General features: G+C 39.1%; 1 protein-coding gene and 1 non-coding gene across 6 annotated transcripts; both read left to right on the forward strand.

The window, feature by feature from the left end:
• The first annotated feature begins 7478 nt into the window (after positions 1-7478).
• On the forward strand, positions 7479-92908 carry Cnot6l (CCR4-NOT transcription complex subunit 6 like). Of its 5 annotated transcripts, none has more exons than XM_036200638.1 (12): positions 7479-7498; positions 29314-29435; positions 31829-32015; positions 34233-34318; positions 51393-51482; positions 61269-61337; positions 64839-64996; positions 67319-67473; positions 75817-75968; positions 79166-79393; positions 83012-83214; positions 85816-92908. In XM_036200638.1, the coding sequence occupies exons 2-12, from the start codon at positions 29324-29326 to the stop codon at positions 86026-86028; spliced, it is 1653 nt and encodes a 550-aa protein (XP_036056531.1). In that variant the 5' UTR covers positions 7479-7498; positions 29314-29323; the 3' UTR covers positions 86029-92908. The 5 variants fall into 5 exon arrangements, with proteins under 5 accessions (XP_036056531.1, XP_036056532.1, XP_036056529.1 ...); XM_036200639.1 differs by lacking the exon at positions 7479-7498 and adding an exon at positions 9270-9561; XM_036200636.1 differs by lacking the exon at positions 7479-7498 and adding an exon at positions 9750-9858.
• Positions 22269-22460, forward strand: LOC118592675. The gene has a single exon (XR_004946132.1). It is a non-coding gene; the product is annotated as a U2 spliceosomal RNA (small nuclear RNA).
• Positions 92909-144179: the final 51271 nt, after the last annotated feature.

Below are 144179 nucleotides of genomic sequence, written 5' to 3' on the forward strand. Positions count from 1 at the left end.
CCTCGACACGCTGTGGGTTTTCAGAGGGGAGGAGGATATGACCTGTTGTGAGAACATCAAGGAAGGCTGTGGGGAATACTGGGGGAGGTGCTTGAAAGGACAGCTCATTTGAGAGCGTGGAAATGGAAGGCCGCAGAGTGGGAGCCAGTCTACCAGAGAGCCAGATGGGAAAGTCAGAGTATGTGAAACAAGTTTGGATATAAACCAGGGAGAGTGGCAGAGAAAGGTGCTAAATTTGCCAGTGTTGGTGTCCAGGTTATAACTGTCCCGGAAAGGCAGTGGGGAACCCCGTACAACTTACTGGCTTAGAAATAGTTACAAGCATAATATGCACACACTCCTAAAAGTTCAATGGTATTTGGGACAAGAAAAGGACCTTACTCTTTAGAAGAAAGTGTTTCTTTTTAAAATTTACAGAGTAAGGGAATCCTTCTATTTGACATCTCAGAATTTAAATATAGATGTTCTTGAGGACACAAAAAACAAGCTCTACTGACCTTTCGGAGAGATAAAGAAACAAAGGAAAAAAGGGAGTAATTAATTATGAGCTTCTAAAAACAGACCATGAAAGTTTGGCTGAAAATGCCTCATTTAAGTTTAGATAAGCATCATGGCATGCTTGCTTTGCCAGCATTAAAAGTTTTGGTTCCCAAATTAAATCCACTGTCTTCACTTATTCCTCTGGACCCCCGAGCCATTCAGTGTTGCAGTGATGGATCCTGTCTATGCTGCCCAGTGGTTTACTTCTGGTAGCAATGTGTTTAACAGAAGTAATTTCTCAGCTTCTTTTTCAGCTGGTTAATGACTTTTCATTAAGTTTATGGCTAATAAAATCCAAGTAAGTATTTTAGGCAGACCTTCCAGGAAAGTGCTTACAGGTGAAGATAAAATTTGCATTGTCAAGAAAATAAATGAGATAGTTAGAATTCCAACATCCACATCTTTTCCTGTCTTTGAGCAGAAGACGCTCCTATCCTTGTAGCTGAGTTAGAAACTTCTCCTGACTACAAGCAGTGCTTTAGAATATGCATCCCCTACTCACATCCTCATCAGCAGCATTTGAAGTAAGTTGTACACTTGTGTGGGGTGGGCCATGAGAGAGGCACTGGACGATGAAACAGGAGAGGAAGTCACGATTTAAAGATAACATGGGCTGGGCCATTGGTGGCGCACACCTTTAATCCCAGCACTTGGGAGGCAGAGGCAGGCAGATCTCTGTGAGTTCGAGGCCAGCCTGGTCTACAAAGCTAGTTCCAGGAAAGGCACAAAGCTACACAGAGAAACCCTGTCTTGGAGAGAGAGAAAAAAAAAAAAAAGATAACATGGTCCTGTTGGCCATAATGGTCCCTGAATTGGCCACTAGCAGACTTCTTTAATGTGGGAGAAAAGAACTGTTGTTTCTGATTTGTTTTACTAGCAGATAATCCCTAGTAAATTAAGATGACATGGACTAGATGTGGTACCACATCTGTAAACAGCAGTCAGAAGACAGAGGCAGGAGGACCATGAGTTGAAAGCTAGTCTGGGCTGAGCTACACAGTGAGTTCCAGTCTAGTCTAAGCTACACAGTGAGACCTTGTCTTGACAACTAAGAAACAAACAAAAATGCTGATGGTACGACTTGAAAAGGGCTACCATTAATCAAATATTTCTTGAAAATTTGTATCAAATATTCATAGATAAGAATATTATATTTTATTATTTGCTAATGACAGAGCTCATGATATAGGATGTAAGATAGAGTTGTACATACACAAGTAATTAAAGGATACTGTCCCATGGCTGTTCACTATACATACTACATAGAGACAATTGGCCAAGAGGCAACTGGGGACTCTGCTTTGATAGATCATATACAGAGAGAATCGTTCTTAATTTACCTTCATAAATGGAATGTCTGCTTTGTTTACAGACTGTGACTCAACCCATGATGGTGAAGACAATGGAACTGCTTTTTGTACTTCTGTTTGGTGATGTCCAAATGTATTTAGCAGTTAGTCTTCTCTGAAAGAATGTAGCTAGACAGAAAAAAAATGTCCACCAGTTTTGGTCTCAGAAGTCAACTCAAGTTATATACTATATAAAAGAGAATACATTGGTTAATTTAAGCATACTCTCTATAGCAGTATTGGGCATGATGTGCTGAGAGTTTTAGTGGGCTTTTAGATAAGCTTCATAGAAGAAGGAATGCTTGAGCACTTCTCACTTCTAGAACAACCTATTTTAAAGGCAGAACTATTCCCCCAAAGAAGAGGCGCACTGGAGAGAAAGCAAAGTACTGGGCAGACAAATGGCAATATAGCAGACAGATATGAGAAGCTTTCTAATTTACCAGTTGAGTTCTACTTTTTGATTGCTTGTTTTAGACAGGGTCTAACCAGGCAGCCGTGACTGCTCACAGAGATCCATATGCCTTTGAGTGCTAGGATTAAAGGCATGCACCACCAGGCCCAGCTGGCTAGTTTAGGTCTTATCTACTTGCTTTCCCTGTGTACTATAGGTAGCTTCTGAAGCATAGCTTTGAAAGTCCAAGAACATCTGTAGTGTACAGTATCAAAACAGTTGATGTTTGATTGGATGGTATGCCAGCCACCTCCCAGATGCACTGAGGCATGAAGTATTTATTTTTGGTAGTAATGATGGCCTGGCTAGAAACTGTGTGGAATATAGGGAGGTGCTAGGAAAAGAGCTGATGATATTGACAGGATCAGGGTGCAGAATCTAAATACTCTGTAATCAAGGACCTGAAATAGATCATTTATAAAGAAAACAGATAAGGGGGGCATTAAGAAGAACTTTGTTTACCATTTTATGGCGAACGACATATATACTACAATACTAACCATGGTGAAACACAGTCATTTATTAAGAGTTGTAGTTGGAATGTGAAATGGCCCTTTGGCTTGTGCCTTTGAACACTTGGTGCCCTGCTGGTGGTGCTGTTCAAGAAGGTTAGGAGACCTTTGGAAGGTGGAGGAGCTTCACTGGAGGACGGGGATCACTGGGGGAAGGCCTTGACATTATGATGATGCCTGTCATATTTTGTCATAGCAACAAAAAAAGGAACTAATACACCAAAGTAGTAGTGTACTCCTTGGTGATATCCACAGCCAACCTGGAGAATGGGACAAGGGGAAGGTCAATGGAAAGCGTTGATGGGCCAGGAGAAGGCAGAACCAGTGAGGAAGTCACCACACTTGCATGTACACTGTCATCACTGGCAGTCGATACCTTCAAGAAAAATAAAAACAGCTCATCATGGTGGCGCAGGCCTGTAATCTGATCCCTTGGGAGGATGAGGCAGGAGAATTGCCCCAACTTCCAAGCTAGCCTGGCTATACAGTGGGCCATCATGCACTCTAATGGGAGATCTTGGCTCAAAAGCAAACAAACACACAACAGCAGCAAACCGTAAGGGCTTGGAGTATAGCTCAGTTGGTAGAGTGTTTGCTTAACACACACAAAGTCATCAGTTTGATCTTTATCATCACATAAAACCAGGCATGGGGGCCCAGTCCTGTAATCAAAGCACTTGGAAGCAGGATGATCAGAAGTTCAAGGTCATCCTCACTGCATAGCAAGTTCAAGGCCAACCTGGGCTACACTAAATTCTATTTTTAAGCAACAACCCCCCAGAACCCACATTAAAAATGTCAGGAATAGGGGAGGAACTGTGGGGAGTGGAGAAAGGGAAAACCATAATCAGCGTATGTTGTATGAAAAAAAATCCTTTTCAATAACAGAAAAAAAAAACAAACAACTCTGGTGTGGTCTTGTATTTTTGTAATCCCAGTACCAAGGAAGGGTAGGTAGATAGATGTATCTCTAGGGCTTGCTAGTCTGTTAGCTTAGCCTACTTGGTGAGCTCCAGGTCAAAAAAACCAACCCAACCAACCAACCAACCACTAACAAAAAATCCCTGGAACCCAACCCCACCAAGACCAGCAAACAAACAAATTACTTACATAGCTATTGAGAAATGACACCTGAGGTTGAGGTTGCTCTTGGGCCTACAAACGCCCATATGCACGTGCACCAGATGTGTGCACATTCAGTATGTGCAGGAAATGCACACACATGAATGAACATCAACGCCCAAATAAAACCAACAAAAAAGAAATATAAGAAATAAAGAAAAGGGAGGGAGAGAGAGGAAGAAAGTAAGAGAGAGAGAGAGAGAGAGAGAGAGAGAGAGAGAGAGAGAGAGAGAAAGAGAGAGAGGAAGAGAGAGAGAGAGAGAAACGCCAAGAGCACAGAAAACACAGTCCAGTGAAATACGGACTACGTCACTTCAGAGAAATGTAGTTTGGAAGCCCCGGGATAATCTTAGTGTGTATTGTGTGCATTTATATGGCATGTTCATATGTAAGTGGGAACAAGCGTGTGTGTGTGTGTGTGTGTGTGTGTGTGTGTGTGTGTGTGTATGTGTGTGTGTGTATGGTGGAGGGGGGGGCAAGACAAAAGACAACTTCAGCTGTTGTTCCTGAAGTTCTAACTATGGTATTTTTCTTTTCTGCTTGTTTTGTGTTTATATTTTTGAGTCAGAGTATCTTACACTGTGGACTGCTCGCCAGTGAGTCCCAGGGACCTGCCTGTCTTCCAGTCCCCTCTGTCTCTTGCTCTGTGATGCCATACCCAGCACTTTTGGGTTTTGTTTTGGTAGGTTCTGAAGGATCAAAGGTAAGCACTTTACTGACTGAACTATCATCAAGCACAGTATCAGTTCCAGAGTTAAGTTATTTGCTATGCCCATGATCTACATTACAGACCAAGTTAAAGTTATTTTATATTCATAAAATGGAGTAAAAATACACTTATCTTACTAACATTTTTTAAGATATATTTTTACTCCCTTATGTGTGTTTATCTCTGTGTGTGTTTACCATGTATGTGTGCAGGTGCCCTTGGAGGCCAGAAAAGGTCCTTGGATCCGCTGGAGCTGGAAGCCCAACATAGATGTTGGGAACAGAATTTAGGTCCTCTTAAAAAGCATCGAGCACTCTTGGCCACCAAGCCATCTCTCCAGCCCAGTTTTACTAACTACACCTTAATCGAATAAATCTTAGTGTGACTTTTCTTAAAAGTTACACACTTGTTGCTATAAACATAAGTACTGAAATCAATAAAATCAAATTTAATCAAATAGTAGTAATTTTGTTTAAAAAATAAAACCTGAAATCTTGCTTTTGAGTAAGTTGCTGAACAGAAATTGATAGCATTAGGATACCAATAAGAACATGGACAAGAAAATTTATTCAGATAAAATGCTTCAGATGCCAATTTGATACAAATTACAGAATAAGTATCCTTTTTTTGTTTTGTTTTTCAAGACAGGGTTTCTCTGTGTAATGTGGCTGGAACTCACAGAGACCAGGCTGGCCTCAAACTCACAGAGATCCACCTGCCTTTGCCTCCCAAATGCTGGGATTAAAGGCATGCTGCACCACCACAGGCAGGCTAGAGCAAGTACTTTTTTCACTGAGAAAATATAAACAAAATTTCATATAAACAAAATTTCAATTAAGGCAATATGGCCTTAAATAAGAAACTTCAATTGGATAAACTATCCTTTTACCTTTTTTTTTGTTTTTAAGATTTAAGTGTGTGTGTGTGTGTGTGTGTGTGTGTGTGGTGTGTGTGGTGTGTGTGTGTATGTGTGTGTATGTGTGTGGTGTGTGTGTGTGTGTGTGTGTGTGTATGTGTGTGTATGTGTGTGGTGTGTGTGTGTGTGTGTGTGTGTGTGTGTGTTGCTCACAGGTGTCCTGGGAAGCCAGGAGAGGGTGTTGGATCTCCTGGAGCCTGAGTGTTTCCAGGCAGTTGGGAGATGCCTGACAGGATGGTAGGGAAAGTCCACAGACAGAGCTCTTCATGACTGAGCCACGTCTCCAGCTTCAAGTCACCTCTTTAAAAGGCCAATTTTTAATTTTCACTGACACATAATTGTGCTTATTTGCAGAATATGTTTCTTTAAATGTGTACATTGTGTAATGATAAATTCTAGAAAATTGGTATATCCATCACTATAAAGATGAGTAGCCATCAAGGAAATACAAATTAAAAACAAATGAGATATCACCAACAAACTCAGTATGTCAAAGATAGATCTGTATTCTCATGTGTATTACAGAGCCATTCCCAATAGCTAAGGCAGAGATTTTCTATATTATTCTAATTTATAATTTTTTAAAAAGGCAAAATCTAACAAACATGAAAAATATCCAGCAAGTTTTCTTTTGTTGAGACAGGATCTCACTCTATAGTTGTGGCAGGCCAACAATCTTAGCCAGGCTGCCCTTTGCCTTGAACTTGAAGTAATCCTCCTGCCTCTGCCTCCCAAGTTCTGGGTTTATAAGCATGCACCACCATCTCTGTTCTATAAAACAGACTTTTAAAAATTGTCAGGGAAACCAGTGTGTTGGTAGAAGCCTGTAATACTAGCACTCAGGAAAAAGGAGGATAGTTAAAGATAGCCTGGGCAGCATAGTGAGATAGTCTCTCAAACAAAGCAACAACAAACCCTCAAAACTGTACTAACCAAACAGACTGAAACTTTCCAGAGCTGGGGATGTAGCTCAGTAGTACTCAGTAATACAGCACTTGATGAGGATGCTGGAGGCCTTGTAAATTAAATCCCTGGTATAGTTCCCAACATGCCAAGAGTTGGGTGTGTGTGCAAATTAGTCCTTTACTTTTGTTTGCAGAGTCTATATAAGTGCTATCATACAGAAAATACCTCTGTGAGTAGAGATTATTTGAATTCAACCTGGATTCAACTGAGCTTTTAAAAATTATTTATTGACTTTCATGTATACGAGTGTTTTGCTCAAATGGATATCTGTGTGTCTGGTGCCCAAGGAAATCTGAAGAGGGCATCAGATCCAGTTACAGATGGTTGTAAGCCTCCATGTAGGTGCTGAGTATCAAACGGATCCTCTGCCAAGAGTACTCAGTCCTCTTCAGCACTGAGCCATCTCTCCAGCCCCCACCTCCAACGGAGTTTCTTATAAAGAACATTTACATTCTAAATTCTAAATGTTCTAATTACCCTGTCCCTAATGATTGAGAAACATTCACTACTTCAAACGTAGACACCAACAATGAACATTTACCTACATAAATATGAGCCTCAAGACGAGCAAACATCCTTTATTAGTGCTTCTAAACTATCCACAATGGCCCTCTCTCTTTCCCCTGTATGATTGCAACTACGAGGATGGTGGTGGGTGGCATCAGATGGCTGAGGTAAAAATGTCAGCGCTTTCAGTCTGTCCTTCGAGGCATTGTTCAAGTCATTTGTATCACCTTTCATTTTTGGCTCATTCTCTGAGAACTTCCTGTTTATGTGTCAGCTTCCCCTGCGAGGACCGTGAAGTGCACAGGCATAGGGACTATACATGTTTGACTGTCTCTGGTGCTTTGAGAACATAACACATGTATGTTTGCTTATGGTGACTGAGCTAGAAATCTACCTAGAGGTACTGGAAGACCCGTGAGACATGTAAGTATCCCATTTATCTGACTTGGATTTCGAAGTATTTATTTATCCTTTTCAGCATTTGCTTTCTATTTTGGGGGTATGTTGTCAAGAAATCTGATGGGAAATAAGGTGCAGTGAAGACAGGTTCACTGTCCTGGCCTCCGGAGGTGACTTGCTTGGCTTTGCTGTTTACAAAGCTAAAGAATACTGATGATAGCCAGTATTTTTGTCAGCCTCAACTAAAATAGTTGGGATTGAATAGACTCCTACCAGAATTAAGGCCATTTAACCTCTTTTACAAAGAGTGTTTTGTGTTGGTGGGGGGGGGGTGGTGGGGGGCGATTGTTGCTAGCAAGGGAAATAGAAACTGAACCAGGATGGAAAAACAGGTAGCTTGTACAAAAACAGATCTTTTTGGCCGGGAGGGGCTTTTTCACTCATTCACACTTCCTGGTGAAAAGATGAAATTGCAGTTCAGTTCTTCATAAATGATTTGCATTTTTATCACATCGGTAAATACCCAACACAGAGCCATGCACCGAGAGAGAGAGAGAGAGAGAGAGAGAGAGAGAGAGAGAGAGAGAGAGAGAGAGAGACAGAGAGAGCGCCTGCAAGTGCAAACCCAAGGCAGCATCCTGCCTCGGAAGAGCAAACGCAATTAATTGGCTTCTCGGTCTGTTGGTGGAAAAACCTTCAAGCGGCGAAATAAATCCCTCCGAACTTAAAATAGCAAGCTCCATTCACGCGGTCACCAATAATATTTCTAGTTTACACTCAAATGTTTTCATCCTGTAACCGCCGCAAACTGCCAAAATACAATTTCTATCGCGAGAAGGGAGGCTTTAAAAATAGGACGGGGTTCTCGCAGAGCGTCGGAGGTTTTCAAATTCACCTCCCGCCACGCAACTTACACATGCTACTTGTTAAAAAAGAAAACAAGAAACCCACTGAGGATGACGCCCGGAAAACATTCCCTTGGGTCGCTTCCCCTCACCTGACGGCTCCTTAACCAGCTAGAAAGCCCTGGGCTGTGCTGTGGGCCTGCATCGGGGAGCCGTGCGGAGCCCCGCGCAAGGGCCCGCGTGTCTTCCCCCACACCCGTAAGCACGTAGGTTTCGATCATCGTACAAATCTTCCCGGCTCCATCTAATAAAGGAGAATTTTTTTTTTTTTTTTTCCTTTTTCCCAAAACACCAGCGAGGGCGAGGAAGGAAACCAGCAGGCCAGCAGCAGCAGCAGCAGCGGCTTGGCCGCCTGGCGCGCACGCGCACCTCCCGCGGCGGAGGCCCCGCCTCCCTCCCTCCCTCTCCCCACCCCTCGGCGCTGGGGAGTGACTGACTCCCGCCAGCCCCTCCACGTCAATCAACTCTCCTCCGGCTCGCACTCTCTGCACCTTGTTATTAATCTCTAAAGCGATAGCGCCCGGACTTCTCGTCCTCCCCCGCGGCCCGGCCCTCGGGGGTGTGAACGTGTGTGAATTAGAGCGAAGGCACCGACAGCTCGCGTCTCTCCCTCTCTTCTCTCTCTCTGCTCGGCCCCGGCCTCGGCAAGCCACCCGGCTCGGCAGCAAACCCCCCGCAGCAGCGGCGGCGGCGGCGGCGGCGGCGGCGGCGGCAGCCTCAGCGCAGGAAGGCCAAGGCCAAGGCCGGGCTCCGCGAGGCTCTCGCAGCAGCGGCGGCCGCGTCTCTCCGGCGACCGCGGGGCCTCTCCTGCGCGCCCCGGTCGCCGTGGTCCCGAGTCCCGCGGCCCGGCCCGGCTCGGCTCGGCTCGGCCCGGCCCGCGTCCCCCTCTCCCCGCCCTCCCCCTCCCCTCCTTCCCGATCCGTCTAGTCTCTCTCCCCGCTCCCTCCGGCCGCCCTCCGCCGCCTCGGTGGTTCCTCAGGCGGCCCGGCCCGGCCCGCCCGCCCCGCGTCCCCTCCGGCCGGTGCCTCTCCCCCCGGCGGGCTGCCTGCATGTCTTTACTGCCCTCAGCCCCGCCGCCACCGCCGCCGCCGCCTCCCCCGCCGCCGCAGCCCCAGCAGCAGCAGCAGCCGCCCCGCCGCCGCCGTCGCCGCCGCCGCCCGGACCCTGGCGCGCTGAATGCAGGTGAGGACCGGGGGAGTGGGTGGAGTGGGGGTGGAGGGGGGCGCGGGCCTCGGCTCCCGGCCTTGCGCGCCCGCCTTCCGGGGCCCGGCCTCCCGCCGCCGCCGCCGCCGCCGCCGCGGCCCCCTTGGGGCGGGCGTGGGTGTTTGTGTTTGCGTCTGAGGTCTGGAGGGGAGCCTCTGTGGGGGCCTGGTGCGCGCGCGTGCGCGTGTGTGTCCGTGTGTGTGTGTGTCCGTCCGTGTCCCCTGCCGCGGGGAAATGGCTGCTGTTGCTCCTCCTGGGCCCGCGGAGGAGAATGAGGTAGAGTGTTTCCCGTGCTTCGGAGTAGGACCGGGAGTGGAGCGAGGGGGAGCGCGTCCCCCCGGGGGGGGGGGGGTGGGAAGTGAGGTGGGCGAGGGACGGACGCGTGTGGGTGTGTGAGTTGGGACTTTGGCGGGCGGGAGGCGGCCCCGCGGCGAGTGGGTGTGCGTGTGTGCGTGTGTGCGGGGTCGGGCGGCGGGAGCCGGCCCGCGTCGCCTCAGGGGGCGCGGGTTCCCGGTCGTGTGCGTGTGGGGAGGGGGCCCGCGTCCGGGGCGGGGGTACCCCTGAGCGGCGCGGTCCTCCCGCTTCGAGGCCCGGGCCCGGGCTCGGGAGCCTCGCAGGTGAGAAGTGCTCGGCGGGGCCCCAGGTCGTGGACGCGGGAGGGAGTGCGGCTCCCACGGCGGGCGGCGGGCGGCGAGCGGCGGGCGGGCGGCTCGGGCCGCGGTTCCCGAGGTTGGGGCCGCGGCAGGAAGCGCGCCGGCCTGCAGCGCGGCCTAACCGTCTTCGCGCCCGCCCGCCCGCCGGCCCGCCCGCCCGCCGGCCTCCCCGGACGCTCCCGGGACGCCGTGCTCGCGCGGGCCCAGGGCGCTGCCCCGGGCCTGGCCAGGTGAGGGTCGGGGGCGGGACACGCGGCTGGCGGTGGCCTGGGCCGCCTCCGCGTCTCCCGAGGGGGAGGCGAAGGCAGATTTTGGCGTTCTAACAACTGCAGGCCTTTCCCCGGCTGGCGCGGGGGGGAAGCCGAGGGAAAGTGAATCAAAACAGTAAATCTCGGAAGACGTGGGGTTCGCAGCTCCTCTTGGACGTCCTTCCTTTCAGGCTGTGCGAGGAGAGGCTGAGTTTTAAAAACGTTCTTTGTTGTTGTTGTTGTTGTTGCTGCTGCTGCAGATTACTTTATCGTTGGTAAGGTTTTTTTTTTGTTGTTGTTGTTGTTTTTTTGTTTTGTTTTTTGTTTTTTTCCTCCCTAACCCTAGGAAAAATCACCCAGGAAAGGCAGAGGAAGGAAGGGAAACTGGCCTTCTTGGCCAGTGGTTGAGGGTGGGATGGGATCGATTTTGTGAATTTGAAATTTGCTGGTGTCCTGCCTCCTAGAGGGAAAGGCGTGGACACGTGGAACTGAGGAGGTCAGTGAGGAAGAGGAAGTTACCGGAGCTGTCATCTTAACCCAGCCAGCTTATTTAGCTTAGACTGTTTAGGAGGATTGTGTTGAGGAGTTTAGCTGAGCTGTTTGTACACAGTGGAAGCACATCACAGCATTTTTAGACGCTTCCTTACTGCTTCTGGCAGTCTCAGTTGCCCATCAACATGATCATGTACAACCCAACGTGTTTTCCTCAAGTCTCCCAAACCTAGATCAAGCTGCTTCTGTGATCATCAACTCATTGTGTGCTCCTGGAAAGCTATTTTAGAAGAATCAAAGCAAAAAGCGGAGATAAAGGTAAATCTGCCGGCAGACCCAGTGCATTTCAGAACTATATATAAACGGCATTTTATTGTATTTATTTGCTGATTTACCTCACCGCCTTTACATTTGTGTTTGTTTAGTTAGCCCACACAGCTAGGCCTTGACTGTAGGTGGAGTCACAATACAGATTTGGTGCTTTTAGGCTGTGGTCAGTGTTGTGGCCAGAGATTGCTCTTTTCTGAACCGGGTCTCACGAAGAAACAGTATGTTGTTCACTGCACAGTGGGGGCTGGGGAAGAGGAGAGGTAAGAAGCTGTTTTCTATTACCAGTACTTGAAGAGCAGCCTAATGTGTGCAGTTCAGTGGAAAAAGGACTTAACTTTTACAGACCTGTTAGGACCATGGCCATGTAATTCGTATTCATTCTTATTCTCTTTCTCTTGAGAATATCTAGAATTTGTACATATTTTCTTACCTGTGTCCAGATGATAATCTTTTCAGTAAGTTTGTGAGAAAAGGAAGAGAAAACATGTTTGGCACATAGTAGATGCTTTATTTCAGTACTGCCAGCTCCTGCTCTGATTATAAGTGTGGAAAAGTGTTTTTAAGTACAAATACTCATTAATTACCTAAAACAATAGTGCTTAACTGTGAGTTAGGGATCAAGAAAACAACGGCTGGAGGTGTAGCTTTGTGTACAACTTAGTGAGGCCCTGGGTTTGGTTTCCAGCACAGAAGGGCAAAAGAAGTATTTCAGAGGCCTTTGAGATACATAAAGTATTTGTAAGCATATGAGATGTACTTTTTCTAGAAAAAAAAGTTGTCAGTTTAGCTTTATAATAAATAGCCGTATTTGGTGTATTTACTGTTTTTGAATAGTCTCTTAGTTTCATTGCTTATGAATTTTTGTAACATATCCCCTGGGAGGATTCTTAAGTTCTGTACATGTTTGAATACAATCAAACATTCAAATGGATCAGAGAACCAGAATTTATGTACAGTCATAGAAGTGTTAATTCTTACAGTTCATGTTGACTGATTCTGGTAAATAAAAGCTTTAGGAGTCTCTGAGTGGAAGCAAAGCTTTCTTACCATCTTATGAAGATTTGCTATTTTCATTGTTTTGTATAGAGTAATGTGTTACTGGATTTTAAGTTTTTTAAATTTAATTTTAATTTATGTTTTTGGAAAACCATAATGGTGAGGAGTATAAATTAAAACCAGGAAAGGTTAAAAGAATCAATCACAATTTTTAAAGTTATTTGCTTTTTAAATTTTTTTTTGAAGAGTCTTGCCCTGGTATAGGCTTATCTCAGACTTACCGTGCTCCTGCCTCAGCCTCCCTACTGTAGTTATAGGCAGTAGCCATTTCACTTGGTTCTAATTTAAGGGATTCCCCCTTTTTCCTTTTTGGGGGATGGGAGTGAAGACAGGGCAGTGAGAATGTGTAAATAATTGCATTGAAAGTTAAGTTCATGTCTCTTTAAAAATACCAATTTTGAAGTTGGAGAGGTGATTAAGAGAGCATAATACTCTGATAGAGGACCAGAGTTGGGCTCTCAGCACCCATGTTAGGCAGCTCATAACTGACTCTAATGCCAGCTCTGTGGGAGCTGACTCTCCTGGCTTCAGAGGGCAACCACATTCATGTGAATATAACTATATATAGATACATACACTTATAATTAAAAATAAAAAGTGATTCTTAAAAATATCAGTTTTCCTAGTTAGATTTTATTTTAGTTTTAACAACAATGATCTTAGTATATATTCTAAGTTTTGTATGTATACAGTGAGGTTTCAAAATATCCAGTGGAAGTTTTAATATATAAACAGTGAAAATTTTACACACACACATATATATGTTTGTAGGGATAACTTCATTAGAAGGGAAAATATACTTTGGTTTATCTAAAAAGTTAACATACAAAGTGTTAATTATCACTATGGCACTTTGAAAAACCTTTGTTTTGATTTCCCTCTCTCTCCCCACACTTTAACCCTTTGTTTCTGTCCTGCACCCTGTCTTGTTTCATGTCATGTATGTTCTTTTGTCCTCCCTCCCCCTCCTCAGAATCTCTTTCTTGGGAGTCCAGTGTAGTATTGTAGGCTTCACCCACATTTATTCCCACTTATATACATACATATGTACAATCTAGAATCTGCATGTGATTAGAGAACATTGGTTTTGTCTTTCTGCATTTGGGTCAGTTGGCTTAATATAATGCCTTCCAAGCTATCCATTACCTTGCACATTTAGTTTTTCTTTACAGCTGAGTAAAATTTCATTGTGTGTGTATACCACATTTTTATTATAGGCATCTAGACTGATTCCATTTCCTTGTTATCATGAATATAGCATCAATAATAAATATGAATGTGCATGCTTATCACTGTCATAGGATATAGAGTCTTTTGAGTGTATATGTAGGAGTGATAATTTTTAATTCTTTGAGGTAATTTCTAAACTGGCTATACTAGTTTACACTCCCATCAACAGTGAGTAGGGACTCCTCTTTCCCCTCATCCTCTAAAGCCTGCTGGCACATGCCTACAATCCTAGCCCTTGTGAAGCAGAGGCAGAACCCTGTAGTTTAGGTCAGTCCAGGCTTCATATTGAGACCCTGTCAGACCAAACCAAACCACCCCTCCACCCAAACAAAAAAGGCAGCTCCCTACTTCAAACAAACAAAAAAGCCAAGTATTTGGATAGTTTATTTGTAACATTGGACATTCATCCTTTTTGTTTAAAGAAATTATAACAAAGTCAAGGTGGAATATTATTTCGGTTTTGAAATGTAATGTTATCTAAAGGAACTTTAACCTTTCTAGAATATTCATTATAAACACCTTTAATTAAGAGGGATTAAAATATTTAGGAATTTCTGTCATTACTGCTAAGGCTAATTATGGCAATAACTTCACTATAAAATTTTAGTGCCTTAACATGCAGAAGTTTGTGTGTCCTGGTTAGCATGGTTGTCTACTGTGGTAATTACTTTAGAGCACAGTATGTTTTGTGACTTCTCCATTCCCAGGATCTTGGGATGCTGTTTATTGCTCACAGACCATTTCTTAAGAACTGAAAGGGACATTTCCCCAAATTCCATTGGCAAGAATTTGTCATAGAGCATTATTTAAATATAATGAATGTGAGAAATAGCCCTGGTTAGATAACATTTTATCTTTGCTACAAAGAGCTCCAGGGTATTAAGTTTAGATACTTGTAAAATTATATCTAAAAGTTGAATTATAATACTTAATAATTGCTTTTCATCTTCAAAGTAAAATTTCAGGGAAAAATAGTAGGAAAGGAGAGGAAAGGGAGGGAAGAGCCACAAGAAAACAGGGAACACAACTCTGGTATGTTGTGAAGGTTTGAATGGCAAGTGAATTTTACCAACTTTTTAAAGGTTTGCAGTCTTATGAGAACTTACAAATTTGGTTACATTTGGTAGTCATTATGGTTTACTGGGTTCTGGCTGTTTGATTTGTTTCCTGTATTTTGAAATCAATTGGATCTGTGAGCCAGAACTCTGAATTTTGGTTTCTGGGGTTTAATTTCTCAGATAACTTTTTTTCTTTTAAAATTTCTTTTACTATTTTATACTTTAAAGGAACATTATTTAGGTGAACCTTGCCATGTTCTTTTTCCTTTAGCTATTTTGTAATTTTAAAGTTGTTCAATAATACATGTCTTAATCCAGAAATAATAATAAAGTCGTCAAATAAACAGCAAAAATGTAATTATTAACCCATGTTTCATGCTTCACAATGAAAATACCACATCTTTGCTTTATTAGCTGTACTAACACTGGTACCTGAAATAGAGTTTTATCTCTGGGCAACTTCAATTTTAATTGAATCATAGTGTATTCTTTCATTGCCCAGGAATCTTACAGTGTGAAACCCAGACTCATGTTTACTTACTTTCCCCTAAGAACTTGGCTGTATTATCTCTGCATATTGCTTTACTTGGTGAGATCTCATTTCTCTTTCCCCTCCCCTCCCCACTTTCCCCCTCTTTTTATTCCTTCTTCCTTTCCTCCCCCTTCTGTTCTCTCTTCCTTTTCCCTCACTCTGCCTTCCTATCCTCTGAGGAAGATTTTTGAGTAGTTTGGTTAACTTCTTCATGGTAAATATTTCTAATGTTTTGCATCTTGAAAATTAAAAGCCTTGTTCAAAGACCCATTCTGTACTCGTTAATATACCTAGTTCTAAAGAGAAGTATGAAAGATGTAAAGGAGACATTGCAAAGCTTATGGAGACCTGTGCATATATGTCTGTTACTTTCTAATCATAATGTTAACAAAACAAAACCTCCAAAATAAGTGCTCATCCTATAGGCTCATATTTAATGCAACATGTTTGTGTAAATTTATCAAAAATAGTGACTTCTGTACAGAATGGAGACTGCTAGTCACTTTGTTAATATGACAAAATAGCCAAGTGAAACAAAGGAGGGAAAATTTAGCTCATGATTTCAAAGGTTTCAGTTCACAGTTTGCTGGCTCTATAATTTTTGGACCACAGCAAAGAAGAGAAAAGCTGTTCACTTATGGTATCTAGGAAGCAGGGATGGGGTAGGGACAAGACATATCCTTACAAGGCATGCCCTCAATGACTACTCATTTCCTAATTTCTACCATTTTCCATCCCAGTAATGCCATCAAATTATGACTTTGTTAGTAGGTTAATCCACTGATACATTGAAGTACTGACACCATCACCTCCCTGGAGCCCATTAGCTGCTAACCAAGCCTTTAATACAGAGCTTGCAGAGGGCATTACAGATACAAATTAAGAGTAAACCCTGAAACAGTGTAAAATTGTTTCAGGTTTGAAAACTTTGAATCGGGAAAATATTATTTAGCTGGGTTTCTTTTCTTCTTTTTTTTTTTTTTAAGATTTATTTATTTTATTATGTATACAGTGTTCTGTCTGCACATATCCCTGCAGGACAGAAGAGGGCACCAGATCTCATTACAGATGGTTGTAAGCCACCATGTGGTTGCTGGGAATTGAACTCAGGACCTTTGGAAGAACAGTCAGTGCTCGGAGCCATCTCTCCAGCCCTTAGCTGGGTTTCTTAGTTTATTATCTGATTACTATGAAGAGACACCATGATCAAGGCAACTTAAAAAAGAAAGCGTTTAATTGGGGGCCTACTTACATTTATTTAAGGATGAGTCTATGACCGTCATGGCAGGGAGCATGACATCAGACAGGTAGGCATGGCACTAGAGCAGTAGTTAAGAGCTTACTGATGAGTTGGAGGTAACAGAGAGAACACTAACTGGGAATGATGTGAAACCTCAAAGCCCACCTCCCAGTGACATACCTCCTCCAACAAGGCCACACCTCCTAGTCCTTCCCAAACTGTCCACCAGCTGGGAAACAAACATTCCAGATACATTAGCTTGTGGGGGCCATTCTTTCAAACCACTACACTAGGCATAGTAACATACCTGAAATCTCAACACTTGGAGGACTGTGTCAGGAGAGTGGCAAGTTCAGAACAGGTTTCTACTGTATAGCAAGACTCTGTTTTTAAAGGAAGTAATTTTAAAAGGGGTGAACAAAACCAAACCCATACCTAACCAATTAGTACATGTTTATTAATTTTTTAATGGCTATAAGCTATTGAACTTAGGGTTCTAGGAAATTAAGACATTTAAAGTAGTGTTTTGTGTATGATAAGGATATGGGATGTTGAAGTTGAACCTAGGGTACTGAGCATGCTTTATCTGTGTCCTATTACTTACTGAGATAAAGTAGCTTGCCTTTCTTTCTCTCCCTCCCTTTTGGATTAAGTCTTTACTATGGAGTGGAACTAAGAAAATTCATCCCCATAGCCTTTACACATGTAATCTAAACTAATATTTCTGAAAATACTGTGACCTAGACAGTAGGATTCTTAAGAATTTGAGACTTGCATTTTCCATGTTGTAGCTGTCAGAAATACATTTAATTTCTCTGTTTCAGTTTCTCTGTTTATAATAAGAAGCTAGTAAGAGCACTTATCTCAGAGTTGAATAATGATTAAATGATCTGATTCTCATAGTGTTTAGAATGATATCTAGCAGATCTGCAATAAAAGCTATAACCAGTATATACTAGCCATTGCAGCTTCTTATTAGTAAACATGCAAGTTAACATTCCTGATTACAGTGGGATATGTTTGACTAGAGTGCTTATTTTTCCATGAATAGGGCATTTAAATCTGGTTATAACAAACAAGGGAATATGCTAACTGACAGTAAGATTTAGTGCTGTTACAGAGTACATAATAGGTTTTAACTTACAGGGATTAGTAAGCAGAGGTAGAAATCTGTCCCCCCCCCCATGAAGAAAGGAAAAAAAGGAAAGAAAATCGATTACAGAAACATCTTTATCATTTTCTGACATTCCTTTTGTTCCTTTATATATACTATCACCAGACAGATTTTTTTGTAAATTTCAACTCGCCTTCTATTTCATACTTAAAATGTTTCAGTTATAATAATAGTTAATATTTTCTGGTTCTACATTATGTTTTAGGTTGAGTCAGTAAACTTTTGGTAAAGATGTAGGTCATGTAAGATCTTCATTGCATAATCTATTTTTGTTGTAATTTTATTTCTTGCATTTGAGGCAGGATTTCACTTTACAGCCCAAGCTAGTCTATAATTCAAGACACTCCTCTTGCCTCAATCTATTTAGTATTGGAATTACAGATGTGAGCCATATCCAGCTAAATTTTTTGTTTTTTAATTATTACTTAAAGATTAAAAATTAGCTGGTTGGTAGTGGTTCATGCCTTTAATCTCAGCACTCAGGAGGCAGAGGCAGAGGAATCTCTGAGTTCAAGGCCAGCTTGGCCTAGAGAGCAAGTTCCAGGACAGCCAGAGTTATACAGAGAAATCCTGTCTCAAAAAACAAACAAAAATAAATAAATAAAAATTAGTAACTACTATCAATTCAGGGTGTAAGCAGTTTACTATCCTTATGCTAGATTTAAATGAAATATTTATTATAGTATTGGTGAAATTGATATTATTAATCCCTATTGTATATTTGAGAATATTGAAATTGAGCAGATTTCATGAAGGTCACATACTAAGTGGAATTCCTAACCTGTGTGCTTTTCAGGGTATTTGTTGCCTAGTCTGCTACAATAAGGTGCACATTTCATAGCACCATAAGGAAGGCCCGTCAAGATCTTTTCTTTGCTTACTTCTCCAGTTTTCTTATTTATTATTCTTTCTTCTCACATATTCCTTAGCTTAGCCACAGTGAGTAACTTAGAGTCTGGTCTGTGCTTTAAATGTGCCTACAGTACCTTACACTTTATGACCCCACTGACTTCTTTAATAATTCACCTCAGGTGCTACTTAATCTAGGAAACCTTATCTGACACTTCCAGGCTTTGCTTTATGATTTTTCTTGTATGCCTTTAGTATCGTGTGTGTTCCTCTTTGATAAAATTTGCCACTGGGTCTTATAATTACCTGGTTTATGTCTTGGCTTTTCTTCTAGACTATGTCATTTTGAAGAGTACAGATGATATATACTTCATCTTTATAGCTCAAGTGTTTGAAACATAATAGGAAACATGTCATGCTTTGTATATAGTAAGAACTTAGGAAATGTGTATTAAATGCATAAGTGCCATTATAAGCAGTGGAAATTACATCAACAAATATGTAGTTGCAGATGTTAAATTTTGGAGAGTCAATTTAACTTCTGATTAACTTTCATGACTTGAATAGGAACATGAAGTTAATAGGACAAATTAAACCATGATTATGTGTGGGATCTGTGCCTACATAAGGAATATTAGTTTTGTCTTTATGTCATTGACACACATTTCAATTCCAGAGCAGCAAATATTTTTAAAATACATAAATTGAGGTCTCTTGCTAATATTTATTTATTTATTTTTGTTTTTTTGAGACAGAGTTTCTCTGTGTAGCTTTGCACCTTTCCTAGGACTCCCTCTGTAGCCCGGGCTGGCCTCGAACTCACAGAGATCCACCTGGCTCTGCCTCCTGAGTGCCAGGATTAAAGGTGCACGCCACCACTGCCTGGCTCTTATTAATATTTAAATAAAAAAGTTGTAGTGTAGCTTTATTTTAGAAGCACTCATTAGTTAACCACACACTTATTTTTACTGGTAGATACTGTATAGCTCCAAAATCTCTTATTTACCTATACTATTAAAAACATTAGGAACCATTGAGCAGGTTGATAAATAAATGTTTAAAGTTTACTCATTCTCTTTGAAACTGTGCTAGGGATGGAACTTGGGTCTTAAGAATATTAACCTGGACATTTGAAGAAGGCCTAGTTTGAGTTGAGCAGCCTGAGTACCAGTCCAGCCTGATGGGTGTACCTTTCATCCTTCAACAAAGAAGCTTATTTTTGCAGTAGATGGAGGCTACTACAGAGATCTATAGCTTATCACAATGCAAAAAATAAGTGACTGAAATGCTTAATCCCATTTGGCACATCTGTAATACAACCCCTATACCTAAGGCTCAGGAAAAAATCATGGAAGAGGTTTTCAGAAAGATAAGAGCCAGAGATCCAGATTGTCTGCTGCAAAGACATGACAGAGAAGCTGGACCATGAAATCTCAACAATATGATTGCCTAAACAAGACCTGCATAATAACACCACCATTTGACATACCAGTGTGGATGGGTTAATCTCACAAGCTCCCACCCCTGCATGAGGAGCTATAGAGTACTCTGGCTTCCAGAGAGGGTGAGGGAGCTTCATCCAGGGACAAGTCCTCTGATACCCAATTCTGAGTGATCATTTCTAAGCATATGTTCATTTGAGCAACACTAAATGGTGGATGTAGTAGGGTATGTGTACACACACACACATGTAAGTCATAAGAGTTGAATTTGGGAAGGGGTTGGGGGACATGGAGGAGTTGGACAGGAGAGAGAGTAGAAATGATGTAAGTACACACTCATGAAATTCTCAGGAAATGAAAACTTTAAGTTAAAATGTTAATCTGGTAGATGAGAAATCAGTTGAAGTGAGAATAAATTTTTTAAGATTTAGAATTAAAATATAAATGGTTAAGTCAAGAAATAGGTATAAAGTGGTGGTATAGATATAATCAAAACATTGTTTGAAATTCTCAAAGAAGTAATAAAATAGATTTATGTTGGGATGAAAAAAGAAAGCTTCCAAGGCACATTGGTTATTTTGTATCAAGGAGAGAACTCAGAGCAAGTGAGAATATGCCAAAAAGTTGGTTCAGGGAAGGGAATTAAGACTTTTGTATTAGCAATGGCACAAACCTTTAATCTCAGCACTTGAGAAGCAGAACTTCCAGATCTCTGAGTTTGACCCCAGTCTTGTCAATATACTGAGTTCCATTCAGGCCTGCTAGGGTTACATAGTGAAATCCTGTCTTTAAAAATAATGTTAGAGAAATAGGTTGGTGTGATCTCTACTGGAATGATTTGCATTGTTTCCTGAGTTTAGGCCCTTCTTAATTCTTTACTGAGTATATTCAGTATTGACTTCCTGGCCTGTAGACTTCATAGGTTCTTAACTTTTGCTAGGTTCTGAGAACACCATTGATAGCCTTGAGAAAGCTGTGGTTCTTTTATATAATAATTGAAGGTAAATGAAAGAAAATAAATTGGATTGAAAAAGAACCTTGTTGGGCTGAGAGTTCAGCTCATTTGGTAGAGTGCAACTTAGCATCACTTAGCCTTGGTTCTGTCCTACCACCACGTATAGTTGGATGTAGTGGTACACACCTGTAATCCCAGCACTTTGGAGTTGGAGGCAAGAGGATCAGTTCAAGGATACCCTGTGATACATGACACCTTGTCTCAAGAAGAAAAACAGAATTAGCTCCTCCCCTAAAAATCTCTAATCAAACAAAACTATTAATTGAAACACTAAAATAAATAAGAACAAATATGTGGTATGAAAGTATATGTACTTCCTTATTAGTGCATTTAAGTATAAGATGATCTAGCAGTAAGTCTAATGACAACCATAATTGTAAAGTAGTGAAAATATTCTGAGATTTTTGTAATAACTATAATGTTACATGAACATTAAATTCTGTTTTTGACAAAAGTCATCGTTACCACTCTCAGTACTATGTAGGTTGTCTAGGTCTATATGAAAACCGTGATACAGTTTCTTCCTATACAAATTCACAGATTTCCCTGATATTCATGGATAGGTTAACAATCTATGCTTATGTTTTCTCCTGGGTTCTCTCAACTTTGTGTATTTTGTCTTAGTTACGTATTTTTTTTTTTTTTTTTTTTTACAGATGGTAATAATAATATGTGCTGTTTTAAAAAAATAACTTGAAATGATACTAAAGGGGATAAATTCCCTGGTTATTTTATCTCATAGTAATTAAAACTGTTAATGTAGTATATAGAATTATTATCTCAGCAATATGCTTTTATATAGCCATGCTTATTTTACATTTAAAAAAGGTAAAATCATATTGTATATACAGGTTTTTTTTTTTATTAAAACACATCACTAATTTTTTATCCACTGGTACATCTTATGCTTTCAGATTTTTACAGCATTAAAAATTTGTGTGCCACATTATAAAACTCTGCTTTCTGAGAATTAAAGGTGTGTCACCAAGCCTGGTTCATCTGTAATAATTCTAATGGTCTTTACCTTGCTGAAAAGTTCTCTGTACACAAAACTGTAAAAAAAATTTTTCTGCTTTTTCTAGGAATGTACAGAACTAAACTTGGCATGACTTACAGCTTAGGTTTTATAGTTAGACAACTTATGTTTCATAGTTGTGGGTTTATTTTGTTTTTTTCCATGTTAAGGATTAAATGATAAGCTAGGCAAGTATTATTCCTGAGCCATATCTCCAGCACGTAAATCTATGTTTAAGGGTTGGGGATTTAGCTCAGTGGTAGAGCCCTGGGTTCAATCCTCAGCTCAAACAAAAAAAACCAAAAAAAAACCCAAACCAAAACAAAAAAAACCTATGTTTAAATTCCAGTTAATTGCTTCTTGGGCTTTTGGCCAAGATCAGGCATAGCATCTGTTCTTATCAGTTTGCTGTCTGATGTATTATCTTTCCAAGAATAATATATAAGTTTTTGGAGTAAGTAGGTAGAGTAGGAACACACTATACATTCATCACATGTATACACCTGGTATTGCAAGAATAGTACACTGTGTTGGGGGACTTAAAAGAAATTCTACTTACTAATCATCTGTGGAGTATTGGATGTTTCATAGCTTTTCTGTATCTTAATTTCCTTATCTGTAAATTGAAAGTTAATGTGTAATTCATAATTTTAGTGAAATGAAACATGAGAGTACATACAGATCAAGCTATCTAGGCATGTACTGGGCATTTAGTGCATGTTTTCTCCTAACTCATAAACCCTGTCTTTCTTTATTCTACTTAAAATTCAGTTCAGAAGATATGAGGGAGTTTCAAGATAATGTGATCCTCAGTTTTCAAAACTAGGAAAGTCATTTGGGGATTAGTATTGATTGAAAAGAGACCACATCCTCAGTTAGTAATTATGAAGTCACTTAAAAGACATTTTTCAGCCTGGCGGTGGTGGCACATGCCTTTAATTCCAGTATTCAGGAGGCAGAGGGAGGCAGATCTCTGTTGAGTTCGAGGCCAGCCTGGTCTATAAAGTGAGTTCCAGGATAGGCTCCAAAAGCTACACAGGGAAACAAACAAACAAACAAAAAGACTGTGAATATATATAAATTTAGGTAATTTCTATTATCATAAATAACAATAATTGTAATGTTTGGATAACTCACAATTAATCATCTACCTGATTAAAAATTACTCAGTTCAGATTTAGTTCTTAGTTGCTACTTTATGATATTTGCATACATTATTCATTATATTACATTGATTTATGAAATATTTTATATTGCTTTTGTGGGAAATAACAGTATTTTGTAAAGAAAAAGAGAGAGAAATGGAAAAATGTATACATTTGTCATAGTTCCAAGACAGTGAGCTTTTAAATTTTTGTTTATTTTTTGAGGGTGTAATTTAATTACATTTCTCCCTTCCCTTTTATCCCTTCAAACCCTCCCATAGATCCTTCCCCATTCTTTTTCAGATTCGTTGCCTCTTTTTTAATTAATTATTGCATGCATGTACTTATATAAACATACATATTCCTAACCATAATCTGTTGAGTTTACATAGCATCACTTGTATGTATTTTTTCAGGGCTGACAGGCACTGGGTGTGGTCTTCCATGGAGAGGGCCATCTCTTCTGCTCCCAGCTTTACTCAATTGCTTGTAGATCTTTGTGTTGGGTTGAAGAGTTGTGGGCTTTTCCTGGTCTGTCTGGTTTGGCATGTTTGTTAATATCTCTAGTTCAGCTCATGTTTGGGCAGTCATGTTGGTGAGACTTAACACATGTAGGTTCTGATGTTGCTACACAGTCTTACAGCAAACTCCCTGATCCTCTGGCTCTTACAGTCTTTCCACCCCATCTGCAATGTTCCCTGTGTCTTGGGTGTGGGAGTGTCCTGTACATGAATCCATTGGTACTAAGCTGCACAACTCTGCATATTGATTGGTTGTGGTTTCTGCAGTGGTCTCTAATGGAAGAAGTTTTCTTGATGAGGGGGCGAAGACTGTACTTAATCTGTGGGTATAAAGACAACTGTTTATAGGTTGTTATTAGGGATTAGTATGGTAGTTTAGTAAATTGGTGACTGTCGATTCTCCTGCAGTAACCATAATTTTACTAGCACTGAGTAGCTAGCTAGATTTTCAGTACCAGATGGTTGGTGTGGTTCATAGGCATCATAACTGGGTAGAAGCTTGCATGGTCCCTTCTAGTGCCATGAAAGCTACTCCCCAGGGAGTGGGAATTCAGGCCACTTCCAACTCTGGGTCTCTGGGCCCTGTTTCTGAAGTACATGGTGTCTTTAACAATAGGGACTTAATCTTGTACTTCCCGGGGGTTACCAAGGACAATAGCAATAGGCTGCAAGTTTTGGGAGTCTGTTAGACATCCCTGGTATTGATTTGTTTGTTTATTTTGGCTTATTTTTAGGACAAAGGAAACAGTTTTATCATGAGTTTTATCTAAATGTTTCTAAAATGTTACATTCTTATGCCTTTTTGTCAAAACTAACTTCAAAATAAAGTTTAAGAAAAAAAATGTAGCATTTTTTCTCTGTTGTAATAGTGGATATGGATTGTGTGTAATTAAGTTTCAAAAATTGATAACAAATACTATTCTTTGACTCTCTAGCTACCTGTTATTCCTAGTATGTTAAATGTGTATACTGTTACTATTTTGCATTGTCTAGCTAATGGAACAAAATTGTGTTTTTTAAGTAACAGAACTAGACATTTGCTTCTCTGTGACCTTTAATGAGTTTGTTATGGAGGCATTTCTACTCTAGGACTAAAATTTGGAAGAATATTATATTTTGTGTGTTTTGTTGCTTTTGTGGATTGTCTACCTGCCAAGAAAACAGAAATTGAAGTGAAAGGTTCTGGGCCATTTGTAGGAAATGAACAAATAAATTTAGTTTCTTCTGATAAAATACAGGTTTCTCTTTCAGTGGGCAGCTTTTGTTTTTACTCTGGGCCATGGCATGGAAACATTGTTGACTCAGAGCCTTTGTAAGTTCTCAAGTTGTTTATTCTTTTAACCAGTTATTTTAGGAACTATTTTAAAGTTATTACCTCTATCTTTTAAACTTTGTTCAGTACAAAGCACTACCTTTTGATAGGGGTTTGTATGAGTAGATTAGATATTTTGGTGAGAATTTAATCATGCCCCTTTCCCCCCTCCAAAGGGTGATCTTTATGTTTAATGCTGTTTTGGATGATTGTGAGTCAGCATTGAATCTCCCTTTCCTTTGAACCCTTTCATAATAAGATATGGAACCTTTTCCTTTATGGTTTTTGAATGTTATCCTAGACAGTTTGGTTATTGAAAATTTTCTGTTGTACTTCACTGTTTCTAGTGGAGACTTCAGATTTAGCTAATGCTTTTCCACATTCTATACTTTGGGTTTCAGAAACCCAAACTGTTTTCATCTAACACTGGAACATTGTATAATTTGGTTTGTGTCAAAATATGGGACAGTTACTACAGATTATTCTCAGGCTTTTGTATTCAAGGTTTAACTTAAAATATTTTATCAGAAAACTAAAGTGATACAAAAGGTTATGCATCATGAAAAGGGTTTATTAGTTAAACTTTTAGTTTTTATAAAAATTGAAATAAATAGTAACTTAAATTACTGTTTCCTTTTTTTTTTTTTTAGATGCCATATAACCTTCTTAGTTTATATATGACATTGTTTAGTTTAAGGCCTTGCCTGACCTAGAACTCTGTATGTAGCACAGGCTAGCTTTGAATGTACAGAGATCCATCTGCCTCTGCCTCCTGAGTGCTTGAGACTAAAGGCATGTGCTGCCACACCTACCATAGGTAATTGTTTACTAAACAACATTCTGTGAAGTATGACTAAAGTCAATGCTTTCATATGTGATCTGAGACAGAGCATGAAATCGGAAGGAAAAAGGAAGATTTTGTATGAATTGTTTTGTTGCTTCCCATTTTTGGTCCTTCTCTATTTAAACATGTTGGGCCAAATGTAGTTCTTTAGTGGACTTGTCTATGACATGTGATCCCTTTGTAGGCACTTTTGTAGTTTGTCTCATTTTGGGTCTAAATATACTTTATGGTTGACTTTGTTTATAGAAACAGAGCTGCTATCATTTCCAGGATTATCTGAAGGAAAAAAACTTGGTAATATAGGACTGTGTTATCCTGCCAGTGGATTAGTAGTATACTTTTCTGTGTGCATAACTTGCTAGTGATGAGCTCTCTTAAGAGAACCATTCATAATTTTCTGGACCTTTCCACATCAGTCATTAACTAGGAAAATGCCCTACAAGCTTGCCTATAAGACAGTCTTAAAAAGGGATTTCCTCAATTAAGATTTCCTCATCCCAGTCAAGTTCACAAAAACCAGCCAGCACAGAGGTATTTTCTCAACTGAGGTGTCCTCTTTTCAGATGACTCTATCTAGGTTCTGTCAGGTTGGTAAAACAATCTAACCAACACAATGTATAACATTGTTCGTATTGCTTTCCTGTTAAGTTTTATAAAAACAATATAACATTAATGAAACATGCTTTTTATCCATCCTTACTGTAGATAAGGATTATGTATCGTGTTTGAATCTAGGTCTGTCTGATTTGCTTAATACTTACTGTTATATAATCTTAGAATGGAAAAATGCCCACAGAATTCACATGTGTTATATAGAAAATAAAGCTTTCATTTTATGAAAACTTTGAGCAATATTTAAAATAAGCCAAATGTGGTGGAAATCAAGTTTTTCTCTTTGTGAAAAATGTTTATATTCTTTGTGCTTTATAAGTAATTATACAACATTTATGGGAAAATAGAGTTTATTATTATTATTACTAGAATTTTGGGGTTCTCATTGGGTTGCTAGATGATACAGAGATCGGGGGCCCCCTTTGGATTCATGGTGTCATAAATAAAAGAATTTAGGAATGAACTTAAATGGAAGCTCAAGGGCAATTTTATCAGAGTTTAAAGAAAGAACATCCGTGGGTAGGCAAGCTGTAACTCCTCAGTAGGTGCCTGGAGAAGGGAAGGAAAAAGTCATGTCCTGGAGGTCAGACCCATTCCAGCAGCCATATGGCAGGGAAGGGAGCTTTAGAAAAAAAGTAAGGAAATCTAAAGTATCAGAAAAGCATATTTACATTCTGGGCTGTACCCAAAAGAAAGAGAAAGAAAAGAAATGGAGAAGTTGTACCTTTCTAACTCAGGCCTCAGAAAAGTAGACAGACTGATCAGACCTCGTGGTAGCAGGGAGCCGAAATTCTGGGAAGGAGGAATATAGATAATACTCAGTAAAGGAGAGTTTATGGCATCTATCACTTTAGCCTGACTTAAGTTGATCCTGCCTTTGTAGGTGTGGTCCTTTGGCCAGGTGATTGACTTGGCCCAACTAGAACGTTAGGACTCCACCTAGGCCAGAGATTCTGTTCTCTTGACTAGAAGGATTTTTTCTACTTTAACATTGTAACTCCAAATAACATAATATGATGAGATTAGAATTGAAGAGTTAACCTAGAGACTGGGGATAAATAACCAATGTGGAAAACGTGTGCTCTATTCCTTTAAGTAAAGAAAAAACTGACATGAGAAATTTTGATTGTGGTCTTAAATGAGTTTTGATTTCTTGATACATGATGGAATACTACGATACTTTATTTTCAATATGCAACAAATTTTACATCTCCTGAAAGTAACTCTTAGATTTGAAATACTGTTTCTTAACCTAAAAATAGCCAGAGATTTGGATACTTGGTTTAAGGGCACTTTGTTCTTTGAGAAAGAACAAAGAAAACTGAGCAAAGACACAACTGTAGAGCTGAGAATGCAGCCTAGTGGGAGAAATCTTCCATGCCAGGTGCCAGGTCACTGACACATAAAAGTCAAGTCAACTGGAACTACACGTCATTTGTAATAAGGATAGCACGTAGATCCTGAATTAGACACTTGTGGCTTTTTCATGTGCTGGTGTTTGATCTGAAGTGATTTTACCTTTTGTCTGCTATCAAAGCAGTAAGACTTGTATTGGACCCCTTGAATAAAGTTACTTTCAGGGCTTTTTGTCATCTGCTTAATACTTAGCACATTTGAAGTGGTTTTATGATTGATTTAGTTACCATTGATGATTGTTCTGGGATTAGGAAAACAATCACATGATTTTTGTTTTAGTTGGCATGGCTCTGTAATTTATCTAGTTAAGGACTTGTGAGGATAAAAAGGAGCAACAATTACCTCAGAACAAGAGGTAGATATGCATTTACCTGATTAGGATGTGTTGATGTTACTTGATGGCAAGTAACAGAAGACAAAACTCAGCTTGCTGTGGTAAGGGAAGCATACTGGGCATGGGTGCTGCACGTGTGATTTATTGAGAAATCTGTCTTTTCTTTTGTCTGTTTTCTAGACTAATTTATGAGGTCAGCGTTCCTTGTAGTTGGATGGCTATATGGAACTATCTGAGTTATAGCCTTTTTTGTTTATGATCAGCAGGAAAGAGGATCCTGCTTCTTCCACATACAAAAGGGGTCTTGAGCATTGTCTAAACCAATGCCAGGGTCAAGGGGAAAGCCATGTGCTATTATGTTAGTCTTAGGGTATAAGATATCTGGGTGTTACTCAAATGGGAGGATAGAGTTACAGTCCTCTTAGATTAGTTGAAGTTCCATTAAGGAAACTAGTTGTAAGATCAGCTTTTCCAGGAAAGCAGTGTGGCTTGGCACAGGGAAAGGAATTGAGGAGCAACACTGTTTTCTGAAGTCTAGTGTGGTTGCTTATTTGCATTTTCCCTTAGGCGTCTGTTAAAGAGTTTCTCCAAAAGCTTAGAATATTGTAGTGTTTTTCTTCAAGTGAGAATATGTAGTATAAAATGATTTAACTAGCTTGGTGGTTTGGTTAGAGTACACCGAGACAGATTGCTGGGGGTGGGGGTGGCAACAGTATGTTGGAGGCTTTGAGGTGACTTCAGGCCATAGCACCAGAGAAGTATGGTAGGATCTCTGAAGAGAATCAGAGCCCACTTGGCAGAGGAGGGAGATTATTCTTACACCTTTTGAGGATGGGGAGGTTCACCAGAGGCTCCAGCCAGGAAACAGGGAAGAGGTAGGCAGACAAAAGGAGAGAAAAAGAAAACTTAGCATTTTTTTTTTGATACTATATTATTAACTTAATTTTTTATTTGCTCATATTCTCCCCACACACATGGATTTTCCGCTTTTCCCCCGAATGACTAATTTCCTCAAATAATTACAATAATCATAACTTTAAAGAAGCAGTGTGGGGGGGGGTGTCAGATGACAACTTCCCAAAGTTGGTGGCATCCTGCTACCATGGGTTTCTGGGCTTGAACTCATTTCATTAAGTTATGTAATAGGCACTTTAACTGTCTGAGCCATCTTTGCCAGCCCTGACTGTAATAATTATTGATATTTTTTTCACAGACTAATAGGGATGCCAAAGGAAAAATATGATCCTCCAGATCCTCGCCGAATTTATACCATCATGTCAGCAGAGGAGGTAGCCAATGGGAAAAAATCTCACTGGGCAGAATTAGAAATCTCGGGTGAGTGGAATTTGATGTGGAGTGTAATAGCAACAATTGGCAAGAGTGTTGCTATATGTATAGGCTCTTTGTTGTCTTTTAGCTGAATGAACTAATTGGAAATATGTAAGAATCCTGAGGCACTTAGTGTTTCTTTGATCTTTCTAGATATTTTCCCTTTTGTTTGAGATTGTTTTGATCAAGAGTAACTATCTATGGTTAAAGATACTCAGAATTCAATTTCTGAGTAAAATTAGGTTCTATAAATTTTGTGTTGACTTTTCCAGAGTAATTTTTTTGCAAATTAAGATTTTTGCTAGACTTCTATTATCTCAGTGCTGGCAAAGAAGGAACCCTGAACTCCTAGTACCTGCTAGCTGTGAATAGGGCATGTTCAGAATTTGTTGAAGTAGAATATGATTTGAAATGCTTGTAACCCCATCTGAAAGTGAGAAAAACATCAAATTAAAAGTGAAGGACATTGTATAAAATACCCAACTGAAACACTTCAAAGTTACCAAGATTGTGAAAAACAACAAAAAGAAAGTACCTTAAGTCAGAGGAGGATTAAAGGGACATGATAATTAAAATAGCCTGAATTTAATTTACGAACAAAAAGATACAAAAACTGGTAAATTCCGAATAAAGCCTGAGTGTGTTGCTATGACTGTATCAGTGTTGGCTTCTTACTTATGATAACTATACCATGGAATATAAGACCTCTAACGTTAGGGAATAGCAAAGTACATATATAAGAAGCCAAAGGCTGGCTTTTACCCGGTAGATGCCCAGAGTACTCCTTTTAGTTGTATCAACCCAAATTCCGAAGTCAGTCCTTCCTGATGAAGACCTTTGTGTTAAATCCTAAGTGAGCACAAGTTTTGCTTTTACTCATCGTTGAATACTTTGTTTTTGTACTAAAATATAAAATCCTAGTTGACACTTTGTGTTTGAATAAATAGCAGGAAAGAGTCTGTGGTAGAAAGAACCCTGAATAGAAATAAACATTGAGTCTAGTTAATAAAAAAATAACATTTTCCCTTTGAGATTTTGTGTTCTCTATATTCTCTTGCCATCTCTCATCCAAATCTTTTTGGAAAGTGATAAATGTATATGGGTCTGAAGAGATGGCTCGGCTATTAAGAGCACAATAAAGGACATAGTTCGGTTCCCAGCACCCACATTAGGTGGCTTGTAGGCACCTCTAACTTCAGCTCCTAGAGAATCTTAGAACTCTGCAGCACTTGCAGCCATGGGCACATACCCACACAAACACATAGATACTCACTTACCTAAAAGCAAAACATATTAAAAACTGTTGCTTTGCTTTTATAAAATTTATAAAATAATTTTATATAAATTATGCTTTATAATAATTATAAACAGGCCTGGGATACGTCTCAGCTGATAGAATGCTTGCCTAGCATTCATAAAGTCTTGGCTTAGGATCAGTTCCTAGCACCAAATAAACTGGGTATGGGAGTGCATGCTTGTAATTCTATCACTTGGGAGGTAGAGGCAAGAAAATCAAGAAGTTCGGGATCCATCCTCAGCTACATAGCAAGTTTGAGGCCATTCAGGGTTACATGAGCCTCCATCACAAAACCAGAACACTGATAACTCAGAAGATAGTTTACATCTCATTTTATAAACCCTGAGGCTAGGTAATTTGCCTAGACCTATATTGCTAATAAGTGATAAAAATCGGAACTCTGAAGCAGGTCTTCTGTTTAGTACATACATGCTTTATGCCCAGTTGCTCACAGGCATTGATGTGAAACATATTTCTTTGACTATGTTGCACTTAATGTAAAGTCTTAAGCTACAGTTGTTAATCTCTAACTGTAACATCAGAAACCTAGGAAGATGTTTCCTTTGAGGACACAATGATTTTCCTGATGACTAATCTAAGGTTGGTTCTGAATAATAATAATAATTAATTGTGTATTTTAAGTTTGTTGATCAACCCATGCCCTGGATCTAGATGCATCTTACACTCATAATTTTCATGGAGTGGATGTAGACTGTTAGCACTGTTTAAAAAAAAATAAAAGTTCATGTCTATTTTACCACCAAAGTTTAATTCAACCTCAAATTTTATCCTTCACATCTGGCTTTGAGAGAGGTCTCAGTCAGCCTCAGTCAGTTTCTCTCTCTCTTTCTCTCTCACTGTTTATCTCTTGCTCTCTGTTTCTTCTTTCTCTTTCCATTTCTCCATTCCATAAAAAAGAGTGACTTGAAAATGGAGTGAAGTTAAAGGAGGCCATTAGCAATTATATCACTTCCAATACAAAGTTAAAATGTCAAAGATACGATATCTGTGTGTATTTGCTGCCTTTCCTAGCACTTGCCAGTTCTTGGGATTCAAGTTTCGTTTGGGTCTAGAGTTAATGCTTTCGTATTTTGCCTTTTAGGTAGAGTGCGGAGCTTAAGTACATCACTTTGGTCATTGACACACTTGACAGCGTTGCACCTAAATGATAATAACCTTGCTCGCATTCCACCTGATATTGCCAAGCTTCATAATCTGGTTTACCTGGATCTGTCATCCAATAAACTCAGAAGTTTACCAGCAGAACTAGGAAACATGGTGTCTCTCAGGTGAGGAAATACTAAAGACATGATTCATATATAAAGTCACAAATTTGCCACATAAGAAAGTTATGGGATGTTATTTTTATGGTGGGATTTCCATGTTTGTGAAGACCAAAACATAGGAGTGGTCTTAAAGCCCAGTGCACATTGGCCTCCATTTGACCTTTCTTCCCTTTGCAGTATAGGTTCCTGCGCTAATTTCTTTAGACACACTTGAGGAAGGGGGAGGTTAAAGTCTTCCTTAGAGTCAAGTCTGATAAGACTAATCAGAAATCCTTGAGAAAATACCATTAGCTTATAAATGAAACTTTTAGGAACAAACTTCAGTTTGTAAATATATGCTTATATTACAACTCTTTAATGAAACCTAACACCTTGATTAAAGTGGATTTACAGTTCAGGAATCTTTAAGTCTTCCCTTTGAGGCAGGGTCTTGCTGTGGTGCCCCAACTGGCCTCAGCTTGCACAGTTCTGCTCTAGCCTCTCACGACTAGGGACTGCAGGCATGTGCCACTACATTGGCGAGATTTCCTCCAGGAGAAAACATTTTAGGACCTTATTAACTGTTTCCAAAATAAGAATTTTTAATCTTATCTATTGAGTAACAGTTTTGCTGTTGTTGTTAGGTGTGTATTTATTTATTTTTGTTTTTACACTGACTGTAATAGTAATAGTTTTTTTAAGTTGCTCTTACATGTTTAAAATTAATAACTGTTGTGTTATTTATTTGTTCTTTTACCACCCCATAACTGGTTGTGTGAATGCTTATTTTTTTTGTCCTTTACTAGTGAAGGTGTTATTTTTTTCATAATCTATTAAAAATTTCTGTTATAAACGTATCTCCTGTCTGTTGTGTCTTGCTCTTCTGTGCCTGTCTTTACTGACCTGTTCCTATCTTTTCTGTTCTGTGCTTTATTCTACATTAGTGATGGGTCTCCAGAGTACATTTTTGTCTTTCATATTTTGCTTTTCTTTTTTCCTATTTTTTAAAAGATTTATTTATTTATTATGTATACAGTGTTCTGTTTGCATGTATCCCTGCAGGCCAGAAGAGGGGGCCAGATCTCATTACAGATGGTTGTGGGTCACCATATGGGTGCTGGGAACTCAGGACCTCTGGAAGAACAGCCAGTGTTCTTAACCTCTGAGCCATCTCTCCAGCCCGCTTTTCTTTTTTTTAATAACATGCTTATGTGTGTGAATTCGCACATGTCAACAGCTTGCATGTGAAGGTCAGAGAACAACTTTGTGGGAGTTTATTCTCTACTGTCAAGTGGGTTTTGTGGATCAAGCTTAGGTTGTCAGTGGTGACATCAAATGTCTTTACAGACTGAGCCATCTGGACTGCCCTTTTTTCATGTTTAAGTATCATTAAATTTCTAAGCTGGGCAGTGATGGCGCACACCTGTAATCCCAGCACTCGGGAGGCAGAGGCAGGTGGATCTCTGAGTTCGAGGACAGCCTGGTCTACAGAACTAGTCCAGGACAGGCTCCAAAGCTACAGAGAAACCCTGTCTCAAAAACAAAAACAAATAAACAAACAAAAGTATCATTAATTTCTGCAATATACTACCTTGTTCTGTATTTCTCTTTGTGTTTTTAAAATTTTTTTCTCACAGTATTTTGACATGAGTTAGTTAAAATAGTTAGTTAAAATAGACATAGGCAATTGGCTACTAATTGTTTAATCCTCAAGTTTGCTTAAAATTTTACTTTCTTCATGACGGGTAATGGTAGCGCATACCGTTAATCTCAGCACTTGGGAGGCAGAGACAGGTGAATCTCTGAATTTGAGACCAGCCTGGTCTACAGAGCAAGTTCCAGGATAGCCAAGTCTACACATAGAATAAAATAAATTACTTTCGTCTATAAATTAGGTTTGGTTCAAGGTCTTACAGATTTTGGATACTAATAACATCTGTCACTTTGATTGGCATCTGCTATATGTTGTGGATGAAAGAAAAACTTGATTTAGCCTAAGATTGATGTGTAGTTCATATACCCCTGAATTTAATCTGTGCCATAGAATGAGTAAATCATAGAAATATTTAGTAATTGTAGCACTTTAATAATAGTGTACGGCATTTGGGGGTTAACATGAAGAAATACCTTGAATGTAAACATCACTTATGATGTGCTAGAAGAAAGCTAAGAATGACAAACGTAGGTATTATAAAGCATGTTATGTTATACTGAAACCTTTAAAAAATTCTTTTTAAACAGGGAATTGCTTTTAAATGACAATTATTTACGGGTTTTGCCTTATGAACTTGGCCGGCTCTTCCAGCTACAAACTCTAGGTTTAACAGGTGAGTGACTTAAAAAGGAGATATGTTAATGCTTAGTATTGAAGTATTATAATGACTTTAAAGATCTTTTTTTGAAGTATAGGTCAGTTTTGGTATGACTTTGAGAACGTGAGGAGGATTAGCTAAAGTCATTAGAAATGTAGAGGTTGAGACATTTTATCTTCTCCCGTCCACTCTCCTCCCCACTTCCCGTCCCTCCTCCCCATTTCTCTCTCCCTTTTTCTGTAAGTAAGATTTCATACTCTGTAGCCCAGGCTAGCCTTGAAATCTCCATATTCACTCTGTATCATCCCCCCCCATCCCCCAATGCTGGGGTTACAGATGTGAACCACCACTTCCAGCTTCATTTTTTTCTGTGTGCTAAATCTTACGTAGTTAAAACAGTCACCTAGGTATAAGCCTATTCCTTTTGATTGAAAACTTATGGAGTGCTTATTGTTTTACAAGCTTAGATTCATGAATTCAAAAATCAATACTTATCTCACCTATTTATTTAGTAAGAGTAATTCTTATGTTGTTTGGAACTTTCAGAATAGCTGTTTTGTACATTCTGATATTATTGATGGAAAGCCCATTAATGAGAAATTAGCAATTTAAAATTGAACCTAGCAGACTTACCCTTTGAGCCAAACAACATTCTTGAAATAGCAAATGTTAGTATTGAATACTTTAACATGACTCTTTTCATGTTAGGTTACACATTCCCAAAAATTTATGCTATATTACCAGCTGAATGGATTATTCTGATGATTTGTTAATTTTATTGTCCTATGTTTTATTAAAGTGTTAAATCTTAAAACTAGTTTTTCTAGGCCTGAGTATATAACTCAGTGGTGAAGTGCTTGCTCACCATGTGCAAGGACCAGGTTTGGTCTTCAGCAACACCAAAAGCAAACCAAAAAAGCGAGTAACTACTGTTTGGTTGGTCTTCATTGTACTGGCATTTTTTCTACTAACACAAGCTCATTAGAAATCTCTTCTCTGACCAAAAGATCAGGATTGTCAGACCAGATAAAGGAAAAACAATATCAAACTTTGTGCCATTTACAGAAAATAACAATTTGGATTAACAAAGTAAAAAATTCTTTTCAGGTATCTAATCTGTTAGTTGTTAGCTATTCTTCATCAACTGACTACAACTTAGCTTTGTTCTTGCCTATGGAGACATCCCTCTTACTGAACTTAATTCTGTGGTAAATTGAGAGTGACATGGTGTTTATTTTTCTTCCCTTTTCAGTATATATACATGTGTAGCACAGTATTTTGGGGATATGATTCATTTGTGTTATTTGTACACTATACACATAGCCTGACAGTAATAGTATGGTTTTGTAGCAGTCTACTTTCCCTCCCCTCTTTTTTTTCTTTTTTCTTTCTTATTTTTAAGATACCTTGCTGTGTAGCTAGGACTGACATCTCAAACTCTCAAGTGCTGGGATTATAGGTATGTGCCATCATGCCCAGCTGAATTTCTGAATTCTCATTTTCAGTAGGAATGTTCACAATGTCCTCAATATTTTTCTCCTTTTTGAGGATATGCTTAGTTTTCATTCAGATTTGTTTTCTGCTCAAGTGATTATATACAGAAGAGCAAGGAACTATTAGAAAAGAAAGAAAGCTAGAGCTTTTCCTGCCTTTTAAAACTTTATTTTTCTTAGGTAGTTAAAGGAATATAATGTTCTTAACAAATGGTAGCTTTATATACACAGGAACATAACTTTCAAAATAATTTCTAAGTCAGTTTTTAGCTATTTTGAAGTAGTTTATGTATAATGAATGAAAGAAAAGTGAGCAGAGCATGTATCACAGCCGGTGAGACTTAAAAGATGAATCGGCGCGAGTGAGCAGCCTTCTTTGAAATCATAGTTACTGAAATTCTAATAATGATTTGTAGTGTCCTAGTCTAACAAGCTCATTTTAGAAAATTACATTTTGAAATCTGAGGAATGTGTATGGAGGATAAGTTATTTGAAAAATTCAGAGAAGACCAATTTTTATTGGCTTTACTTTTTTTCCGTACAGTATAATTTTATCATAGTTTTTCTCTCCCCCAAGTCTTCCCAGATCCTACTTAGCTCCCTACAACCATAGGCATGGCCAAGACAATAAGTTGGAGATGTTTCCTGTAAGTTGCTTAAAAGTCCAAATGTTGACATAGAGAGATGCCTCAGTGGTTAAGAGCAACTCTTCCAGAGGACCAGAGTTTGGTTCCCAGAACTCATGTTAGGTGACTCACATCTGCCTATAACTCCAGCTTCAGGTTATCAAGCCCTCTTCTGCCCCTGCAGGCATCTGCACACATGTGCATGTTCACTCACGCAGATTACCCCTGCCAACACACACACACGATTAGAAAATAATTTAAACATTGTCTTTTTTATTTTTAATTTATTTAACTTTATGAGGAGAGAGAGTGGAAGGAGAGAGGGATTTATCCCAGTGGGTTTTGTTGTTGTTTGAAAAACAGTGAGAGCATTTAGAATCTAGAAGTTTCATTTCTTTTAGTTTGTCAAGATGAGAGCTTCTCTGTGTAGTCCAGGCTGTCCTTTAACTCACTCTATAGAGGCTGGCCTTGAACTCACAGAGGATCCACCTACCTCTGCCTTCTGAGTGTTAGGATTAAAGGCATATATTACCATGCCCAGCTTTAGAAGTTTCATTTCTACTTTGATAATTTTTCACATAATTTATCAGATCCCTTTACCAAAAAGATACCGTATTTCTCATTTAAAAAAAAATACTGACGTTTCCATTACAGTGATAACCCCACTTTTAACATACTATATGATTTATACATTGCTGAATTTAATCTGATAAGAACTGTGATGAGAGAGCTAGGCATAGTGGCACAAAGCTTTAATCCCAACACTTAGAGGCAGGCGGATCTCTGTGTGTTGGAGGCAGAGTTTATGCTGCTAACTAGCTACTTTTTTGTTTGCCTACTCTTTCATGCATAGTGGCTGACATAGTGCAATTGAGTAATCCTGGCTAGGGTTCAGTGTGTTTTAAGTAAGTAACAAATACTGTAGCAAGCTGCATAAAGCTAATTATACTTTGCCTGGAGAAAAGTTACATAGTAGTTACACTGTGGTTGCCTTGACCTATTTATTTGCCTATATATAACCAGCTACAGAAACTTCCTAGTAGAAACAAATAAAGTTCTAAATAATGGTTGTACACTACAAAAGCATAGGACTTGCCTCCCAAAAACACTTTTTAAGGATTTTTTTTTTCTGTAATATTGAGAATAAAATCGACCTTGTTCTTTTCGTTATTCTTACTTAAGGGTATGGTGGTTGATGTCTTTAACCTCTCAGTACTTGAGAGGCAGAGGCAGGCTGATATTTGTGAGTTCCAAGCCAGCCTGGCCTACATAGCAAGTTCAGGCCAGTCAGGGATATGTAGTAGATTCTGTTTCGTTAAAAACAGCAGCAGCAGCAGCAGCAACAAATCAAACAACAGCAAAGGAAAAACAAAAACCATTTGGCAAATTCTGTATTTTTCATATAAATTGGAGTAAGAGAAGTGAATTTGTTCCTTGAAAGTTTAGTAGAATATTTCTGTAAAGCTGTCGTTACTTGTGTATGTTCTTTTGGAAAATATTTTCTTAATATATTTGTAGTTAGAATGGTTATTAGGAATTAAAGAAATTGAACTATGTGTATTTGTGTGTGCCTGTGTGTAAGTCTATGCTTGTGAGTGCAGTGCCCAGGGGAGCCAGAAGAGGTACTGGATCCTCTGGATCTGGAGTCACTGGTGATTGTGAGTGGCTCATTATGAATACCAGGTCCTCTGCAAGAGCAGTATATGCTCTTAACAGCTGAGCCATCTCGCCAACATTATTAATAGTTAATGATTCAGTTTTGCTAGACTGTACCAGTGCTATGATGCAGAACCTAACTGAACTTGAACTTTAAATTCTCCTGCCTTGTCCATCGCAGTTGGCTGTTTAACAGTGTGCTACCACATCCAGTTAAAATTTTAAAACATTTACTTGCATATTGAATAAAAAGAGAAAAAGGAGAGGAAATGTACTTGTTTCTGTAATCTTGATATATTTTTAGAGACTATTTGTGCCTATATTACCTATCATTTTAAGCAATTTTTAAGTTTTTTTCCTATCTCAAGTTGTATCATTCACATTTACACTTTATTATTTTTAAATAAACATTTATGGCTATATATTGTCTTATTTTGCCTTGTGTTGCATATTGTATTGGAAATATTTTTCTTTTTCTTTTGAAATAGTGTCTGTTCGTGTTATTCATGTTATCAGGCTTCCTCTAGAAGTCTTGGCTCACGTGACAAGTCTCCCTAGATATTAATCCCTTATTAGAGTAATAGTTTGTAAATCTTATTTTGTAGGCTGCCACTCTACTGTATTGATTGTTTTCATAAAGATGTAATCCCATTTTTTTGTATTTGAGGTTGTATACCAAAAGTCTTTACATGTATTAAAGCATTTACCCTGTATTTTCTTATACTATCGTAGTTTTGTATAGTGATTCCTTTATCCATTTTGAATTGATGTTTCTGATGAAAGATCTCATTCTGATCATTCTGAGTCAGTTTTCTTCTTGCTGTCAGGTTAGTATGCATGGGTTTTGTGTTCAGGCTTTTTGTTTGCATATAGTAGTTGATTATAGTTCCCAGTGATCATTGGTATTTCTGTGGTATCAGTTACGAGACCACCTTTTTCACCTCCTTTCCTTTACTTGACATCTTTTATTTCTTTAGTACACATAAGATTTTATTTATATTTTGAAGTATTTGTTTTGTGAATCTTTTTATTTTTAGAATTTTATTTTTTTAAAATCACATCTTTATTTCTTTCAACCTACTAAGTTTAAGTTCTGTTTTTTTTTTTCTGGCTCTATAATAGGTTGCTTATGTAAAATATTTTTACTCTTTCAATATCAGTACTTAATAATACTTTTGTTGTATCACGTAAGTTTGGTAATGTATTTCCATTTTCGTTTGTTTCAAGAAATGCTTAAATTCTTAAGTTCTTGAAACTAGAAGGTTTGGATGACGTGTTATTTAATTTTAATATATTCATATAATTCCTGTAGTTTTTCCTTTGAAGAAATTTATGTGGTCAGAGAAAACATGCAATTTTGTATTTTGCAAATTTGTTGAGAAGTGTTTTTGGCTTAGTATATTATAGGCTATCCTGGTGAATGTTCTGTGTGCTACTGAGCAGAATATATATTCTGCAGTAGAGTGAAATATTCTATAAATGTCTGTTAAGTGCATTTGGTCTACAGTATACTTAAATTGTCATGTTTCTGTTGTCTCTGACTGTTTTGTTCATTGGTGAACATGGGATAGTGAAGTGTGGTATTGGATAAATGTGTATTTTACCATTGTTGTATAGTCTTGATCCTTTTACATAATTTTGTTTTCTATTGTAGTTTTTTAATTTAAAATCTATTGTAAATGCAGCTTCTAGGTTCCATTTCCAAGGAATATCAGCTCTCACCCCCCAATATTGTCATTAAAAAAATACCATTTACTTTTGATAGTTTTCATACATGTATACAGTTGATTATATTTGCTCCCAACTCCCCTCTCCCTCGACATCCTCAATGTGTCCTCCTCCGACTTTGGTATACTGTCTCTTTCTTGGGGATGAGGATCCACTGAGTCCAATTAGAGCCCACTTGCTGGAATGCTGACTGATGTTGGCTTGATCTTGTGTAGGTCTTATGTAGGTAACCCTGTTACATTGAGGTCCTGAGTGTGACCCCCATGTCATGTTTAGACGACAGCATTTTCCTGCACTCCTTCCTGTCTTCCAGCTGTTAACATTCTTTCTGTCCCCAATTCTATGATATTGCCGAGCCTTGGGGATCAGAGAGTTGATCTAGGTGTCATGTTTAAGGCTGAGCACTCAACAGTCATGTATTCTTAGCCTTTTCACTAGTTATGAATCTCTGTATAGCAAACTGTTGCCCACTGCATAAAAAGCATTTCTGTCAAGGCTGTGAGCAGCACTAATATACGAGCATAAATAAAACTATTTAGAAGGCAGTTTGACAAAATGTCCACTTAACAAAGCAGCAGTAATATTTGGTTGGCCAAGATTTACAGTACCTGGCATGAATTTCCTCTGTAGAGCAGACCTCAGATCCAATCAGAAAGCAGTTGGTTACCCCCAATCTTCATGCTTCTGTTGCACCAGTGGGCACATTTTGCCTGACAAGTAGATACTATAGCATTCTGGGTACATACACTGTTGAGTAATACCATTAATGACTTTTCTCCTCCAGTGGCCTGAGTAGCATCTTCTAGCATTCTGCATACCAGCCACCAGAGAGACGGTTTTCAGGCCAGTTCGAGCTTGATTTCTTTGTTCTGCAAACAAAATGTTTTGTGAGTTACACAGTAGGGTCTTACCATCGTATGGTGGCTACCAAAGACAAATGGCTATAGGAGATTGTGTTGTTTGGGGGCCTTTAGCGCCTCCCACTCAAGCAGTTTATCCCATGCCTGGCACTGGGATTTTATTTTAATAATCCATGTCTTCTGGGGGAAGCATTGTCCACCCAAGCAGGGTACCTGTGTTCAAACTTTTCTTTTAAATTATATTTTTTAATTAGCTTAGAAAGTAGTGGATTTCCATAAGGGCTTTCTGTACATCCTTAATTTTGCATAATCCACCTCTCAACACACCTTCCCTGTGCCATTTCCCTACCCTCACTTAAACTTTATCACGTGCATTCTATCCCTTCACCCCTCAAGATCCCTTCCCTTCTACCTCTCATGAGCACCTTTGTAGCTTCCTGACCACTACAGACATTCCAGTTTAGATATACAACTAAAAATACATAACTAAGATCCATGTACGAGAAGGAACATGTGGCATTTGTCTTGCTGGGCCTGGGTTATCCCACTTACTGTTGTATTCCATTTCCATTCATTTCTCTGCAAAGTCTATAATTTCATTTTTCTTTACAGTTCAATAAAATCCCATTTTCATTATCCATCAGCTGATGGACATTTATTAACTAGCTGTTGTGACTAGGGCAACCATGACTATGGATGTGGGTGTATCTCTATTAAGAGTATATGGAGTCCTTTGGGTATATGCTCAGAAGTGGTGTATCTTGGGCACATTGTAGATCTTTTTTCAGCTTTTGAGAAACTACTGATTTCCATACTGGCTACATTAGTTTACATTTCCACCAAAAGTAAGAAGAATTCCTCTTTGCCCACACTCTTGCCAGCATTTGTTGCCATTTGTTTTATTGATCATAGCCATTATGACTGGGATGAGAGGGAACCTCAAAGTAATTTTAATTTACATTTCCCTGCTGTCTGGTGTAGTTGGAGATCTTCTCTCCAAGTGCCACCAAGCCCCCGAAGTCCCACAACCCACGTTTAAATAATCACACAGACACTTATATTACTTATAAACTGTATGGCCGTGGCAGGGTTATTGCTATCTATTTAAATCTTAAATTAACCCATTTCTGTTAGACTGTAAGTTGCCATGTGGCTCATGGCTTACCAGTACCTTATATCTTGCTTGTCATGGCGATGGCTGGCAGTGTCTCTCTGCCCCAGCCTTCCACCTCCCAGAATTCTCATCTCGCTTGTCCCACCTATACTTCCTGCCTGGCTACTGGCCAATCAGAATTTTATTTACACAGAGCGATATCCACAGCACTTCCTTTTTTTTTTTTTTTTTTTAAGGAAGGTTTTAACTTTTACATAGTAAAATCACATATAACAAAACAATTATCAAGCAAGAATTACAGTTACAATATTAAAGAAGATATCCTATTTATCTTATGTTTGTGAGTCTAAGGTTTTAATATCTAACTTATCTTTTATCATAACTGAGAAAATTATAAGCCACGTTGGGCGCCAGTCTGGTGGTGGTGAACACTTTTAAAAATGTTTGTCAACCACTTACAGTTTTTTTCTTTAAGAACTCTGTTTGGTTCCATGGTCCATTTTTAAAACTAGTTTGTTTTCTTAATACTAGCTACTTGAGTTCTTTGTATATTCTAAATACTAATCCTGTGTTGGATATATAGCTGGCAAAGATTTTCTCATTCTGAGGCTATCTCTTCACTTGATTGACAGTTTCATTTGCTATACAATGCTTTTTAATTTTATGAGTTCTGGTTTGTTGATTATTCCTGAGCGATTGGAGTCCTATTCAGGAAATTCTTGCCTATACCTATATCTTGACGTGTACTCCCTACTTTTTTTTCTAGCAGTTTCAGAGACCATTAATAATCACAATTAATCTTAAAAGGTATGTATGTATTCCCGTTACTTTGTTGATTTTTGTAGTGTTTGGTATTTTACTCCTTTTCCTTTCTTAACTGTTATTCTAGTGCTATTTATTTCCTATAGCCTTATAAATTTTTCTCTTTGGTCTGAGGGATTCTTTCAAGTGTTTTCTGTAGAACTGGCTTAGTAGTCATAAATTCTTTTAGCCTTTATAATTACTATTATTATTGTTATTGCATAAAGTTTTAATTTTTCCTCAGTGATGACAGATAACTTTTATTAGAATACCTGTATTAATCTCAGTTGGCAGTTGTCTTTCAGAAAAAGATACATCTGTCTAGGCTACCTGACTTACATTTTCAGTTGAGTAATCTTTTACTCTGATGGACCTGTGTGTGACTTGGATTCCTCTTTGTACTGTTTTCAAACTTTGTTTTGTATGTTTAGTGTTTTAGTTACCACACGATCAAGGGAGTTTCTTTTCTGGGTTTGTTGTTCTTTTCTTGATTGGTATCCTTAAATGTGTCCTGTGTTTGAATTGATACCTCTTTTCCTGATTCTGAGACATTTTCTATCATGATTTCTTTAACAATATTTTCTGTGCCTTTAAGAGTCTTCTTTTCTACATTCATTATCTGTAGATTTGGTCTTTTCAGAGTGTTACATATACTTTGGAATTCCCATTGGTATGTTCTTTGTCTTTGATTCCAATTCCTTGGCCTTGTCTTCAAGCTCTCTTTTCCTAGGGAAAATTTCTGTTAATGATTATTTAAAAAATATTTCCATGCCTTTAGAATAAACTGGGTTCTTTCTCTTCTTTCTTCTATGCCTACCGTGTGCCGATTGGGTCATTTCAGAACGTTGTGTATGTCTGTGTCCCACTGGTACCTTTACTGTTTGAGCTTCATCCCTGCCTCACGTAGTTCTGCTTCCCTTCACACTCAGGTATTCTGTCTCCTTGACCCATGCTGTTGGTGGAGACCATTCAAGAGCTATTTATTTGGCTTAGTATGTTTTTTAATATCCAGCATTTCAGCCGGTTACTTTTTGGTTTTGTTTTGTTTTTTTAATCGGTTGAATTCTTTTGTATCTCACACTGACTTACTTATTTCTTTGTGTTCTCAAATGGTAACTTATTTCATCTTTGATTTCTTTGAGCACATATAACAATCCTTTTGGGTTCTCTGATAATAGTCTCACTTATTATCACTAGATGCCATTACTGTAGGATCAGTGTTTTTGAAAATTTATGTTTTTTCTTATATTTATGCATCTGGCATTACTTTTCTTGATTTTATTTATTTATTAGTTTTATTCTTTCATTTGAAGTATTTGCAGTACTCATATGGGTCATGTATGTGGTAGAGTTGAGTGTGTAGTGAAGACTTCAGTTCCTCAGTCCAGGCACTCAGAGTGCCTGATATAAACTCTATGTAAGACATTAACTGATAGAGCAGCCACAGCTTCTTGAATTACTAATGTACAGATGTTACATTAGTCAGTTAATAGCAATACCCCACTTGACTTTAGTAACTGTGGGAGGGAGGATAAACAACTAAGGATGGCATAGGAATTCTCCTGTTTTAGATAATAAAATTCAGAGTTGGAGAAAAGTAGAATGGGTAAGGATAAGGATTAAATATTAGACTTGAAAAAGAAAATAAAGTAGCTGGGGTAGGAGGTTTGGTTACACAGTTAAGGTCCACAGATTTTTGAGTTTGTTAAAGCCATGGAAGATGAAAAGAGGAGGGAGTAAGGATGAGGGGGGGGGGAGAAGAAGAAGAAGAAGAAGGAAGAAGAAGAACAGATGTAGGAATGAGAAGTGTGTAAGATGTGGCAGAAGGGTGTAGTAAAGAATGGTGTAGTAAAGTAGGTGGAGGAATATAAAGAACAGCCCAAATACCTAATGGAGCAGCAAAGCCATCAAGTCATTTATGCAAGAGTGGAGATTAAATAGTAGTAGAAAATAAGAAATAAAAATAATGCTTGTAGAATAAGTTGCTGGCTCAGTGGTGGTGATTTGAGAGATGAAGTTCTCAAACGGCTCTGGATCTAGTAATTGCCACATGGTGCTGTGTGCAGGCGTGGAGAGTTGAAGCCACTTTAAAGCTGTTTGTATGGCAAGGTAAGTTTCTTGTAGGCATTTCAGCTAGTAAGACAACTGAGGATGTGTCCATGATACCTTCCTTTTCCTGCCTCTTCAAAATTCTTTTGTTTTGTTTTTGTTTTTATTTTTGTTTTGTTTTTAGAGCTGAGGATCGAACCCAGGGCCTTGCGCTTGCTAGGCAAGTGCTCTACCACTGAGCTAAATCCCCAACATATTAGGTTTTTTTTTTTTTTTTCAGTTTCGCTAGAGTTTTAGTTGTACACCTCTTGTATTTTGTATTTTGTCATCCCACTTGGAATTTGATAAGCTTGATGGATATGTATGCTAAGGGTTTTCATCAAATTTAAGATGGTTTTGGCCACTAGTTCTTTAACCCTCTTATTCTGTCTCCTTGGGACTCCAGTAACATTGATAATCCTTCATGGCATCTATCTGAGATGCCTTTCAGCGTTACTTTTTCTTACTTTGGTTTTTTATATTGTGTAATCTTATATGTCTTCGTATTTAGTCCTTTGCTCCTAGCTGTCAAGATTATTGAGCTATTTAGAGAGTTTTTGCTGTTGATGTCCATTGTTTTCTCTTCATTTTTCTTTCTGTAGTTTTTTTTTTTAACATATATTTTTTAGGTACTGAAAAAATCAATTTAAAACTATCTTTCAATTTTTGTTTTTCAGACAGTTTCTCATTGTTTAACTCATGATGGCCCTCAGCTTGTGATCTTCCTGTCTCAGCCTCCTAAGTCCAGGGATTTTATGCCTAGCTTTTTAAATTCTTTAGACAATTTTTAAAACTCATTACACATTCAGCTGGTTCTCTGCTTATGATGGAATTACATCATAATAAAATAAACCCATTGTAATTGCAAAGTATATTTACTACACTGAACTCAACCACAGTACACTGAAAATCCCTATGATCTTGGACCTACCTGGAATCTAAAACTTGTTACAGCTGCCTATCATCACAAGATAGCTTACTACATTTTATTAGCCTGATGAAATATGAGAATTGAAATATGATTTCTTCTAAATGGATACTGCTTTTGAACTGTCCTAAAGCTTAACAGTCGTTAAGTTGAACCACCCAAGGTCAGACTGTTGATATTCTAAGTAACCGATGGATAGTTTTCTTTCTTTGTTAATTCATTATCTGTTGCTTTCTCTTCCCTTAGCTTGGCTCATAATGTATTATTTCTTTGTATCTTCTATAGATTTTTTTTTTTTTAGTTAGAACTGAACCTTTAAGTAAACATGACAGTTCAGAAATCGGAACTTTACCTTGTACTATAGTTGTGTCTTACTGTTACTTGACAGTTTTTCTTCCTGCTTTAATGAATTTTCAGAAGTAATTTTGTATTGTGGTCACTGAAATCTTTACTCTTTAAATGCCTGGAACCTATAAATCTTCCCTCTTTGCTTTGTGATTCTGTTTGGAACACACTTTTATTACTAAGCTGGAACTTTTTACAACAGTCTGTTAGCTTTGTTTCCTGACTGGGCATAGTTTCAAGGTTAGAGGTGAAACTTGAGCTGTTTTTCAGTCTCTCCTGTATATAGCCCTGTACATGTGGATGGTCTTTTAAACTGCCAGGAACCATCAGAGCTTTTCAAGTCCCTGTGAATATCTAATTCTCAAGATTTTCATTTGTTTAGCCTATTGTTTGTTCTGCCTCTACCATCTATCTCCCCTACTCCCACAAAGTTAAAATTTGCCAGTGATTTGCATTAGTAATTTTCTGCACTCTGTCACCCTCTTATTAGGGGATGTGGTGAGTGTGGGGAGGAGGTCCTTCAGCTGTGGACAACAGTCAGAAAAACACCATGCAGACCAGACAATGACTAGTCTTGGAGATGAAGCTGAAAAACCTCCAGCTGGGGTACTTGGGGCAATGTGGGATCAGAAGTAAACTTCAAAAATTATTTTTATCAATCAAAGTCTTGTTTTTCCCCTTAAATGAATTCTCTGGATGCTGGAGCCATTCAAGATCTCAAATAGAGTAACTTACTGTTTAAGGACAGGAGTATATTATTAGAAATATGTTTTTAGGCAACTTCATCTTTGTGTGACTATCATAGAATTTATATAAGCCTAGATGGTAAGGTTAGGAACCCTATCTCTTCTCTTAATGCATTTCAAGAATATGATAAATAGGAGATGGTGAAGTTGCTATGATGTAGTAACAGGGCTTGTATTTTACAATAAACTTTATTTTTAATGTGTGGGAGTAATATATTCTAGTATATACATGAAGAAGTAACAGTTTTGTTGTCATTTAATATTACATACACCTCATAGTTACATATCCTATAATACTGTGCAGTTGGCAGCGCTGGCTTGTTTAAAACCAGCATCACTACAAATACACGAACACTGAATACGTCATGCTTCAGTGATGGGAAGGCAGTGATGTTGTATGCTGATAGGATATTTTCAGCTCTTTGTAATCTTAGGGCACTAGTATAACATATGAAATTGTTTGTAGCTGTAAATTTTCCTAGGTCCCACCCTGCCCCACTATCCCTTAAAAGCTTATAAAATAATCATTCAGAAGTTTATATCAATTACAAACCTATGGCTCAAGCTTCTGGCTAGATAGCTCTTATAACTAAACTCAGCCCATTTCTATTAATCTGTATGTCATCATGTGTTCCGTGGCTTTACCTGTGTGCCATTACATGCTGCTCCCTGGATGGCAGGATGGCATGTCCTCCGCCTCTGCCTTCCTGTCTTGGGAAGTGCTGTTAATATGTGTTGCTATTGGTTAATAAATCTGCATTGGCCTATGGCAAGGCAGCTTAGAAACAGGTGGGAAATCCAAGCCAGATATATGAAGAGATGATAGGAGAGGAGAGGGAGATGCCAGCCACCACCAGAGGAGCAGCAAGGTGCCAGCAGACTGGTAACTCCATGGCCATGTGGTAACTTACAGATTAATAGAAATGGGTTAAGTTATAAGAGCTAGCTAGCAAGAAGCCTGCCATAGGCCATACAATTGGTAATTAATAAAAGCCTTTGAATGATTATTTTATAAGCAGCTGTGGGACCTCAAGGCTGGATGGAACTGGAGAAATGTGGTTCCACGGGGGCCAGGTGGAACCAGAGAAACCTTCCTGCTACAATTGTTTATTGACAAAATGTCATTATGGAGTATATAACTAGTTTATTACTCTTGCATACAGTTTGAATAAGACAGATTATGAAAGCTTGGCCTTAGCTTAGGCTTATCCCACTAGCTCTTATACCGTAAATTCACCCATTTATATTAATCTATGTTTTGCCTCAGGCTTTTTACCTCTCTTCCATCTTGCATCTCCATTTCTTCTCTGTGTCCTCTGGTGTCCCTCCCATGCCTAGATCCATCTCTTCTTTCCTTTCCTCTGCTCAGAAGTCCCCCCCTATACCTCCTGCCTAGCTACTGGCCATTTAGCTTTTTATTAAACCAATTACAGTGACACGTCTTCTCACAATGTAAAGTAATATTCCACAACAGAGAAGATTTGAAATCTCCAATATAATTTATATGACTCTTGGGAAATCATTTGTTGTTTTTTAGCTTTTGAATGTATTTGATCCTTTTATCCAGTCTATTTTTAAGATCTTCTGGTTGTCATTGTCATGGTCTAGTTTGTACTACAATGCATTTTGTTAAGTGATACCATTTAGTAAACTTCTTTGTATATATCTTGTATCAGCTTACTGATTAACTTTTTTCTTAAGTATGCAAAGTTAGGGGTTTGATTGCAGCCTTTTCATCTTTATACATAGTTTTACTTTGTTCTTACTTAATCTTCCTCTTCCACAGCCCCTCTCCTTACTTCCTGGGTTCTTTTGCTGGATTCTTACCTCTTAGATAAAAGGTGGACCTCCTTTTATGTCAGCTTTTAAAAGCTGGCTCTTGTCTGTCTGTGTAGGGTTAAGTTTGTTTATTGCTTTCTTTATCTGTCGAATCAGAATTGCTTCAAAAGTATTGTTTCTTCCCTTTTTGTGTTTGCCCTCGTTAGGATTAGTAAGCAATGCCTGAGGCCCAAAGCTCTTTCAGCAGCAATCTTCTGTTCTTATGAAGGCACACTGTCCATGTAGTTACAAATATGAAGTTGGTACCAGGGCTTACAGGATCCTCAATTGAATATTTTCCCACCATTATTGAAAACTAGAAGGGGCCATGTGGATCTGTTAAGCCTTGATAAAACCATGATTTGGAGAATCACCCAAAGAAAGATTTCTTTCTCTCTTTTTCTCTTTCTTTCTCTCTTTCTCTCTTTTTCTCTCTCTTTCTCTCTCTCTCTCTCTCTCTCTCTCTTCTCTCTCTCTCTCTCTCTTCTCTCTCTCTCTCTCTCTCTCTCTCTCTCTCTCTCTCTCTCTCTCTCTCTCTCTCTCTCTCTCTCTCTCTCTCTCTCTCTCTCTTCTCTGTCTCTCTCTTTCATACTTACAGGGTTTCTCTGTGTAGCTTTGGTGCCTGTCCTGGATCTTGCTCTGTAGACCAGGCTGGCCTCGAACTCACAGAGATCCGCCTGCCTCTGCCTCCCGAGTGCTGGGATTAAAGACATGCACCACTGCTGCCCGGCTTAGCGAAAATAGTTTTTAGGACTAGGCAGGACTTGTGGAGGACATAATCAACAATAGTTTGAATTACCAGTTAATGGTTGCAAGGATAGGAATGGTAACTTTCAGACATTTTGGAGCAGAAACCAATTTATTTTAAATTTTATATCTTTATTTAATATTCAGTATTTTAAGACCCATTCATGGTTTTTTAGTAAATTCCCTTGAATCCAACTTCCCTTGTTACTGGGTTGTCTTTTCAGTATGTCTGTTACAGTTTTCTTCCTGTGGTAATTAAGTTATAATGACATACTGAAAAGTATCCTAATATTTAAGAATCCAGCTTGACTGACTGTATGCTTGGAAACAGCACTCAGATGAGGGTGCACTGTGCACCTGTGAGAACAGCAGCACTCAGATGAGTGTGCACTGTGCACCCATGAGAACACTCAGATGAGTGTGCACTGTACACGTGTGAGAACACTCAGATGAGGGTGCACTGTGCACCTGTGAGAACACTCAGATGAGGGTGCACTGTGCACCTGTGAGAACAGCACTCAGATGAGTGTGCACTGTGCACCTGTGAGAACAGCAGCACTCAGATGAGTGTGCACAGTGCACCTGTGAGAACAGTAACACTCAGATGAGTGTGCACTGTGCACCTGTGAGAACAGTAGCACTCAGATGAGTGTGCACTGTGCACCTGTGAGAACAGCAGCACTCAGATGAGTGTGCACTGTGCATCTGTGAGAACACTCAGATGAGTGTGCACTGTGCACCTGTGAGAACAGCACTCAGATGAGTGTGCACTGTGCACCCGTGAGAACAGCACTCAGATGAGTGTGCACTGTGCACCCGTGAGAACAGCACTCAGATGAGGGTGTGCACTGTACACCCGTGAGAACACTCAGATGAGTGTGCACTGTGCATCTGTGAGAACACTCAGATGAGGGTGCAGAGCATTTCCATCACCCTTTTCCCTTTGCTTCTGAAGTTAACTGAACCCTGCCAACCAGACTTACACCTTAGTCACATCATTTTACACTGCAGTAATATATGAAATTTCCAGGAACTATACATTCTCCTAACATGGTCATTATTTTTTTTTTAATTGCATTTTGATGGGTAAATGGACTACTGCTGGTTTATTTTAACAATTTGGAACTTCATGTTTAGACTATTGATGATTTTTGCTTTTTTGGGTCTCAATGCTAGATAATTGTATGTTTACATCAATCAGTGCTTCATTTATTAAAGATATATACAGTCTGTTACAGGTATCTTGTATTTTGATACTTCTCCTTTCTTTTTCTTTCTTTTTTTTTTTTTTAAGATTTATTTATTTATTATGTATACAGAAGAGGGCGCCAGAACTCATTACAGATGTTGTGAGCCACCATGTGGGTGCTGGGAATTGAACTCAGGACCTCTGGAAAAGCAGTTGGTGCTCTTAACCTCTGAGCCATCTCTCCAGCCCCTACATCTCTTTTTTTAATACTCAAGATATTTTTGATCATTGTTATAACATTTTCCTTCCACGTTTTGCTTAAGTTATTTTGGCAACAGATTTTCTTCTCATTTGAAATATTTGCATTTTCCTCATATAATATGTTAATATAAATATTCCAAGGAGATTTTTATTTTTATTTTACTATGTTTATTTTACATTTATTTTTGTGAAAGGGAGGCACATGTTTTAGTCACAGGACAATACTATAGGAATTGGTTTTTCTTCCACCATGTGGTTCCTGGAGATAAAACTCAGGTCATCAGGTTTGGCAGTCATCTCACTGGACTGAGACCTCCCTTTTATGATAATTATAAATTCCTTCATAAATAGAATTGTTATGTTTTGTTTAGCAGTCTATCTAAAGATAATGTAGACTCTACAGGTAATTTCAAAGTAAATCATGATTAATATGTATGTGTTTATGCACACACATATTTATTTCTTTTTGACAAGTTCACATTTTAGGCTCATACATTGAAATCTGGAAATAACTCTTTTGAAGTTACTATTTATGACTATCTAAATTATCTTCTTTATATTCATATAATTTCTTTAGATGTGTGTCACAGATAAAACAGTAAAATTCATGTTTAGGAAATTATTGTGTTGTTCCATAATATATGCCTGAAATTGTAATTGTCACATTTTATTTTTGTTCTCTGTTTAAGGCAATCCTTTATCACAGGATATTATGAGCTTATACCAGGACCCAGATGGAACCCGAAAGCTACTGAACTTCATGCTTGACAATCTTGCAGGTAACTCTTAATGACAAAGCAGTGAACTCTATAGATGTTATCAGTAGTTGATATATCACAAATTGCTTTTATAACTGCTATAGGTTTTGGAATTTCCGCTTTATGTGGGTGTAGCTGGAGTTTTCTCCACTCCTGCCCAGGCCCACGGATCCCACAACTGCTTATAAAATAATCACTCAGAAGCTCATATTAATTAAACTGCTTGGCCATTAGCTCAGGCCTACCACTTAAACTCAGCCCATTTCTATTAATCTATACCTTGCCACGTGGCTCGTGGCTTACTGTAAACTTACATCTTACTACTCATCATCGCAGCTGGCAGCTTTTCTCTGCCTCAGCCTTCCACCTTCCAGAATTCTTCTCCTTGTCCCGCCTACCCTATCCTTCCTGCCTGGCTACTGGCCAATCAGCGTTTTATTTATCAGTCAATCATAGCAACATATATTTACAACATAACAGGACATCCCACAGCATGTGGGCAGGACTTTGTTATTTTCATGTATAAGTACTTTTTGTGTACGAAGCAATGTGATAAGAATTTTAGTTACACTATCTTGTAGGGAGTTTTACATTTTAAAACCATCTATTATTATTACTATTGCTACTACTACTACTGAGACAGAGTCTTAGTGTGTAGCTAGCCCTGGCTGGTCTGGACATCATAATGTAGACCACGCTGGCCTCAAACTTAGAAGAGATCCACTTGCCTCTACCTCTGCTTCCTGAGTATTGGAATTAAATGATGAGATCATTCATACATTGCCACATATGTGGAGATGTCAAAGGAGGCCAGAACAGGGGTCAGATTTCCTGGAGCTGTCTGATGTTAAATGCTAGGAACCAAATTCAGGTCCTTTGGAAGAGCAGAAAATGCTCTTAATTGCAGAACCATTTCCATGATCTTTACATTTTACAAATACAGACTTTGAGATAAAAATGGCTAGTAATTACAAGGCTATGAACTCAAGATTGTCATATTCTTAATTACTAAGATAAATAGTTACTAGTGACCTGAATTTGGTAAGATGACTGCAACCCTGTTTGCATATTTTTAATGGAAAAGATAATTATCAATAGTGCCTAGACAAAGGTGATTTTGACTTTATGTAAAAGTTTACCCATAGAACAATTCTATTCCTCACTTTTAGTATAGTGTTCAGTAAATTAAATGTGATAATCAATGCTCTATTATAAAATTGGCTTTCTGTTAGTTAATTTTTCCAGTTATAAGTTAACTGAAACATTCTATCCATGTTTAGGTAGGCTAGGCTAAGGTATGATACAGGTTAAGTGTTTTAAATATTCTTTTGATTTAGTCTGGGTCTAATTGGAACACAATTTCATTATAAATCAAGGTTTGCCTGTAGTTCCACTCATTGCACATTTGTGGAAAATTTGCAGGTGGTCTTTTAAGAATAGCAGAATTATATGCTGGGCAGTGGTGGCACACGCCTGTAATCCCAGCACGCGGGAGGCAGAGCCAGGTGGATCTCTGTGAGTTCGAGGCCAGCCTGGTCTACCAAGCGAGATCCAGGGAAGGCGCAAAGCTACACAGAGAAACCCTGTCTCGAAAAAACAAACAAACAAACAAACAAAAAAATAGCAGAATTATAGGGCAATAAAATAGTTGTGTTCCATATGCAAATTTTTCTTACATAAGAAGGCTATGCTTGGACTAATGTCTTTTTTTGTTTGTTTGTTTGTTTTCGGGACAGGGTTTCTCTGTAGTTTTGGTGCCTGTCTTAGATCTCGCTCTGTAGACCAGGCTGGCCTCAAACTCACAGAGATCTGCCTGTCTCTGTTTCCTGAGTGCTGGGATTAAAGGTGTGCGCCACCACCACCTGGCTGGAATAATGTCTCTCTAAAAAATATGCATATTTTGGTTGCGCGTGCGTGCGTGCGTGCGTGCGTGCGTGCGTGCGTGTGTGCGTGTGTGTGTGTGTGTTTCATGAACATGAGTATATGGGTATGAATGCCTGTGTGTGTACATGCTTTCCAAGTTGTCTTTATTACTCTCCCCCTTATTGATTATCTGGAGACAGGGTCAATCATTGAACCAGAAGTGGCTTTTTCAGTGTGACTGGCTGGCTAACAGTCTCTTGTGATATGCCTGTCTTTGCTCCTCAGTGCTGGTGTACATAGATATGCCTACTTTTTATGTGGTGCTGGGGATTTGAATCTAGGCCCTCATACTTGTAGAACATGCACTTTTATGTACTAAAACATCTTCATGGTCTGCACATACATAAATTATCTAGCCATTTGGCAGAGTCTCACTGAGCTGTCTTCCTGGCCCCTACACACGTATTTATTTATTTTTGACAGGTTTCACTATAACCTTGACTGGTGTAGAGTTCATTATGTAGACCAGGCTGGCCATGAACTCACAAAGATCCACATGCTTCCATCTCCCAGGTGCTGGAATTCAAGGCCTACGCTTCCACGCCTGACAGAAAGTTTTGTTGTTGTTGTTGTTGTTGTGTGTGTGTGTGTGTGTGTGTGTGTGTGTGTGTGTGTGCTCTAGCACATGTGAAGTGAGAGATCAGGATGTTTTCTGTAGTCATTTTTCTCCCCTTTACCTAGGGAACCATTTCTCTTGCCCCCATATAGTCTGTAAACAGAGCTAAAGAAATTGTGAGTTTCCTCATAGAGGTCACAGTTACTATTTCAGCTATACTCTTACAATGAGCTTTATCATAAAAGACAACTTCCACCTCACAGGCAAAATGTAAGGTTTATAATAAGAGGAAAAGCAGTTAATGTTATTCAAAGTGCTATTGGCTCAAAATGACTTGAATTTGAATGATGGAAGACAAATTAATAAACTTATTTCCAGAATCCTTTTAGTAAGAAATGCAGAATAGATGTAGAGATGTGGATCTGCTGGTAGACTATTGGCCTAACATGCACAAAGCATTTGGTTTTATCCCCAGCACTGCATAAATTGGGTATGATGGTGTATATATGTAGTCCTAGTTTTGGGGAGCCAGAGGAAGGAAGATCAGAAGTTCAGGATCATGCTTAGCTTACTGCAAATTCCAGGCCAGCCTGAGATACTTGAGATTCTGTTGAAAAAAAACAAAAAACAAAAAACAAAAAACCTCGGACTGTGTGAACGTTTGTTTAAGCTGTGTGTATACTATGCATGCTATTCCCAATTTACAGTAAATACCTTTCTTATCTTTATCAATGTCACCAGTTAATTCAGCCATGTATACATTTTCAGGAGTACTTTGTGTAAGTCGTTTGGTGGTATCTCTGTTGCAAATACCCTTTCCTGTGCTTGGTTTATGAATAGAACTTTTAACATGATAAAATTTACTGGTTTTGGAGTTGGGATGGGTAGTGGTGGTCCTGGTATTGGCCACAACATATGTGCCCTTCTAAAAACTTTTCCTTAGCATAAGATCATGAATGTATTCTCTAGAAACACCTTTGTTTTACTTGTAAGAAGGTTATAACCTTGGAATTGTTTTTTGCATAGTAACACTCCCATGTGTGTATTTTTTATTTACTGGTAATTCTATTCTTTCTTCATTACTGAATTTTTTGGGGGGGGCATTGAAACAGGGTTTCTCTGTGTATAGCTCTGGTGTCCTGGAACTCACTCTGTAGACCACCTTGGCCTCAAACTCACAGAGATCTGCCTCCCAAGTGGTGAGATTAAAGGCGTGCAACACCACTACCCAGCTCATTACTGATTTTCAAAGCTGCATCAGAAATCAAGTGTGGAGAGGCTGATATAACTCTAGAGGAGCTTGCCTAGCATTTACAGAGACCTGTGTTGGATCACCAGTTCCACATAAACTGGGAGTGGTGGTGATGTATGCTTGTAATCTCAGCACTTGAAAAATGGACAAGGGAGGATTAGAAGTTAAAGGTTGTCCTCAATTACATTTGAAGCTTAGCCTGAAATACATGGAAACAAAGGAAAATAATGTTTCTTACTTAAATTTTTTTCATACAATATATTTTGACCATATTCTTTTCCATTATCCAAATCCTCCCCACCCAATTTTGTGTTTTTTTTTCTTTCAAAACCAAAAAACAAAAACAAAAGATGGCATCCTTTTTGTGTTTTCCAGCAACTATTCCTGGGCATGGGGACTCTCCAGGAGTGTGGTTGATATACCCAGTGACACTCCTTGGAAAAAATGGATTTTCCCTTTCCCAGCAGGCATCGATTGTAAATAGCTTCTTGGTTAAGGACTTTGTCCACCCCTGCTTGTTAGTTTGTTAGTGCTGGGACTTCATCTGGTTTGAACCCATGCAGGTTCTGTGTGTACTGTTATAGTGTCTGAGTTTCTGTGTTTGCTGTTACAGTGTATGAGTGCGTGTGTATTTCAGTCCTGTTGTGTGTGACAGATAGACGATGTGTAAAGATTGAGAGACTTGGACACTCAGTCCTGAAAGGATATCTTTACCAAATCCCTCCCCTTGAGACTCTCAGATCTATGCAGGAGGATCCTCGATGGAAAAGTTTTAAGAACCAAAGTGGTGATAACTCCAAAATTTAAAAAAAAAAAAATGAAGTGCCAATGTCCATGGAATGGTTTTCAGCTTTTCTGTTCTCCGAGTCTTTAGGAGACCTGACAGTATGATGGCAGTAGTACAGAAGTCTGGAGACCTGACAGTATGATGGCAGTAGTACAGAAGTCTTGAGATCAAAGAGGAATTTTACCACTTTTCCAGAGCTGTTTGCATTTACTGTAGAGTCAGAATTTCCACCAACTCTTTTCTTCATTGTTGTTACCCAGTTTTGTTTTTGAGGATATAGTGATTTCATAAAATTGTTAAGAATTGTATTATTTGGGAGAGTTTAATTTTGTTATTGTTAGACAGAATATATATCTAGGCCTGAAGTTTTTTTGCAAGATGTTTTAAACTATTGCTTTAATTTTTAAAAAGTGTTTTATGGGTATGTATGTTTGCCTTTCGGTATGTATTTGCACCACGTGTTTGCAGTGCCTACAGAGGTCAGAAGAGGCCTTTGAATCCCTTAGAATTGGAGTTACAGATGTTTGTGAACTGCTATGTGGATACTGAGAATCAAAACTGGGTTCTCTGCAAGAGTAATAAATGCTCTTAACTGCTGAACCATCTCTCCATTTAGAAGCTTGTTAGTTATCATCTGAGACATATGCTGGCAGTGGTCATCATTTGGTTGCTGGTTTAATTTTCTTAAGTAATTATAATACTATTCTATTTTTTATTTTTCTGTTTCTGAAAGAAGTGTTATCTGAAAATGACATTCTTTATAACTCTCCAATCTTTTTTCACAAAAAGTTCAGAGTATCTTTTTATGGTACATTTAATGTCCATAGGATGTAGAGTGATATTTCTTCTATGTGTGATATTAATATTTGCTGCTTTAGTTTACTTTGTAGAAAGTCTTGCTCCTAGATATTTGTCAGTTTTTTCCTTGGGGAGAAAAACCTAACTTTCGGTTTTATTGGTTATCCTTTATTACATGTTTATTTCCAGTATCATTAATTTCTCAACTTTATTTCTTCAGTTCTACTTTTTTTGTGTTTTATTTGCTGTTCTTTTTCTAACAACATGAAATCTAAGTCAATAATACCCATTTATGTCTGTCTGTCTCTCTCTCTAAATATGGGTTTTAAATGTGTCCCACAGGCTTCCATTTGTATTATTTTCATTAGCATACAATTCAGCACTTTTAAAAACTTTTTTTTTAAATTTATTTAACTTTATTTTATGTGCACTGGTGTCCGATCCCTTGGAACTGGAGTAACAGACAATTGTGAGCTGCCATGTAGGTGCTAGGAATTGAACCTGGGTCTTCTGGAAGAGCAGATAGTGCTGTTAACTGCTGAGCCATTTCTCCAGCCCTTCAGCACTTTTTCTAATAGCCCTGTTTACCCTGTGAATCAGTTAGAATTTTATTTCTTAATTTTCATGAGAGTTCAAGCTAGATTTTTTAGCTCAATTCTATTTATTGTAGTTAGAGAAAATACTCTCGTAGGTAGAGTTTTCCTGTCCTGACTCCTGCTCCCAAATAATCACTCAGAGGCTTAATATAAATTATAAACACTCATTCAATAACTCAGCCTTGTTGCTAACTAGCTCTTACAACTTAACCCATTTCTATTAATCTGTGTTTTGCCCCCAAGGCTTGTTGCTTTTACCTCTGTCCCATTTTGTGTGTTATATTCATTCTATGCCTGGCTGTTGACCTCTGACTCCAGCCTTCCTCATGCTATTATTCTTGGTTTGGCTTTCCTGCCTAACTTTATCCTGTTCAACTATTGGCCAGTCAGCTTGTTTATTAAACCAATCACAGTAACATATATTCACACAGTGTACAGAAGGATTATTCCACAATATACTCTTTCATTAAAAATTTTAAAACATTATGATCTAGCACATTCTTATTTTTTGTAGGTGTTAAATATGCACTCTGAATATGCCTCTTCAGAGTTCTGTATATACAAGTTTATGTTTGTTAAGTATATTGTTTCCATGTGATGAATGTATATTATTAACTATTTTGGTTTTACTCATTATTGTTAGACTGTTGAAATTGCAGATTTGTCTGTTTCCTATTACTTGAACTATTTAATTCTGTATGTTAGTTTCATTCTTAATATTTTTGGTATCTTTTTAGCGTGTTTCCTCTGCTTGGTTTGGATTTATTTTGTTCAGAGGTAGTGACTTCAACTGTAAAGGAAATCTCCTCTTTTAACAAGAGTGTGTCCATGCTACCTTTCATTTTCACTCAGTTCACTGTGTTTTATCTCCCTCGTGACTTCATCTTTGATCAGTGAAGTATTTAGACGTGTGTGTCCCATATGAGAGTGTGGTAGTTTTCCTAATTGGTCGATTTCTTGTTTAATTCTATATAGGAACAATTGGATAACATATTTAAGACTTCAATTTTTTAAAAAAGTTAATTTTTCTGTTATTTAAGATACTGGTTATAGTGTGTGTTCTATGGACTCTTGAAAAACATATTCTGTAATTGGCAAATGGTATAAAAATGTAAATGAGATCATGTTAGTGATGGTACTCAAAATTCCTTATTTTTTTCTAATTTCCCATCTGATAATTCTATCAAATGGTGATAAGGAGTTAAAAATTCTCAGCTGCCAGGCAGTGGTGGTGCACGGCTGTAATCCCAGCACTTGGGAGGCAGAGGCAGGCGGATCTCTGTGAGTACGAGGCCAGCCTGGGATACCAAATGAGTTCCAGGAAAGGCGCAAAGCTACACAGAGAAACCCTGTCTCGGAAAAAAAAAAAAAAAACCCACTCAGCTGTAATTATGCATTTTTAAAAATTTCTCTTCATCTGTCAGCTTTTGCTTCTGGTCTTTTTTTCAAGATTTATTTCTATTTTATGTGTATGAAAGTTTGTCTGAATGTATATATGTGTACCATGAGCCTGAGGAGGCTAGAAGAAGGCATCTGATACCCTGAAACTAGAGTTGGCAGCTGGTTGTGAGCCACTGTTTGGGTTCTGTACAAGTGCACTAAGTAATTTAAACTGCTGAACTGCCTTTGCAGTCTCTCTTTCTGATATTTTAAGCTCTGTTGATTGTCACATACATGTTTAGGGTTATTATAGTTTAGTGGATTGATCATTTCATTGTGTAATTACCCTTTGTGCTCTTTTGTTGTTGGTGTGAAAACTACTTTATTAGATATTACCACAGCTGTTCTTGCTTTTTGAAAAGTTATTTTTTAAGTTTTCTGTATTGTATTTGAAGGATATGTAGAATAGTTAAGTCATTTTTTTTTATTCACCCACTAAGATTTTATTGTGCCTTTCAACTTTAAAGTCTAGGTAGCCAAACTTGGTACTATAATAGTTATTATTTTTTATTTGGCTGTCAAATATGATTTAAGAACTGATAATAAAGTGGGTAATGTTAATGCTCCTAATTTATCCGTTTCTTCTTTTTCTTTGATATTTTATTTTTTTCTTCCCTTATATTTTTCTTTCTGTTTTGAGAGCCTCTTTTAGCTTTGGCCTTTCTTAAGGACAGATGGGTTAGTGACTAGTCTCTTAGTTTCCCATTGCATGCTGACCTTTATTTCCTTTTCATCCTCTTCTACTAATCTCCAGCTCACAGTAGTTAGCAGTATCTAGGACTACATGGATGCACCCATGACCAGCTCCTTGATTTCCAAAGAATAATTTTGCTACATAGATAATGTTCATGTAGCCATCAAACAATGGAGTGCTTCTGTGGGCTTTTAGTATAATTTGAATTGGTGTTTCCTATAGGTAATCTGTTAGGTCTTTGATGTTTCTCAAGTTTGTTTCTGTAGTTCTCAGAAGTTTAATTAGAATCTGTTTTGGTATAGATTTTATTATTTTTGGGACAGGGTTCTTCTTTGTAGCCCAGTCTGTCCTGGAACTTGCTTTGTAGACCAAGCTGGCCTCAAAGCCTGCCTACCTCCCTCTATTGGGATTAAAGGCATGTATCATCATCACCTAGCATATTTTCACATTTTGAAAGTTTTTTTTTCTCTCTTTTTTTTTTTTTTTTTTAACTTGTAGCCATTCATTCTAAATGGCAATGATTTTTATCTTTTGTAACTTGTTTACTGTGTTCTCTCAGTGGTCTCAGTTCTGGTTCAGAAAGGTAGATTTGAAAAAGTCCTTCTTGAGTGTACAGGTTCCTTCACAGTAAATGATCCTGTTTCAGAGGTAGCACAGCATCATAAGTATTTCCTTCATCTTGGGAGCAGGGTGATTCTGGAAGGCTCTATTCTCTTGGAATCCAAGGTGATTGCAGGTTTAGGGTAAATATATGAAGACCTTTTGGGATAGGACATCACAGAAAGTTGACAGTAAAGTACTCAACTCCTCCTGTCTTTGTGTGCTCGGAGTTTGAAATGAATGAGCTAGCTGCTCTTGCATTGCATTGACGTTATAAAACAGTAGAAGAAAGATCAAGTAGTGGATGTCTCATTAAAAAATCAATTTTTCTTTCTTTCTTTCTTTCTTTCTTTCTTTCTTTCTTTCTTTCTTTCTTTCTTTCTTTCTTTCTTTCTTTTTTTTTGTATATTCATTTTCTGATTTTTCTCTAGAGCTGAGGACCAAACCCAGGGCCTTGTGCTTTCTACCACTGAGCCCCCAACCCCTCTCTTTCTGTTTTAAGGTTTACCATAATGTTAAATTTTCACATAGCTTTAATTTTGCAGATGGGAATAAAGCAAAATCACTATAACCTACCTATGTAATTAAAACAAAAGATTTTGCTTAAGGCTTTAAATTTAAGGCACTTTTCATAAAATCACATATACGAAAATATCACTAATGAGTTTCTTAGTGTCCCTTTCTAATACCAGTTTTATGTGCTCTGTATAGCTCTTCTTAGAAATTGAATTAAATGAGTTTGTTTATTGTGTTTGTGTGTGATGTGTGTGGATACTTGCAAAGGTCAGAGGACAGTTTTCCTGCCACTGCTGTGATACTCCATGCTATCTGGCCTTTGAGCTTCTAGCGGATTCTCTGGCCTCTTCTGTCCTACAGGAGTGCTGGGATTACATGTGCAAAGAGATATGCTTTTTACATGTGCTCCAAAGATGGGGATTGAATTTATTCAGGATCTGACAACAGGAACTTCTACACATTGATTTCTGCATATCTCTTAAATATCTTTTAGTTCATTTTGAAGTCTTAATTAAGTTCTAGGGTTCGATTTTTAAGTCCTTTTGTGGGCCATGATAGCCAAATAGTAAATTGGTATTAGAAACTAAATGATACTGATTTTACAAACATATAGGATTATCTTATGTTTAAATTTTTTTCTTTCAGTTCATCCAGAGCAGCTTCCTCCGAGGCCATGGATTACATTAAAAGAACGAGACCAAATTCTGCCATCAGGTAGGTTTTCTCATCTTTGGCCTTTAAAATAAATACTTATTTGAGCTGTGTGGTTAATAGGCTTTCATTTTATCCACCAGGCTGTAGATGGGTTTCAAAGTATTGCTAGATGGACTTTTTAAAAAGCCAACATTAAGATAGTCTTACTGTACAAGTAAACATCTTGAATCTTTGACATTGGTGCATTAGACTAGAAAATTACTCCTTGTGTTGAGGCCTTACATAATTTAAGAAAACTGAGCAATAATGAACTTTCTTTTGAAAAAATTTGAATTTCTTAGATAGTTTATCTTCCTTGAAATGAGTACTGTTGATACTTAATATTTAAGTTAGCTTAGTGGAAATGTCAACAAGATTGGCTGTAGAAATGGTTCAGAATATTTCATAATTCTAAGGACATAACCTAGCATGTCTAGAACATTAGTAATGTATGACATTTATACCATTACTTTGTGCAGCCCAGGTAACAGTCTGGTATTTTTGTAGGACTTCCTGCTACTTCATGTTAAGACATCTTAGGTTTGAAAAGTCTCCTTAAAATCAGTTGTGAAGGGACTAGAGAGAAGACTCAGTGGTGTGAAGAGCACTTGCTGGTCTTGAAGAAGACCTGGGTTCAATTGCTAGTGCCCACAGGACAGCACACAACCATCTGTAATTACATTCCAGGGTAATCTTGGTTCTCCCTTCTGGCCTTCAGGCACCAAGGCTGCATGTGGCATACTTACATACAAGAACTCATATACTTTAAAATCTTTTTTAAAAACTGAACTATTGTTTAAGTACCTTTTAAATCACATCTATAAGTATTTTTATAATACTTAATTTCATTCCAAAATTCGATAAAACTTTTCACTTTCATAGGTTAGACTAGCCACTGGGTCCTAATACTTTAATGATTTTTAATGTGTCTGTTAGAGTTACAAGTTACTAGCTACATTTTGAACGATACAAACTCTTCTGTTCTGAAGTTTTGGTCCCCCCCCCCCCCCCCAAGACAGGGTTTCTCTGTTATGTGGGTCTGGCTATCCTTGGAACTTGCTATGTAGACCAAGCTAATCTGACAGAGATATACTTGCCTCACCTCCTGAGTGCTGGGATTAAAAGTGTGCCACCACACCTGGCCTTTTGGCTTTTTTTTTTTTTTAAAAAAAAAAAACAGAATATTTTAGTATTATGTGGAATGTATAACTTCTTCATGGTTCTCTTTATATTTTAATGATGCTGAGAAATAATTCTATGCAGTACAGTTTTGTGTCTTCCAAAGGTGTATGATGTAAAGTCACCACACTGTAGAAAAACATCAGCCTGTTAAGTAGACATTGTTTCAAAATTACCACAAATAACACTTGTTTTAGCATGATGCGTATTAAATGATCTAAGTAAAAGGAACACATAAGTTTTCTAGAATGCCTTGGATTAGGTGGCTTTATTTTATAATTGATTTTCTGTAATGTGATTTTTGTGCTTCCTACTCTAAGATCATCCTTTTGTTTTTTTTGTTTTTTTTTTTTTTTGTTTTTTGAGACAAGGTTTCTCTGTTTAGCTTTGTGCCTTTCCTGGAACTCGTTTTGGAGACAAGGCTGGCCTCGAACTCACAGAGATCCGCCTGGCTCTGTCTCCTGAGTGCTGGGATTAAAGGCATGCACTACCACGCCCTTCTTTGAATACAAATGAACATAATTTGGAAGAAAAGCTTCTATTGCACAGCTACATTGTTATTAAGAACAGAGACTATACCTAGAGAAAGATATAAACTAGTCAGTGAATTCCTAAAGTAATATATTCTTAGGGTTAGCTGTGATGAAAAACTAGTAAAGATTCTTCTTAGTGTGTGGTTGGAATTGACTGAATAGATTTTAAGTGTCAACACTGAAAATGCCTTTTTCTTCTGCTGAATAGAGAGATGTGTGCAATAACTCATTATAGTTAAGAGTGATTTATAATAAAATTATTATATTTTATTATTTATATAATAAAATTATTATGTAGTAATCAAGACCAGTTAGCGAAAAAATCTTCCAGATAGAAATGGAGTATAAGAAAGTTGTAATAGCAGCTTAATTAATTTTCACTTCCATTTAAAACTTGTAAACATGGCATTAATGTGGAGTTTAGTCTTTATTAGAGAAATTATAACTACTAGACTTGTCTAGGAAAATCTTACTTCACAAAGTCTTGGATATGAACAAAGCCAATAATAATCTGCCTTACTTCTTTTCCTCTTCAAAATGGGATTCCAAATCTGGAGAGGCAGAATATAGTTAACTCAGGGTGCTTCACTTTATAATGTAGTGGCTTGGGAATGGTTCTGGGTCATTTCCAAAGTAAATACAGAGGATATAAATAACTCCATTTGAAACTTGGCCTTCATTATACAAAGTGGCCATGAACCAGATACTTTACTGCCTTTCCTATTATTGAAACTGAATCCAACTTAAAGAAATAGTACTTCATCTTGAATTGCTTACAAATTTATTAAATTGGTGGTTCTCAACCATGTAGGTTTGTTATAACCAAGGGCATCCCTTTTGAAAATATGCATCCAGGAAGCTAATGCTCCAACTTAGTATAGAGTTATATCTTCCTTGGTATCAGTTTTTGTTGTTGTTCATGATGATTTTTTAAACCTTCTACAAAGTGATTCTAATGAGTACCCAAGATGGAGAATTATTGAGGAAAGTCAGGCCTTTTTGTAATTTAATATGCGTGTTAATTTGGGTCAGTTTTTGTTAAACTTTACTTCCTGTTTCACAGACATTTAGGGCCAGAGTTGTGGATTTCTAAGCATCCAGGTGATCATTGATGCTGCCTGGGCCTTAGAGCATATTTTGGAGTAGTGAGGGCATCTAGATTATTAGTTTGCTTACAGTTCGGTTTATTTTTTTAAATAAGTCAATCTTACAAAATGATAATTTTATTTCAGAAATTTACATTAGATTGGCAAAAAGAATTTTCTTATGGCTAAATTTTTGTTAGTTCACCCCCTTCTGGCTCAGATTAGTGGGAGTAATAATACATCCCCAAAATATTAACTAATGATATTTTGATATGAATGAATTTAGAACCTTTTAATTATAATGAGAGTAAAATTTGCTTTTGTTTTAATTAAACTAAACCCTTTTCTCAGGAAATCATGTGCAAACGATACTCTGATTTTCAAAATTTGAATTTTTCTTCAAAATTTTGAATCTGGATAGTTAAATCCAGACTATTAAACAAACATTGTTGTAATGTACTTCAGTGAAATCATCAGGTAACACTTTAAGTGAAATTGTCTTTAACTTAAAAGGTGAATGTAAAAGTCATAGAAAATCCTACCTCTGAGAAATCCTGCATTCCAAGTGAAACAGGAAAATACTTCAGAATTTACTTCTGGCATTTTGCCATAATGATATATGAACTGTATTTGTGTGCTTATGCGGGTATATTCTTGATTAACAAAAAGTTGCCTAATTTCCTCCCTTTTGTCTGTTTTTTTTTTTTTCTTCTCTTGCTTCTTAGCATCATTCACGGTTATGTGTTACAATGTGTTATGTGATAAATACGCTACCCGGCAGCTATATGGCTATTGCCCGTCCTGGGCATTAAACTGGGAATACAGGAAAAAGGGAATTATGGAAGAAATTGTTAACTGGGACGCAGATATCATTAGTCTTCAGGTAACACTATAGAAATTAAATTGTGTTTAATTTAAAGGTGGACTAAAAAATAATAGAAGAACCTTTCTCTGGGAGATAGCCTGTGTTCAAGCAAAACTCAAAGAGAATAGTTCATTCCTTTAAAGAAAGGGATAATTTTAATACAGATTAAGAGATTGACACAGTGTAACTATATTGCTGACCAAGGGCACTCATGCACTTATTTTCATTTACTATTTTCTGAAATTAATCTTGCCTCTTATCCATATTAACAATTCCCCTGTGAGTAATTTATCATAATTACTCATAGAGAAAATTGCAAAAACGATTACTAATCTTTCAGGAATATAAGTTTTATTTAGAGTTGAGTTCAGAAGAAAGAATTTTCTCAAAACTGTTCCTTAAACATTAAAAAAACTGCACAGTAAATCATAAATTTTACCTTACTTTATAAACTATCTTTAACATTTAGACTTACCTAATTTTGTTCCTTTTTTCCCAGTACATTTATACAGATCTATTTTAGTAGAATTTTTTATATCTATTTTTTTCAAAATAACTTAAAAATCCCTTTCAATTCCTTTAAAGTCTTGTTATGGGCTCAGATCTCTCAGTAGGTGGACCACTTGAGGAAGGGACCCCATTGTAGAAGTTATGTAGCCTTGAATTAGAGAAAAATGCTGTAGAGTCTTCTACTTAATAACACTATATTTATTTAATTTAACTGAAGAAATATATTTTTTTGATATTTAAATTCTTTTTCAATATAAATAGTAATTAGTCCAAAATATTTGACTAGGTTTTTTTAGTAATTTTATTAATTTCAAAGCATATCAAATGTTTTTGTTTTGAAATTTTTAAACTAAAATATCTACATTTGTTAACTATAGTATTTTAATATATCTGTACAGTGTGAAATGGCTATGTCAGGCTTGTTCATCTCCACCACCTCAAATAGTTGCCATTTCTTTTAAAGATGCTTCAAAATTATTGTATTATTTTACACATTTTCAATATATCCTGGGCAGAAAACTGATAACTTGCTTTTTGTTTTTCTTTGTTTGGTTTTTGTTTTGTTTCTAGTGACCAGTTATGGCTACATAGTGAGACCCTATCTCAAAAAAGAAAAACAAACAAGGACAAATTTTTTTAAAAATAAAGTAGCTTGGTAGTTTTGTTTCTTTATTTTGTATTTTACACTATGTGAAACATGACAAATAAAATCGTTTAAAGAGTAAATGTTTTTTATAAACAGTAAGAAGAACCAGAATGGGGGAGAAGAAAACAAGTGAATTAGGCTGTGTGGTTCACTGTCTAGCTTCTGCTTTAGTATTTATAATAGGAACATGTGCGTGCCTGTGTGAGTGAAATGGAATTTGACAGATAAATCAGAGTCTATGAAAACTTTTGTAACAGCCATAGTGTATTATAAAGTATTCTAGGAAAGCTGAACAATTAGAAAGTATGACCAAGGAAAACATGCACTCCTACACATCAAAGAACTAGTATGTTAAAACCTCTGGAGTATTTTAATGTATTTTATTTTTGTTCTTTTCATTTAGTTAACATAAGTTATTTTTAATAAAATGAGATTCTGCTATTGACATATTTTGTTTATTCACTTAATGCATTTTTCATGTTACTCAAATTCTTAAGTATGTGAGTATAATTATAGGACTACAATTTTCCTACTCTAGGACTGTTAGTCACAGGTTTTCGCTATAAAATTAGCTGTTAGCACTTTAATATGTCAGTATCATCACCTCCACATTTGATTATTTCATTTGGAAAGATTTGTTTAAAATGTTCTTTGGATCAAAGAATAAAGTCTCTAAATTATTAAATTAGCACATTTTTATGATTGCTATTTTTAAAATTTTCTAAAATTTTAGATTTTTTTTGTTGTTGATTCTGTCACATTCCAGGTATTGTTTTCTCTTCTACCACAGTTTAAGAAGACTAAGTAATCTTTTTTCCTCTCTACATGAAAGATTTAGTATTTCCTACCACATAACCTATCATATATGCTTTGTTTAGTTGCTAGTCTTGAGAAAGTGAAATGTATTGGAGTGAAATCTAATTTGGGAATTAGGAGAGCTGAAATATAATCCTACTCCTGTTTATTAACTAGTACTGTGAACAAGAGAAAAATCATGCCATCTTTATTGTACCTTACGTTTAACATGCTGAACATGTCAAAGGCAACCATTAGTGAGAAGAGAGCTGGATGGCATGTTACTTGAAGTGCTTTATGGTAGTCACCCCTTACTCATGCATACTATTTTTATGTCTTAGTCATTCTTTCCCTCTGTCATGTGTATAGTAATTTTTCTTTCATCATAGGAAGTGGAAACAGAGCAATACTTTACTCTCTTTCTGCCAGCATTGAAGGATCGTGGATATGATGGATTTTTTTCTCCAAAGTCACGTGCCAAAATCATGTCTGAGCAGGAAAGAAAGCATGTGGATGGTTGTGCAATATTCTTCAAAACAGAAAAGTAAGTCAGTAAAACAGCACAGGGACATGCACTTAATGACTTTAACTTTTTCTTTAGTGTGACTCTGAAAAGGTGAAGCTATAGATTGCAAGTGTTGGAGAAGTTCAAACTTTTTCTTAGGAAGTATACTGAAAATGAAGCTATTTATTGTATTATGCTTTATATTTTTATTGTCAGATTACTCAAAATTTGAGATAGATTTGAAGATTCAGTTTTTAAAATATTTTCATGAAGTAAAATATTAGTAGTTATGTAAAATGGAATTAAACAATAATTGAAGTGGATTTTTTTCTGAGATTTCATTCATATGATGAACCTTTTCATTATTTTCAACTAACATATATCTATTTAATAATTTATTTACTAAATGCTTACTGAACTTTTTTTGTGACAAGTCTGTGTTAAGCATGAATAATCCTTAATCCCACTAGGACCTCAAATACAGCAGGAAAAGATAGAACAATAAAATATAATATGTACATATGAAAGGAAGTTGTAGCTGCGTAGCTAAGGAGAGGGCAGAGGGAAACCATGGGACTTTGTAAGTGGGAAGTTAGAAGATTGACACTAACTAGTTAAAAAGGAAATGTGTGCAAGTGAAAGAGGTTGAGTTCCATAGTGACTACTTTAGACTTGATGCATTGACACTTGTCTACACACAAGATAGCTTTGTACATGTTTATGTCTGTTTATTAGTGTTTCCCTATTTAATCCCCATTATAACACAGTCAGGCTTTTTTTTTTTTTTTTCTGAAAGCACATCTTTCCATCATTAATACTATTTTTATGTGAACAAAATCAGTGAACTTGAAATCTTTTTGGCCCACTTCTCATTGTATTTACCCAGTTTGTTATCGTTTCCATGAATTTTTTATAAACATGATCTCATTTTAAGTACAAGTATAGAACTCTATAATATTTAATGCCAGAATATACATAGTTCCTTAGTATTTTTTGCAAGTTTTATTTTACTAGATAAAAAGCCCTTTCTAATTATTTATATGGATTGTCTTGTTTAAATTTTTAAAGTGACTCAGAGGTAGGTAGATATCTATTTTCTCTTTTTTTTTTTTTTAAATAGATGACACAGGCAGACAGGTTCCGTGAGCAGTGCTTCAGGGGGTCTCTCCCTTCATAGTTCACAGAAACAGTGACAATACAATACAATATTTAGGCTTTTTGTTTCCGCTCTGGCATTACTTTTGTTTCTTACAAAGTTACCTCATTTGGAAAAAAATGGTCGAATTTGACAATTATTACCAATAATGTTCATATAAAATTTCTTTGAAGCACTGTAAGCTTAAAACTATGTGATAACGGTCAGATGTTTAATAACATCAAGGTATTTTCCCACTACCTGCCTTTCTCCATGTTTGTCCCCTCTTTCTACTTGGCTCTGTTCCTCTCCTCATCTCTGTCTTCCTAAGACAGGGTCTTTATGTAGCTTTGAGCTCACTGTTGACGTGCTGGGACTACAGGTGTGTGCCACTGTGCCTGGTCCATTTCCTCCTCCTACTTTCCAGATAGTGTAGAGTAATTAAAAAAAAAAATCATATCCTTAAGCCAGGCGGTGGTGGTGCACACCTTAATTCCAGCACTTGGGAGGCAGAGGCAGGCGGATCTCTTGAGTTTGGGTCCAGCCTGGTCTACAAAGTGAGTTCCAGAAAAGGCTCCAAAGCTACACAGAGAGACGCTGTCTCAGAGAGAGAGAGAGAGAGAGAGAGAGAGAGAGAAACAAAAACACAAATAATACCCTTTACAGTTTGAAAGGAGGAATTTTAATTACTTGATAATTACTAGAGTTGGTTCATGTTTGAAATAATAGTTACAACTGCAATATAGGAAACTTTAACCATTGATTGGATAGTTGCCGATTCATTCTTAGATTATTAAATATGAACTATTTTTAAAGATGAGTACATAGAAAATATTTTGTTGAATTCTTTTTTTAACTTCCTTAACTATTTCCATCCTAAATAGTATAGCATCATGGAGTCCATAACAGTGGAGACTTTTAGAATGTGATACATTGTTTCATTAAACCTTTTGCTAATAACTTTCCAAGGACCCCACTTTTTGTGTGCCCCAATATTTTTATTATTAAAATGTATATCATTTCCTCCAACTCCTCCCATGTCTTTCCCCTTCCCTACTCCTCTCAAACTTCTAGCCTTTAATTTTACTCTTATATATGTGTGTGTACACATAGGCACATAAATATTTAAATACAACTTTTAAGTCTGTGTAGTATTGCTCATATGTATATAATTTCAGGACTGACCACTTGATATAAGATAACTGTAGATGTAACCATCTTATTAAATAAGAAACACAGAGCCAATTGCAGAGTTAAAAGCCCAAGAGATCAGAGCAATAGCTAAGAGGTAAAATCCCTTTCTTACCCTTCACTGCCACCACTGTCCTTCCCCTCAGCAAAGAGACCTACTTCCTGTGTGTCTGTCCTTTTATTAACTTTCTGTTCTGCCTTCTCATTGGTTGTAAATCCAACTACATGACCTCCTTGTCACTGCCTGTCTATACAGACCTCCAGGTCTTCTATGGTTGGTATTGAGATTAAAGGCATGTGTCTCCATGCTGGCTGAACACACAGAGATCTGCCTCCCAAGTGCTGGGATTAAAGGCGTGCGCCACCACTGCACAGCTTCTGCTATGGCTTGCTATTAGCTCTGACCCCCAGGCAACTTTATTTATTAACACACAAATAAAATTACATTTCAGTACAAATAAAATATCACCTAGATAACCAGCAAGGGGGCTCATCCTTGGGGAAGACTTTCTTCCGTTGTTAGCATTTCTTAGTTACTATTGTTCTTTGAGGGAAGCTTCAGGGTCTCCACTCTAATCTTCTTCTTCTTCCTGGAAGACGTGGTGACAGTGCAGAGACTAGGACATCACATCTTTGCTGTTTAATTGGCTGTGTAATCCTGAGTAAGTTGTTTACCCTTTCAGATCTGTTTCTTCACTTGTTTATTTTACCTTGTGAGAAACAAATCAAAGTCATATCTGTAGAAGAATATTTTGACTCCGTATGCATTTTCAAAGTCTCTTAAATTAGTGCAGACAGTAATTTTTATCAAAATACCTACCCATATGGTGAAAGAATGGAGTCATTTTGGTAAATGCTAGGACATGGATTATATTTTATTATCTGTTTTATCCTAAAAATGTTACAAGGCTATGCAGACACAGAATGGTATTTTTCTTTCATATTTATTTCTAGTCTACTAAGTTAGTTTTCTTACATGCTAATGATTGATGAGACTCAAGGTCATTTTTATATATTTCATATTTCTATATTTCTATGGACATGTAGAGAATTAGAATATACTGAAATATTCTAGTGATTTCTTTTTAAGATGGGAGGTGGTTGCTGACTTTTGAGCCACACTCTAATCCCACCTAGTTTTACTTTGGCAAGGCTCAACAGGACCTTGAAATTTGGCGGTACCTTTTAGGCATCATCATAAATATCATTTATTTTTAATAGTTAAAGATACCACAAAATCAATTTTGATTGATCAAATGCCAGAAATGAGTTTTGTTTTGTCTTTTATGTCACATTATGACCTATAGTAGGCAAACATGTTATAAAACACATACATGCATTTTATATGTGGGGTGTGTGTGTGGAGAACTGCATTTAAGATGGGTTTTTATCTGGACAGCGTAGGAGAGGAAAAGCATAGTGGGTTAAGGAGAGGACGGAGAGCATAGGTGGGAAACCAGCTTGGTGCTCTCAGACAGACATTTTACTGTTATCACATAGTTTTAAACAACAGTGCTTCAAGGAAATTTTCCTATGAACACTGATAATAAATGTCCAATTCAATTCAAAGGCACTTTTCCCAAATGAGGTAACTTGTAGATGTTATCAAGGAAAGGCCAGGTACTTGCTTCTTTCTTTTTGTATTATTAAATACAGTTTTGTTCTTGGAAGAAGGGCATTGAGAAGTTGTAGTGCCACTCCAAACTGCTACACTTTTTATAAGTATTCTCATTGGTCTCTGGGTGATTGATTACTTTGGTTACATTTATTAATCTGTGATTTTAATTTTTAAAAATGAGATCTTGAATTCTGGCTTCTAATACTAATTTGCCATCAATTGAATGTGGGGCTGGAACAGTGGCTCATGTTAAGAGTACCTCTGCTATTGCAGAGGACCTGGGTTTGTTTCCCAGCTCCCATGTTAGGCAGCTCACAACTACCAGTTCCAGAATATGATGCCCTCTGGTCTCTACAGACACTCTGCACATGTGGCACACATAAACTCACATAGACACACACATAGACATAAATAAAAATAATAAATCTTTAAAATAGTGTAAAGTTCAGATGTAAAATGGCTTTATGCCACAGTTCTACTTTTCAAATGTGAGTTAATAAAAACTATTAATCTACTGTCATTATGTAAATCGATAAAAGGGTATAGAAGTACCTTGAAGAGTTCTCAGCACTCAGGAGGCAGAGGCTGGTAAATCTGTTAGTTAGAGAACAGCCTGGTCTACATAGTAAGTTCCAGGAACAGCAAGGCCACAGAGACCCTGTCTCAAGAACCCAAATGAACAAAAATGTTAAAGGCTGTGCAGACACAAGAGTAGTGTTTGCCTTTTTTCTTTCATATTTATTTCCAGTCTATAAGTTTGCATTTACTAAGTTAGGTTTTTTTGTTTGGTTAGGTTTTGGTTTTGGTTTTGGTTTTTTTCAAGACAGGGTTTCTCCATGTACTTTTGGTGCCGGTCCTGGATCTTGCTCTATAGATCAGGCTGGCCTTGAACTCACAGAGATCCGCCTGGCTCTGCCTCCTGAGTGCTGGGATTAAAGGTGTGTAACTGCCCGAGGTGCTAAATTAGTTTTCTTACATGCTAATGATTGATGAGACTCAAGGTCATCCTTTATATATTTCATGCTAAATATACCTTAAGAAATTTACAGAGAAATGATACAGAAAGGAAGATACTGGTTAACTTTTGGTACCATACTTTCCTCCTCCCTTTTCTCCTGCTCCTCCTCCTCTTTTCACATTTCTTTTTTAGTGTGCATGCAGGGTGGTTGATGTCAGCACACGCACCAGTGCCTGTGTGTAAAAGTTAGGTGCCACGTGAAGGAGTCCCTTCTCTCCTTCCTCCCTGGTGTAGATTATCGGGCTTTGGAGCAAGGGCCTTTACCACACAGAGCTATCTCCCTGGTTCATACTATCTTCTCAGTGGTGTTCTGTGTTTTTTTCACTTAGAAATAAATTGGGGAAAGACTATTTAATCCTATTGTTTTAGTTGCTCACAGTTGGTATTCAGTGTTGTATTTCTAGTTTTAGTGTAATCACATGGCAACATAGCACATTCCTTTTAGACTGTTAAGAAATTGTTGCTTGTTTGAAGGCTTGTTTTGAATCTTTCTCAAATATAGAAGGCTTTTTAAATGCTGTTTTATTATAGTTTTGGTTTTTTAGTCATATCATTCTTGACTATGTATATCATTTCTTTCTAACACCCATTTGAGCTTTTGCTTAAAATTTGCAACAATGGGAACATAGAGAAAACACTCTTATATGCTAAAATAGCATCAGGGATGATGCTTATAAAGCAGAGTACACCAACCAGAATATAAATACCAAGTGAATTTTAAATAATGAAAAAAAAGTGACAGGCTTAAGATTTTATATATTACCAAAGACTGTTAGCTTAAATCAGTAACTAGAAAGTAACTATAAACTAATGCATGGTAGTCAAAAGAAAAATTTCAGTAGAATAGAGGAAGAATGCTGTATTTCTTTCTTTCTTTCTTTTTTTCTCAGTTTTTTGAGACAGGGTTTCTCTGTGTAGTTTTGGTGCCTGTCCTGGATCTTGCTCTGTAGACCAAGCTGGCCTCGAATTCACAGAGATCAATCCACTTGGCTCTACCTCCTGAGTGCTGGGATTAAAGGCGTGCACCCGGTGATGAGAATGCTTGCTATATTTCAAAATGTTTCCTGCATTGCACTCATACACTAGAAAGTAAAAGTCACGTGGAACAGACTTGGTATATGGTGGTTGGGGAAGAATGTAAGTGGTTGTGTTAAGTTAGTGTTGTAAAATAGAAAAAGATGTTATTACTTACTTATTTAGAAACTCAGTTTCACTATGTATGTAGCATTGGCTGGCCTGGAACTAGCTATGTAGACCAGACTAGCTTTAAACTTAGAGATATCCACCTGCCTCTGCCTCCTAAGAGCTGGGATTAAAGACGTGTGGCACTACACTTGCTTCTTATTTTTATTTATGTGTATGTATATATTTTGTATATTGAGTGCCCATGGAATCCAGAAGAGGGTGTCAGGTTCCCCCGGAACTGGAGTTACAATTAGTTGTGCTGTGTCTGATGTTCATGCTGGGAATCAAACTCAGTTCATTTAGAAGAGCAGCAAGTGCTCTTTACCTATAATCTACTTAGTTGCCCCTGTATATTTCGTGTCCAGTAACATACCATACTTTGCCATTCTTTTTCTTTCTTAAATTTTGTGTTCTTCTAATGTTTTTTTTTGTTTGTTTTGTTGTTTTGTTTTGTTTTTTGAGCTGAGGATTGAACCCAGGGCTAAATCCCCAACCCTTGTTTTGTTTTGAACAAAGCCATTTGCTGTCTTGGGATCCTTCCCTTCTTCTTTTACCTGAATGCTCATAGCTTCATTTTTTACATTGGTAGCCTTCTCAGCTGAAGGACTACCTTTTTCCTGTGCAAGGTGAAAACAGCTTTCTTTAAGTACTCTTGAGTTTGAAATAGGCCATATGACCGGACCCGTTACACACAACTTATTCTAAGCACATCTGAGACATTCAGAATTGGAGCAAGAATTGATGGAAAGAGTATTGTTTCATCTAGCATGATATCCTGTGGTATTATAATCCTTTTAGTCAATATTTCAAAAATATTTGTGTGAGATATTTGTGGCTCAATTTTCAAAGCTAGAAAGAATGTAAAGTGATAGATTGTTATGAATCAAAAATGTATTTTAACTTCTAGTGAAAAGTAGTATGATAAGCTGTGTGTGGTGCTACATGCTCTAATCTCATTACTAAGGGTCAGTGACAGGAAGAGAGAATTACCTGCAAGTTCAAGGCCAGTCAGGGACTGCTGCTTACCCTACAGTACTGTTTTGGTTCTCTGTAAATATTTCAAAAACTAATAAATAATAAAACTGGGTAAATGATGTTAAATAGTATCTTAGTTTGGTTTCTAATGCTCTGATAAAGACCATGACTAAAAGCAACTTGGAGCAAAGGTTTATTTCATCTTAACCTTATAAGTGATCATCACTAGATGAAGTCAGGGCAGGAAACTGGAGGCAGGAACTGAAGCAGAAGCCATGAAAGAACACTGCTTATGGCTTTCCCTCAATGGTTTATTCAGTCTGTTTTCTTACACCACCCAGTACCACCTGCAAGGGTGGCGTGCTCCCAGTGAGCTGGGCTCTGTCCCATCAACTTGCTTATAGGCAGTTTTTTTTTTTTTTTTTTTTTTTTTTAAATTGAGACTCTTCTTTCCAGAGAAGTCTAGCTTGTATCCAACTGATGAAACAAGCAGTACAGAGGGCTTGACCAAATTCACAGTTCTTAAATGTTAGCATTAGATTTTTATTATAGCCAACAATTCTATTATACTTAAAATTTGTCACTAAGGAAAGAAAATACTGTATCATAGAAGCCATCATCACAGAGAGTCATTTCTTCTTCTGACACAATCTTTTTCTGAACATTTACACATAATTACAGTCTTTGAGTAATAAAAAAACTAATAAAAAAATGTGGTAATTTTTAGCTGGGAAAAGGGCTGTATTCCTGCATTTTCTTGACAGTTATCTTGATATGGTACAAAAAAAAAATCTGCAAATGGGGCAGGTAGACTTTATTCATTCTCTTTTAATTGGTGACTCAGTTAAGATTGTGTGTATCTTTACATGTTAGACAATCTGAACAATAGCTTAAGTAAATGACTTCTCACATACATCATGCAGTCTAGAAATAGATAAATTGGTCCAGCTGCTTCCCCATCCTTATAAGATTGGCCTTTCCCCATCTATTTGGTTCATACTTGCTTATTAGTCCTTTAGGTACTTGCTGGAAGGGGGAAAGACATGAAAGGATGATGGGGATATATATTTCATCTTTGCTAGATGGAGCCTACATAAAGTTTATGAAAACCATATTTCCTATTTCCAGAATTATATCACATGACCATTTGTAGCTAGAAAGTGACAGATTATCAAGTGTCTGTATTGTGTCTACTCCACTTTTAATGTCTTAGCATGACAGTATAACTACCTAAGTCATCTAAATATGTGTACCTTCTAGATTTACACTGGTGCAGAAGCATACAGTGGAATTCAACCAGGTAGCAATGGCGAATTCAGATGGATCCGAAGCAATGCTGAACAGAGTGATGACAAAGGATAACATTGGCGTTGCTGTGGTTTTAGAGGTCCACAAGGAGCTCTTTGGGACAGGTGAGTGCCGTCTAAATCGTATAAAATAAACACCGTTCCAGATTTCCTTATCTTTTGAGAACTATAATGGAGATGAACAAGAAAATAATACTAGTTATGAGTTATCATGTATTTCTTATGATTTCCTGACATATTCTATAGTTTATGTCATTATTTTTACTTACAAGGTAATACCTGCCTTTCTAACATACCATTAATTGAAAAAGTTCTTTGAAATCGGGGTGTTTCAGTTAGACTGAATTAGAATGCAATAACTTAGTCCTCTCTTGTGTGGCTTTAGCTTCGTGAGTGTGAACCCTTTGTTTTTTAAGGTTAAATAGTTGGCTTGTTTTCTTTAATTTCTTTGTTAAATCTGAAGTCTTTGTCAGGAGAGAATGACATCTTTTATCTGTGTGATCCTTCAGGGTTTTTAGATTATTTATAGCTTCCCTGAGAGTCAGAAATTCATTGTGTACTTGGCATTGTCAAGATCTTTTGTTAGACTCTCTCCTGCCTGCCTCGGAGCACTTCATTACTTAGTAATGTTTCAGGCAGGAACAAGGTGATGAGACTATTATCAGTGCACTTCTCTTTCTGTGCTGCCTCTGAAAGAAAAGACAGTCTTGAGTCCTAGTTTGAATTATTTATAGAACACTGTTAGATTTCTCTTTTATACAGTTCTTCAGTTTATCTATCATTAAACAAAATCAACCTTTAATGTGAGATTTCATGTTTACTTTTTCAATTTTTTTTAATGTCTTTTCCCTCACATTCTTCTTCTGGTGTGTTTTGTGCTGCTTTATAGTTTCTATAAAGTGCTTTATAGAAATGTCCTTTTTAGTTTGCAGAGAAGTAATTCTAAATTATGTAGTACATACTTCTACTTCCTAAAATATGTCCCTTATCCTTCTAGAAGGGGAATTTGGTGGGTAGTAGTAGCAAATGGCTTTTTGGGGACTCGTTTTAATATTTAACATAGTAAACATTCACTTATAGCCATAAGTGACATGAAAACTTCTAGGAAAAGGAGACAGCTTAGAAAAAAATTCAAATTATTCCTTCAGTTTCATATAGCAGATTACTTTGGTAATTTATTTTCTCAATGTTGAAGAAAATTAAATATGGTAAGATTTAGAAAGAAGCATACTTTTACCAAAATATCAGACTTAGAAGTTGGGCCTTTTTCTAAAGAGTTTATATTTCAGTAGAAAAATCTGAGATAGTCTTATGAAAATTTCAGTAGAAAACTTAGCTTTACATGTTCACTGATACTTCAACAGTCCCGAAGTATATAAATTTAAAAAGCGAGAAGCTCCTGTCTCAATCACACTCTAGAAATAGCTCCTACTCATTTCTTTTCATGAATCCAGATATAAATATATGAATATTTGTGTATTTGTATATATGAATATTGTATACCTATATAGGATATATGTATATAGGTTTGTGTTAAGTGATGTTATACCATTAATATTGAATTTTATGACTTGCCTATTTTTTAGGGTCATCTTTCTAATTGCTTTGTGTGAACTCAGGCTAGTCAACCACTTAATGCTGTCAGTACTCAGATAATTGGAAGATGATATTCAGCTATATATCTTCTTCTTTCCCTAAAATTATGTTAAACATAAACATTAACACAGTATTTTTCAAAAGGTGGACATGGTAATTAATAAAATACAAATTGTGGAAAGTAAACTTTAATAGATGCTGACAGAAAGATGACCAGGTCAGAGATAAAAGTATTTAAACTTTTGAGAACACAGTTCCCTGATTTTTGTTTTGAGATGAATGTTTGGGTATGTGCATGTGCACAGTGTGCATGCCTGGTACACACAGAGGCCAGAAGGGTTGTTGGATCCACTGGAAGTGGAGTTGCAGGCAGTTGTGAGCACTCTGATGTGAGTACTAGGAACTGAATTCTCAGACTCTTCAAGAGCAGCAAGTGCTATTAACTACTGAGCCATCCATCCAGTCCTACATTTTTCATTTTAAAATTAACTTTATTTGGGGCCAGTGGCGGTGACTCATGACTTTAATCCCATACTCAGGAGGCAGAGGCAGGTGGATTTCTGTGAGTTTGATGCTAGCCTGGTCTATAGATTGAGTTCCAGGATATCCAGGGCTACACAGAGAAACCCTGACTTGAAAAAATAAAAAGAAGTAATAACTAGAATTTATTTGGGGATTCATATGGGTAGCAAATATGCTTTATTTCATTTTCTTTAGGTTCATATAATGTTGCTGATTTTTCCTACTGAGTTTTCACTGTTCAGCTTGTGAAATGAAAGACAGATAATGTATTGTACAATGGCAAGAAGTTAAGTATTGGTTAATTCGACTGGAAACATCTCTCACTAGATTATTATGATAATTAAATAAGAGGAACTTAAAAGTGCTTGCTTGGTGCTGAAAAGAAGGCTGAGCAGTTAAGAGCATGTATTGTTTGTCCAGAGGATGGGTTCCTAGCACCTACGTTTAACTTCAGCTCCAAGAGATCAGTGCCCTCGTCCTGGTCTCTATGGGCACTGTATTCATGTACCGACTCCATACTCTAATACACATACATACATCATTTAATAAATGACTTGCTTGCTTAAACTAAGAACTCAGCAGATGAAAAGTACTATAACCCAAAAACTGATTGTATTATGAAATAATTTCTAGCATCAGCATGTACAGCAGAAGTCAGCAAAGCTTTTTTTTTTTTTTTTTGAGACAGGGTTTCTCTGTGTAGCTTTGCGCCTTTCCTGGAACTCACTTGGTAGCCCAAGCTGGCCTCGAACTCACAGAGATCCTCCTGGCTCTGCCTCCCGAGTGCTGGTATTAAAGGCGTGCACCTCCACCGCCTGGAGCAAAGCTGTTCTGTAATGATCTAGATACTAAATATTTTAGGCTCTGTGAGCCATAGAGAGTCTCTTTGAAAAATGTAAAACTACCTTTAGCTCACAGAGGCTATAATAGAAATACGTAGTAGACCAGGTTTATTCCATAGGCTACCATTTGTTAACATGATTGTGATGAATTACTAATATGTCATGATTTCTAGAATTATCCTTTAGCTTCTCAGATAAGTTTGAGATAAAAATCAATATAAGTTTATAGAAAAGAGTAATAAAGAAGTAGCTATGGATCTTTTTCAGGAAACTTTTAAGGTACTATTGAAGAAACATAAACATAACTTTCTACATTTTCTTTTTTATGATGTTTAAATTTAGGTATGAAGCCTATTCATGCTGCAGACAAACAGCTGCTTATAGTGGCAAATGCCCACATGCATTGGGACCCAGAGTATTCTGATGTGAAACTTATTCAGACCATGATGTTTGTCTCAGAGGTTAAAAACATTCTGGAGAAAGCCTCAAGTAGGCCTGGCAGCCCAACTGCAGATCCTAATTCCATCCCGCTGGTGCTATGTGCAGATCTTAACTCATTGCCAGATTCAGGTATTTACAACATCATTTTTTCCCCTTGCTTTCAGTTTTGCTTTTAGTCTTGGTTGAAAAGCCACCTATCTCCTAACAGGGCTTTCTCTTCTAAATTAAGGAACATACCAGTTGGAGTTTGTGGGGGGCCGAAGGGGTGGGGGTGGGGTGAAATGATATAATCGGTGCCTGCCAGATTATAATAAGAAGGGAGCCTTTGGAAGATAAACCCCTCTCACACTGTGCTCCTATCTGCCAGGCTGCCCATTAACCCAATCCAGCTAGGAGCTATAGGGGTAGGGAAGGGTTTGTAGCCATGCAAGATCAACCTTCTGAGGCACAGAGTTAGATTAGAGAAGGGCACTCTTTAAAGAATATTCATTACAGATAACTATCTCAAGTAATAATCTTGGCAAGTTTTCATTGATCTTTCTGTACTTAATACTAGTATAAAGAGTCAAAAATTCTAGTAAGATTGTATATCACACCACTGGACTACTTTATGTCTGAATTTCATCTTTGTAAGACTTGAGTTCTCTATTTTAGATCCTGGATTTCTTTCCTTTTTTTTTTTTTATTAATGAATTAATTTATTATATATCCCTGCATGCCAGAAGCAGGCACCAGATCTCACTATAGATGGCTGTGGTTGCTGGGAATTGAACTCAGGACCACTGGAAGAGTAGCTAGTATTCTTAACCTCTGAGCTATCTCTCTAGCCCCAAGATCGTGGATTTCAAATGCAAAACAAAAAAGTATTAAGTCCTATACTATTAGTAAAACATATTCTAAATATTATATATTACTATTAAGCTGTTTAATCCACATCCCCAGTAGGGATCAAACCCAACATTATTGCATGTTAGACAAGCATTCCACCACTGAATTATGTCCCCAGCTGTCATTTGGCTAGTCAAAATAGTCACCCAATAGCAAACATAAAATAACTGAAGTGCCTATACCAGGAATTTGTAAATAGTCACCAAACTTTAGTAAATATCTTGTTCATAGTAAGTAAATGCTGAAATCTTTGCAAATACTTGGTTTGACCCCTAGGCCAACTGGCACCTTCTTTCCTCCGTTGGCCTCTCCCATCCTCCCACATGTACATGCATGTATACATGGTGGTATGTGTGTGCATGTGTGCTCACACACTCAGCAGAGGTCAACCTTGGGTGCCATCCACCTTGTTTGTCACACTATGTATCTGCCAGCCTAGGGATCACCAAGTAGGGTATACTGGCTGGCCAGTGAGCCCCAGGGCTCTGTCTGCCTGTACATCCCCAGCACTGGTATTCCAAGAACTCTCCACCACACTCAGGTTTTCATTGGTTCCGAAGCTTGGACTTGAGCTCTAATGGCTACTCTTCCAGTCAGTCACTTTACTGAGCTGTCTCCTCAGCCCACATCCCTCTTCCTTAGTCTTTTACAATAATAGTTAAATTCTCTAAAAGTGTATTTTTCTTGTATTATTTCATGTGATTTCTTGAAACCATTTATAATAGCTATTAGTATCATTGTTCCCATTGATACTCCTGGTGTCATTGTTACTAAAGCATATATAGTTCACTGGCTCAAATCAGACTATCAGGGGTGGATCCTGATTCTGTGTTTTAGGTGCTATACATGTTATTCAGTTTGGGAATAAGCATTTTATTGACCTTATTAAATTGTTTGCCTAACATATTATAAATGCTAGATAAGTTGCATTTCCTTTTGAATTATTCATAACACTGACATTCATTTTACTTCATCATGTTTTTTCTATCATTCTTAATCACTAATAGATGAATTTAATAGTATTGCTAACTAATAATAAAAAAAGTAAAAGATTTTCATGTTTGCAAATTAGTAGCAACTTTTTGAAGCTGCTACTCTTTTCAGCTTTTTAGACATGTTAGCATTTAGTCTCTGGCATATAATGTTATTTAGACATAAAATGTTCTTCATAGGTGTCAGACTTAGACTCAGTGCTACCTAAAAATGAATAATGGGGGAGGGGAGCTGGAGAGATGGTTCAGTGGTTAAGAGCACTGACTCTTTTCCCAGAGGGCCATGTTTCAATTCCTAGCCCCCACATGGTAACTTAAAACCATCAGTAACCTTAATTCCTGGAATCTTGACAGAATTTCTGGCCTATGAGGGCACCAGGCATGCATGTGGTACACAGACTTGCAAACAGACCACTCATACACAGAAAAATAATAATTAAAAAACATAATAATACTTCCAAGTTAACCCTGAATATTGAATTGAGGATGAAAAAAATCTAAGCATTCTTTTTATGTATCCCTAATGTTATTGATTGGTTATTATAACTACCGCTAAAGAGATACGTCTTAGTTAGGGTTTTTATTGCTGGGAAGAGACACTATGACCATGGCAACTCTTATAAAGTAAAACATTTAATTGGTGCTGGCTTGCAGTTTCAGAAGTTTGGTAGGGAGCATGTCAGCATGGAGGCAGATATGCAGTCCAAAGGAAGTCGACTGAGGCACTGGGCATAGGAAACCTCAAAGCCCACCCCACAATAACACTTCCTTCAACAAGGCCATACCCACTTCAGCAGAGCCACACCTCCTAATAGTGCCATTCCTTATGAGATTATGGGGGCCAGTTACTTTCAAACTACCAGAAGATAGTGATTTAGAATAATATTACAAAAACATGGTCAAGACTTTTCTGGTGAATGCTAATTAGGCTCTAGAAATCCTCTGAACCCAAAGAACCATTAAGATTGACATATTTCCTGGATGGTCCTGATACTTTGTTCTGAAATTAACAAATGCTTTTCAATGTGGTTGAGTTATATGAAATTGCTGGTGTTTAATTTTTAAAATAAAAATCAACAGGAACACTTTCATTTGTTTGGGTTTTTTTTATTTTTCTTTTTGTTTGTTTGTTGTTTTGTTTTTGTTTCTGAGATAGGATCTCATACAACCCTGGCTTGCCTGGAGCTTCCTTTGTAGACCAAGCTGGCCTGGAACTCAGAGAAATCAGCCTGCCTTTCTGCTTCTTAGATACTAAGATTAAAGACATATACCACCGAGTCCTGCTAAGAGTTTCATAGGACTTAACCAAAATGCTCTAGACCTGGTGTGTCTGTAGAATAAGATTTAGTTGTAGGTGTATCCTGCTTGTTAAATAAGAAACACAGAGCCAGTTGCAGAGTTAAAAACCACGAGGTCAGAGCCAAAGCAGAAAACCTTACCCTTCACTGCTTCTGCGGTTCCTCCTCTCCGCAAGAGACCTACTTCTGTGCGTCCTGTCTATTTAAAGACTGTTCTCCTCCCTCATTGGTTGTAACCCAGCCACATGACCTCCTTGTCACTGCCTGTTTGTACAGACCTCCAGGTCTTCTATGGTTGGTATTGAAATTAAAGGCGTGTGTCTGCCATGCTGGCTATGTCCTTGAACACACAGAGATCCGCCTAGCTCTGCCTCCCAAGTGCTGGGATTAAGGGCGTGCCCCACTACTGCTCGGCTTCTGCTCTGGCTTGCTCTGACCTCAAGGCAACTTTATTGACATACAAATAAAATCACATTTCAATACAAATAAAATATCACTATATTTAGTAATACATAATACAGCTTTGTACTAAATATTAAAGGGCAGTGTTCCTTTCTTTATTCTGCTAGGTGTTGTGGAATATTTAAGCAATGGAGGAGTAGCTGACAACCATAAAGACTTCAAGGAGCTAAGGTATAACGAGTGTCTTATGAACTTCAGCTGCAGTGGAAAGAATGGCCGCTCAGAAGGGAGGATCACACATGGCTTCCAACTTAAGAGCGCCTATGAAAATAACTTGATGCCTTATACCAATTATACCTTCGATTTCAAAGTGAGTAGCAGTCTCTGGGCTGGCATATGAACTGTGTCAAATAAAAGTATGTGAAAAAAGAAGAGTATAAATCCCTATGATTAAGAGTTTGAAGAACTAGAGAGAGTACTTAGACCGACTGCCCTTTCAGAGGACCTGAGTTTGATCTGATGGCGTCTTCTGACCTTTGTCAGCACCAGGCCCCCAGATGTTCCACAGACATACACGCAGGAAAAGTATCCATACACATGAAATAAAAGAATGATCACTGATTCAAAACAACAAACACAAAAAAATCCAGTCTCAATGTATGGTTTGCATATAAAACTAAAAAAGGACTTTTTTTTTTAGGTTTTGTGATTATTATTGATGTCATTTGAATTCTTAATGAACTTGCATTTCAGATTTGTTCACACTTTAGATATTAGTGATAGTAGCCAGTATTTCTAAAATCTTTACTATGTGTCAGTCACTGTTGAAAGCACTTGGGTATATATTATTAATACAATTAATCTTCACTTGTTTACCACCACCTGTGCTTAGCAAGAATTTAAGCACCTAATATAGCTGAACTCACCTGGAATGAATTTATACAACATTCTGTCAAATTTGTCTCTGAATATCTTATAATTTCCCAAGTTTCTTGTAGGGGCGGGGTTATAGGTTGTGTTTAATGTCAGTCTTATCCTTGTAGTCATATTAGTATATTCCCAGGTCACATGGAGCAAGTTTGTAAGAGGAAAAGGAAGTCTTAGCCATAAGGGAACCTGTTGTTCATGTTCAGGACAAGATGCTCCTAGAAGGGCTGATGACGACAGTGGCTCTCTGTGCATCCTTGCTTTCTTTTGTCCATTCTCTGATCATTTCATCTACTTGTAGCTCTTCTCTTTACCTGTTTGACTTTCTGTCATTTCTAGAATGAATCGTACTTCTTGTGCTATCCTAAGTATACATATATAGATGTAGAACATTGTTTAGTATAGAAAGCCTAGAGAAAATAGAGTATAATACAAAAAGAAAATTACTAAATAGGCTTGTTCACATCTTCAATAACCCTTTTCCTTTTTGTTCTGTTTTCTGTTTGTTTAGTTTTTTGAGACAGGTCTCTGCCAGCCCTGGCTGACTTGTAGCTCACTATGTATGTAGACCAGGCTGGCTTTGAACTCAGAGATCCACCTGCCTATGCCGCCTGTGTGCTGGGATGAAAGATTAAAGGTGGGCACCATTATGCCCAGCCTCCTTTCTTAATTTTTGATGTTTGTCTTCTTTCCAAACAAAAGTGTAAGGAAGAAAGAGCTGTATGTTGATACTAGTCAGCTTTCATAGTTAGGCAAGAGAAATGAAACTGCTTAGAAGTTAATGTCGTTGGACTGTTAGATAACTATCCATTGGTAGCTTTTGTATGGTTTCATCACTCATACATGATGATGTGTGCAGTAAAATATTTAAGAACTAACTTTCTGGGGGGAAGTAAGCCTTGGTTTGTAGTGTTTTCTGTGGGTTGTATACTTTTCTAATTAACTTTTTTTCACATTGTTGACAGTGGTACTATTAAAGTTGGCAATCTCCAGCTCTAGCACATTACTGTTTTTGCAGTTGAAAGATATACTTCTGTGTTTAGTGATATGTAGTTTACTATAGTTTAAATCCTATCTTTATAATTATAATAACATATAAAACATTGCCAGCATATCCCAGAAAAACTGTAAATAAAAGTTCCCCAAAATAAGTGTTCAGTAATTAGATAGTTATTATTGTTGTCTTGGTCTGTGAGTAGGTTAAAAGAAAATTTTATTTCTTCCTTACTTTTTGAAAGTTTACTTTTTACTTGTCCATGAACTATAAATTTTCTAAAAATGGCATATTAGTTTAAACCATCTACCTTGATCTTCTGAATTGGTCTAAAATCACTTAAAAAACATTTCTTTAACAACATATCTTTCATGTAGCACATACCTGTAATCCCGGCACTTGGGAGGGTGAGGAAGGAGGATCTTGAATTCAAGCCTATCTGGGTTAGATAGCAAGTCCCCACTACATTAAAGGAGTGTGGGCTCTCTTGATATATGTAAGCATTAGGTGAGGTGAAATCTATGTACAGCCTAGGACAGTGGAGGCACATTAGTTTTGCTATCTACTAATCAAATGAATCAAGTTATCTAGCTCTGGGAAGTGGAACGGGTATTATATATACAGCTGCATGTCTTCCTGTGTGTGTCTGTTCCTGCTAACTGATACTTTGCTTCAGTGCCGGGATTTGTAGAAATGAGTATTTTAAACTAAGCAAATTAGGACAGTTAACTGTAGAGTAGCTTGCATGTCTGTTAGATTTTACTAAACCAAGAAAGTCTGTTTAGCTTTTTAGTTTTATCATTTATGTATAAATATAAAACTATGATTCAGTAGGATTCTGTTTTCTCTATTCAGCCACCTTTATTCATGTAATAACCCATTAAAGATTACAGCCTTGTTTAATATACAGTCAGGATAACAGGTACCAGGAATATAGGTTACTTAGTTATTTAGCTTTTCCAAATTAAGGATTGTTCTTTTTATGGAGTTTTTCTCTTTTTCTAAACATATTTTTCTTTCCCCTCCCCGTTATCCCTAATCTCTTTCCAGGGTGTGATTGACTACATTTTCTATTCCAAGACTCATATGAACGTGCTTGGTGTCCTGGGGCCTTTAGATCCTCAATGGCTGGTTGAGAACAACATCACTGGGTGTCCACACCCTCACATCCCTTCAGACCACTTCTCACTGTTAACACAACTTGAACTCCACCCTCCACTCCTGCCTCTTGTCAATGGTGTTCACTTGCCTAATCGGAGGTAGTGGAGTACAGCCCCGCCAAGACGGGGGTCTGTCGCTATGGACTTGTACAGTTGTAAATCAAAGTATGTAGGAGTGAAGTATGGCCATCCTTAAGCTGCTGCTTCAGGTTCCTTTCATTATGTGTTTGCTATAAGACTTTGTATGTTTTTGTGCATACTGATATCATTTGGCACTAGGGCTGGAACCAAAGTATTACCATCTGTCTCTATCCAAAAGTTTAATATACTTTAAAATTGGATTTCTTCTCTTCCTATTATATTATATTAGAAAACAGCATTCACAATTCACTAATTTGAGGCCCAACACCAGTGTTGTTCTCTAAAAACAAATACATTCTTTGGAATGATTTCAAATAAGCCAATCATTTTTGTAAAAAGCGATTTTTTTTACAAACTCCAAATACAAGATTTTCAATTGAATGATGGCATGCCTTATAGGAAAAACTTTGAATTTCTGTTTTCCTTCATAACAAACTGATTTTTGGCTCCCAAGTCATTTGCACATTAACAAAGCACTTAAATTTGCTTGATTTGTACATTAACTGTGATATAGCCACTAGCCATAACAAGACATTTTGAAAAATGAAAATAATTGCACAACACGCTTTCAAAACCAAGCGTAGTGTATGACAGTTTGTTGGCTGAATGCTGGTTGTTTTGTTTGAGGAATCCCCATTTTTTTCTTTTCTTTTTCTCTTTTCTCTCTTGGTCTGCCTACTAGTTGTGATCTTTTTAGAAGTATTAACTCTAAGTCCATCTCTCCAGTTCATTTATAAGAAAAAGGCAGATATATACTGCCATACATCTTGAAAGTAGAATTTGGTATTTTTAGAATGCCCACAAAATTAGTGTCTGGTATTTTTCATTTTTCATGTCCACTCTTCTTTTCTGTCTGGTTGTACTGGGGAAAAAAAAAAAAGATAAGATCCATATTGTCTTTATCACTACTGTTTAATGTTTAAAGAAAATTGTTGAATGAAAAGCCCCTGGTCAAAGTTTGAAAAAGGGAAAGCCATATATTATTACACATATTTTCCAAAGTAAGTTAAATGGCTGTTTTGTTTGTTTATTTGTTTGTTTGTTGTTTTTGTTTGTTTGTTTTGAGGTAACAATAGAGAGGATTTTGAGGAGAGGACAGATTTGGGGAAGTAGTTGAAAACTTTGGATCATTTTTTTCTGACTCTAGCTGCCAAATGGCCATCATATGCTTTTAATCTTTGTTGCCATATCTGTCTAGATTTGAATTAAGCTACTGGTTTATTCCCAAAGTTGGATGCCTCTAGATGTATTGGAAACCAACTCCCCCTTTGTTGTTGGCCAAGAGGGGCCACTTGAAAGTCTGACTTGAGAGGCAGAGAGCATAAATACCATTTTGTGGGGAGAAAATTAGTTGGCTGCTTAATGTTAATTATGACACAGTAACATTGGAAAAGGTTGTGTCTGTGTTTTTAAGTTTTTCTTTATTCTGCTTTTTTGCTGCTATAAGAGTTTTCTGAAATTTATATTTTAAACTTTTCATGCACTTTACTGTTTCTAGTATCAAAATGTGATATTTTTAATAAACAAGAAATTTTCCATTATGTGAATGAAATTTTAAAAGAAAATAGCCTATATTTGTGTCTCACTAATATATAAAGTACAAGTCAAATTTAAATTATTTAATTAGTTATAAATATATACAAATTGTCTCCTCTTTCAAACCTGACATCTTAGGCTGTTTTATTAGTGTTAAATGATATATTTCCTGTGGCTATTTTATACTAATTTCTTCCATAGTTTACTGATCAGGCTATATAAAAAATATTTCCCCAAAGGGTAATTTTAGTGGGATGAGGGTGATGGGATGATACAATATCACACAGGATTGCATCCAGAAGAGCTCTGTAAAGCCTAAACTCCCTTTTAAAAGTGCCTAGTGACAGAGGCGTTGTCATCTATTGTAATTGGAATGTCACTGCAGTTCAGCAAAGTTTGGTGTAAATAAAATATTCTTTTAAAAACATTAAAGTACCTGAATAAACAAATAAGCAGAAGAAACCCTTGATGACAGATTTTCCTCCGTGTTCAGGTACCCCTTCTTATATACCTCAAGCATCCAACATCTAGCCATGCAAATTGATTATCTGAAGCATAGTACTGGAAAGTAGAAGAGCATGAAAAACTTAATTTTGTGGACATTACCTTTTTTTGTAATCAGCTACTGTATGTTTAATTTTAGATCTTTTGTTTTGGGTGGGTTTTCTGCTCTGGAGGTATATGCACTAACAGAACATTCTTCTTTCATAGACGCATGTTAATTAGCAATGTGAGCAATATTTCCTACCATACTTCACTCCCGATATTTTTTGAGATGTTTGTATAAATGAAATTTAAAGTTCACTTATGATTGTATATGAACCACAGAGGAGCCCATTTATTAATAAAAAAAATCTTTTTTAATAGTTAAATGTAGAGGGGAAAATAAAAAAATTGGGAAACATTGTAAACAGCTTAAGTTTATTTTGTGTATGATCAAGGCACTCTGTTGCAAGAAGGTGTGTAATTGGGTCTCTCTGCTTCCAAATGCACTCTTTCAAACCATTCATTATCCTGTGTATTTTAATGTGGTTTTCGTAAATGTTGGTAAAGTAGATGATTGTGTTTTGTTTTGGGTGGCACACACCTAGGGCATGGTAACCCAGCTTTCATGTGCACGGTTTCCCTTTAGCCTCCTGCCCAGATTTCACATACTGTTTCCCTTTGTTCCCTTTGTAAAAGGAGTGGTATCTTGTTTTGAGCTGCCAGTTCAGATGATCAGAAATGCTGCTGTCCTCAGCATTGTCTTGTTAAATGCATGCCATTTGGAACTTTGGCAGTGAGAAGCCTAAAGGACAAGGTGAATGACATGGTATATATTCAGTGAAGTGAGTCATATGTGCTCATATACTTTCTAGTTCTCAGAATAAGTTAATAAGCTTTATGCCGTTGGGCTGCTGCATATTTTATGTGATGATAAAAGAAAATTTGGGCATTTTTAGATTGTGCTATGTATTTTTTTAACTGTTAAATATGATTTCTGGTAATTTTCTTAAGAACTGGAGTGTTAGTTTTATTTAAACGGTGTTGTTTGGGGAAGGGGAAACTGCACTGTTTGCCATTGTAACAGTCATACAAGTGCATGTCAAGTCACCCACTGTCAAGCATCAGTATCCTCCTCATAGCTTTACACACTTTGATGGGGAATATTGCAGCATCCTCAGGACTGACATCTGGAAAAGGCTCAAATCCACTTACTGCTCCTTGCTTGTTGACTTTGTTTTACAATATTGTGCCTGGTGTCAACTTTTAAGCAACAGCACTGCCTAAAAGCAAGCAGAGAACAGAATCCCAGCACCATTCTGTAGGCAACTTTTTAGAATTCAGATACAGTATATCTGTTCAAGATTTATGATGTTTTATGTGAAAAAATTTTGTACAACATAGCTGAATATTTTTGTTTGATTTATTTGATGTAAGGCGTGTGAACATTCATTTGAATATCACATGTTAAAGTCAGGTATGGCACAATGGGTTCTGAGACCAGCTTCCCCCACCCTCCCATTTGCCTTGTTCCAATCTTTATTTTCAAATTACGTTTCTGATATTCATAGGCAGATACTTAATTTTACTAATAAGCATCCTGTGTGAATGTATTTTAAAAGCCACTGTGTTTTAGTGTTATATTTTGTGGAAATACGAAACTTACCTTTTTTTTTTCTTTTTCTTTTTTTTTTTTTTTTCTTAAAGTCATATATCACTGAGAAGGGAGAAAGTTGAAAACTATCTAAGACTCATATCACTTGAATCTGTGGCAGATTGTGTTAAAATTGAGGGTGTGGCACATTAAACCTAGAACATGGACAAAACTGTGCTCCGTTTAAAAATTCTGTCTCCTGAGTATGTCTTGTCAGTAGGTGAAATTTTAAGTCTGTGTTGTATTTCTAAGATTTAATAAAAATGACAGATCCCACCTGTACACTTAATAGCAGATAGTAAGAGCAGTGAAAGCACAGGAGAAATAGCTTGAGCACGTGCATTGAAGGAGCCAGGAGCATACAGCTTCATTTCTAATGCAAAACTAGATTTCCTAGTGTTAAAATTGACTTTGTTCTAATACTGATTTAAAATTTAATCTTTTATATTCTAAGTTTCTGAAATATCTTTAATAGTTTTGCAAAGTATACTAACTGGTTGGTAGCGTCAGTTACAAAAAACAAATTGTATTACAATAATGGTCCTGTAGCAAGCAAAATCTCTGTCACTTGTTCAAAGTAACACACGTTTTGACTGAAATGTGAGCTGTCATGTTTGTAAGTTTTTTTTTTCTTCTCTATCCCCATAAAACCCAAAGTAACACTTTTCTGATGTGTTCAAAGATTTGTTTACCGACTTTCCATTTGGTTTGTATCATATTTGTATGACTTTTGTCTATTAGAAATAGATAAATTAAGTAGAGAAGTTAGACTTATTTTTCTAAATAAGAAACTTCAACTGAAGTTTTGAGTTTGTAGACAGAACATTTATGTTTCTGATTGCTCTGGATGATTTTAATTCTATAATTGCACGGCAATTCCCAAATTTAAGTTCAAACACAAGTAAATGCTACTACATCTTTAACCCGCTCATTTACCAAAGTTATAGCCTGTTTCAGAACAGGATGAGAAGAGCATCTTTCATAATTGTCACCTAAATGCTTAAAAGATAAAACCCTTGGATGTTCTGAGCAAGAGCCACGGGAATGGGAAGGGAAGCAGAAGAAAAGTGGGGACCTGTCAGGACGATGGTAAGGATAGAACGTGTACTACTTACTTAACTAAATGTATTCATGTAAATGTCTCAGGTAAAGGCCTGTAGGAAGAAACGGCTTCCCAGAAAGTTTTATTAATATAATTTTTTCTTTTAGCTTAACTTTGGTTTCTGGCAGACTTGGTTTATTCTTGGATCCACAGGAGAAACTGAAGTAATTTTTAGTAAGATGACTTTCAAAGGGTATGAGTTAAGGGCATGCCTATTAAACATTGGTATTGATGGCACAGCCTACAAGATGAATAGCACTGAACCGAAATTAGAAGTATGCCGTTAGAAACTACATGCCTCTTGGCATGGTATACTCACTTTGCAGAGTATTTCAAAATTCATTTGGTACCTGTTACTGGCTATTTTCATCAGCAAGTTCCCTGACTTTGTTTGATTTCCCTGTTTGTATATCTGTCACTTCTAAAAGCATAGGGGTCATGGTAGCCCTCTGAAGAATGATCCTTTCTTGTACATTATTTCAGAGCACAGACAGACTTTCTTAGCTATCAATTGTTCAGTGTACCACATATGTTTAATTTGTGTGTAGTTACTTGAACTCAGAATATTGGCTCAGCATTGGTGTGCCAAACAATGGCTTTGCTTTTTACCAGACAGACTTAGTTTCCTGCTGCTGTTTCAACTTTAATGCGGTAAGTGATGCAGTGTGTGGGTTGCTCTTTATCCAGAAACTACTGCCCTTTCTCTGTGCTTGATTTGCTACAAGTATATTCCCTTACCTGAGAAATTCCTGAGCGGTGCTCTGCCGACTTTTGAGAGGGGTTTGGATGGCTGTTACTGCACACTGGATCTGGAATTGTTCGGTGTTGAATGGCAGAGTTCGTAAACACCAGCAGCACTGAGAAGTGCACTGCGGGCATTCATACCGTTGTCCAAAGGCAAGCAGTCCTTTCGTCTAGGAGGAGCTGAGGTGTGGATTCAGTAGGACTACTAGGAGTATTTCAAGGAGGGAAATGCTTAACTCTGTTATCTCTGAAGTGGGGGAGCACTTTTTCTTTCTTTTTTCTTTTTTCTTTTTAATGAGAAAATATATATAATTTTTTTTCTCTTTGAAAAGGCCAGATTGTGTGATTATATTCATCAGAGATTAAGTTGTATCTTATTTTAAACTGTATAAGTGCCAAGTAATTGTTCATGGACTTTCTACCTTTCCATTCAGTTTACTGTTTGACTAGGGAAGGGATTATTTATTTTTATTTCCTGGCATTAAGTTGACTAATTTATTATTTTGCATACACTTGAGTTATTCTGTGGCCTATTTAGTGTTTTTGTAACTATTACAATGGTCTAAAAGCAAAGCACATTATCCTAAAACTAAAAAAGGTATTTTAGTAATTTCCCCATAATACTTGGTAATTTCTATTAATATCATTCTAAGCAAATTTCTACTGTGTTAGGTTGTGTATTTATTTATTTTTTATTTTTAATCCTAAGAAAAAGCCGAGCACTAAATCAATGTATTCTCATAATCATTTACAATTTAAGCTTTTCTCTTTTTTTCTTCATTAGAGGATTCAATGAAGTGCCATGTAATTGTAGCTTACTAATCATTGATGTTTGATAGACTGGTCCTGTGATATTCTAGACATTTCATTCTTTTTTGTCATCGCTGGAGAAGATGGTTCTACTCTCATTCTCTCTGATAAAATCACCAGCTGCTTTATTTTTCTATTTATTAAACAGTTGATAAGGTCTGGATCTTGACCGAACTGCTCAGCTGAGATGTTTTTCATAGTAGACACTATAGAAGATGTGTGTGAAAAAGGACACAGTTGAGTGGTGGCGTTCTTTTTCATTAATGTGAATATTGACTAAACAAAGCAGTCCTGCCTTTTAAATCTTGTGGCAGCTCAGAAGGGAGGTGCTTAAGAACCTTAACTATTATGTCAGATGACAAACTATTTTTTTTTTCCATTTTGGAGATGGGTACTGCTCACACATGATGTATAGGGCTAAATATATGCTTGTTTCCCTGCACCTGTGTACTCTCCCCTTCTCTCCCACTTTTCCTTTCCCTGTAGGCAATAAATGGCCATTTTGCAAGCATACTTTTGTCTTGTTTTTTGATTATTTGTGCAATGCTAAGTTCCTGCTTTGGGGTGGGTACTTCTCTTGTAGAGCAGGCTAGGAAACCAAGGTGATGTAGATAAAACAATTACAAATTCATACTTGAGTATTTTTGTTTTGGTATTTGGTAAAAATTACTTACGGATTTCAAATACAATAGATTTTGAAGTTACGTCATGTGCTTTGCCAGAAGAAATCATGCAGAGGGACTTACTTGTATTACTGTGGGTATGTGTAAAATGGAGTGTGATGTGCCATGCTGCAGTTTATTACCTTGGTGCCTTGGTGATCATGGAAGTTTATGCTGAGATGAAACTTCTCATCCTATGTCCTTGAGTGCCTGATGAACAGAAGTCTTCTGCTGAACTTTAGGAATGCCTTATGAATATGAAGCAACTGCTAGATCTTAGTGTCATTAGTCTGACCTATGTGACAACCATCAGACAAATAACTTGAGTTAAATAGAACTTGATAGGTTAGACCTGCCAGGGCCCAGAGTAAATTCATTCAGTGTCTATATATCTTTGATGAACAAGCTATTCCAGGGGACATAAAGACAGTAGTCTCCTTGTCCTATGAGAAATAATTTCCCAAATATTCTACTTATGACACAAAAAGAAACCCAAATGTTTTAGTCAGTATGAAAATAATTGTAAATCTTAGAATCTAGGAAAGAAAGTCAAGAGAGGTCAGAAAGTAAAATAATTAGAAATTCAAGGAACTTTGGATATATTCAACTGAAAACTGATTTTCAGATATATGAGTCAGATTCAGAGAGGAAATTGAAGTAACCAGCTTAGTACTTGAAAGGACACTAAGATTATTTTGGAACAGATTGCTGGCATCTAAAGAAATCCCTAGGCTACAGAGCTTAGTGCCTGCTTACTTGGCATTTAAAGATCACAAGCCTGTGATTGACCCTGAGGCTCTTCCCAGAAACCATTATGTTGGACAGCCTTTAAGAAGTCCTTTATGAAGTGGGTCTTAAAGTCTAGGTTTCAAAGTGACTGCCTTAAGCTCTTAAGATAGGACATTGGAATCATTCACTGTGTGTTTGTATACTGTGTGGCCCTGGGCAAAACAGCCTTATTGATAAAGTCAAGGCAGTAATCTTAAGTCTCCAAGAATTAGTTCAGTGTACTGGGGACCCAAACTCAGTTCTTGTTCTTGTATGGCAAGCACTTTTACAACTGAGCCGTTACTCCAGCACCTAACTCATTTCTCTAACTGGACCGGGACAAAGCTTTGGAAAAATTGGAAATAGTGTGTTAAGTGATCTAAGAACACTAGAGACCCAGAAAGAATGAAATTGGGGGAAATGAAGCAAAGTTGGGGGGGGCATTTTTGAACTCATCTCTGTGGGCGCAGTACAATAAACCTTGCTAGAACTCTGAGGAACTGGATAAAATGCTTCTTAGCACTGTCTTTAAGACTAATGGGAGAGAACTTACTTGTGAACCCCATCTACATGACATACAGAACTGCTCTGGGTGTCAGCTGCTCTGTCCATGTTTGTGTGCACATCACTTTCACTTGTCTCCGTGATTACGGAGAAGTGGAGTTGGGGTGCTGAAAATGGAACTGTGGCCAAGGCAACATAAATAATAAAGTTATAGTGTGAGGCTGAGCACAAGTGGAATCTATTCTTGAGAAGTTGGGCCCATGGTCCACAGTTCATCTATCTCAGAAGATGTGTTAGTCCTACTGCTAATACTCTGCTAAAACATTTGCCTTGATTCACTAGGAAGGATCACCATATCGGTTAAGGCACAGTTACTTAGGCCCTCTAGTCCACACTTGAAGGTCCGTTTGCACATGTTTCTTCAGTTCCTAAAATGTTAGCCTGGCTCTTAAAATTTTTTGGCTGCATCAAAACTATTTTCTTTGTGAGGTAGAGACTATTAATACATCCCTTTGTTCAGACTGTATGGTGATGGCACTCTAGTTTCAGGTCTTCAGTGAGAAGACATAGAGGGAGACAAGCATAACTCGGAGTCATCTGCTACCAGGGAGAACTTTGTGGGTTGTTTTCTTTTCCTCTAGCAAGAGATAACGCTTTGAGGGTTAGGGACAGTTAGGAGATTCAGGTTTCTCTGCCTGTCACAACCAAATGTTCCCATCTAGACTTTAGGGTTTCCTACAGTACCTTGAAATTGAAGGTAGTATTTGTTGTGGGTGTTCCTACTGTGTAATTTCTGAGTTTAACCTGTAATGTCATTTGTCCTGAAATAACTAGTGGGATAGTGGTCTTTTACACTGTCTTTTTATGCATCTGACTTTAACAATATGCCTTGACTCATAACTGGCTGCTCTGGGTCTTTTGAGGGTTGTTTTTTCCCCCCAAGTTTTCTGAAGTTAACTTTGAAAACTGCACAGCCCCATAATCTTTTTTTTTTTTTTTTAAATCCTGCCCTGTGCTGTTTAAATGCTGCTACTCCCCAGTGCTTCCTTTCCACTTCATTTCAAACCCATCACCGGTGAGAGTACCTGTAATCTTCAGCCAAATAGACTGGTGAGATCAAGGTCGAGAATTCAATCCTGAGCCTTTTTTTTTTTTTTTTTTTTTTTTTTTAGCTATTTCTGGTGCTTGAGGGATCATCTTTTCAGATAGTATATTTTAGCTTGTGATCATAAAAAACCAGGGTGGGTACTGGGAAGTGTCACATAGCAAAGAAAGGGGAAAAAAATCACAGATGAATTATTGAGCTAATCACATCTATGTAACTGAGGTTTGAACCTATCTGGAACCTTCTGAGGAACCATGTGGAAGGTCCTGTACTCCATTGGTCAAATGTTGCTTTTTTTAAAAGAGGTTAACACCTTCACAGATGAAATTAACTTTTATAATTTTGAATGAATAAAGATTTAAATTTTCTGTTGAAGCAAATCAAGGGAATACACTTTATAACAACAGCAAATGATGTTTTTTTACTGAAATCAAGCCTAGTCCCATGTATTCTAAAGCATTATCTTACATTCTGCTATTCCCTATTTGTAGATCATGGTAAATATACAGCTTGCTGTTAAAGAACTTAGAGTGTGTCATACACTTTATACTTAATATGCTAGCTCATTCAATTCTCAAAAAACCCAGTTGATTTCCAAATGAAACTGAGTCTTGATCTTAAGGATAGGTAAGTGAAGGAAAGGGCTGTGAAGCACATGAAGTCAGTCAAGAGACATTCTTATTGGGCCATGGAATTTGCACAACTCTTGCATTTGTGGTTCAGCTGCAGTGGCCCAATTTAATGTCAAGTGACTGAAGCAATGCTGTAGTCTTGATTCTCTTCAAGACTCAAACATTGATTCTCTCCTCTGGGAGTGTAGGAAGCTGGTGGCTGGCAGCTCCTCCCCTAAAGAGGGAGAGGTGCCTTGCTCAAGATCATGACCTACTACAGAGTGGTTAGTTATAACCAATGTCTGGCTAAACATGGAGTTAAGGCTTAGCTCCCTTGTATCGATAATGTAGGCAATTCTGAAGACCCCAAAGCTCCCTGTGCAAACATTTAAGGCTGTTATGGCAGAATTGTTTTCTCAACAAATCTGATCTTGAGGATTATAATACTCAATGTCCAATTTCCATCTCAAAAATTGGTTTCCTGGAGAATCTATCCCATGGCAAGGAGAAAGAGGTTTCATATACCAGGTCATTGGATTATCAAAAGTCTTACTGTAGAAAGCCACAAAACTTGACATGTAAGGTAAATTCTCTCTGTGTCTTAGTTGTCAAGTGCTATGATAAGATACCATGATCAAGGTAACTTTTAAAAGAAAGCATTTAATTTGGGGGCTCATAGTTCCAGAGGGTTAGAATCCATGGCCATCATAACAGGGAACATGGTAGCAGGCAAGCAAGCGTGATACTAGAGCAGTAGCTGAGAGCTTGCATCTGATCTATGAGCATGAGACACGGGGGAGAGCTAACTAGGAATAGTGTAGGCTTTTGAAACTTCAAGCTCACCTTCTCCAACAAGGCCACACCATCTAATCCTTCCCAGATAGTCCCACCAACTATGGACCAAGCATTCAAATATATGAACCTGTGGGAGTCATTCTCATTAAAACCACTGTGTATATATATAGCTCATAAATACATCAGTAAAAATACATTGGCCTTGTTGAAAGGCCAGTGTAAACTAACTTTTAGAGATTTGTGGTCTCTCTATGCAGATAATCTACAGTAATTATTAGCAATTATCACTCAGGATTATATAATGCATGGAGTCATAAGATGATAAGGAAACATTCAAACAGAGAAAGAGGAACAGAAGATAGTACCATTTTTAGATTCTTATTTTTCTGTGCATGGATGTTTTGCCTGTCTATATGACTGTGCACTGTGTATGTGCAGTACCCACAGAGAAGGGTGTTGGATCCTCTAGAACTGGAATTAAAGATGGTTATGAGCTACCATGTGGGTGCTAGGAATTGAACTTGGGTCCTTTGGGAGAGCATTCACTGCTCTTAACTGCTGAGCCGTCTCCAATAAACTAGAAATTGGGAAGAGCATTATCAGATCCAAGAAGCTGAAGTTTACCTTGAACCATGCAACTAGAACCATGGCAGAATCTTCCCAGCGTATGTGGCCCAGACTGAGGACTGTCTGTGGGGGTTGAAGTCTTAGAGAAAACCCAGAGCTGACTGGAAATGATACCCAAGGGCACTGAAGAACAAGAGAAAAGTGCTGGTTTTCCTCCTCTAGGTTTCTCCCATGTCTCCCAGTGGTTTATCCTAGCCAGAAGGTGTCAGGAAAGAAGGCTGAAAATGTTTTCTCCTTAATCCTTTGAGAACCTAGGATTGCATATGAGTGAAAAAACATTTTACTACTTAATATTCCATCTTCACAATTCCATCATTGTAAATTTAATACAATCATAATTCAATGCTTCTATGTAATAGGGTACAATTACCCTTTATGTAAACATGCTCGTCTTGCTGATACACTTAATAGAGCCATCTGTCACCTGATGATGGAGATAATTTCTGAGGAATGTGTCCTTCGGTGAAGGTGAATTTGTCATGTAATTGCACAAGCATAGCTCACTAGGGAATGCTGTCCTGTGGGGCCACGGTTGTATAAACTCCTGTAGTTGACCAAAATCTTGTTCTGCAGTGCATGACTCCTTGACTGAAGAGTATTCTCCTTCCCTTCCAGGTGAGCATACAGCTGGAGTAGCTAAGCAGATCATGACTCCTCAGTAAATTCTTATCTAAAATCATCCAGAGCCCTTTTTGCTGTGCTGTGCAATACAGTTCCACTGGCTTATGTGACAATTATGTACTTGAGTTGACAGTTTCTGACAGGAAACAAAAGCATGAATTGTGGGGAACCAGCCCCCTCCTTTTACATGGTTCCTATGAGGAGGAGAGAGGAATAAGGAACTTGTAGAGAGAATGATAGGCCTAGCCAACAAGAGGAAAGACAGAAACAGGAAAGCTTTGGGAGGACCTGGGTCAATACACAACAGCCCAGAACTTTAGTCAAAAGGAATGTTTTTATAACAATGCCAAGGGGTGAGGCAAAAGATCTTCCCCTCGCTAGATACAGCCAAGTATAAACCATTACAAACACCTGGTACCCAGGTCAGTGGTCCAATCATCCTCTTATGCAGTCCTACTGGGTAAAGCAAGCTCAGTTCTCACTAGGAAACCTTTGTGGGCTCCCACAATTGATGTAGGCTATGATTTTAGAGAGTACATCAAAGGCACAGGCAACAAAAGTAGAAGTAGACAAACATAGTTCTTGTCAAACTAAGAAGCTTTGCACAGTAAGAGATTTTGGAGAATTAAGAAATGGGCTGTTCAGATGGCTCAGCTGGTAAAGGTGCTTGCTATGTGTGCATGCCTAGTCATCTGAATCCCTTCCACCCTCATACAGATGGAAAGAGAACTGAATCCTTAAGATTGTCCTCCGACCTACACACACACACACACACACATCATGCATACACACATAATAAATTTTTTTAAAGTTAGATACAGCCGGGTGGCGGTGGCACACTTGGGAGGCAGAGCCAGGCAGATCTCAGACCTACAGAATGAGACAATATTTTCAAGTTACTCATCAGACAAGATGAATACCTAGAATATATAAGAACTCAGTCCCTCAATAACCAATAAAAAAATGAACAAATGAACCAGATAGTTCTCAAAATAAGACATACAAATTAATTGAACTAATGCATGAAAAATGCGAAGTCACACGAGTTGCAGAGCTGTTGGTTCTAAGGAATTGCAAATCAAAACCACGGTGAGGTATTCATCACAGGTGGAGCAGGTGTCAACAAAAGGAAATAAAGCTAGGGAGAGGCCAAGGAGTGGTGATGTCTGAATCATAGCAGATTGATTTGATCTGGTTGAGATTCTCTACATTGGTTGGCAGAGTGGCTGCACCAGTTTGCAATCCCAGCAGTCAGAGGGTTCCCCTTTTCCCTGGAAACCCCTAGCATTTGTTGTTGGCTGTTTTGTTGATTTTTGCCACTTTGACTTGGTAAGATGAAATAAAAACATTGTTTTGATTTGCATTTCCCTAATTGCTAGAATTGATGAGCTTTTTAAAAAGATATTTCTTAGTATTTTTTTCTTCTTTTGAGAACTCTCTACTCAGGTACCAGGCCCATTTTTTGGATTTTTTTTTACGTTTTTGGAAGTTCTTTGTGTGTTCTGGATATTAAACCTTTGTCAAATATGTAGCTGGAAACTTCTCTCCCACTCTGTGGGCTTCCTCTTCACCTGCTTGACTGTTTCTTTACTTGTACAGAAGCTTTTTAGTTTTATGGAGTCCACTTGTCAGTTGTCCTAAATTCTTGGGGGTCCTATTCAGGAAGTCCTTTTCTACACCTATATCCTGTAGGATACTACCTGTGTTTTCTAGAAGTCTCAGTGTCTTGTTGTTTAGGTTTAGGTCTTTGATCTATGTGGACTTAGTTTTTGTGGAAGGTGATAGATTTAGGTCTAATTTCTTCTGTGTTTGGACATCCAGTGTTCCCAGCACCATTTCTTGGTGATGCTTTTTTTTTCCAGCATATGTTTTTAGCATCTTTATCAAATATTAAGTGGACGAAGTTTATGTGCTCATGTTTGGATCTTCAATTTTGTTCCAATGGTTTATGTGTCTTTTTGTGCCAATACTATGTTGTTTTTATTACCAATTCATGAACATGTCTTTCCATTTTCTAGTGTCCTTCTCTATCTCTTTCTTGAGAGGTTTAAATTTTCATTGCAGGAGTCCCTTTCTTAGGTTTATTCCTAGATAAACCTAATTTTATTTTCTTGGAGGCTATTGTGAATGAGCGTGTCCATAACCTCCTCCTCTGTGTGATTGTTGGTGGTGTATAATAAAGCTCTTGATTTGTGCAAGTTCATTATGTATCCTGCCACACTGTTGGATTTGTTTTTAGGTCTCTATAGTATAGCATCAATTAGTGGTAATTACTGATAATCTGACTTCTTTCATTATTTGTGTCTTCTCTCTACTCTTGCTTCGTTGCCCTAGCTAGTAATTTGAGCACAGTCTTGAAAAGGAGAGGATAGTGGACATCCCTGTTGCAAATCTGACTTCAGTTGGATTGCTTCAAGCTTTTCTCCATTTAGGATGATATTGGCTATGGGTTTCTTATATATAGTTTTTATTGTGTTGATATATGGTCCCTCTAGCCGTGTATTCTCTAAGACTTTTTCCATGAAGACATGTTGGATTTTGGCAAAGGCTTTTTTACATCTATTGAGATGATCATGTGATTTTTCTGTGTATTTATGGTAGTTTAAACATTTATTGACTTGCATATATTGATCAATCCTTGCATTTCAGGAATATATTTTCATGCTTATTAAAGCATTATTCATAATAACCAAAATACAGTATCACTTTGATGCCTTTCGGTGGGTGAGTGGATAAAGAAACTGTAGTGTATATTCACAATAGAATATTATTCTGCCATAGAAAAAATGAATGAAATCCTATCATTTGCAGCAAAGTATACAGAACTGCAAGTTACCATTTTAAGTAAAATAAGACAGAAACCCACAAGTGTATGCTCACATTCATTTATAGGAACTAGTAAATCAGTTTCATTTAAAACATGCATGGCATAATGATTTCTAGAGACTGGAAGCACAGTGAGAAAGGGACATAAAAGTTGTCTGAAAGCAAACCAGAAAATTTTCTTCTGCTCTTTTCCCCTTCACCACAGTAGAGTAACTATTTGGCTAAAACAATATCTGGTGTATTTCAAAAGGACTTGAAGAGTATAAAATTTCCAGCACATAAAAAGGATTGAGGTCTGTTGGCTTCCTAGATGTTTATATTTATACCAGTATATTGGTGCTGCAGTTGACTTCCAAGAAGTTTCTCATTGCATGGTCATTGATTACTTTAGAGTCTCAGCAGATCAAGATGCTGAGAATAAGTGTTGATGACCAGACCGAATTAAGACATCTGCATCCCTCTCTTCAAGGCTCAGGAACACCACAGAAGAAGGGCCAAAAGGAATGTATGAAGCAGAGGAAGGGAGGAGCATCATGGGATGTTGTGTTGTGCACGGCATCCTCATCACACTTTTGAACTCAAAGCAGCTGTGATTATCTCCACAAGATTAGGCCTGTGAATCATCCATTATGGGTGGGGGAAGGACTTGCCAGGCCCACCAAACTCTGTGAGTTTGGTCAAAAAAGCTTCTTTTTGGAGTGGTTGGCATTAACATAACTGGTCAAAGTTTTGAGAATAAATTACTTCTGAATTCCAAGCTATTAAATAGGGCATCCATGTTGCCCCTTCCAAGCCTGAGGGACAGAGTTGAAGGACATGAAAAAGGAAGTGTTGTAAAAACACTGACATGGCTATTGTACACTTGAACTCACAATCACTGTGCACAGTCTACACAAGATTGGACTCAACAGTCAATACCCCGTCATGGAAGTGGGGAGGGGCCCCTGGAGCCTCCACCTCTTCTTAAGTATTTATAAACAGTTAATGGTTGTTAGCGGGGGTGAGAGACATTTTCTTCTGTAGTGTAGCCACCGGTAAAGTACCCATGGTCCTATAAACAGACAACCATGGTAAACTCATTGGTCACACACCCACACAAAGAAACGAAAGTAAGAGAGTTATTTAGAAGCAGAAAGGGATTAAAGAGTGAAAGGAAGACAAGGGAAGGTAATGGGGACTAAATGATTCATTGTATACATATATAATTAGTGTATGCTAACTGAAACTCTTCAAAAAGCTCATGGCCTGAAGCTTACCTTTTCTTTGTGTAGTCTCCAGAACAGTCGGTTTGCCTTATGTGTTTACCTTATGTGGTCACTCATCCTTATCAAGCGTAATTACTGTCATAATGGTCAGTGGAGTGGTAACTTAACCAAAGCCTTGCCTTCTCAGGCATGTGCCATGACTCAGGAAACCACAGCTTACCGTTTCAACAGCTAAGATACCCCTGCATGCCACGAGTTGTTGTTCCGCTTCTCGCCTTTAAGGTCTCACCACACTCCAAAGGATGATAACACTATCTTAGGGCTCCAGGTCAAATATGTTTCCTTGGACCATTCCTGGTATGAAGAGCTGTATCAATAAGAAGACTATCAAAAAAGGAAAAGGACCATACATAGTGCAGAGGACTGTGGTGCAGGAGACTGATTGTAGGTAATGCCGAGAGGCCATGTAAGATGATACTGGGGTGATTTGAAATGAAGAAAGTAGGAAACTGCTACCATTGTTTGAGCTGGTGGGTGAAGAGTAGGATGTAGTTTTCCTGAATTCAAAAACTTAGTCATCTAGTAGGAGCTAGAAGCCTATTAGCCATTCTTTTGTGCGAACATAGAATTATCTCATGGGATCTGGTGTTAACGGAGGAAGTAGCCATGTCAGATATGTCATGAAAGGAAAGAAATACTCTGGCCTTCTATCTTCTCCCACCCATGCAACCCAGGAAGCCTTCACATCTGCCAAACCCACTTACAAGTCCTTTGTCAAAGGAGCTTGGGGAAGGTAGATGCTGAAATACAGTCCAAACTAGGGAAAGCTGGGAAGCATCCAATCCAGCAGGTAAATTACAGCGCAGAAAGGAACCCACTTAGTACTTAGTGTCTGTACTTATGAAAGGTATGTAGGCCGTTAGTCGTAACGTGAATATTAGATCGTGTCTAATGCTCACTTATTTCTGGTAACCCATAGATATAAAATCACAATAGATAACCTTTTATGAGTCCTGAAGTTAAAATAGCAAACTTTTAAATAAAATTAGATCTGAGTACTCTTTTATTCGGAGATCCAAAGTACAGCACATTTCCCCCACTACTAGCTTGCTTCTCATTAATAATGTGTAATTTATAGAGCCAAGATGATTTGTCTACATTTAGTAGACTAGAGACAACTGTGAAAATGAGTTGTTAAACATATGGGGAGGAAGGAGTGTGAAGGTATTGTGTTCCCCAAAATATTGTGCACCCTAATAAACTTATCTGGGGTCAGGGCACAGAACAGCCACTAGATACAGAGGCTAGAAAATGGTGGCACACATGCCTTTAATCCTAACATTCCAGAGGCAAAAATCCCTCTGGATCTCTGTGAGTTCAAGGCCACATTGGAAACAGCCAGGCATGGTGACTCACGCCTTTAATCCCAAGAAGAGAGCCTTTAATCCCAGGGAGTGATGGCAAAAAGAGAAAGATATATAAGGCATGAGGACCAGAAACTAGAAGCATTTGGTGGTTAAGCTTTTAGGCTTTGGAGCAGTGGTTCAGCTGAGACACATTCTAGATGAGGACTCAGAGGCTTCCAGTCTGAGGAAACAGGATCAGCTGAGGAACTAGCAAGGTGAGGTAGCTGTGGCTTGTTCTGCTTCTTGATCTTCCAGCATTGACCCCAATAACTGGCCCCGGATTTGTTTTATTAATAAGACTCTTTAAGATACATGCTACAAAGAAGGCGGGCAAATCATGCTTTGAAATACTTATTTCTGCTAAAATCATGATTTTTTTTTTTAAATTTTAGTACTTTCACATCTATAAATATTCTGTGGGTGTGAAGGGAACCTCTTTGTGTCACATATTTAAACCAAAAATAGTCCTGTTAATTTTTTCTTGTGCCCTTAATCATTTGTGAAAAAAAAAAAAAAGATTTACATGTAAAAGTAAGATAAATTTAGAAACTTTGGGTTTCGAAAACAAAGGATTTTTGTTCTGAATATGTGAATTTGTTATTTTATGACCAGGAAATTAGGCTCAGATATGAACCTATGAATGAGCAGTAGGACTTGAAAACTTGTATCTCTTTCCTCCATTCTACTAAGTATAGGCCCACTGTTACTGTCTAGTCTACTGAGTATGCTATTATTATTTGTAAGGAGTGTTTATAAATTTAGTATTATTAGACTCAAGTCCTGTCAACTTTTTTTTTTTTTTATCAACTCTGATTTAGGCTTTCCAGTTTCTCAGATGCAGCCTCTTCCCTCTTAGGAATATTTAGGAACTTAAGCCATAGTTAATCCTTAGTTAACTTAATCCTGGAGGAGTATGTACATGTGTTTATTATATTAGAATAAGGAGGGTTATATATAATCTAGGGTGAGAACTCAGCATTAGAAGGCTTCTCAAAGAAACTGGGCATGGTGGTGTATGCCTGTAATCTTAATGCTCAAGAGGCAGAAAAACATGAGGGTCACCCATAAATTTGAGGCCAGTTTGGTTTACGAGGTAAGTTCCAGGACAGCCAGGTCTACCTACCAAGACCTCTCAAATACCCTCATCTCAAATACTCCTGCCCTGAGTAACCTAAGCAAAACAAACACTTACCTTGCATCTAAAGTTAATTTTATACCTCCTTTTCAAATTCCAAGTCACAGTAGAGGGCCTTAGCGACAACCTATGATGGCCCTCCTGATTTCTCCATTACTTAAGGGCGTGCGTTCCTTCATTGAAATCCTAACAGGATGGCTAGAAATGGCTCTTTGTCTGCCAGGATTGAGTGTTTTGAACACCTGCTGACTAAAGACACACTCAACAAGCCCTTCCAAGTGGATGCCATGGTCTATCCTTGGAAATCCTCAGCTGTCTGTAGGGACAGATGCTGGTTGTGTGGGCTCTCGGTGACCCACCACATCCTGAAAACAAACCCTTTCAGCATATGTACAAAAGCACTGAGACTGCCTTAAGTTGTGGTTGTAAAAAAGCAGCCACAAGATTTTGCCCCTGTTCCAGGCTTACAAAGCTTTCAGAACAACATAGCACGACTGTTGTTCTCCAGTGACCATGTCCTCACAGAGCACCAGTGCCTAGTGTCTTTTGTGGTTTTTTATTCCTTTAGAGGAAGAGCCTCCACCAGAGGGTAGAATCATCAGCTCTGTTCTACTCCTCACTCCCTCTCCTCTTTGTGACCCAGAGAAGTGCCAGGAAGGGGTCTGGGAAGAAAAACGGGGAAGGAGGCGAGAGAAGGAGTGATACACACACACACACACACACACACACACACACACACACACACACACACACACTGGTATGTTTGCTATATTAGAACAAGGAAAATCCTACAGTGGAAGAAAAGTTTCTGAGAACTTGAATAAAATGGTTTGCTCCTCCTGTTGGCTGGAGGTTTGTGCTTTTAGCTTGTTGCACCCACAGCAGAGCTAGAATATAGACATTTATTACTATTATAAACATATAAACTTGATTTTTAGTTTTCATTTTGTTATTGGGTGTGCATATGATGTTTGATTAATTTTATTATTTAAAAACCATGGAAATAAAATTTCACACTTCCAAATTAACCAGACCCAACCAGATCCATGGTTTTAAATGTATGTATAGAAATTGGCTGTTTCTTTCTTGATGAACGTGAGTATATCACCAGGTTATTAAATTTCAAAACAAGAGGATATTTTGAAGCCTTGTAAAACATTTGGTTGTGCTATAATATTACTCAATTTTGTATTACTCAACTGATTATAGTGTTTTGCTGTTGTGAGTGAAAATAGGCATGTGCTAGGATGTTTGCATTCCAATATTAATTTTACCTTGCTTGTATGTTGTAGGGAGTACTCAGATACTATGCGGCTTATGCCTGTGGAAACTTAGTTTCTGGTTGGCTTCCTCCATGGCTTCCCTGTGAGCCAGGGCTTAAACTCCTGACAGATGGTGTGGCCTTGAATGCTGCTGCTAACTGAGCATGCCAGGAATTTAAAGAGTTCCCTAAACAGGGTTAATATTTGACCTGTGGGAAGACAGCTGAGCTGGAACAGAATTAGAGGTGAGGGGGTTAGTCCCATTTCCTAAGAACAGACTGACTACACGGCAGAGTCCAGAGCAGTAGGAGCCATTTTGGAAAAGGAAACAGCAGGAAGGGTCTTTTGGAGGGGACAGGTGCGTGAGGGTGGATGGTGCTAGGGCACAACCGTGCTGGCAGATATGGAAAGGGGATGGGGAAGTGAAAGAGACAGAAACACTCCTGGAAGTGGAGAATGCTGTCCCCAGAGAAACTACCTCCCAGAAACATGAGTTGGTGTCTCGTGCTTTGAGCCGTGTGTGGATATGAATTGGAGAGCTCCTACCCTACCGGGGTATTAGGCATTTAACATGGATAGTTTACATGGTATAAGGATACAGTTGGAAAAGAATAACTACCTGAAATTCCAACTTCCGGTAGCCATCCTTACCCTAAACCTGACTTATCTGTGGTTAGTGTAGCCTCTAGCTCCCCATTGCCTACTGTTACCTCAGTGCCGGCAGTCAGAACCCCCTCATTCTAGGCAAGCCCTCTGTGGCTGAGCTGTCTGCAGCCTTCAGATTCCAGGAAGGAAACTAGCTGGTGACTGTCGCAGACCAGTTTCTGCCTGTGCCTCAAGGATCTGTTCTTGGTGGAGCGCTTTGGAACGTGCTCTGGAAGGTTGAAATGACAAAAAGCAAGACATCTTACAGGTGAGAGTGTCAGCACAACCAGACAGATGAACAGTGATTTGTAATACAAGGTAGCCACGAAGACTGTTCCAGAGAAACCATCGGGAAGATCAAAAGCAAGGTAAGAGTCAGTGAGGAAGATGGTTTTTATAAAGAATGCAAGAAAGGATGTCAAAGGTGTGTGCGGTCATCACTCGTGAAAGAAATCACATAAACACATGTACCAAGGCTGGCATACACACCACATAAAATATGCTGAGTTCTCTGGAGTGAAGAAATCTAACTTCATGTTCAGTTTCTGGGGTAAACCTGTGTCCAATTAATATGTTTTGAATATGGGAAGATTTAACTTACAGGAAGCCTACAGAACAATACAAAGATAGACCATGGCTTTTACCTCTAGGTGGGTTTTAGTTTGGAGCAGGCAAGATGGTTCATCAAGTAAAGTTGCCAAGGGACCAGGCTAATCCCCAGGAACCAAATAGTGAAAAGAGGGAGAGGGAACTGACTTCTGTAAGTTATCCTTGTGCATGAGCAAGCGCTCGCCCTCTCTCTCTCTCTCTCTCTCTCTCTCTCTCTCTCTCTCTCTCTCTCTCTCTCTCTCTCACACACACACACACACACACACACACACACACACACACACACACACGACAACAAAGAAGGATTTAGGTGGAAAACTCAACCCACTGTGACTGTAAACAAACTTTCCCACCTCTCTGAGTCCTTACGTATAAAGCAGAAATTTAAGAGTGAGCTCTCCACAACTGTAAAGATTGAACAGGAAGCCACTAAACATGCTTGCATGCTGAGTTTCCTGCTTCTCCTCTCCTCACCCTTGCCCTGCCTGGCTGTGTGGATGCTCACTGCTTCCTAGGTAACAGCAGAGGGCAGCCTCACGCCGTTCTTCTATCCAGGCTTTCCTGGAATCAGTTGTGTTCCTTGCAGACAGGAAACCTTGGAATTTAGAAATATTTGAGCAAGAGGAGAAAGGGACTCTGTGTTCCAGAAGATAAAGAGGGCGGTGAGGGACAAACCCTGGGAGAGGCTGGGGACAGCAGCTGTGTGTGCAGATCCCCCTTCTTAGCAATCTTCCTTTGCCTGCTGGGCCAGGGGGTTTTGGTGCTAATAGAACACAGCCTCGCTGAGAATCCTAGTGAAAAGTCCCTGGGAGGCCAACTCGGAGAGCTGCTAGACTTGGTGTGCTGTGTGGAATCTCACCTTGCCTGAAACTGTCCAGGGATCAGCCTGGGGCCTAGAGTGACTGTTAATGGCATGCTTTCCCTCTCAGAATGCCTTGATTCACAAGATACATTTTACTCAGCATGTTCATGGAGATGGATACCCTCTCAGGGACCACACTGTGATTCTCCTGCAGGAACCCTGAGTTCACAACAGCCACTGATCTAGGCCTTCTCTCTGCTTTCTAAGATCTGGTCCCTGCTGGGCTCAGAGGATCTCTCACATTCCAAGGAGCGTGGGATTAGCAGGTTGGTAAGAGGGTGGAGCTAGTGAGTGAGGATCTCTGAGTTGCCAGCCTGCTGGCAGCCAGGCCTTGCAGCTACTTGAGAATGACTACTGTCAGGGCGCCAGGAAGGAGGAGAGACATTTAAAGGCACTTAGGACTGGTCATAGTGAACAAGAGATCCCACCCCTACACTAAGATTTTCTGACTTATGTCTGATAAAGAAAAGAGAGTATTAAACAAAAAGGTTGGTGGGGGGGGGGGGGGCTGACATAGCAGAAGTCCTTGGATCTTGTTAGAACCGAACGTGGACTTAGTTATCAGAAAGTGAGTTCAAATCCTGATCTACTTAATCTCTTCCTCCTCAGATTCTGGGTCTGTAGATCAGAAATAGTAACAAAAACTTCACTTGTCCCATGTACTCCTCTGGGTTAAAGTGCTTCCCGGAAGCTCCGGTGCATAGACGTCCACAGTTGCTGAGCCCTCTCACCAATTTTAAGATGCCCTCTAAGATCCAGGCTGTCATCTAAGCTATGCTGATTGCTTTTCTGCAGATGAAAGAAGGGAAACCTATAATAAAAGAATCCGCCCAAGATTATAACAACAAGTTCGAGGGGGCTGGAGAGATGGCTCAATGGTTAAGAGCACTGGCTGCTCTTCCAGAGGACCTGAGTTCAGTTCCCAGTACCCACATGGTGGTTCACTCCAGTTCCAATGAGATCAGATGCCCTCTTTGGCTTTCATGGGCACTACACACACATGGTGCACAGACATACATGCAGGTAAAGCACTCACCCATATAAAATTAAAATTTTTTCTAAGTCTTTAAAAAAATAAGCTCAAGACCAAAACAAGCATTCATTCTGCAGAACCCTCTGCCCAGTGCATCAAGGCGGTTCCCGCATCTGAAATCACTGTGTTTAAAGATGTAATCCATCCTCTATACTGAAATGGAGGGTGCAGGGTTAGTGGACATTCTTCTTGCAAAATGTTTCTAATACATCAGAATACATCTGTGACAAGCGTCAGTGTGTGTGCTTTTATCAAATTCTAACATTCTTCCATACTTTCCAGAGAAATTAAACGTCATAAATATAGTTAAGATATCCTGTGCACCTCTACTGTGCTTGTTAACCACTATTAACTACACAGTTTCAAACCTAATTCACCTAATCAAGGTTTGAAACTGTTGAAGTAATTGTAGCTAACATCATTAGCATTATATAGACATGCATGTGAGTTAATTTGTTAACTAACATTTGTTTTATTTCATGGGCAGTTCTACAAAGTAGCTCCATCTATAAACTGTTTGCAGCGAAGAAGGCAAGACAGGAGCAAGTATAATGACATCTCTGTGAAAGTGAGAACACCACCGAGAAACCCACTCCTCGGCATGCGAACTACAAATTTAATAAAATCTGTTTCAAACAAAATACTATAGGCTGATATACATTAAACAAAAAAGTGGTATAACCACCAAAGCCAAGTAACTTTATCCCCAGTGTGGGAATTAAACTGAATTTCAGTAGGACTCACAATAATGAGAGCTGTCTCGCTCTTGTCAGAATGAACTTCCAACCCTGATTCCCTGCAGATGATCACAATGAGCTATTATTGGACTCCCCCTGGCTTGCTCTGTGATGCATCTGCAATCTTTCATACACAATTGTTATCATTTAACACACTGAGACATTCTTTTGCTAATAGAGCTAGCACATCAAAAGTTCATGCTTCAAGCAATAAATGTAATATGATACGTAAATAGGCTTAAGGACAGAAATCAGATGGTCGTCTCAACAGAGGCTCTTGACAAAGCTCAGCTTTTTTTTTTTTTTTTCAGATAAAAGCCCTGAAAAAAAAAAATAACAGAAGTTATACATGACGAACCTATAGCCAACATTATATTAAACTATTGGAGGTTGGTAATGAAAGAATTTCCTCTCAAATCGAGAACAATACAAGATTCCTACTCTTACTGCTGTTACTGAACATAATGGTTAAAATTTCAGCTAGGACATAAGGCAAGGGGGGAAATGTGAGAATAAATAGGAAAAGAAGGCAAAGCATCCACTCCACATTTGTAGGCGACGTGATCCAGTACATAAAACACCCTAAAGACTCTACCGAAAACTCCTAAACCTGACCCACCTTTCCAGAAAAGTAGCAGAATACAAAATCAATATACAAAAATCAGAAGCTTTTCTATGTACCAATGGTAAACTTGGTGAGAAAGCACACACATGCATGTCACATGTTAAACACACACACACACACACACACACACACACACACACACACACACACACTGATAACAAATTTTAAAAAGCAAGGACTGCCTGGGATGAAGAGATGCTCACTGCTTAAGAGCACTTGCTGCTCTTTGAGAATCCAGCATTTGGTTCCCAGCACTCACCTTGGGTAGCTCACAAATGCTTGTAACTACGCATGTAGGGGATCTGATGCCCTCTTCTGGCTTCCTTGGACAACCATACATGTGTAGGCCCCACACTGAAATTTAGGGAAAAAAACAGAAAACAAAAATCAACTTCCTGGGAAAGAATTAGGAAAAAAATTCACAATCTGGTGGCACGTGTATGAAAAGGACACAATGAAGCCCATCAGTTTATGTGCTACTTTAAAAAATTAATTTAAAATATATGCTTAGAAATTGAGACTTTATAAATTAAAATTGAAAACTGTACAATTAATAGAAGGAGCTTTCTGAGCGTGTGAAATGAAAACAGCAAACTAACTTGGCAGTTTGCTCTGTAGCTTCACTGCCCTGGATAATGTGTCCGAGCTAATATGACTGTTGCTCATGTTACGTTGCTTGGTTTGGGCACAGAGTCTCTATAGCTGCTGCTCACCTTTTGATGTTAGGAACGCCCTATCTTTTTGTTTTCAGTGAAGATTTTATTGGAGTATAAATCACCAACCTTATAGAAAATGTGTAGATTATACATGAAACTTCAACGAATCACTCCAGCCCAGGAGCAAAATAACATTTGCATACCATTCTCTCAACTTGCTGTGTGCCTCCCGACAGCTTTGACTGCTATGCTGTTTGGGCTAGGCGCCATCTTTCCAAAGTACCTGCTTCCAGTTTCCTGTACATAACACCATATATTATGCATTTTCCCTGATTTGGTGCACCCTGCCACTGATACATCTGTGAAATTCAGTTGTGCTGCATGAAGCAGGGGCTTCTCTCTTGGCTACAAAGTATTCCTTTGTGATGCCGTAATTGATTTACTCACTCAACTATGTTTGTACTGTTTCTTTCCAGCTTTGGGCCATCATGAACATGTGTGTGTGTGTGTGTGTGTGTGTGTGTGTGTGTGCTTGTGTGTGCTATGTATGTGTGTGCTTGTGTGTGTGTGCTATGTATGTGTGTGCTTGTGTGTGTGTGTGTATGCTTGTGTGTGCAATGTATGTATGTGCTTGTGTGTGTGTATGTGTGTGTGTATGCTTGTGTGTGCTATGTATGTGTGTGCTTGTGTGTGTATATGTGTGTGTGTGTGTGTGTGTGTGTGTGTGTGTGTGTGTGTGTGTGTGTTATATGCCTAGGAGTAGAGTTTCTGGCTCATAGCGTAGGCATGAGTTCAGCTGTAATAGTTACAACAAAATACATACTCTGTTTCTACATTGCTCAGGCTCTGCTTCCATACACTTGTGTACTTTACCTGAAATTTCCATACTTCCTTTCTAGAGGCCTGCCAGCTTTAGGCATCTTTCTTTTCTTTTATTCTTTTTTTTTTTTATACTTTATCTTTTAAATTATGTGTTTCCATGTGTATCTGTGGGAAGGAATACGTGTATGGGTAACAGGTGCCCACAGCAGCCATAAGAAGTCATCAGATGCTCTGAGCTGGAGTTGCCTGATGTCAGCACTGGAGCTGAACTCAGATCCTCTGCAGAGCAGTACAGGCTCTTAACTGCTGAGTCATCTCTCCAGCCCCTCAGGCATCTTTCAGGCTCTGGAGCCTTGCTTAATTAGCTGACCTGAGGGCAGCAGCCCCAAATTCCTCTCTTCTCTTTCTTTATAGACGTGAGGTATGCTTACAGCCCCCCCTGAAATCCAAGAAGAAAGGTGAGGTGAACAAATGGTCGGTGGTTAATGTGTCTGCAGACTGCCAACTTCTCTCCCAGTGGGCTATGCTCTCTACCACTGGCTTGTTGACCTACTTCTGAAGAAGAAGGGGAAAGGCCAGGTGAGATGTCTCAGAAGAGAAAGCGTGGATCTTGTCAGGCTGCATAGGAAAATGTCTGTTTCCAAATGAGTACAGATAGATCTGGCTCATACTTGTAAATTCCATGGTTGGGACCATGGAGCATAGTCAGGATAGGAGGATGGCAAGCTTGCTGTTCTAGTATGGGGCTAAGGAGCATGCATGTCCAGAGAGTATGGCAAAGGGGCACTGGCTAGAAGGTGTGTCTGAGTTCTTCAGAGACCACCAAAGCCAGGGAAGCTAGAGGGAATAAATTCCCCAGAGATAAGTATGTTCGGGTCTGGCTGCCCATAGCATGTCCATAGCATGTCTATAGCATGTCCAGTGTGGTGTCTGCCATGACAGCAAGAGCTGTCCGCTCCATCCGAGGTGTCTCACAGCCAGACTTCTGTGTTCCGGGTCAGACCTAGGAGCGAATTTACAGAAGAGTGGGTGTGGTGTGAAAGGTCCAACCACACTCCATCTATATACTTCCCGAAACTGTACATCTAGTTTCGTGGAATGAGATGGAGCCTTGATCAAGTAAATGACTGAAGTCTTGAAATAAATGGAACTGAAAATCAGACAAAAACAGTCTTTTAAAAGCTGAAAAGGACAAGTTATGGCCTAGGACAAAGATCACATGAAAGGTCCTATAACCCAGTAACAAGAAAGATCCTCAGAGCAGCCTCAAAACATTTACTGGAAAAATAAAACGGTTGTGTTTATACTCAAGTCACTGAGTCTGCTCAGTTACATAATCTGACACAGACTTCCTTGATTAATGTTATTCTGCAGCGGGAGGACAGAGCCCACATCTGCTGTGCTCAGCATAGAGCCCGAGACACAGCACATACATGCTGCTGGCTGAGAGTTCTCACCTCATAGCATGAGTGCTTGCTTAGTACAGTGTGGTACCCCACCGGAAAAAAACTGCACAGACCTAATAAACTTTCTGAAGGCAGCCCTTTGCAGAAGCATATCATTATCTTATTCAATTTGTAACATATCTTGAACAAAATCTAGTTTTCCCTTCTAAATTTTAAGAAGTAATGGAGAGCAAAGTGACACTGGTTCCACTTTCTTACTAGACATTGGTGGTAGCTCATTTCTGGCTTACATAACAGGAGAAAAGCACAGTGTGGTTAGTGCATTAAACATTTCATTTGACATGCCGAGAACAGCTTTCCAAATTGATTCACTTCGTAATTAGGAGCCAATTAGGTAGTTAAGAATTGACTACTAGGCCCTTGTGTCACCCTTGGATACCTTGAGGCACTCTCTACCTGGAAACCCACTTAACAGACAGCTTGAGAATCAGGCAGCAATCACTCCCCATCCTCTCCTCCTTTGCAAATTCCCCAGTCTCATCCCCAGCCTTGTAGCAGACCACCTGCAGGGGTTTCTCCCCAACCCCCACCTCTCTATCTGATGGACTCCCAGGGGAATCTTCAGATCCTCTGAGCAGGCCCAGATTTCCTCCTTCCCATGGACACTCAGCTCCCTCCCCATCTAGTCCATCCCCATTCCTTCCTATCAGCCCCAAATACCTAGAAACCTGTCCTACTTGGGGGTCCCCAGTGGCCACACCTGCTAGGGACTCAGACACATTCCTTACCAGGCAAACTAAAGCCAACACACTCTCCTAAGATCCAGAGAGGACAAGAGAAACCAAGGAACCAAGGTGACCACTCAACAAAGACAGGACCAGATATCAACACCTAGAATTACAACCATCCCAAACCCAGATGCCTAGACACCAGCCTAAAAACAAAACCACAGCCAGGACAATGTGTCTCCACCAGAGCTCAGCAACCCTACTAGAGCAGGCCCTGAGAAATGCAACATAGCTGAAGCACAAGACAAGGACTTCAAAACAGCCACCATGGCGATGTTCAGGGACCTTAAGGGATGTGAATGAGTCCGGTACTGAATACCGTGCAACCACAAACAGTAGAATGAAATGAGGGAAAGTGCTCAAGACATGAAGGTGAAAATGGAATCACTAAAGAAAACCCCAACAGAGGTAAAACTGGAAATGAAAAATTTTAAAGTTGAGCAAAACCCTCAGAGGTAAGCCTCACCAACAGAATACAAGAGACAAGATAGAAAAAAAATGGATATCTCAGTCAATGAAAATCTTAAATCTAAAAAAAAAAAAAAAAATCCAGACATAAAATAACCAAGAAATCTAGAACAGCAAGAAAAAAACAAATCTACAAATAGTAGGAATAGAAGAAAAAGAAGAAACCAGGTCAAAGGCACAGAAAATATTTTCAACAAAATTATAGAAGGTTTTTTTAACCTAGAGAAGGAGATACTTATCAAGGTACAAGATGCATACAGAACACGAAATACACTGGACCAGAAAAGAATTTCCCCATGACACATTAATAATTAAAACACTAAGTATACAGAACAAAGAAAGAATATTAAGAAGCCCATCCCCATTCCTGAAAGGGAAAAAGATCAAGTAACAATAAAGAAGAAATAATCCCCGGAGGAGCAGATGGCAAGAGATAATAAAACTCAAGACCAAGGTCAATAAAATAAATAAATAAAATAAGCAAAAATATAAATACAAAGAATCAATATAACAAAGACTTGATTCTTTGAGAAAATCAGATTGATAAACTCCTAGCCAAATTAACTGAAAAATGGAGAGAGAAGATCCGTGTTAATAAAATTAGAGATGAAGGTGGGTAGGTAACAGACACTGAGGAACTCCGGAGAATCTTAAGAACATACTTGAAAAATCTGAACTCTACCAAATTAGAAAACTAAAACAAATGGATACATTTCTTGATATACACACCAGCTGCCAAAGTTAAATCGAGATCAGGTAAACAATTTAAACAGACCTGTAACATATCCCCTGGTGAAATTAAAGCAGTGATTACAAGTCTCCTGTGGTAGTCTGAATGTAACTGGCCCCCATAATCTCACAGGGAGTGGCACTATTAGGAGACGTGGCCCTGAGAGGAGAGAGGTGGCTCAGTGGTTAAGAGCACTGACTGATTGATGTTCCTGAGGACCTGGGTTCAATTCCCAGGCTTTCTGGTGTCCAATCACAATAGAATTTAAAAAAGGGGGGTGGGGGGGGTGACGACATGTGGCCTTGTTGGAGTAGGTGTAGCCATGTTGGAGGAAGTGTGTCACTGTGGAAGTGGGCTTACATGAAGTCTCATATATGTTCAAGGTACCGCCCAATGTCTCAGTCCACTTTCTGTCGCCTTCTGATTGAGATGTATTTAGCACCATATCTGCCTGCATGCCGACTTGACATGCTTCCTGCCATGAAGATAATGGACTGAACCTCTAAACTGTAAGCTGCCACCTCAATTAAATGTTTTCCTTTATAAAAGTTGCTGTGGTCATGGTGTCTCTTCACAGCAATAGACACCCTAAGACATCTCCTAACTGAAATAAAGCCCAGGGCAAGATGGTTTTTAATGCAGAATTCTACCAGTCTTTCAAAGAAGAATTAATGTCAATACTCCTCAAATTTTTCCACAAAACAGAAACAGAAGGAACACTGCCTAATTTTTTTTTTTTTTTTTTGAGACCATACTTACCCTGGTACCTAACCTAAATAAAGACCTACAAGGAAAGAGATTTACAGATCCTTGTAGATGAGTGTCTTGCTCAGCCGTCATCGAGAAGCTGGGGTCAAGTACACAGACCCACAACTGGACAGTGTGCAGAGAATGAGAAGCCTTGGAACACTCGGTCCTTTATAGGATATCTCCATCAAATCTCTCCCCTCAGGACCCAGGGAACTCTGTGGAAGAGGAGGCAGGAAGAGGGTAAGAACTGGTGGGGATGGAAGACACCAAAGAAACAGGCCTTCTGGAAATAACGGGACAGGCACACACGGGAACTCACAGAAACTAGCAGCATGCACAGGGCCTGCACGGGTGCAAGCCAGATGGATTCCCAGTTCTGAGAGGGGACATAGACGAAACCCAGAAGCTATCTCCATTTGATTAGCACCCCTAAAGGAAAAGCTGGTTTTCGCCAAAGGAGCCTCACTGGGAACAAACGACACACAAACGACACTGCAAGGCAGGCCCCATGCCCAGCAGTGGGTTGTCAAAACAAAGTCCGTGGGGGTTGGGGAGCTTTTTGTCTCACAATGCTTTGTTTGTTTTTCCCTCACAGATCTTTTGTTTGTCTATCATGGTTTCTGATCTTGTTTTTATGGGTTTTCTCCGTGAGGGAGTAGGTGTGTTTCAGTGTCTGTGATCCTTGAGGTTTGTTTTGTCCCATTCTGGCTTCTCTGTTTTTATTTTGCCTAATTTCATTATTATTATTATTATTATTATTATTATTATTATTATTATATGCCTATTGGTATCCTAATGAGAGATAGAGATCCATTTACTATGTGTGTGTGTGTGTGTGTGTGTGTGTGTGTGTGTGTGTGTATTTAAACACTTTGGTGACATACCAATTGATGTCTGAGTCCATAAATGACTGGGATTTTCTTCATTTGAATTTCTTCTATGTTGATTCCGTTCAGGACGCCACATTGTCCTCACGCGGCACAGGCTCTCCTTGTCTCCGATTACTTCCAACACCCCCTCCCCATTTCGTTACCCTGACAACTTACTGGTTAGGGATTTTGTAGACTGTTTCTCACCTGTGACACTTTTCATACTTAGGCTGGGTTTATGGATATTTTTGAAGACATCAGAGACATAAAGAATAACCAACCATAAACACAAGTTTTCCCTGATCGTCTTGGCGGTGACCTGTGAGTGCTTGTTAGCTTCCTCCTCCTCTTTGTCCGAAGCTCTTTGGAAGTAAGCTGGGTTCACCTTCTTTTAAGGTTAACTCACATTGCTCTGAAGTGCCCCTTTACTTTTATTCGGGCATAGTTTTCTGTACTGGTGTCATACACAGACATGAACACATGACTGGATGTTCACACACAAACTCCGTCTCTCATGTCCACTACAGTGTCTACACTGAGATTTCAAACTGGCCATGGCCACCTGGCTGGGCTTCGGGTGAGGGAGAGAAAGGCGTCTTACAGCAGAGAAAACGAAACACACTCGGGTGTCACGGCCAAGATGAACAGGGATAACGTGTTCATCGTTGTTTTTCTTTATGTCTATCACATCTTCTGTGATGTCTTCAGGATTCTCCACAGTGACATTCATTTTTCTCTCTTTCTATCGTGTATGCTTTGGAAGTAAACCAGCTTCACCTACAAATTCAAAAGCTAAGCTCCCATCCACAAGACCTTCTCCCTGTACCTCACGCTTATCCGGGTTTGTACATTGAAATAGTATTCTCTGCCTCCCAGCGCCCCATTCAGGGGTGTTCAAAGATGAAACTCAAAGATAAAGCAAGAGATGAAGCATGCTCCTGGGACTTTCTTTGACAGAGTGGGGCTCAGTGAGCGTCAAGTTCGGCTCCCCCGCTCCCGTTCTCTGTGGCAGGCTTAGGGGCCTTGCAGGCCCCAGGACCTCAGTTTTGACCTGATGGACTATATTTCACCTTGGAAGCTGGCGTTAGCGCCCAGTGGATTCCAGAAGGAGAGGAAAACAGTTCTCTTCCACTGTACCTCTTCCAAAGAAGGCACACATTTATCCTGGTTTCTCTCTTTTTTTCTTACTTGATTGCTAACCGTACAGTGTTTGAAAACATTATTGAAAAAACAGTAGATGTCAATAAACCCTCCCCAACTCTAAGATTCAGGGGAGGGTCTGTCATCTCATAGCCCTGTTTCCCAAAGTCCAAGTTAGTCGACTAGTTTATCTTAGAAACCCAGTCTATATGAGAGTTCAGAACCAGCTCTTCATTATCTAGCTATATATAGCTAGCAACAGAACTAATGGAAATCTACTGAGGGTTGGCTGAAGGAGGAATTTAGGAGTATGTAACAGTCACATTAAAAGAAAGAAAAGGAGCCTGCAGGGTGGTTCAGTGTGTGAAGGTGCATGCTGGCATCCTGTACCCCAACTACATCCTTGAAATATTTAAACTCCTCACATGATCGGCAATGACTAAAAAAAATCCTATGGACAAAATCTTCATCACTCCTTGTCATTCAGTCTCTTTTAGAACATAGCTGTGCTTGTTCTTTGTGTGATTTCATTTGCTCATGCTGCACTTGCAGCATGGTACTCCATGGAGAACACACAGAGCAAGGGGCTACAGTCTTTACTAGCCACTTCTGTACAAAATGTTGACCCCTGGTTTATCCAGGGACTGTTGTCTTATCTATGAAAGATTTCAAGCCTAATTCCCCTTACCATTAGTTCATCACCTGCTTCTTAAGAGAAGAACCATGATTTCTAAGACATTGAGGATTCCCGGAGAATTAGTGGTCCCCATTAGCATTGGGGGGAGCAGATGTCCCTATACCTACTCCCAGTAGGAAGTCAAGTGAGGGAGACTAGAAAACAAAATGTTAAGAGCTTAATATCTGCTCCTTGACGTATGGATGACACAGAAACTGGTACCTGAATCACTGGGTGGGAACAACCTCATTAGAGGGTAGCTGCTCAGAGTAAGGAAAAATTGCCAGTGTCTGTGACACGGACCTGAGGTAGCCACTGCTCTGCTCCCTCATTCTGGGCATCCTCTCTTTCATCACATTCTTTTTTTTTTTTACTGCTTGATTGCTATAGAACTCACACACCACAAAACTCGCCTTCTGAAAGTTTACAAGATTCAGAAGAACTTGGAGTACTCACAATTGTGCAGCCCACAATTACGCAATTGTAAAATGTTTTCATCCCTCCCTAAAATGACCCTGTATCAGTTAGCTACGCCCCCTCACCCTTCAGTTCTAAGTGGCCACTACTTCATGTCCTACCTCCATGTTCACCCATCATGAGCTCTTCACAGAAAAGTGATTATATATTGCATTGCCTTTATTTGGCATGGCTTCCTTAACATAGCATATTGTTTCATATGTTTATCCACATAGCATGAATCAGTGCTCCATTACTTTTTAATGATGAGATAACAAAAGCTCCCATTGTGTTTGTTGTAGTCCCAAACGGACATATAACCCAGTGCTTTTGAAGCGTATGTTATGAGTTTTGTTTTAGACATCTTTCCGTTCTCTGTGGAGTCTACCTTAGAGGAAACTTGCTGGGGTAACAGACTCACCCGTCAGCCTTCCTCCTTTTGGGGGACTCCAGACTATTTTTCAGAGTTCTTGTACTGATTTTATACGTGGCTACCAGCCATGCAGATGTAGCCTCTGAGAGCATAGCCGCTTTGTGTCTTTGTCAACCCTTGTTATTTTGTTTTCTGCTTTTAATGGATCTATCCTAGTGGGTAAGAAGCAGGAGCTGGCTGTACTTCTGTATTACCCTTCTGATGTTGGAGTTGAACATCTGTCTGTCTGTGTTCTTTCTAGCCAGTTGTAGAGTGCCAGTTCTAGGAGTTATTCAAACCCTGTGTCCATTTTCATTCAGTTACCTGAAGGTTATCAGATGGGCTGATTGTGAATGATGAGTAGGTCAGAAGCGGACAAGCAGATTTCTGGAACTGAAAACCACATTATGTGTGGCTGTTAGGTAATAACACTTGCTTCAAGAATGCAGCTAGATCTTCTAAAAACCTAGCACTGAAAAGTTTTAAAAGTACTAAAAAGAAAAGGACCCAGAATTTGAGCAGACAATACAGGAATTTCATGGTAGCGGTATCATGACACTTGAATTACTTACTTTCCTCTCTCACGTTCCCTGAAAAGGCTAATTAAGGCTAATTAACTAATTGAAGAAGGAGGTAGAGGGGAAAAGTCCAAAACACACATCTACAGAGAGTTAAATTTTTATTTAGACTTAACTGAACTATTTAGTAAAACAAAAATGAAGCTATTCATTAATACTTGGCAGTAATTAAATGTTAAAAAACAAACAAACAAACAAACAACAAACCAAACCAAACAACCCTGGGGTTGGGGCTGGGGAGATGGCTCAACCAAGTGCCTGTTGAGTGAACTCTCAGCTCAGATCCCTACACCGCCGTCAAAAGCCAGACACAGTGGTGCTTGCCTATCATCCTAAACCCGGGAGGTGAAGGGTGGACCCAGGAAGACCTGCTAGTCTTGCCACATTGGTGAACTCCAGGCTCAGCAAGAGACTCCGTCTCAGAAAAATAAACTAGACCAAAACAATAAGGTGCAGAGTGGCAGAGGAAGACACTGGGCATCGCTCTCTGGCCTCCACATGTATACTGATACCTCCGCCCTGCACACACCTGGGATATGCCAGAAATTCCATCCAGGAATGGAAAAATGGATGAACGCTATGGAATCAGAGGCCGTTGTGTGAAAAATAAGCCTTAAGCTAGCTCATAATGTCACTCTTACCAAATGAAACTAGTTTGGCCAAGTACAGTACCTAGTCAACACACAATATAAACCTCTCTCTCTTTCTCTCTTATGTGCGTGTATGTCTCTGTCTGTCTGTCTGTCTCTTTCTGTGTGTGTGTGTGTGTATGTGTATGTGTGTGTGTGTGTGACATCAAGGAAGATGAGGAACAGCCCTAGAGGCAGATGGATGACCACCATGAGACTATGGGAGTATTGAACTGCTCTGGAATGGCTGTCTGGAACTTCAGTTAGAATCATGCTAATCGCTAATCACACTTCTTGATTGATGTTGAGTTTCAGAGATGATAGGGAAATTCACTAATGAGAGACTTGAGAAGAAAGAGGAAGTATGTGGATAGTTATGGAGTTACACACACACACACATACACACACATACACACACATACACACATACACACACACACACATACACACACACACACACACACACACACACACACATACACACACACACATATACACACACACACACATACACACACACATACACACACACATACACACACACATACACACACACACATACACACATACACACACACACATACACACACACACACATACACACACACATACACACACACACATACACACACACACACATACACACACATACACACACATACACATACACACACACACACATACACACACACACACATACACACATACACACACACACATACACACACACACATACACACATACACACACACACACACACACACACACACACACACACACACACCCCATAATGAAGAAGCCCACCAGGGACATAGATATTTAGAAGCAAGGAGAAGCTCCAAGTTCTGGGGCATACATAGGGCTGAGGGGATCACAAGGGCAGGGTCTGGAGAGGATGTCAGAGATGAGGAGGAGCAGTCAGTCAAGAAGCAGGAACAATAGAGCTTTTGACATACTCACTTTGTCCGGATGTTTCTGCTGTAAATTTGATGTATTGGTGCCTTCAATTTGGCCCTACAAATAGCAACCCTATTATTCAGTTTGAAACCCCCAGAACCATGACAGAAAGAACTTGGGATTTCTATCATGTAACTTTTTTTTTTTAACTGAGAAATTCTTCAATTCGAGAAAGGGACTTTCCAGTGGAAATAATAGAATGTAAATTGTTTACTTGGCAGAATACCATTGGACTAAGCTAAGGCCCTTCCTATATAGGAATATGATAAGAGTTTACCTTCCCAGTGCTCTCAGAACGGGGTGACAGGGGAAGTCCTCCTCGTTTGCAGGAAGGGAAGAAGGCTGAAGAACGCCATATTTATGAAAAATACAGCCTTGAAATAAGAGCTGCAGAAATCCTGGCCAACTAAGGAGCACACTGAGCAAGAAGTAAACACTGGGCTAGTTAACACTAGCTTAAGTTCTTAGCTGACGATGAAGCCTTTAAGTTCGCACAATTAGGACAAAGACTTCACAGCCGCTTTGCTTAGATTTGTTGCCCCATTGTCCTTCCAGGGAATATTTACTGCTAGAAAAAGTACAGAGAAAAAGGTACATGTGTGTTTAGAGAAGCGGCAATAAACACAAACACATTCTAGTGCAAGGGTCATTTGAAGTCTGCTTCTGCTGCACTCTCCCTGTGGGTATGAACACTGAATCTTAATTTCCCCATCCCAGAGTGTACCAGCTTTGCACGATGGGGTAAAAGATAGGGGCATAGATACCTATCCTCTTGGAGCATCCATGCTCTTAGGACAGTGAGTCTGACCACATGAAGTACTTCAAAAGAGGGACAGAGACAAGCAGCTTTGAATATTATCATGTTCATAGTTCATAGTTAAATCAGTTGCTTCCAGACTGATGTGGTGAAGAATGCCTTTGGAAGATGTTGCTTGATTACAACTGCAAAAAAAAAAAAAAAAAAAAAAAAAAAAAAAAAAAAATGCCTTTGAACTTGTATATTAAGTCCTTTTTTTAACACAAAGCCAGGCAATGTACCAGACTGTTTCCCAGTATTTGTCCCATGGGACATCAGTATTCATTGACACTTCAAGAACAAAGGTTCTGTGGTCAAATTTTAGTAATGTGACATCTCACACCTTCTTGGGAGTTCACATTTGCATAGTGAAGCCTCCAAGAAGTTCTGCAGCAAAGCATTTATCTTAAAAACTGTACAGCCCTGTACTTCCCAAACACACTTGACTGTAGAGCCCCCTCTATGTATAGTGTTCAGCTTGATAGGTGCTGTCTTAAATGGTACACATGAGGTACTCAGGACCTAGTCCCAGGATTCGATGACTTGGAAAAGCCAACAGAGATTAAAATTAATTTGCATTTGGGCAAAGTGTTTATTCACCAATATTCTGAACAGGTGCCAGGCCCTGGTAGCCAAGCTTCTGCGTAAGTCCTGGTCTAATTATGGCTCCAGGTGCATGCTTGGTGGAATGCTACACACTTCTACTGAGAGAGCTTACATAGCCTGATGGATAGAGATTTTCACAATCATTTCCTCTAAATCTTTCCATTTGCTAAAGCTCTACATTTATGCAGCCACTAAAAAAGGATCTCTTGCCAGGCGGTGGTAGCGCACACCTGTAATCCCAGCACTTGGGAGGCAGAGGCAGGTGGATCTCTGTGAGTTCGAGGCCATCCTGGTCTACAGAGCTAGTCCAGGACAGGCTCCAAAGCTACAGAGAAACCCTGTCTCGAAAAACCAAAACCAAAACAAAATAACAACAAAAAAAAAACCCAACTCTTCTGCTCTGTTTCATGCATGTTTCAGTCACCATCTTGTTCTTCCAGACCTCCCCTGTCCATTTTCTTCCTCATCTCACTCCTTTTGACTCAGCCTCCAGCTGGTAGTGCTCACACCTGTTAGCGTCAAGGTTCCTTGTGTGGCAACTGTAAACACAGAGAATCCACTCTCTCTGTACTCCTGCTTACCAAAGGGGTGCCAGTGGGGCCTTTTTTTGCTTCTCTCAAAGTCTTTCTCATGAAGCCACTGTATTTTTAGCCCTGAGCTCCCCATATCTTTAAAAGGCAACACTCCTAATTATATTGAATGTTCTTAAAGGCATCTTTATTTCTCCAGGTAATACTAATATGACTCTTTATATGCAGATTTATGTCTGATAACCAACCAATTCTCAAGGTAAATGTAGCATCTACTCTTCATTTTAACTTAGAAAATATTTCCCTTTGGGGGCTGGGTATGCAATTCCATTGGTAGAGTATCTGCCTAGTGTTTGAGTTATTTCTCTGTCTCTGGGATAAACACCATGACCAAAGCAACTTGTAGAAGGAGGGTTTTTACTTAGGCTTATGATTCTGCAGGAAGAGTCAACAATGGCAGGTGTCTTCGTTAGGGTTTTATTGCTGGGAAGAGACACCATGACCATGGCAACTGGTATAAAGGAAAACACTTCATTGGGGTGGCTCTCTTAGAGGTCCATCATCATCATGGTGGGACATGGCAGCATGCAAATAGGGTGATGGAGATGTAGCTGAGAGTCTTACGTCTTACAGGCAACCGGAAGTGGTCTGAGACACTGGGCAGTACTTGAGCATGTATGAGACCTCAAAGCCCACCTCCACAGTGACACACTTCTGTCATAGGACCACATCTACTCCACAAGGCCACACCTCCTACTGGTGCCACTCCCTCTGAGGGCCATTTTCTTTCAAACCACCACAGCAGGGAAGTGGCAGGATCTGGAGCTGTGGGCTCACATCTTAGATGGAAAGCAGGAGACAGAGAGCGTGAACTAGCATGAGGCTTTTGAAAGCCCAAAGCTGGTCCCCAATGATGCATTCTCTCTAGCAAGGCCCATCCCCTAGACCTTTTTAAATAGTGCCACCAACTGGGATCCAAATGTTCAAATACCAGAGCCTGTGAGGGAACATTCTCATTTAAACTGCACACCTAGCATCCACAAAACCTTGGGTTCCATCTCCCACTGTTTAGAGAGAGGGAATCAGCATATGACTGGATAAAGAAAATGTAAACATATATGTGTGCATTTCATTATCCATAAAGGTTAACGGAAGTATGTCATTTGCAGCATAATACAGCTGGGGACATTATGTGACGTGAAATAAGTGAACATAGAAAGACATGGTTTCTGTCATTTGTAGGAGCTAAAAAAAATTGGCCTGAAAGAATAGTGATTGCTAGAAACTGGGAAGTAAGGGAGGAATCCAGTTAATGAGGGCTGACTTTGGTCAATGCACACTGTATGCTTGTATGTAAATATCACATTGAGTCCCATTAATATTTATTAATTATTATCAAAAACTAGTTATTAAAAATAAAGAGTGAATGGGGGAAAGGGACAAATGCCTCATGTTCTTACTTTAGAGTAGGATCTAAAACAATTGAACTCCCAGGAGCAGAGAGAACAGTGAGCAGAGGAGAGGGTGATGGTCAAATGTGACAGACTCTCAAACACAGGAATGAGCTGAGTGTCATCAACAATACACCTCGGAGCATAAACGTCAACATTTTATCACAAAACTTGGCAGGATTTGAGGTGATGGATAAGTCAATAAGCTTAACGATGTATTCACAAATCAATTACTTTGCATCCCATAGACACACATAACTATAAATTGTCAATTTACAATTAGATCTTAAAATGAGAAAGAAAAACTTTTGTCTGACTTAGCCTAAATCTGAATTGGAGCTGAGCTGGAAACTCCCTTTCTTCAGCTTCACCCCCTCAGTCAGTACCTACATTCTAAAATTGTCTTCAGAAACATAGTAAGGAGATTTTGCACGGGTTTCTTCACTGCGTCATTATTTCTTGGATTTTCATAAAGATTTCTTTATCTGTCTCTATTTTTTGTGGGAATGGGTGTTTTGCCTGCATGTGTGTCTGTGTGCTGCTTGCATGCCTGGAGCCAACGGAAACAGAAGAGGGCTCCAGATTCCCTGGAACCGGAGTTCAGACAGTTGTGAGCCACCAGGCGGGTGCTGGGGATTGAGCCCGGGTCCTCTGGAAACGCATCCAGTGCTCCTAACCACTGAGCCATCTCTCCCTGCATCAGTATGTCTGTGGGGGTCCTGCTTTTAGTTCTGATCTTCCTAATCATTTTCTTCCTTAAAGACAGATGAGAATCATCCCAGTATTCTTACCTATTTAAGTACTTTTTATATTGCAAGGTCTATTTGTGATGTCAGCACTGTGATGTCACAGTTAATATTGAGATGGAATAATGGAACATTTTGATGTTGTTCACTCAAGCCTTGTGATGAGCACAACACGGCATTGTTACATCACAATGGACCACTGATTTTTCAGTGGACCATTGTGATGATGCAGTGATGTCACCATACAGTATTGTGATTGCACAGTAGTACTGTTATGTAGAAGCAGAGCATTGTAATGTCACAATGAGGCATTTTGATGGAACAATGGAGCAATTCTGACGTCAAGGGCATACTGTGGTTTCAAAAATGGAGCATTGTGATTTTGTAATGTAGTACTGAAAGTGAACAGTTAAGTACCTTAATATGAAAATTCAACATTTTGAGGACACAGTTCAGCATTGGAATAGAACAATCTAGCATTCAGATGGTTCATATAAATAAATAAAGCACTGTGACTGTCTACTGTGCAGCTTTGTGACATCAGGATAGAGTACAATGAGGGAACAGAGCTCTGTGATGCCACAGTTCCCATTGTGATGGCCAGATCATGCACTGTGGTATCAAAATTCAGCTCTGTGACATTACAATGGAGTATTGTGCTGTTATAATGGATCAATGTGACGTTAAATGCAGTAATGTGATCACACAATGCAGTGTTGTGATTATACAAAGGATTGTTGTCATGGCACAATGGAACACTGATATACCACAATTTGGTATTGTGATATCATGATAGAGCACTGTGATGGCTCACTACAGAGCACTCTCATGCCACAATTAAGAATTGTGATATCCAAGGATGACCCCACCTTGATCTGCTGGCAGTGATCCAGAGGGTGCCTGGACCGGTCTACTCTGGTGACCAGCCTAGCAAATAACCTAGCTGTCATCATAGAGCCTTTGTCCAGTGACTGATGGAGGCAGATACAGAGATCCATGGCCAGGCACCAGGCTGAGCTCCGGGAATCCAATTGATGAGAGAGAGGAGAGATACTGCAGGTGAGGGATGTTGAGATCATGATGGGAGGATGTGCAGAGATGACCGGCCACACTAGTGGAAGCCCATGAACTGTGGACTGGTGGCTGTGGAGCCCCTGTGGGACTGGACTAGGCCTTCTGGATTCAGAACATGGTTGTTTGGCTCAAACTGTTGCGGGGGCACCCAGGCAGGGGGATTGGGATCTGTCCCTGGTCTATGGGCAGGCTTCTGGAATCTGATGCCTGTGGTGTGATACCTTGCACAGCCTTGGTGCAGTGGGAAGGGGCTTGGACCTGCCTAGGCTCAGTGTGCTGGGCTCTGCTGACTCCCCATGGGAGAACTCAATTTGGGGGATGTGGGATGCAGGGTGGCTTGGGAAAGAGGTCTGGGGGGCCAGGGAGGGAAGAGGAGGAATCTGTTGATGGTATGTGGAGTGAGTAGACAATGTCTTAATAAAGAAAAAAATTCAAAATGAAAAAAAAAAAAGAATCGTGATATCATAAGGCAGCACTATGATGTTACGTGCAGCCTGTGGTGGCACAACAGGGCATTGTGATACCAGAGTACAGCACTGTAGTGTCATAATAGAGCACATGGCAGTGGAACATATTGATGGAAAATGGGGTACTGTGATGTCATGCTGAGGGATTGTGATGCCACAAGGAACCATCACAATGTCTCAGTAGAGCACTGTGTTGTCATAGAGCATCATGAGATCATAGTGAAGCACTGTGATGGCACTACAGAGTACTAGAAGATCACAGTGGAGCATTGTGACAGCACAGTGCTGTCCTGTGAGGACAGTTCAGCATTGAGATGGAGCATTCTGATGGTAGTTTGAAAAAACTGACCCCCCAAAGGGAGTGGCACTATTAGGAGGTGTGGCCTTGTTGGAGTAGGTGTGACCTACTTGTTGGGAAAATTGTGTCACTGTGGGGGTGGGCTTTGAGGTCTCCTATGCTCAAGCTATTCCCAGTGAGACAGATAACTTGTGTATTAACTCTCAGCTCCTGCTCCAGCACCATGTCTGCCTGCATGCCACCATGTCCCATCATGATGATAATGGACTCAATCTCTGATAATGTAAGCCACCCAATCAAATGTTTTTCTTTATAAGAGTTGCCATGGTCATGATGTCTCTTTACAGCAATAGAAACCCTGACTAAGATAAGAGTGAGCACTGTGATGACTCAAAGCAACATTGTGATGCCACAATTGGGCATTGGGATGACACAGTGGGGCACTGTGATGTCAGATGCAACACTGGAATATGACAGTGGAGAATGTGATGCTACCGTATACTGCTGTGATAGCACAGTGGGGTACTGAGGACATAATTCAACACTGTGGTGCCACCATATACTGCTGTGATAGCACAGTGGAATACTGAGGACATAATTCAACACTGTGATGCCACCATATACTGCTGTGATAGCACAGTGGAGTACTGAGGACATAATTCAACACTGTGATGCCACCATATACTGCTGTGATAGCATAGTGGGGTACTGTTAGGACATAATTCAACACTGTGACGGCAAAATTGAGCATTATAGTCTCAAAGTGTGATGCCAGAACTGGGCATTATAATCTGTGGTGTTGTGGTATCATAGTACAGCATGGAGAGGGGATGATAAACCATGTGGTGACAAGATTCAGCATTTTGAGGACACCAGTCAGCATCGGGATGGAACCATCTACCTAACATCCCAATAGTGCATGATAAGTCTCCATGACTGCCCACTGTGGAACTTTGTAATGTCAGTGTGGAGCATTAGGATAGAACAATGGAGCACTGTGATGCCACCATTCCCATTGTGGTGGCACAATTGTGTATCGACATGTCAAAATTCAGTTCTGTGACATCCCAGTAGAACACTGCTCCCACACTGGAGCCATGCCATACTTCAGCACTGTCATGTCAGGATGGCGCACTGGGACACGGTAATGAAACATTGTGGTGTTCCAACACAGCATTATGATGTCACAATGGAGCACTGGGATGTCACTGCAGCTTTGTCATATCAAAATGGAGCTTGGTGATGACACGCTTAAATCATTGAGATCATACTGTATAATATTTTGATGTCACAGTAGTTCATTGTGGTGTTACAATTTCATTTTGTGATGTCACAATGAGACATTGTGATGGTAAAACAACATTACAGTTTCACAATGTACCATTATGAAGGCACGGTTGAGCATTGTGGTTTTACAGCTGGGAATTGTGATGTCACTATTCACTGAATGATGTTACACTGGCTCATTGTGATGTTACAACTAATCTTTGTAATTTCATAGTGGAAATTTCCATAATGATGTCACAGCAGGGGATTGTAATATAATATAGCATTTTGATGTGACAATGGGACATTGTGATGTCATAATGTGTCATTGTGATGGCTCCGTTCTGAATTGTGATGTCACAATTCAGCAATGTGATAAAACAATGGAGCACTGTGATAACACAATAGAGCATTGTGATGTCACAATGGACCTTTTGATGTCATAATGTGGCCCTGTGATGACATAATGGAGCTGAATTACAAAAAATGGGCAGGTAAAGGAGGTGTGAGAGGAGCGAGTTGGGTAGATTTAATGAAAATGTAAATATATGTGGAATTCTCAAATGAAAAAGAAAAGACATAGACTGTCCACATAAGGCCTTTTAGTTGGCGAACTTTTCCTAAGTTTCTTGAATATGCTGAGGAAAGACAGCAATGATGCCAAAACAAAGAAAGGATAAAAAATTAAATAGAAACAAATATAAATTTTTTTCATGAAAAGCTAATGGTTGGCTAAAAATTGAATGGCTAGGTACTTTAATGTATTTTTCTAGTTCTTTTTCTCCATTACTGTTTGGTATTTTTGGTAAACCACCTGGAAATGCTCAAGTGCCTTTTTGCCTGCTTGTATACTGATCCTGCTAACATGGGCCAGTGCCTGGAGAGCTGATACTCGGTCATTAGAACAAGAATTATGGTTCATGACAGCAAAGCAGAAGCTGGAAGGAGTCTGATGATTGCTGAGCTGACATGGACATCTACAACAACCTCTGGACTTTGAAAAAGTCAAAGAATTTACAGGACTCCAGAGATGACGCTCTTTTGATAGTCTTTCTTTACCACATACCTGCCATCTTCCAATAGTCTAATGGCAAAGTAAATGTTACCAAATATTGAACTTTACTTAACTGTATTTATTCTGAAGTGGACTGACTCTTTAAAAAATAGTTCAAAACTATTTTCAAATATTTCAAATCCAAAAACAATTCATGGAAAAGGTGTACCATGGTCAGTTTTCACTTAAAAATTGCTCAGTATCATTTATCATAAGAGAAACACAAGTTACAATCACATGAAGACACACTTTACACTTTCTAGAAGAGTGAAAATGAGATATTAATAGCCTGATAAAGCCAAGCACTGGTGATAAAGCCAAGCTGGCTTAGAGCAACTGGAATGTATCAGTGCCGATAGTGAAGGTGTAAGTACAGGCATAACGCTGGTCAGCCTTGTCAGCCTTGGTCAGTTTGACAGCGGCCGACCAAGATGAGCCTCCATTTTTGTCATCTGATTCAAAGCTACACATGGATTTCTATTAAACCAGGGCAATGGAATCTATGAGCGCGTGCGCACACACACACACACACACACACACACACACACACACACACACACACACGCATGCACGTATGTATATGCTATTGTCAATAACATCCTAATAGCCAGAAACTGGAAACACATATCTGCCTACAGGTGACTAGGTAAATACATTGTGTCTTATACATTTATATAATTTTGTTTTACTTATGTAAATAATAAAAATAAGCCATAAATCTATGCTAAAATATGGAAGACTATTTAAAAAATTATACTGTACTAACAATACTATAATATTGTTAAGTTATTGTCTCCTTAAACCTTTAACGTTATTAAGTATTTATGAATGAAATTAATGTTATTAAATACATTTGAATCTCATTAAATCTCACAGAAAATTTTCAAAGTGTCTTATGTGGAAAGTGGTTTCATAACTATTGTTATGGGCCCCGAATTTTATAATAAGTCTTCTATTTCCATAGACATTCTATTTTATTTTGTTTTATTTTATTTCTTTTTTTTTCAATTTGGTTTTTGAGACGGTGTCTCTCTATATAGCACTGGTTGGCCTGGAGCTTACTATGTAGGCCAGTCTGGCCTTGAACTTGCAGAGATCCACCTACCTCTGCCTCTGGAGTGCTGGGATCAAAGGCGTGTGCCACCTTGCCCAGATTCTGTAGGCATTTTAAAGGGAATGGGAGAGAGGAGTATCTGGCTGCCACTGGGCCTGAGAGCAGCCAACCAAGGCATGCAAAAGCATTAGTGGTCCTCCACAATTTCTAATACCACAAAGCAAAACTTGACTTTATAGAATCCTAACAGATCTTTCGAGCACTCAGAAGGGCTGTATGGTCTCAAGAAAATAGAAATAAAAAGCATCTTTAAGGCTTTCATAGCAAGGAATGCTGAAATGAGGCTCCAGTATAGGCATTAATTGTAGGTTTTTGAGAATAATATGAGTCAATATTTATGGTACAATATGATAAAGCAACATTCCATGTAGTAACTTATGTTACTCAAATCTCTCCAGTCATAACTTTTCCCAGGAAAAGAATGTTGATGAAAATGTAGAGTCAGCAGAGAGATATTTATCATCTTGTCTCTTTTATAGCATCACCATGAGAAGGTCAGAAGGAATAAGATCGCTCTGAAATGTTTTAGTTAATGGGCACTTCATGATGTCCAGACCCAGCTACAACTATTCGGATATCTGTTTTTAAATAAGAAAGTGTGGTGACAGAGTCCACCCTAGAGCCGACTGCAGGGTTTAGCTGCTAGTTTAACTGAGTGCTGCTGCAAGCACTCAGCAGGTTATTTGAGCTTTTAAATGTAAATTGCTTAAATTTAAAATCTCGCGTTATTCATATGTAAAATAGAGGTGATAATAGATAGCGCTTTCTTTCCTCCTAGGGCTATTGTGAGGATCAAATGTGTTAATATATGCACAGTACTTAGAAAAGTGACTAGCACATTAATACACTTTGAAAAATATTAACTTGAAAATAATAAGTACACACGAGGGCCTTTTTATAAAGTTCTGTGGGTACTCATGATGGAGAGCAAGTTGTAAAGTGAGTCCCAGTGATCCGGGCTCTTTGTATTCATATCTTTATGTAATTTCGCTTCCTTTAATGTGACTTGGGCCAAGAGACTTGCTCATAATTAATCACCTCTGAAAAGGGTGACGAGATGCCATTTCCTAGGTCAGGTTGTGAGAGAGGGTGATTTAGGGAACTCTGACCCTTGTTCCCTCTGACAAAGCAAGCTGCCACAGCCATCTTACTGGGAGACAGGCACATGTCAAAGAACTGTGGGTGTCTTTAAGCTAACAGCAATGAAAAACCAAGAACACTGCAAGCCGAAAAGCCTTCAGAGAACTGAATTCTGCCGAGAATCAAGAGAATGAAGATGGATGAGGCCTCTCTTTTTTTGCTCTCAGAAGACAGAAGCCCCTCGGACACCTCAATTGGACGTCCTCAGACCCTAAATCAGAAGACCCAGCTAAATGACACCTAGATTCCTGACCAATAGAAACCATGATATAGAGTTGAAGCCACCAGTTTTTGAATAATATTTATGCAGTAAGTAATATGTACCAAATGTACATTTTGGTATCATATAAGGATACTTTTGTGCTAAAAATATTGGAGCTGATTTGGCCATGAGATAATACCGGATTTTGGAAAAACTTTCTTTTCTATTCTCTTTATTTATTCAGTGTGAATGTGTACACACATGTGTGTACGCCTATGGAGAGGTCAGAGGGTAACTTGCAGAATTAATTTTCTGTGTGGGCCCTGAGGATTGAAGGTGTCTTATACCATTGAGCCAGCTCATGGATTCAAGCCTGGAAGTGTCTTAAAGAACATGGTAATGGAAGGAAAGTTGCTTCCGACCAATGGTACAAACCTAGGCCTTGAAGGTGCTTCCTATGAGAGCTCCTAGTGATGCTGGGTGGCAGACATAACGCGTGCATAGAAAGCAGGGTCTTGAAGAGCTGTTTGTGCACTTGTGTTCACAATAGTATTGTCTGTAACAGCCAAAGAAAGTGAACTTCTGAAACTACAATAAATTGTGACAGAGGTTATATATAGTCAAAGTAACTACATGGACTTTCACTGACCAACATTTATAATCAAAATAAAATATTGAGCTAACAAAATGTTGTATCCAACTAGGAAGATTAGGGTGTGTGTGTGTGTGTGTGTGTGTGTGTGTGTGTGTGTGTGAGTGTTTGTAAAAAGCTAAATATTTATTTTTAAATGGTTAGAAGCCAATACATAAAATTTCCCCAAAGTCAAGACATAACAGTTCAAACATTAAAAGCATAGAGCCAAATAAGAAAAGACATAATATTTTTGTTTCTCAGATTTGAATTAAAAAATAAGATACAAGAAACTTAAAAAAATACATGTGCTCTTGAAATTCAGTTTCACTTTTCTAAGCAGTCTTTATTTCTAACTCTGAAAACAAACTATTTGATGACATTCCTGTTCAGAAAGAAGGGCGTTCGTAGGGAGCCTAATCCCCTAGACAATCATGGCTGCATTTGGGGATAACATGAGGGAGGGTCATGGGAGGCGGGAGAGTCAAAGTACCGTTGTGAAGGGCACTGCGGACTTTATCTTGAGAGATGTACATAGCCATGGTCGCAGCTCCTTCGCTCACCAAGGACCACGCTCTTGGGATCATGTGACAGTTCTTTAGAGAGGGGATTTGCCCAGGATAGTCCTGTCTGTGTCCTCTGAAGGTGGCTGCTCAGAGGCTGGATGGGTGACCCACTCCTCTGGAAAGCACCGGCCCTGGGACTGACCTCCCCTCTTCTCAGATAACACTCTTCACACCACTGGAGAGGTGCTAGCTGTGGTCTTCTCTTCCGAAACTGGCTTATGATTGTTCTTCCACAATGGACTCTCTCCTCAGATATCTCAGCCAACCAATCCTGGCATAGGCAGCCGTGGACTGCAGGATGAGCGCACAAAGTGCACACAGGCAGCGTTTCTTGTCAACTTGCTCGTCCTGGTGAGAAGTGAGGCAATGGTGAGTGGCAGCAGAAGCAGGCACAGACATGAGAAGTCCAGGAGGCAGACTCTAAAACGTCTGTTAACATCTGATGCCTGTGGGAAGTCAGTGTGACCATGACGCCCAGGAGTTCTTGCTGTAAGCGGTAGAATCAGGGTCTGATTATCTCAAGGGGATGGGTATTCACTAAAAGGACCTTAGCGGTGCTCAGACTCTATATAAGAAGGGAAGAGAATAAGAGCCATACAGTACCGAAAAAGACTTGAGTAGCAGTGCACCAGGTGGTGGTGGTGGCGGGGTGGCGGTGGCGGCGGCAGTGTCCGCCTTGAATCCCAGCACTCTGGAGGCAGAGGGAGGTGGATCTCCAAGTTCAAGGCCAGCCTGATCTACAGAGTGAGTTCCAGGATAGCCAGGGCTACGCAGAGAAACTATCTCCCAAAACAAACAAAACAGAACAGACTGGCAGTGCAAAGAGGAGGGAGTACAGGAGTCTTGCATCAAGAAGACTCACCAGGAGATTATAACTATCAAAGCTCATGTCTCTGTCTCTAAGGACCACCCTAGTTGGCTCTCCCAGGGAAAAGTGTTTACTTGTCTAATCCTGACTGCTGTACCTACAGCTGTAGGAGTGGAAACCAGGATGATGTTTCCCACTCCACAGTGGAAGAAAGGCACTCGCTGGAATAGACCAGAACCATACACAGGTGGGGATTGGTAGAGCATTTCCTCTCTGAGGAAGAGCCAGGGACCTGGGACCACATTTAGCAAGCTGTTTCAGCATGTGGTTGACAGGACACTATGCCTGTCAACCAGAACCTTTAGCTGGTTCCTGACTCCAGGTAGCTCAGAGTCTTTGAGTTTGCATCTTGTGTTCTAGATAACTTAGTCTGTGTCCCTATGATGATTAATGTCGATGGAAAATGTGATTGGGTTAAGAAATGCAAAGAGTCTTAGTGAGGCACACATCTGGGTGTCTGTGAGGGTATTTCCAGAGAGGAGGACAGAAAGGTAAGACCCGCCATGACTGTGGGTGGTACCATCCCATAGGCTGCTGTCCTGAATGGAATAGAAAGAGGAGAAAGAGAAAGCCAGGTGAGCACCAGAGTTCCCCTTTCTCCACTTCCTGTTCTGGGATGTCAGCAGGAAGCCCTGCTGCCACGGCTGCCCCCACTGTGATGGACTGTATCCTCTCAAACCATGAGTGAAAATAAACGTTTCCTTACTCAAGCTGCTTCTGGTGGGTATTTTGTCATAGTTATGAAACAAATAACTAACAGGGCCTGGAAACCTTATCCTGACTTTTTCATTGTGCTTACTTCAAGGGCTAAATATTCTCTAAGAAGGCAACTTTTCAACCAATTAGCAGAAAGTATCCTCTAGTCTGGCTTGCTGAGGCTGTTGGCTACTCAAATCTAGTAATACCAAACTGTCTTTACACTGTGTAACTATCCCCTTTCTCATTTAATGTTGTAGACACATTTTCCATCAAACATTTATTTATTCTTTCTCTTAGGAAAAAAATAGACATTTTCCAGGTTTGCATGCCTATACCTAATTTCAAAAAGTCACACAGACTTCCTTAGTTTCACTTCTAGTTGAATACTTACCAGCAATAAAAATGGTTGTTTAAGACGTGTTGCCCAATTAAGTATCAAATGCACTCCTACTATTTGATGACGACATGGCTTTATTCCCAAATGTCAACCTGTTCACGGCAATATCAGGGCAGACAGATGCTGGGTGCTGGGGTGATAATTCTACCTATTTTCAGTAGAATCATCCTTCATATATAATTTCCTGTTTTACTATGCCTTGTATAGTTTTTCAGTTCAGGTGAGTACAGAATGCTCTCCCTCTCTGAAGTTATTAAACCATTCTTCCACGAGCTTGGCATTATAGACCTCCTGTTTCAGATAAAAAGGCTGTGACAAAGGGCCCCAATTAATTCTGAAAAGTTAAACCAAGACTCTGTAGACCAACTGCAATGGTATTGTACAATCATTAAATCAGAATCACACAATTTCAGAGGGCAATCAAAAATTTCTCTTAGTTTTTCAAACTGAAAAGGATTTCACTTCAGCTAAATTTGTAAATGTCATAGACTGAGTAATCGTTATGGTTCTAGCATGTCTGAGAGGTACATAGCAAAACTGTCACTTCCTTTTGTCTCTGTGAACAAAAGTTAAGTGTAGCCTCAGTGTTGACCCTGCACAAGGAAAACCAGCCAAAAGAGATATTACTCACTTACTCATGCAAAGCCCTTAAAAAAATGATGTTTCCATGGAAACTATCAGGAATGGACTCATCAGGAATGGTGATATTTTCCAGACAATATCTCCAAAATTAAAATGGAAAAATTGGCAAAATTATATAGAAATACAATTTTAGCCCCCCCCCCCCCATTGAAATGTCCCTCTCTTTCTTTAATATAAGGACAAGTCACAACAGGGAAAGGCAGTGTGAGTAGCAGTGCCCATTCTGGTAGGAGCAAAGATGTGTTTTGTTACATTTTGGTTTTGGTGACAAAGTATTACATGTAGCTCAGGTTGGCCTCGAACTTTCTATGTATCAAAGATGACCTTGGGTTTTTGATCTCCCTGCTTTGACCTTCACATGCTGGGATTACAGGTGTACACAACTACACCTCGTTTATGGAGTATAGCGTATTGTCTTAGTGTTTCTGTTACTGTGCAGAGACACCATGACCACAACAACTCTTATATAGAAAACATTTAACTGGGGAAGCTCACTTACCGTTTCAGAGGTTTAGTCCATTATCATCATGGTGGCACATAGTGGCATGCAGGCAGACATGGTGCCGGCTACATCTTGGCTTGCAGGGAACAGGAAGTCAACTGAGACACTCTGCAGTATGCTGCGCATAGGAAACCTCAAAGCCCACCCCCACAGTGACACACTTCCTTCAACAAGGCCATACCTCCTAATAGTGCCATTCCCTATGAGAGTATGGAAGCCGATCACATTCAAACTACCACAGGTATCTAACCAGGGCCTCATGCATGCTGTGTATGCTAGGCAAGTTTTCCCCTAATTAATCTATATCCCCAGCCAGGTGGGAAGAAATCCTAAAGAGAGATACTGTGTCTTCCCCTTGCCTATCAGATTACTGAGACAGTTGACCCCAAGGAAGTGGAATTTCCCTAGGAGTCTCATGCTTAGGAAGGGAAAAGCTGGGGCCCTGGTGCCAACCGGAGGGGAAGGTTGTCTTTTGTGATTGATGATAGTGGTGCAGGACAGACCAGCTGGCATGTCATTGATGGGCAGGACCACACCTTAACCAGGACTGCTTATCTATGCATACCTTTTGCCCTCTGTTTAAACCTACATCCCATGTCAAGACTCCTAAAGATGGACTTATGAGTCAATCATATTTTCGTTTTCCTCCCATTTTGGCCACATTGAATGAATCTTTTCCCTCTGCCTTTCACTATTCCTTGTTTCTTTAATTGGCTTATTGAGGTTGGGTGGCCAAGCCTAGTTTGTTAGGGCTGATAGGGTACAGGCTCTGACCCCAACAATTCAGGTAACAGCAGATAATGTGTAATTCCATAAGAATATAATTAAATTATGTCAGAAATCCATTTGTATGCAGAGAGATTGGATAACATACAAATTAATGAGCCCATAGTTACCAACTGCGGTACGTGCTTTGCAGGCAATGAAAAGCAGCCAGGCCTAGTCTGTGGCTCTGTAACACAGTTGCTTCCTATAGAGAGCAATGCCACTGTGTCCCAAGCCTTTCTACTCTCTAAGCTCCACCTGAATACCCCACACTTCAATATCCATGCCTTTGCTCAAACTCCTAACAAGAAAATCCATTTCCTATGATATCTGCAGTTTCGAGCATCACTGAAGTTCAAAGCCCAGCAGGCTTTTCTTTGTCCACCTAATAAGGGTGGACAGTCTCCTGTCTTAATCTTGCTGTCAAAGCTCTCATTACATTTCACCTGGCTTTCCAGTTACCGCCCTGTGAGAGAATGAGCAATACGTGATATTCCAGTTAGTGTATGTCTCTCCACCCCACCCCCCAGTTCTCTCCGCAGCACCACAGTAATGAAATTTTAGATGAATCTGTGAGTGTGGTGAGGGAGCTGTTATCACGCTTATGAGTGTGATTCATCCATTCTTTCAATTCCCTGTCAACGTTATGCTCATCCCCCTCAAGACAGGTGTACTATCTGCACATCAGCTGCAACAGTGGAAGAAATGGTGTGCTGAGTGCTTTTGAACATTTCAGGACAGTGTGGTGATATAGTGTGCACCCTAATAAACTTGCCTGGAGATCAGAGGACAGATCCCAGCCACTAGATTAGACCGAGAGGCCAGACAGTGGTGGCACACACCCTTAATCCTACCACTGGGGAGACAGAGATCCATTTGAATCTCTGTGAGTTCAAGGCCACGCTGGAAACAGCCAGGCATTCATGGCACACACCTTTAGTCCTAGTACTGGGAAACACACATACCCTTAATCCTAGGAAGTGATGGCCGGGCAGAGAAAGGTATAAAAGGTGTGAGGAACCAGGAACTAAAGCAGTTCAGCTGAGGCCCCTTCAGGTGAGGACTCAGAGGCTTTCAGTCTGAGGAAATGGGATCAGCTGAGGAGTTGGTGAGGTGAGATTGGCTGTGGCTTGTTCTGCTTCTCTGATCATTCAGCCTTCACCCTGATATCTGGCTCTGGTTTTTGTTTGTTTGTTTGTTGTTGTTGTTTTTTAAGACCATCTAAGATTCAAACAACAGGATAGTATCTTCAAATTTTGGGAAGAAACAGAAGTATTAGGGGCTGGTAGATGCAGAGAAGGAGTGGCCAAGGCCATGTAGTTAGGCCTGTAAAAAACTTATCAAAAACCATTGTGACAGCATAAATTTCCATCCCTTCAGATCTCTTTATTTTCACCCCTGACCCTTTGTCCCAGGAAGCACTGGAAGGCTCTGTGATCAGCTCTGTGTTTGTACAGTATGAGGAACACTGCAATTTCCATCCACCTCCTAATTTGAAATGCAGGAGAAGATGCTAGGTCAAGTCATCGGTGGAGGAAAGCACTGGTGAGGAGAAAATCTAAACCAACAGGAGTTACATCAAGGCAGAATGGCTCCTGTGCTATAATTTTCTTCTTTTGAAATTCCTCCAGAGCCAGCCTGCATCTTTGTTCAGTTCTTAAAACGCTAGGTCTTTATCTGAGGGTAGTAAACATACTTGGGGGTCTTAATTAGAGTTTCTATTGTTGTGAAGTGATACCATGGCCACAGCAACTCTTATAAGGAGAATATTTAATTGGGGCTGGCTTACAGTTTCATAGGTTTCGTTCATTATCTTCATGGCCAGACATGGGGCAAGCACACAGACATGGTGCTGGCTATATCTTGATCCAAAGGCCATAGGAAGTAAACTGAGATACTGAGCATGGCTTGAGCATATATGAGACCTCAAAGCTCACCTCCACAGTGACACATTTCCTCCAACAAGACCACACCTACTCCAACAAAGCCACACCTCCTAATAGTGCCGCTCCCTATGAGCTTATGGGAGCCACTTAATTCAAACTGCCACACTTGGTAATATTCAATCCCCAGAAGGTAAAACTTTACATTTTCAGCTTTGGAATAATGAACTATAGAAATGATTCCTGAAAGTATGGTCTTTTGTGCTTTGGAGTAAAATAAAATACATTGTAAGGGATTCTTTGATTTCTGGCAGGCTGAGGTGCAGGCAGAGCTCCCCTCATAGAAGGAAAAGACTTGTCTGAAGGTGTAAGAAAAATGGAAGAGATGAGAGACGCATCATGAGACTTGCATGTATTGTCCAATGTTTGCCTATTCCAAACCCTCATTATTTACCCTTTAAAAGTTTCAATATATGCCATCTACTCTGAGCCTGAACTAACTAAATGCTCAGAAATGATATCAGTCTTATAGCTATTTTTATGTGTTCTAAGCAAATGATCTAATGTGCTTTTGAACATTTATTTACTTAAAATTTATGTGTACCAATAGTTGGACTACATGTGAAATCTTGGCCTATTCCTAGGCCAAAGAACTTTGGATGTAAGGTCAGATTATATGTCAACAAAGAGACAGAACATGTTCAAAAGGGGGGAAATGGGTTGGGGATGAGCTTGAAACAGTCTTTGTTTAGTCAGGTAGAAGTCTAAGATGCTGACAGTCCATAAGTGTGAGCTATTGGAAATACCTGTGTAGTAAGCCAGGGCCACATGGTTGCCACACACCTGGCAAGTCAATCTTTAACATCAAGCTTTTCATGCCAGTCAGGCCTGGGTCACAGAACCTGTCTAAAGTGGGGGAAGAGCAGACATACACTGTACAGCCTGTCTCTCACGGAGCACCCCCTGGAGCACCCTGTGGACCACACAGCACCCCAGATTCTCTCAACCTCACCCACCACTGGCTCTGGTTTTGCATAGTTTCTAATTGATCCCTGCCTGGGAGCAATCTAACAGTGTCTGTCCAAGTCCCTCTTGCCTGTCCCCCTGCAGTTACACAACAGAAATAAATTTCCTTTCATAATCTAACAAGTACCACTTGTCATAACTGAGAGTACTGACTGGTGCAGAGGAGAGACAGAATGTCAAACCTAGGTCTTCCTATTGATTATGCCAAGGGTAGGCTATGGGCATATCTTTTCCAGGCCTCAACTCTCATCTGTGGCATAAGATACAAAAAGTCTTATGGCATCGTGCACTTAAAGCTGTTTCAATTTCTAGTGAGAAAAGTAAATAGAGAAGCAAAGGTTTCTTGTGATAGGGTGAGCCCAAGGCCCGGAGCAAAGCTTCTTACCCACTTCTGAGCCCAAAGGGCACACTGGCTCTCTTTATACTCTCCAGTACCAGGGTTTGGGGAAGAGCCTTATTTGAACCAGCAGTACTGACAGCATGCTTACCTGCTGTCGGAATGTGCAGTCCCTTGTGCTTTGTTAGAGAGCTGTACTGCTATAGTCAAGTGACAAAGACACACAGCAGCATAACATATGCGAATGTCTGCATGCAAAGAAGAGGCATGTGGCTCCCTTTCCAGTGACCGGGAATCAACGCTCGTTGACAAATAGGAGTATATTTGATCATTAGTGCTGAAAAGTAGTCAACATGCAATGCTCAAGTCTCAAGACTCACAGGGTCACTTACTGTTTTGTCCCTCAACCAATTAGACAAATGATTTTGAAATATAATTTACAACCTCATCTCATCCAAGACAATTTTGTTCTGGTTTTAATAACTGGTTCTCGGAACAGACACAGCCTTTCCCCAGAAGCATAAATCCAAAGGGTATAAGAGTATAATCTCATTGAATGATAATTAAAACTTTCAAAGCCTTTCAAGCAACATCACTGTCATGAAGCGCTGCCATGCTGTTTTCTTCAAAGTGAGAAAGGGCATGGTGAAGGGCATAGGGAGCCCATGACTGCTTGTTTCTGCTGGACACAATCCAACCAAAACACCAGCCAAGGCTAAGGACAAAAGGGCGTTGTAGACATGTAAAAACTCAGGAATGAGTGTTCCCTAGGGCCCTTCTTGAAAACAGCTGTGTTGGTGAATATCTTAGGAGGCCGGAAAGAGGGCCTGGTGCTGTGTGACCATCCAACATGGGCGCTGGGAACTGAACTCCTGCAGAAGAGCAGCAAGTGACCCTAACCACTGAGCCACCCCTTCATCCCCTAAAGGGCCCTTCTTAAGGAACAAGCTTCAGCTGGCCAAGAGGTAGCTGGGAAATGGATGAGTAAAGCTGTGTTTTCTTACAGTTGCTGCTGCTGGAGCTTGAGAGGATTAAGGGCTGTCCTGCGCGGCCTCTGTCTGGTATACACAGACTGCTATTATGCTGACAGTGATAGAGACAGTCTGTTTAGGACCAGGACAAGAAAGCAGTCCTGTGCTACAAAACCAGCAGATGAAAAATCCATCAGTGTAATTCACACAGTGCCCTATTTGACCCCTAGTTCTGAGTGAATGTTTGAGTGAAATGCGGGCTGAAATCCTGTTCAGTGGTGAGTGCTGATTACTTCTCTGTGTTTTTGCATAGCACAAAACACAGACACTTCGGACAGATTGTCATCATCTTCCCCAAATTGCCATGCACAATGAAGTTGGTGCCCGCAAAGCGCAGTGTAAAAACCAGAGTAGGGTGTCACAACTCACATCATTGTGCAGATGCCGCACTGAGGAACTGCTCTGGGAATTCAGAGAAGTATCCTAGTTGTTCAGGGGCTTGAGTCAAGAGAAGACCTAATGAGTCATACTCTCAATCCACCCTAGAAACATTTCCCTGGAGTTCTTTCATTTTTCAAGACGATACTGAGCAAAAGAAATTCAGGAGAAATGGCTGAAGTCCCAGAGGAAGCAATATGCTAAGTTATCCCAGGGGTATCAAATTTTTCACAACCCTCCCCACCCCCGCCCCCTTTTCTGGACATGGTCTTGCTGTGTAGCTCAAGCTGGCCTAGACATTTTGGTCCTCCTGCCTCTACCCCCAACAGACCAGGATTGTAGGCATGACTACCGTGCCTAGCTGTGAAATTGCTTTCTGCCCACTACACAGTATTCTAGCTACTCCTCATTTTCTCCAGGCTCCTAAGCATACATGCCACCTTCCTTCCTATTTAAACAGACCAAGTGGATGGGTATAAATGACTTTCTATCTTACAGAAACAAAATAAAAATGATAAGACAAAAACTTTCTGCTACCTGGAGAAACTTTCTCTCTTCTTCCTGCTAGAAAATGGAGGCTGTCTTTATTTTCTTCACAGACTCTATACCCTGTCATATTTCCCCTCTCTGTATTATGCCATTATTTTCCCCTCAAAATTGCCAGGAGCACCAGTCACCTTCTAGGGACTTGGTCCACGGATTACGCCCTCACTGGACTCTAACGTTAAGTTCTTCACGACCTCAGGAAACTCCAACTTCCCTGGTCATGTTTTGTGTCTTTAGTCAAAACAACACAATAAGACTTGAAGTAAACATGACTAAGCGATAGCATTTAATGGGAATTTGTTATTTTAATCTCCTATGTTTTGTACCAATATTACCTTCAGAAGGCAGGCACACACACACACACACACACACACACACACACACACACACACACACAGAGAGAGAGAGAGAGAGAGAGAGAGAGAGAGAGAGAGAGAGAGAGAGTGTTAAGAGTTTAGTCAAGGTAGAGACTGTAAGCACAAAAGAGCCCCTGTCTGTGGCATCCACACAGAGTCACTAATTTTCACACCAAATATTAAGTAAGTTTGGGGTCTAGCTGGCTGAGCTTTAAGAAAAAAAAAAAAAGGAAAAGTAAATTATAGAGGATGTTCTGTTTACATTTGAGAGGGGGATTTCCTAATTCCACTGTAGTAACTGTCAAATGATTTATTCAAAGGTGACCCCAAAAGCTGGCTGGAAGTGACCATTTGGAATTTTTAAAACCTTTTCAGTCATGTTACTAAAACATGATTAACTGTTAGGAAAACAAAGGGTGTCAAAGTTCACTCATCTGTTGGGTCCTCAGATACCTGCTGAGAGCTCATACACAACACAGCACCAAGGTGAAGATAGGTTGATCTTCATTTTCCACTATATTATTTCTAAGAAAATCACAGCTGTGACAGAGCATCTGCCCACCTGACTCTCCCCCTTTAGACCCACCCCTTTCCTGGGGGCCTTTATAGCTCTTCTTTCCTTCTTTGTAATTCTCCAGCCTCCCAAAGTCACCCTTGTGCCTGAAATCTACCGCCTCCTCCCCTTTGGGAACATAAGCCATGTCTGTCCTTAAGCCTTGCTGCTCGTGACTTCATTCCCATGGCACTTTAAATGACTTTCCATTTTAACCTCACCAAAACAGGGACGGCGATCAGAATAAAGCTCTTTCTTGTTCTCAAACATTATTTCCGTGACTGCCATCTTGATTCTTACCGTTACAAACGCAACAAACAGGAATTAAGAAAACGGGAAGGACGGTAAATCACTACTGTCTCTAGTTCATTTTCGGTCAATCACTACTGTCTCTAGCTCATTTCCGGTCAATCACTACTGTCTCTAGTTCATTTCCGGTCACCCTTCCACCCTAGCCTGTCCTTCCCTGTGACCTCCCTGACTCG

This window comes from Onychomys torridus, chromosome 10 (genome assembly GCF_903995425.1).
Source record: "Onychomys torridus chromosome 10, mOncTor1.1, whole genome shotgun sequence".
In the NCBI taxonomy this organism is placed as follows: Eukaryota; Metazoa; Chordata; class Mammalia; order Rodentia; family Cricetidae; genus Onychomys; species Onychomys torridus.

Coding starts and splice junctions, on each gene's coding strand:
- Cnot6l (XM_036200636.1), top strand. Junction 32,016..34,232: donor GGAAACATGGTGTCTCTCAG/GTGAGGAAATAC, acceptor CTTTTTAAACAG/GGAATTGCTTTTAAATGACA. Junction 64,997..67,318: donor CAGATATCATTAGTCTTCAG/GTAACACTATAG, acceptor CTTTCATCATAG/GAAGTGGAAACAGAGCAATA.